This window comes from Saccostrea echinata, unplaced genomic scaffold (assembly GCF_033153115.1).
Source record: "Saccostrea echinata isolate AGI-Se365-2 ecotype Australia unplaced genomic scaffold, CSIRO_AGI_Sech_v1 ptg000064l, whole genome shotgun sequence".
Taxonomy (NCBI): Eukaryota; Metazoa; Mollusca; class Bivalvia; order Ostreida; family Ostreidae; genus Saccostrea; species Saccostrea echinata.
In genome coordinates, this window is record NW_026889813.1 from 4,229,866 (window position 1) to 4,367,500 (window position 137,635).

At 32.7% G+C, this 137,635-nt stretch overlaps 2 protein-coding genes and 1 long non-coding RNA gene across 3 annotated transcripts in view; 1 reads left to right on the top strand and 2 right to left on the bottom strand.

The window, feature by feature from the left end:
- Positions 1 to 6,451: 6,451 nt before the first annotated feature.
- Positions 6,452 to 7,468, bottom strand: LOC133175912 (uncharacterized). The gene is made up of 3 exons (XR_009719348.1): positions 7,409 to 7,468; positions 7,184 to 7,258; positions 6,452 to 6,978 (listed from the first exon to the last, which is right to left on the bottom strand). It is a non-coding gene; the product is annotated as an uncharacterized LOC133175912 (long non-coding RNA).
- A 54,993-nt stretch (positions 7,469 to 62,461) lies between these two features.
- Positions 62,462 to 121,337, top strand: LOC133175857 (transcription factor Sox-5-like). The gene is made up of 19 exons (XM_061310985.1): positions 62,462 to 62,596; positions 81,869 to 82,358; positions 83,663 to 83,699; positions 93,550 to 94,061; positions 94,235 to 94,403; positions 94,511 to 94,681; positions 94,795 to 94,900; positions 95,033 to 95,175; positions 95,534 to 95,736; positions 110,321 to 110,401; positions 110,638 to 110,820; positions 111,328 to 111,438; positions 111,713 to 111,832; positions 112,023 to 112,183; positions 115,113 to 115,255; positions 119,078 to 119,163; positions 119,349 to 119,417; positions 120,612 to 120,758; positions 121,009 to 121,337. The coding sequence occupies exons 1-19, from the start codon at positions 62,541 to 62,543 to the stop codon at positions 121,048 to 121,050; spliced, it is 3,030 nt and encodes a 1,009-aa protein (XP_061166969.1). The 5' UTR covers positions 62,462 to 62,540; the 3' UTR covers positions 121,051 to 121,337.
- A 5,086-nt stretch (positions 121,338 to 126,423) lies between these two features.
- The window catches only part of LOC133175621 (choline/ethanolaminephosphotransferase 1-like), a 16,411-nt gene continuing 5,199 nt past the window's right edge, over positions 126,424 to 137,635 (bottom strand). Inside the window, exons 3-8 of the mRNA XM_061310736.1 lie at positions 135,536 to 135,677; positions 133,879 to 133,963; positions 132,628 to 132,759; positions 129,939 to 130,097; positions 129,605 to 129,730; positions 126,424 to 129,365 (exon numbers count right to left, since the gene is read on the bottom strand). Of these exons, the coding sequence (XP_061166720.1) occupies positions 129,237 to 129,365; positions 129,605 to 129,730; positions 129,939 to 130,097; positions 132,628 to 132,759; positions 133,879 to 133,963; positions 135,536 to 135,677 (773 nt within the window). The 3' untranslated portion in view covers positions 126,424 to 129,236. The remainder of the gene's footprint in view (positions 129,366 to 129,604; positions 129,731 to 129,938; positions 130,098 to 132,627; positions 132,760 to 133,878; positions 133,964 to 135,535; positions 135,678 to 137,635) is intronic.

Consider the following 137,635-nt stretch of genomic DNA (forward strand, 5'->3'; position numbering starts at 1 on the left):
ATAGTTCAATAGAAACATAGAAATCTCATTTCTTGCATGGGCATTTTATGCGTAAAATAAGTACCACATCTATAGAAACAATACACAATTACAATATAAACATATATGACATAATACTTTTAATTAAATGCTAATTAAACATTTTTCAACATCATACGAGGTACATTTTGTAAAGATTTACATTCAAAATATGCAAAATGTGAATGCATCAAAATTCTTGCCATAAAAAAATATGTTTAGCCTTAAATTAAACAATCTTTGCACTTATTACTTAAGTCTGATATGTTTCCGACATAAATAAACAATTTTTGATCATTTACATCTAGAAACATGCATAGAAACTTGATGTAAATAGACCTACCCTCAATTTTTCTTTACTTGACGGCCGTTTGTGATCTTTAAATCACGCAACTTAGGCGATCGATGTTGAAAAACAAACATCAAAATCATGAAATACAATGATTAAAGTTACATAAAATCACATTTTTAAGTGATTTTATCGTAGGCCGGAAAATGGCCTTATAGAGAATCATCCTTTATTATATACCCCTTTCCAACTAGCAAAATATAATAAAAAGATACTTTTTGAATCAATTACATAACTTTTATCCATTAAACAATCCATTTTGTCAAGGAACTTTTTGATACGCGAGAATAAAAACGTCATTTATCTGTGTACTACGTCATCAGTTTCAGAGAGGGGTGATATGGATTCAGAAAACCACAGTGTGGTGATCCGGAACGTCGGATCACACCGTCACATGATTGCATAAATTCAACAGTAAAACTGAGTGACAAACAGTTGGGTATATAATAAAAGGATTTATCTAGGATGTCTGACCTTGAATTACACAACTCAAAGTAGTTTAAAATTTTTATCGCTTCCAAACACTGAAAATAGTACTATTATAAGGAAGAAATATTTATGCCAGAATGGAAGGGGCCTGGTTTACATGAGAAATTAGTAACCAGAATTCCAGGACCAAGCATAATTTTATTTCCTCGTGATTTTTTCTTCAACAAAATAAAAGAAAAAAAAAATCACGAGGAAATAATTTTTGATGATTATGGAAAGCATCGGCCTGCTCAGCATTCAACATGTCGAAAAAGTTTGTCACTGTCTTTGCATGATTTTTCCCGCGAAACGTCATATTTCTTTTAACCAATTAAATTTAAGTAGAGGGAATTCTCATTTACATAACCACATCAACTTCCGGCCTCCCTTTTCTAAGTTTTACGGAATCGGTAGCAGTAGACAGAGTTTGAAGCGATATTTTAAGAACTAGAGAGGATTTAATGTGATTTGAGTTGAATTTCCCGAAAGTGGAGGCATAGTTAATGTAAGTACTTGAGGGAAACGGTTGTATCCGTTAATTTTAAACACATTGTAGACTAAAAATTGAGGCGAAGTAGCTGAACTGAAAAATTCAAGATGGCGACCGTGACGAACCTTGTTATTATTATAGTATGGGGGATTTTTTATTTATGAAAAGAAAGGTTTAAAACGTCAAGCGCCTGTGGCTTATATTTACATTTTTTAACTCCTTGTCTTGACTGCAAATGTGATTTATATTTCAAAATCCCTGTATTATCCTTCTGGGTAAGTTATAATTAATGGAAGAGCCGTTGCAACAGCTTCTGTTCAATGTGAGCGTAATTTTGATTTTCGCTTATGACGTTGCACTTCCACGGTGTTCAACGTTTGTGACGTCAAAATAAAACGCATACTTTAACCTTTTGACCCTCTGTCCCTGTTATGGTGTTTTGAATGCCGTAGCTTTCCTCACACTTTATAAGTAAAATACAAGTTGAATGTAAATATAGGACCGTGTATCAGACTGCATACCCTTTTTAATTGCTTAAGTATATTATGCAGGGCCCCTTAATGCCAAAGTAAATAGACAAAGCAAAAAGATGTACATATGTCTGTTTACATGCGTAACAACAAGAGCTCTTCATCTTGAACTTGTTCAGGATCTTTCAACTGAAACATTTTTATTAGCATTCAGAAAGTTCATTACCAACAAAGGAATGCCGCACATCATCTACTCAGACAATGAATCAACATTTTTACTTGTCCAGAGAACCATCATGAAGAACAAAGGTTTGAACATTAATTGGAAGTTTATACCTAAAGGTGCACCATGGAATGGAGGCTTTTGGGAACGTCTGATCAGCTAACAAAAACAACTCTGCGGAAAATACTTGGAAAGGCATTAAGGTGTGAGCCAGTCCTTCGTACATGTACCATACTGTGTGAAATAGAGGGCACGATAAGTACCGTCAACTTACTTATGTCTCTTCAGATATTAAGGATCCACAACCATTGACACCCTCTATTCTATTTGATGGACGCCGGGCACTTCCAAAATACTTTTGTGGCCCGGAGGGAAGATCATGATGAGGAAGATAACAAAAGCCAGTTGGTGAAAACTTTTGTCCGAAAACAAAATCTTCCCGATATACATCAACGATGGAAACATAAATATTTATCAAGTCTACGTGAATACCATCGTTGCCTGGGGAACAAAGTTCAGACCTTAAAAGTTGGAGATGTCGTCCAGATTTACTATACTTGTCCAAGAGTAAACTGGAGACTAGGAATAATAACAAAACTTTTGGAAGGCAGGGATCACTATTCTTCTTCTACCATAAAAACTAGTACTGGTCGTACTACGTCAAGACCTGTATCAAAATTACATCCACTTAAACTGTAATTAAGAGATATGTACAGGTACACTTGTGTATAAATTGTATATCCATATATCTGTTATCTTCAAAAACATCGTGCCCTGTGGAGGATGTTATTTATGGCGTGTCAAACGTTGCAATATTCGATCTTTTCCATTTGTATTGTATAATTTTACAGTACAAATGGAAAAGTATACAATACAAATGAAAAATTGTAGAATACAAATGGAAAATTATAGAATACAATGGAAAATTATACAATACAAATACAAATTATACAATACAAATGGAAAAATATACAATACAAATGGAAAATTATACAATACAAATGGAAAATTTTTTTTTTTTTAATATACAAATAAAAATTATACAATACAAATGGAGAGTTATTGAATACAAATAAAAACTTTACAATGCAAATAAAAAAATATAGTATACAAATAAAATTTTTACAATGCAAATGAAAATTATAGAATACAAATGGAAAATTTTACAGTACAAATGGAAAATTATACAATACAAATGGAAAAGATCGAATATTGCAACGTTTGACATAGTAAGGAAAGTTACAGTATTCAAAACGCCATAACACGGAAGGGGGTCAAAAGGTTAAAGTATGCGTTTTATTTTGACGTCACAAACATTGAACGCCGTGGAAGTGCAACGTCATAAGCGAAAATCAAAATTCAAGGTCACAATGAACAGAAGCTGTTGCAATGGCTCTTCCATTTATTGTAACTTACTTAAAGGATAATACAAGGATTTTGAAATATAAATCACATTTGCAGTGAAGGCAAGGAGTTGTAAATATAAATATTGTATCATTATTTTTTGAAAGATATACATGTAGTCTCATACCAGCAACGGTGTGTGCAAACAAATTTTCATAACGCGCTTTAGCGCGTTACTCAATTTGTTTACACACAACGTTGCAGTTATGAGACTTTATTATATAGTCTATAAATAGTCCCTATATAATCTATACAAACGTAAACAGTTCATAATACTACATATTCACTGGATTTGAAGCCGTATTCACCGGAGGGTCAGTGCGCGTGCAGCGGCATTGTGACCTCACAATCAATACCTAAAACAACGTTGAAAACAATGGTTGCAACGGCTGGAGCCAGCTGTATATGCTGTATATCTGAGCAGGAAAACTTTGAGGCAAATTTCTCGTAGGACTTTTTTCCAAACTTTTCGATGTCTTACACAGAGCAAAAGAAAAACACGGAAGTTATGAATTATAATCTGGATATTTTTTTTTATTTAATTTTTCTACGACAGAAGTTCGTTAATGAAAATGGAGTCGTCATGCAGCCTTCAATATCTTATTCATTCAAATCCTGACTATATAATAAAACAATTATGGACTCTTTCGGTGGTGAATATGGTTTGTTATTCACCAGAAAAATATCTAGCTAGCGCGCTTCATGAAATATGCCTACGTGACAAGTCTGTGTGATTTACACACCAATAACTCACACAAAACTTAAAAACATTCCTTAAATATTTACATTTGCTATGTTTTTCTACTAAGCCAACTGTGAAATTGATTTGAATGTCATTTTCGTGTATACTCACGCGTAGAAATATGCAGGGAGAAACTCGCGCTAAAGTGACGTCACAATGAACTACAGAGACGTTAATAAAAAAAATATGACGATATAGGGCAGCGAAGAATTCAAACACTGAGTATAATTTTAGTGCTTTTGAACATGTGAAGGGTAAATATAAGCAATGTTTTTAAGTTTAGTGTGAATTATTGGTGTGTAAATCACACAGACTTGCACGTAGGCATATTTTTCATGAAGCGCGCTTCATGAAATATGCCTACGTGACAAGTCTGTGTGATTTACACACCAATAACTCACACAAAACTTAAAAACATTCCTTAAATGATTCAATTCTTAAGTGTTCATTCCTGGTTATGACGTCATAATCGTGATGACGTCATAATAGTGATGACATCATTGTGTATTTTGTATTGTATATTGTAACCATGTAAATAACCGAGTCAGATTGTACTGTTCAGATGTGTTTTCTATCTCTCATTAAAACTATTACTAAATAATTTAATTTTGTTTGTATTCTAGCCTCTGATTGGTTAATATCCAAAAAGGAACACAAATTATTTCTGTATAACTTGGTTTGGTATTGGGACACACCCCCCTGACAACCAGCTGAATCGTCTGTATCCATGCAATCCTCTCATTTCCAGTCCTCGGGATTCATGGAAAATTCCAGATTTAATAAATGTACCTTTAACTTCAAACAGTAACTCGGATCTTACCACATGTAAACAAAAAACATGGCTGCTAGGACTATGTATCAGTTTTTACCTCCCCTCGCTTCCCATCACTTCCGTTACTAGGGTTGTATTATTGAGCGGCAAATTTGAACTAATAAAAAGCAACGAAATTTTACACCCACAGTTGTTTAATGATTTTAGAATTTAATTATAAGGAATGACTCTAATTCTTGGCCAAATTATTCGAGGATAACCTGGTTTGGGTCAGTTTACGCTGTTTTATAATCCGCTTCGCGGATTATAAAGCGTAAACTGACCCAAACCAGGTTATCCTCGAATAATTTGGCCAAGAATTAGAGTCATTCCTAAAATATTATTTTTACTATATATATACATACATTGCGAGAATATTTCAACAGATATAACATATATCTGTTGATATAACAACTAGACTGAACATATAGAAAGAATTCGTAGTTCGTAAGAGAAGAGATAAGTCCAGTTATCTATACTATACATGTATATACAACACTATTCAGAGACAGTCAATTCATTGTAATTAAATGTCTATCTTATACTTATTATATCTTTTATACTTTTTAGCAAGCATTCTCTAGAAATCAAAACCTTCACATGCAAACCAAATATCTGGGGTAGACTTTACTTTACCGGTCCCCAGAACCGCAAGATCCGCGCGCTCATTGCACTATGACGTAAGATTTACGTCACTCAACTGATAAGGGTTAGTCTTGCACATTTTTTGACTGGTTAGGGTTAGTCTTGCACCCACCTGAGAGATTAGGGTTAGTCCTTGCACAAGTTTTCAACTGAATAGGGTTAGTCTCGCATCCATCCGAGAGATTAGGGTTAGTCCTCGCAAATGGGATAGTCTAGCATCCGCCTAGGAGATTTGGGTTAGTCCTCGCACACCATCCGAGGGATTAGGGTTGGTCTCCTGTTTGTTTGTTTGTTTTTTTTTTTTAGATAAATTTAGAAATTCAGTTGCATATCTGTATTTTTTGCAAGATCTAAATTCAGCTTTCACGACATCTCTTTGGTTTGTTTACATGAAAAAATGGCTAAGTACTAAAGAAACAGCACTAAGCATGCGCCGCACGCGCTTCGTTCACAATTATTTTTCGTCTCCTTTTCACTGAATAAACAATATTAATCTTTTTTTTTTTCAGAAAATTTGGTTAAAAACTTTGTTTAAAAACGAAGTTTTAAACTGAACTTTTAACCGTAGAATTCGATTTTGGGGTCAAAAAGGCTAAAAACCTCATACTTTTAATTTTTTTCGATCGCTCACGCGCTCTCATATATACTGAAGTCGCCTATATTTTAGCGCGTTTTTTGGGGGACCGGTAAAGTAAAGTCGATCCTAAGGTTGTTCTAAAACTGTATACCAGACGACAACATTTCAGTCCCATTATTAATATATGTCAACCGACAATTTGATTTTCAAGCAGAAGATTGCTAAGTGGTAATGAAAATGGAGTGAATTTATTCAAAATCATTCGACTACCATTTTAAAAATACAGTTTTTACATTGTACGTAGTCAAAAGACAGTTTTCCTTTCCGATATATGTTTGAACTTCAAACTCATTTAACATTCTGAAAAATACAAATTTGAGAAAATTTCAGACTTTTGACGGATCAAGTTGTCTGAAAAATAGTGCAGACAAATGAATGGTTGATGAAGAAGAAATTTTTAAAGTTAGTTTTCTTCAAAGCCTTTTGCAAAATTTCTTGGTATAACTACAGTACGTCAGGATTCACCCATTTATCACTCTTCCTCTCAATTCAAGTTTTGTCATTTTTTTTTCCTCAAATGTCCCAGTCTTAATTTATCCAACTTACTGTCGCTCGGACGAGTGATATTGATTCCTGATATCAGCCACTTTCATCAGCTTGATTCCTTTTGATGCCTGAGTTAAAATTACAAGAGTAGGTTTTCCTTTGTTGTTATTTTTATTTGCATGTTCTCCTTTGGTGCAACTAATACTTCCGCTGCCTCTTCCTTCAGTCCAGCTTCCTATAAAAATGGTATATGGACGCATATTGCTTTTTCCCATTTCTATGATACATAGATTATATCGAATAAATATGTGACCTGGACTTTCAATCTCCATTTTATACAACATAAATGTGGACAGTTTTACTGCAATACAATCTTTCATTTAAAGCACACACAAAAATGGTCATAAATGAAATATTTTACTGCAAAACACTCATTTTACCTTCATTCTTCTCTCATATCCCTCCACCTCATCGACCCATTTATAGCTAAACTTGAGAATTTGAAGCTTTGTATCCTAGAAAAAAGAAGTATACTTCATTTGTTCAATATACTCAATTTTCAGTAATTTGCACAATTAACAACACAGTGTGAAATTTGATCGTTTGTTTCTGAAAGACTTTCAAAGTTTTCAAGAACAACTAATGAATAAAAAAAATGCACTTACGATGTCTTTAACCGCTTCCCCTCCAAAATGTAAAACAACATCCATCTAGGCCTACATGTATGTCACCTTCGGACTTTCTACTCAGGTTTTGTTGTAGCGATGATTGTTACGTCACATTGGTCGTTACGTTAAATCTCGTGGTCGTGTAATTATGACGTCAAAATTATTGTGTATCATAATATTTGGTGAGTATACTGGTACTAAGGCATGTTCGGCATGTTTGCAAACATCCTTGATAGCGAAACATGTTGCTGTACTGTAGGTAGTCTTTTTTCTAATCTAAATCCTGAAAATGGTGAGAGAGAGAGAGAGAATCAACGCATGTGCTTTTATTATTTGAATAACTTTTGACTTTGAATAACAACTTTCATTTTTTTTTTTTTTTGTTCTTTAGGCAAAAAACAATATATGCAATATTGTGTTTAGTTTCTCGAATTAAGTTGAACACAGTCGATCAATATTATAGTCACAAAAAGAGAAATTTAAGTTATTTACCTTTTCACCAATTCATTTCTTGTTGAACATGTTAAAAGCCAAGTTTCTAGTAGATGCACAATATGTTACTATTTTTGTATAACAGAAAATTTGAATAAGAGTATTTCAAGTACATTTTGAGTGTTAAATTCTGTTGGCACTTTCATTTCCTGGAAAGAAAAAGAGAGATAACTCTAAGACGCGCTTTTAAAGAAAGAAGCCGCATTTGTTTTGAAATTGATGGTACAAAAAACCTTAAGATAATTATTATTTTCAGTTTTATTATTATTATATTTTTGCTTCTGAAAACGGTTTTCTTGAGGTATCTTGTGCATGTATCATTATGTACATTACCTATGATGATTTAATCGAATATGACACCGATCGAATTGTTTGAATTTGATCCGAGAGCGATTTGTGAACAGGTGAGGGGAATGGAAATTAAGCACAGGAGACTGAGGAGTTCGAAATTAAATTTTATCAATATAGTCAATAGAAATCACTCGATTGACCAAGTCATGAACTATAGCATAACATAGCGAACGCATAGCTCATGGGTTTGTCAATCTAGTGAATTCTTTGACTTTTTTTGATAAAATTGCGAACGTGATGGAAATGTATTTATAAGCTTTGAGACATAGAGCTTATATTAACAACAGTTATTATATATAATGCTTTCATCTTTGGTTCATATGAAGCTTTAATATTAGACTGAATTTAATTTTCTAGGTCTAAGAGACACAGAAATGTCAATTACAACACCCCCCATTTTCCTAGTTTCGTATTGATTTTTCAGTATCGAATCGAGCACCCTCTACTATTGCTGACCCAATAAATAAAATCGGCAGGTCTAAATTATTTTTGAAATGTGCCTTCAAGAAAATTGTACATAAAGTATATTAACATAACTTGTTGATTTAAATGAATTTTTTTTCTAAATCTAAATTTATATTAAGTATGAAAAATTTTGCATTTTATGATAAACTTTTCGTGATATGCTTTAATAAAAATGAAATCAACCATCTCAGAGACTTTATATTCATGGAATATCTTTGCTTGAATGTAATTTATTTTGGTAGTATTTTCACCGTAAAATGACATTTTTCAAACTTTGAAAATTCATGATTCGAGACTAGGAAAACAACATGTGGTTAGTTTGGATCTTATAATTTCATTTAAAAGTCAATTATTGTTCAATTTATTATTTAAACTTGTTACAATTATCCTAGATATTGATAACATACTCAATCTGGATCAGCAACACACTGAAAAGTTTGATTTAGACGCATTTGTTCACACACTTTCGTTTTCTCTGACTTAATGCACTTGCACGTGATCAAATCTGGGTCATTGTTTCAAATTGTAAATATTGTGAAAAATAATCATGCAGATGTTACATAGACACAACACAGAGATAGAATATTCATCCTTTTATTGTATTTACCTAGTAAGAAATTTTGAAACCTGCCACTATGTTTGTCAAGAATAATTAGATTAAAAAATATTCGATACTGGCAAATATTCGTTACTAGTAAAATGACTGTATAATGAACAAGAGCAACCCAAATCAGGGACGTCACTGCCCAAATTGAGATGCCGGTAGTTAAAACATTGCTGCTTTTGAACACTTTAAAGCAGAAGATGTATAATTATTGTTAGGGTAATTGTACACTAATTTATGTGTGAGGTATGGATAAATACAGGACTTGAGATTGTCTATAATAATATGGGGACGTTCAAGGGCCCCATTCTCATTCAAAAAACATACCTTGAATTTGTTAATTTTCCCAATAGTTATTACTCCCAAAAACTGCAGAAAATATTGTTGGATATATAATAACTAAACTTGCTATTCATTTTCCTCGTATTGCAAAACAAAAATTTAGTTCATGACAAAGACCAGAAGGTTGCTATTTTTCCATTCTTTACGGCCCCATTCCCAAAAAGTGGTGTGAGAGCCCTGAAATATGATTAGTACTTGAATTGTGCATAATTATTTCATTATAACCAGAGTTGGCCTCCTTTATGACTGCTTTGTCACAAATCAACTGCTATTACATGTAGTATATCTTTCCAAAATTTTAAAAGAAGTTTGATTGTAAGTGCTCTAAAGGAGACACATTTTGAAAATTGATTTTATGATGCATTGTTTTTAAAACAGTACAAAGCCTGAAAACTATAAAGTCACCAAAGTGTGCTGGAAAAAAAAGGTATATTTAAGGAAAAAGTAGGATGAAAATATGGCAGTCTGATTGAAATCAAACCTTCACTAGCTCTTTTTTATTTTGATTGTCATGTGAAGGTCCTTCATGCGAGAATCAAAATAAAAAAGAGCTAGTGAAGGTTTGATTTTAATCAGACTGAAAATAGAGCTAAATAAAGCTATGTACAATTGTACATGTAGCTAATTCGGGCTACAGTACATGATCATAAGTGATTCATAAATCGTAATTTCATTTTTGCACTATATATTTATTTATTAAAAAAACAATTTTTGTATAAAAACTTGTGAGGTCAATTTTAGTCCAATCTCAACAATTTTTCACCAACATTGTAACTGTATAGAATTGTTAATTTTTTTTTTAGGGTATGTGCTAAGCAAAAGTGATACCTCCATAATTGAAAATAATTTATGAAATCATTATGGAAAAATTTCTAACCTGAAAATACTACAGGTATTATTTCTTTAAAAAAGGTGCCATAAAATTTTGATTTCACATTTGAAATGTGATATAACAATGCATATACAGGAACTCTGAAGAAACTGCATTAAGTTCTGCATTTTATGAAGTTACATCCATAAAAATGAGCTACAAATAACACGTACTGCAATAAATTTTCTCAAAAAGGCATTTTTCAGTGAAAATTATAGTGAAAAAAGCAGAGTTTAAAGTCTCACTTATATAACTTAATAATGGATTGTGACAGACCTAGTTAATGTGGTTATATTAAATGTTTCTATTGTTATATTGTCAGGGTGTAAAAATATGAGATACTGACATCTTGCATATTATGTTGAATGCTGAAAAGCACAAAATTATGCTATGCTCGGTATTTTGTTATTATGGATTGAAATTCAACGCTGAAGTACCTAAAAATGTTGTTCAAAGGTACTAAAAAGTTGATATATTAAAGTGAAATATATACATGTATGCAATTTAATCAGAGTAGATTCTAGACACAACATTTATGTCTGCATGTACATTATCAGGTTTAAGTACTGTATAAGAAAATTATCAAATTTCATTATTATAGTGTGACTTCACCTTTTAACAATCAAGAACCTTAATTCCAGTTTAAAATGGTGAATTGTCTTTCTGTAAGAGTTATCTCTCTTTTGGCATTGTTAAAACATGGCTTTTAAGTTCAGTATCTCCAAGTCTTGTGTGTTGTAAGTGAAAGTCTTTATTACCTGTACCTTCATTGCATTTCCTCTTAATTAATACAAGCATTTGGTCTATTTCGACACACAAAGCTCAGCTGTCTCAAATCTTTTGTCTCAAGCTTTTTTTTTCCCTCTAGCTGCCATGATTTCTTATTTTACTAATGCAATATGTCATTGCCAAGAAGAATGTGTAAATGTTAAATTTTACAAATCTTATATGTAAGTGATATCAACTTTTCAAGCCAGAATTAGATAAATTCAAAGACCTTTTATAAGCTCACCTGAGCCATATGCCTGAAATGAGCTTTTTCTGATCAACTTGTTTGTGCTTGTATGTTTGTCTATCTGTATGTATGAAGGCAGAAACTTTATATTACTTTCAATTTCTTCTATAATTAAATATCCTTTGATATTAAGTTTAAAGGCTATCTAATTTTGTATTAAGTGCCCCCTTCAGACGGGTGATAATTTTTTTAAAAAGGTGCCATCTTAATTTAACAAAATCGAGTTGTATTTTCGATGTTTGTAAATGCATAGATTTATAAAATATGGAATTACTGAATTATTTACACCTGTTGAACAATACTGCAGGTGTCTCTCAAGTTCTCTGGATGAGTGGTATATAGACAGAGCCTTAGCAGGGAAAGGAAAATTTTATACATAACAAGGAGGGTGAACCATTGTGTGGCATAAGAGGAGTTACACAGAGGAAACTTAATTCAGCTCTGTGGGAAATGATATAATATTGTTACAAAAGACCAGCTCACTGTCAGTTCTAACAATGAACCACAACAATATTCTATTGAAGAAATATAAAGAAATCAGATGAATTCTAATGAGAAACTTTCTTTTTGTCAGGTAGACCAAATGGAAAGATGGAATTGAATTATGGTTTAATATTCTCTTCCAAGCTCGCTTTCATTATGAAAGTAATGAAATCAGTTGTTTGTTATTCATCTTTGCTCTGCATTATTTCTTTGGGAAAAAAAGTTTCTGGTTCCATTTGTATTGCACAAGTAGCATCTGTATGTAAATTTCACTTTAGAATTCCTGTTCGTTAAGTAAAAAAAAATTGCAAATGGCATGTTGAAGATCATAAAATTGGATTAATGGAATTTGAATTTGGTAACATTGACTTGAATTTTTGATCAGGTTTCTGAAATGAAAATTTAGCTCACAAGTGTCAAAGACTGAAATGAGTTTTTCTGATACCAATTGATATGTTTTCTTATGCTCTCTAAATGGATGGATTAAATTTGAAGTAAATTTTAAAAATTACACTTTTCCTAATTCCACTGAACCATTTTAAGACAAACTTGTAGAAAGATTTTTTTTTTTTCTTTTGGATATAACCGATTTAATTTCATAAAATGATAGTGCTTAGCATTATATTCCCATGGGAGATATTACCAGAATTTAAATTTTTCACCAAAACCTTGGAGCTACAAAATATAACCACTCTTTTTAATGTGCACATAATATAGTTCCTATAATTCATTGTGATTCAGTGCTGTGATGGGACAATTCTATGGAGCTACAGCTGAGAACAAGAAAATACTGTAAACGTATTACATTTGACTGTGTATTCTTTTTAAATGTAGCGCCTTTGGAGGAAAGCAACTTCCACTTATTCAAGTACAACGCTAAATGTTTTGCAAATATGTACATAAATAAAAACATTAAGAAATGCACTAAATCAAATCTACACTAACTCGTTCAAAGACCAATTTCCGCCAGATATCATACACGCTAAATATAATACATTTACAGTTATCAATTTTGGGAGAAAAAAATCTTTATTTCAAGATTAGCAGTGGACATATCATCTTGACAAATTTAAAAATATGCAAAGTCTGCATAATAAAGTAATGGCCTTCGAACCAAATTAATAAAATATAGATTTGAAGCCCATGTAATTTTCACACTGAAATGTTAGGGAAATCTTCCATGAAATGTCAGGAAAATCTTTTCAGGATCAGCAAGAGAGTATCATTTTCCATGCTAGAATATTGATAGAATATTCTTTTAAGACCAGCTAAAGTGTGAATATACATGTAATCACTTTTGCATATTGATATTTAAGGAATACATTTGTCTTTTGTAGTATATCAATCAAGTCAGTAAAATGATCACCTGAAGGGACTTGGACAAAGTGTTGGAAGATAAAAAGATTGGTTTCACAGAAGTGTAGTTACACAGGTGAGCAGAGTTTCCCATGAACATTTTGGATGTGTTTTTAAAAAGAAAGAAATATATATTTTGTCCATGTAGCTGAGACCTTTATTAAAATACATGAGATAATTTTGTTTAACTTGATGCAATAATCTACTGTTGCACTCTAACATCTGCTAAACAGTATTTTTATCTCAGCTTGCAAGGTCTGCAGATTGATATCATATATTCTTATTGTTTGCATCATTGCATTTGAATTAGTAAAAGTCTGTATGATAATGAAAAATTCTATGATATTATACATTATTTACCACATTTAAATTCTAGTATTTTTGAAATTTGAAGAAATAGCTTGTTAACATTTAATCTGTGTCTGAAATGAAAATGGTATCCACTCCTGACAATCGCCTAAAATTTTAACTTATGGTGTTGGGGTTTCCAGTTTTATTAACTTTTCATATTAGAAATTCTATGAAGATCAAATAAGCTTTTGTTCAAACTGAGCAGTCCAAGCTGAATTGCAGAATAATTAAGACACAAGGTTGTCTCTGTAGGTGAGATATTTAAGTTGTAGGTGCAACCTGCTCTAGAAACCATTACATTTGATGTCTATAGGTAATACATGCATAAGTTAAACAAACAAGAGATCAATTTCTCAATTGTATATTTTTTTCCGCCTTATACTAACAAGCCATAGTCACATATAATTCCAGTTAATATTACAGCAGGAGAGAGGGGGGAGACTGTATTTGTCATTTATATTTTATTACTATGATTACATTAAACTAGAAATCTACGAACTACAATAGGATTGCACTGATAAATTTCGACATAAATAACAAGAAACACTGTTATTAGACCAATTTCTTGCAAAATGGTCTGATTTTTTTATCAGTTGTGCTAAGACTCTAGGGCTTAATGTTGAAGCATAAACAGTGAACATTGTGTAACGCTGGGGGCCATGATAGCATTGTTGTTCTGTACGATGATATCCTGGGTAGGTTGTACATAGCCGATTATATGAATAAGTGATTGACAGTATAATTCCTTCGTGGAGGAGGCAACTTCACAGCGTCACAATGCTGGTACTTTAAATTGATGGGACAAGAAAAACTTTGATTCCCCATACTGACAAAGGTTAAAATAAATATAAGGACCAAAAGACGAATCAAGATATTGAAGTTATATATCTTCGATTATGTAACAGCTCTTTTTCAGGTTTGAGAATTTCGTTGTTGGTATTCCTAAAATTAAATGCCAATCTGAGAGATATTTGGGATCAAGAGGGAGAGAAATACGAGAATATCAAGTAGAGATATCAGAAACCATTGCCAATATTTCAGACTTTTATTTCTTCTGCAATTGTGTAACATGTTATAAGGTATTAGATTTATAAGGAAATAAAATACTTGAATTAATGATCTTCAAAGGTGGTAGAGAGATGTTTTAATTATAATATGAAAATGTTATACTTTTATTGGTGTTATGGAGGTTAGTACATTGATGATTTAGCTTCCCAAAGAATGTAATATTTATCAAAAAAGGTGAATATCATACTTAGAGGGTTGTAAAATGATTATATTGACCAAGTAAAGCCAGATAATCGTTATCCTCTTGCAACAAAGTTGCAGGGGATATAGTAATTAGTGCTTGAGGTATCCGATCCATATTAGCCTCAGATTCGATGGAACTGAATGCATAACAGATATGTATGGGCTGAATATTCAGTATATTTAGATATAATTTTTATGTTTTAGTATCAGTATGTAAGAGCGGGACGTTCCCTAATTTATGACCTTGGCCTGTCCTTGAAGAATTATGCCCCTTTGATTTTACTCAATTAAAAATCAATTGTAAAAAATCTATCTGGTGAAAAAATAGTTTTCAATCATTTTTCTATTTCTAATGATCAAATACATCTTTCCACCACAGCATTTATTGATATTCTTAGTATTCATTTTTTATTTTCAAAAATTAACTCCTTTCCATAGACTTTAATGCAATCTTCAATGATTAATTATTACTGCTTAGGTAATATAATTTTCAAAAATTTCTCTTCATAAATCCTTTTTCACTCTAAAATGCTTTGTAATAATATCAGTGTATTTTATACATGTTTGATATTTCAGGTTAGAAAATAAAGTCTTAATATGGATCGGATACCTCAAGTGTGTGTAAGGGGGGGGGGGGGGGGGGTACAGTGCATGTGTGCAGAAGTCATACAAGTAATTATATATATAGGGATCGATTTGCTCTTTTGTGAGAGGATGCTCTGCTTTGTGGTGTCCTTGTTTTATTATATGATACAATGATTAAATAGTACCATTTTGTTTTTCAAACCTCACCGTCTTTATTGGTTATTAAATCTGCTAAAGTCTTAGCTGAATCCAGGAGACAAAATGAAACATAATCAGTCTTATCAGTTCTCTATCTTTTTTGGCTACATGAAGAAAACTTCAGATGTTATATTTACTTCGAAAGTCAGTTTCAGGTGAATACATACAATTTTTTATGATTTCTGGAATGCTGATCGAATTTCAGCCAATCAGAGAGCTATGAATCATTAATCATATACCAAATATACCTTTATTACTTAGATGCTGAAAAATACAAATTGTTAACTCGGTAAGCTTCGCTAGATCATGCTACTGAGGTTGATAAAACTATAGGTATAGATGTATAATTGTAACTCTCTATCTATTTTCAGATAATGAGAAAATTTGGGCTTTTCTAATAAAGGAAGTTTAATTCTTGCTAATCTTATCGCTATCAGAAGACAAAGATCATTGTTAGAGACAATGATGAGGAGGTATCATGCAAGGTGATCCACTTTGTCCTTCTTCTTTGTTTGTTTTTGATAAGCTATCTGTGCACTAATAAATAGTAAATAGTTTCAGTTCCAATGTCTTCAAATTTTAATTTTGCTCATTGAGTATTTTCTCATTTCAGAAATAATGGCTTTTATTCTATATATATTTTGTGATATTTTTTGTGAATTTTAATGTGTAGAATTAATAGCTGCACATAAATATTTGATTTTGTTTGTAGTTTTGTTTTTTACATTACGTCCTGGTTTGAAGAACCTACCAGAACTTGACAGTTTAGTGCAAGAACAAGAGGTAATTGTGAAATTGCAGCTAAAATGTAACTTAATATTTTCATTACATTCAATTCCCCTTCCATTCCATGAAAACCTAGCTAGGAAAAATTTTTCACATTAGCTAATGACTGGAATTCTGATAAGAGAGGTTAATAAAGTGTATGAACTAGGATACATGTACCAAAATTTTCTGAAAGAAATTAACTTTGATTTTAACTTCCTGAATAAAGTGTGGGTATTGTAATTCAACAAGACTTAAAATAAAGACCTGTAGAGATTGATTTTAGTGTTGTATATACAGTTGAACTTCGATATCTCGAACACGGATATCTCGAATACCATGGATATGTCGAAGTGATTTGGAAGTCCTAACCACCAATTTCTTAAGTATTTTACCCTCGATATCTCGAACCATCAGATATCTCGAAGTTTTTTCTCGGTCCGATCGAGTTCAAGAAAACGAGGTTTGACTGTATATATATTTTTGGACTGGTTTAGCATTTTGGAAGAAGATTTATTATTAAGATATTAATACATGTAATTGATCCCAAATCATGTTGGTTGAGTGTTTGTTTTTGTTTTGAGGTTTAAATTTTGCTGTTGTCTCGATCTTTCCTCTTTTTTTTTTTTTTATTTTAATCCTCTAATAGGCAGACCTAAAACCCATAAACAAAACAGAGGAAAAACGATAAATGATGAAAAAATGTAGTTGTGCATTTTTGGATCAGTGTGAACAATATTAGATAATATGCTAGTTACAGATAAAAAATGGACTTGTAATACGTGATTTTAATCTTTATTGCAACATGTACTAGTCCTTGTCATTTTTATCCATTGTGCTTGATTGTAGGGTTACATGTACAAGGATGCTCTGCCTAATTTGTTGACTTATGCAGTCAAATGACATGTACCCACATGCATTTCTTTTGACATTCAGGCTTGTTCATTGTAGAGAACACAATATGCACAGGGGGAGGTTGATAAATTGTTTACATACATGTATTACTTATCAAAGTAATTGATAAAATGTGACTTGATCAACAAAAATTATGAATTAAACTGTGTTATGTAATTATTTACTTTCTGATTAGTGTGTGGTTTTCCAGCAGTGAAACATGTTGATGTTTAAAATAAGAAAATGGTAGTACATGTATTAATTTCACCAGGCTTATTTACTGATCCTTAAATATGAAACTAAAAGCAGGATAAATTCTACTATAAATTGGATATTTAGAAAAAATTATACTGCAGATGGAATTGTAAATTATATATATAGATATGAATATAGACAAAATAATTTATTAATTTTGGTATGATTAAATATAAATCTATTTATCAGAGCTCAAGAAATGATCTGTTAAATTCTGAACTTTTTATTAGCCTCTGGTCAGGAATTTAAAGACATATTGGGTGAAATCATCCTACATTGAATGAGAATTTTTTTTGTGTGTGCCCCCTTAATCAGACAATTTCTTCAATTTTAGGTAGAAAACATGAATTAATAAATGTACAAGTTAGAATTTTGTTTATATTAATAAACAAGTTAGAATTTTGTTTATATTAACAAGCATTCTGAGAGTATTGCATTAGCAATACTAGTCCCCTACCGGCAAGTGTAATCTGGTTCCCGTTAAGAATTGAAAATGCCATAATTCCGTCAAAAATCAATGAAGCGGGACGAAACGCAAACTTCCTCTGTAACTCATCAAGATACACTCACATACCAAAAATCAGCTCAATATCTGCAAGCGTTTAGGAAAAAAGTGCGGAAAACCAAGTGGGACAGACTGACAGACAGACAGAGGGACAAACGGACAGACAGACAGACGGACGGACAGACTCAGAGGAAAGCTATAGTCCCCTCCGGTTTCACCGGTAGGGGACTAATAACCAAGTTAGAATTTTGTTTATATCATATATAGACATTTACATGTATATAAAGTTCTGACAGATCAAGCAACTTGCAAGGTGACGTTCTCTTGAGGGTATAAACAATTTAGTTGTATATATGGTATGTTCATGTTTTATCATATAAGCAGAAAGTATTGTTACATTAAATGTGTGTTACACCTGCCATATTTTGTACAACTTTTGTTTCTGACGTGGTTGTAGGAATATATTAAAATTGTTTTTAAGGTGCATTTTTATAATGTATATAATGAATAAGGCCTCTATAAAATACTTTATCATGCACTAGAAGCAAAAGAATTCCTCTTATAGTAAATAATTGGATCTCCATTATATCCCTTATTTTTGTTTTGAAGAAGCTAGAATCCCAAATTTTTTGAACTGTTTTTGTATACTTTGTTCGATTTATTTACATTACAAGTTTTTAATTATATCACCATAGCTTTTAAATGGGATGTAATATGACAGATATGCCGAGATACAGTAGGGGGTGAATGCATTAATTTTGTCAGCATTTAGAAATAAAAACATGCAATTATATCATGTTAATGCTTTATTAATTGTTCAAAGATGTGTATTGTGGAAATAAAATTAAAACTGTTAGCCATCATTTTTAATGTTGGACGTAGTGATTATTCAAAGCAGAATGTCTTTTTCTTGCACACAATATAGCTGAGTTTAATGGTTTTGATTGAATGTATTCATAACTTCCATTAAGGCAAACAAATGACATGAAACTAAGATGTTTTAAATCCGTGTTTTATATTTTACAATGGGAGATGAACTGAACAATATGTGTTTCATTTTATTGAAAAATAAAATTGTTGAGTGAATTGGGCACACAAATACATCAAAAGAATCCGAAATAATATCACTGCTTCAAACTCATCAAAATTTGAACAAAAGAACAGCAATTTTATTTTTGTGTGATGTGTAAATAATGGCCGCAGTTTTAGATTTGTTGGACAAAGTGTCTTATCTTAGCATGAGCTTCAATTGATGTGAGGTATTAAGTCTGTTTTGGACGTTGAGCTGCGTAACCAACCTTTGAGATTATTTTCAAACTATTCGAAGTTGAGGACAATGATCAAAAATGCGTAATTTCCTGTTGATTTAGAAAATGAGTTTTTTTTTTAATCCTTCTAATGTATTCAAAACTCAGTTATCAATCATTTTTTCACATCCAGTCCATGTTTTGATGTTTGAAAAACAACAAAGAAACTTTATAATACTCCATAATATCTATTATTTTCTTAGCCTTGAGTTTAGAACATTAAATTTTGCTTGTATTCTTCATGTCCAAGTTTTATGAAGGATGTTCATGACAAAAGCCTTGTCTATTATCCTTGGTCAGGATTCCCCTATTGTCACCTTTATACATACACCTCTTTCACAAGCAAATCTTTTGACAATTTTTAATTAAACCTCAGATTTGAGCAGAAATTTAGTCACCATGAGTAAATCGGCAAAAGCACTTCATCATTCTGTGAGATGATGGAATTTTTCATTCTTGCACTTTTCAGACAATGCTTTGAGAGTACACTTTGTTCTCTTGCTATTATAGGTTTCTATATCCACATTATGTGAAGACCATTGTAGTCTCATCTCCATTTTACCTCAAAAGTAGATGATCGAGACTCAAAACTCGAGTTGGTGCGATGCACTATCAATTGATGCATGGTTATGAAATTAATCTGATTTTTTTTTTAAATCATGGATTGTCAAAAAATATTTTTTTTTTTTTGCAAGAGTTCTAGTTATAATGACATATTCCTTAGAGATCAGGACAACAATACCCTGTTATGGTGTGATCCTAGTACATTATTTCAAAATGCTCATGCTCACAATTGTTCAAAGTTTTTATTTAGAAAAACTTGAAGAAATCTGTTGTTAAACTTTTGTAGCTAGAGCTTTTTTTGTAATTCATTATTTTGACCCATTTCATATTTGGTATGTTTTTGTATATATTCACATAGCAGGTATTATTACTATTATTTAATGTGGGTTATATTGTCAGTACCCAGGATATACTGTATTTATTGCAACATACCCATACTAATTTTTTTTTTCATTTCAAAGGTTCAATATCAAAAGTGCATTTTTTTCTAAATTTGTCTCAGGGGCCCAGATACTCAAAAAAGAATTAAATGTCTTGGATGAAACATAAGATAAAAAAAGTGACTCCAAAGTATCATTCTGTAGAAGAATAGAAGGTTCTTCAGTGTCATCAATCTTCCAAGTTTGTACCAGATCATTTAAATTTATCAAACAAGGAAAATATTGGGAGAATTGGGAGAGAGATTGAGACGAATTTCTGCCTTCTGATGTGGTATCTCCAACAAGAACTTAAGAAATGATCAAATGATTTGTGGGGCTATTATAATTGATAATCTTGCTTGTATTTTTTATTTTTTTTTTTATAGAATAGGCCATTTTAAGTTAGCCAAGGGCGTCGGTAACAGAACACCACTGTCGTCCAGGCCAATTAAAGGTAACAAATTATATACACAGTTAATATCATAGTGCTAGCATTGTTCCCCAATCTAATTGTCATTGGTGCTAACTGTTGAGAAATTTCCGAGCCACATTTCGGTTAATTTCCACTCTTACCCTTGACTTCAGCACCTCAAATGTATCAAAAAAAGGAGTCCACGGATCCAGCAGGACTTTAAAATATTAAATCTCTAGGTAGAATTACACGGGGACCAAAATAATCATTATAAATAAAATTAATCACAATGTCTTCTCTCAATTCTTAGTCCAGTTTAAACTTTTTTGATGAAATGAATAGACATAGTTTTGGGGTTTTTTGTTATTTGTTTGTATACAGACTTATTTAGAAATGTTTTTGATTTTCATTGTAGTTTTTTTGGTAACCAGCCTTTTGACAGTCATTATGTGCTAATGTGACACCCTGAATATGGCGCCAACACTGTAGATGAATCTCTCTAATGATATAGTTGAGGTTCATTTGATAGTAGTGAATGATGCAATTGGTAGATAGCTTGGTTCAAATGTGCAAGAATATACCAAAATAATAATAATAATAATATCTTCAATGCCAACGAAGTGACACACTTCAAAATGTAAGTTTTTCATGAAACATCATCCAATTTATGAAAGTAGGATAGAATAATACATGTGAATATATAAATGAAATGTAAAATTTGTGGAAATTACATATGTATATTTTAATCAACACTTGTCACATTTATAAATATGATTTAAATTTGTTTAAAAAAATCATTTACATGAACAGGTGACAAACTATTTAATTAAGTTTCGGGGGGTAAGATCGCATATAGTCTAAAATTGTGGGCGATAATGGTGCATTGTACCCCTAAAAAGCTGGGTTTTTTTGCCTGTGGGAGGGTGCGATAAAGTTCTTGAAACTAATTAAGTTGAAGGAATGATTGTAACAATAGGATGCATTATCTGTTTGCATTTATACTGAAAGGAAATTATACTGAAATATTCTTTATTAAGATCATAATCAAGGTCTGAAGTGGGTGGTGCAATGATTCCCCTGAGTATTGTCTGGCAATAGCTCAAGAATGGGTTTTTTTCCCTACCAGGTTCTAAATTTCATTTTTTTTCAATGTCTCTTTTCAGCTGATGTCCTGTGTCAATATTGACATGTTTATTTTAATTCTGAGCTAACATTGGTAAATGTTTAATTAGTTCATGATGAAGGGAACATACAAAAAATAAAATGTCTTTAATGAAGTAGTATATACACCGGTTATCAACCTTTTAAAAATTTGACTTTAGATTGTTTATTTAAGGAATTGATTAAAAGAATATATACATGAAAATACTAAATTATGGTTATTAATGTTTCTTTTATGTAAAATGAAGAAAGCTAGAATTAGTTTTGCAATATTTTTAATAGAATCTATAGTACATTTGTTGGCTTTTTTGGCATGACAGTTTTTTTTTTTGTGCTTTTTTTGCTCACCTGAACCACAGGCCTTTGGATTGCTTAAATTCAACTTAAAAAAAAATTGGGTTGTATAAAAAAGATAACACCTTAGTTTTTTAAAGCGATTTAAGGGCCTGTGCCTGAACGAAAAGTTCATGTGAGCTTTTCTGATCACGTGTCATCCCTTGTCTTTTTGTTTATCTCTCATTTTGCCTGTCTGTTAACTTCCCACATTTTCAACTTCTCCAGAACCAATGGGCCAAATTCAACCAAACTTTCCACAAAACATATTCTTGGATGAAGGAGATTCAGGTTTGTTCAAATGAAGGGCCTTAAATATTGCCTTCTTTTAAGGGAAATACTCAAGAAAAGGTTATAATACCACTGGTAGGGTGGGTGTCTTTAAAAAATCTTTAAATAACAACTGGGCCAGAAAAAATGAAGCTTATTTGAAAACTTCCTCGATGAATTGTTAAATCATGCCCCCTCCCCCCATCCGGGGTAGGATTGGGTCACAATGGAAGATGATAGATTAAGTTAGGAATACATACATAAAATATCTTTAAAAATCTTCTTCCCAACAACAGCAAGGCCATGATAATTGAATAGTGGTATTAATATGCAAGCATCGTCAAGGAGTGTATGTATAGATTCAAGTTTGTTCAGATAATGGCTCATGGGGTAGGGTCGGCCCATAATAGGGGATCAAAATTTTACATGAAACTTCTTGTAAAGAACAGCATGGCCATGATTGGTCAAAATGATATGCAAGTATTCTCAAGTTGTGTAAAATCAAGTTTTGCAAATCAAAAAGCCCACGGGTAAGGTGGGGCCATGATAGGGGATAAAGTTTAATATGGGAAATATTTAGGAAAAATCTTTAAAAATCTTTTTTTCAAGAACAATAGCACAATTATTGATAAAAATTTGCAAGTATTCTCAAATTTTGTAGATTCAAGTCCCCCCCCCCCCCCTTATTATGAACCAAAGGGGTAAGGTACCGTATATACTCGCCTATAAGTCGGTTTTTTGGGAGTTAAATTTTGGTCCAAAACTCTGTGTCCGACTTATAGGTGAGTCATAAAAATTGGCATTTTTCTGGATGCAAAAATGTAGTATTTTATAAGCATTTCCGACGATTATCATTTAACAAAGTCTAGATATAATATATCATTCTAAGATTATACATTAAGCACAAGTATTTACATATTTTAATAATTTTATTTTTATTTTAAGTGTGTATTACTTATTTGTTTAATAATTCAAAATCAAATAATGGCGTCATTAAAAAAAATCTTAATTGAAACCAGGTAAACATCAGAGCATTGCTTTGAAATTGTCAACTAATTCTATTAAAAAGTATTACCAGCTTATTGGCGGGTCAATGGCAAATCCTTCCAATATAACCATAAAAAATACAACCGACTTATAGGCAGACCGACTTATAGGCGAGTATATATGGTACGTGGTGCCACAATAGCGGATCAAAGAAAAAATCTTTAAATTAAAACTTCTTGTAAAGAATAACATGATCATGTTTGGTCAAGGGACCACTGTTCTGAAAAACAGCAGGACCAAGATGAGTCAGGTGAATATTGTGGCCCATAGGCCTCCTCTGCCCTGTTCACACAGAGAGTTTAATTGGCAGTAAAATAATGCGAAGTAAATTAATGCGAGTTAAAATTTTATTTCTACAGTAAGGCTATTCAGTAAGGATATAATGATGTCATTTTCAAAGCACATCACCTTATGCAGAGCAGATCCATTTGACATAATTATCATAGTGTGTGTACACATTTCAGTGATAACATAATTTTCCTTTGTTTTTCAGTAAAAAATAGCATAAGTACCTTAATATTACCTATATCTGACCACTGACATGTCGCATATGACTTAATTTTGCAATTACGCATGCGTTGAAACTTAATTTAAATTAGCTTCACTTAGCGTTCACTTGCAGCTAATGTGAAGTAATTTAATGCACAGTATATCAATTCAAATTAAACTAATTCGCTTTGAATTCCCCATGTGATTGCAGTTCAAATTTAATTCACAGTAACAGGGCACTGTTTATGTTGAGAAGGGTGTTTTATTTTTCATATGTATTTGTTTTAAATATATATATTTTGCTTTTTTTTTGGTGTATGTGTTTAAGCATAATCTCTCAAACACTAACCTTGAATTTCTGAGTGTATTTCAAAATTCCAGATTTTTAAGCGAAATGCCTAAGATAATAAATTATCTCCATTGTAATGTGAAGAAATTATTTAACTATAGACAGGGGAATATCAGTTACATTTGATAATAAGGCATTTAAAATCAATATTTGTTCAGTTTTACAAATTCAACTAAAATGATCATGCTGTTGGTGTAATATTTATGATTTTCTGGGTAGAGAGTTTGGTATCTTAATGATTTTGTACCTAGGAACATGGATCTTTTTGATGTTTTTCCCATGAAAAAAGACAATAGCATCAGATTCATGCACTAGTCAGTGTCTGACCCAGCTATTCTTCTGCCATTTGAAATCAGGGTTTCATCTTCTGTGACAATTTACAGTGGGACAAAAACTTGTTGAAAAGAAGAAAATTGCCAAAAACTGCACCAATTATTTCCCTCTGAGAACAACAATGGGTGTCGCAATTGTAACATACAATAAGAGATGTGTTTATGCAGATCAAGTTAATCTTGTCAACAGATTTTGATATCACTTATCAACACGTTTTTATCAGGACATCAGATACACAACCATTTCTTTCTTCTTCCTGCCCCTTTTTTCTCTTCATGTTACTCTCAATTTACCAAATAGACATATATTTTGACACAATCATTTTTTGAAATGACAAAAGAATTTTGACTGTTAAAGTGTAGTTTTACCTTGATAATGAAAATTGACTTTAATTATGTAACATCTTCATAATTTTGTCTTTATTTTGACTCCTACAAGGGGGGGGGAAAGTTTAAACAAAGTAAATTGGTTTTTGTCACACTGTTATGAAAAACCCATTATATTACCTTGGTAAGATAGCAAAACATGTAATTGTGAGAAATTTAATAGGTGCTCGAAATTAGTGAAATAAATTAGCTTTGTTAAAAGTCCCTGAAAGCACTTCCTTTCGTTACTTCAACACAGTTAGGACATTAAATATCAGGATGATTAAAAATTTCTGGAAAGCAGTGATAAATGTATTAAGAGTCATAAATATTGACATTTTAAAATTTTGTATGATGAAGGCCCTGAATGCAAAAATCATCAATCATGTCCTAATGCTCATAGCATTGTCTCAGTATATTGACTGGCTTGCATAATATCGTCTTTATGACTGTCATCTGGATTCTATTAAATATTTGGGCTTTGTTCCTTGGTCTTTAAGCGCATTTTGATCAAAATGTATATCAAACATTATTTTGCTCAAATCTGTGTGATGGGTTCAATGCATGGACAATGCAGTGGCACTTTACGGCTGCAAACTAAAGCACAAGCCCTAATATGGGGAACAAAAGAAAAGAACTATTAAAATAGAATGTATTTCTATTTTCATATTGCCTTTTGTTGGACAAACAAGGTCTAGGAACAAACTGTTTTATATGATCATCAATCTTGAGGCTCTGGGCTCCTTTTTTTGTATTTTTACAAGGATGTAGCACAAAAGAGTTCAGCCTGGAGCCTGATAAATTTTGTGACGGCAAGACAGCTTTGTCGTCTCTTGTTCAATTTGAATTATGTCGTCAATTTCATCGTTAACTTATTTTGTGCAACTAATGAATTGAAATCGTTTAAAAGTCCTTTACATATTCAGTTTAATTTTCACACTTGAGGCCAGTGAAATACCTACAACTGTCAAATCTTTTAAAAAACAGGTGATATCGACAATTAACACTACATTGAATATTTGGCCATTAAAAAGGAATTATTTATAATTTTCATAATATAAGGCTTTCTTATAAGTGTCAGCTGTCTTGAGTTTATAATCCATTTCTACCATTCAAACTGATAGACAACACTTTGATTTAGTACACATGATCTTTAAGATAATTGTTCACTTTTTCGCCATTCTGAACATTTTTAGTATCCTGTGGGTAGATCTATTGTTGAAATCAAATATTTGTGATTTATGTCCCTATAGAAGAGTTAATGACAGTTATAGAATAAAGCTATTGATGCAAAGATATTATTTATATATACACTTACGAAATTCTGTGATTTTAAAATGTATTTTTAAGTAATATTAGATGTTTTTTAATGATTTTTTGTTCAAATCTGCTTGTTAAATCGGAAAGACTCTTTTTTTAACAAGCAGAATTGTACATCTCTCCTTTAAGCAAAATGTTTGGTTGGTTGACATTGTTTGACAAAGTATGACCAAAAGATTATGCAAGAAAATCTCTCTTGTATTGCAATGCTCATGTTATGCTTCATATAATAGAGTGATAAATATATAACTGCTTTAAAAACCCAGAGACCATAACTCTGAATAAATTATTTATTTATTTTTAGAAAAGTACATGTATTATTATGATCTTTTGAATTGAAATCCATTTGGCAGTCAAGATGTCATCATAATGATCTACATATTCTTGGATTTCTAGCTCCCAGATTTGTTATGAACATTAAAAGCAGGATATTTTTTTCTGAAATAAACCAACTAATGATTTATTTTTATTTCATTTTACGTGAAGAACTGTCAATTCTTATAAATTTTGAAATCCAAGATGGCTACCATAACCTCAGTTTGACAGAAACATGTAACTTCTATAAGCATATACTGTAAACCAACTTTTATTCGTGTGGCAGAAATAGTTGCGAGTTTCGCGACCTACTTTATTTCACGAATATTAATCGCTGCAAACTAATTATTTTGCTTTGTATATGTAGATAATGTTTCCTTAGTCACAAAAAATTGTCTGTGAATGATTTCAAACTGAAGATTCACAAATAAAAGATGACGTGAAAAATAGTTGGTTTACAGTATGTACAGGTTTCTTGCTCAGTCAGTGTTGAGAAATGCTTGTTTTGAGCCAGTTGTATTAAATTATTCCCTTTTTTGATTGTCAGTTAACTTTGGGAAGTCCCCCCCCCCTCCCACACACACACACACACACACACACACATACACACACACTTTTTGGAAAGTTTATAAGTGTATATATTTTTTTTTTCATTTTTTTTTTTTTGCTTGTCAGATTTTTTTGGGTAGTGGCCCCCATTTTTGAAACTGCTGCTATGGGCCTGAAGACACAGAAAATTGTGCGAGATTATAAACAATTTTTTTTTTATTTTTGGATCACACAATTTAAAGATATTTAAAGTACAAATTTTGATAAAAGAGAGCATCTCCCTTTTCATGGAGGTGAGGAAAATTTATGCCAAAGGTCACTTGTGATGATCCAACGGTATAAGGGTGGAGTTTTTCCACAATCATTGGCTTAGAACCGAATATTTTCACAATCCGTGATACAGAAAGAATAAGATGTTTTCACCCTATTATTTTCACTGGTTACAGTTTTATGATTATATCTAACTTGGACACTCCTGAACATCTGTTTGTTTAATTTCATTTATGTATTTTTGTTGATAATTGTTGATTTTTCTTATCTATGGATGGAAGCATTGCATTCACAAAAAATCACCTGTTCATCCTACCGATTTGATTACAACTTATTATGTGTTGTGATAAGAAATATATAGTCTTCTGTAAAGAATTTTTGTTTGATTTTTTCCTCTTCATTTTTTGATAAGAAGAAATCTTGCATCTCCAATGTGGAATTGTTAGGCATAACAGCCAATTCAAACCCCCATCTCTAACATCTGTCTAAACTTAATGAGCTCATATCCATATAGATGTCTTAATTTATTCTTTATCATTAACAAAGCACTACAAATCCAAAAGAAAGCCATTGGGGTTTTTGACAGGTTTTGTTTTATTCCTACTCGTTAATTTGTATTTCCGACTGTTTTAGAGGGGTGCGGGAGACTGAAATTTCCCGAACTTGACACTGTTGCTCTGTGGGACGGCGGGGAGAACAGAGGAGAATATCGGGTCCGCATCACACCGTTAGCATCTGTTGTCTTATCAGATACCTATAACAGGAAACAACAGTTGTTCATGCACTTCCTGAACTTAGAATGCAGATTTTAATTACCTGTATCAATTTATATACTACTTAATTATAGAGGTCTGGTAGAGTATAGACATTATATTAACTAGCTCATATAGACATGTATCAGTATAGGTCTGTCAGAGGTGTGACCTTTAATGTCCTAAAGGTCAAGGGTAGTTTGTATCAACATCATTCAATAAGAAATTATCAATTGCACCTTAATTTGTTGGTTTGTTTGGGTTTTTTTTTGTTTATGGTGAATGAGTTTATTTAACAATCTGAGATAGAGGTAGAAATGAGGAAGGTATGGGGAAATTGGGGGGGGGCTGTTAGCAAACACATTTTGTAAAACAGTAGAAGCAAAACATCCTAGCAACTGACATATTAAAACCTGATAAAACTTTCAAAAATCATCTCTTGCCTTTTTTTTACTGCGTCCTTAGTGGAGACAGATAAATTGTATTGTGTAATTCATAGAACTTAATTCTCTACCGGGAAATTATTGTACCCTTCTCTTCAATTCAACATGGAATAAATTAGAATTACAATAGCAATGATATTATATTAACACTTGACTATACTTTATGACTAGAATGCAGATGTTTGATATGTGTACTCTTGTAGTATTTTCCTGATAATTAATATTGTGCTTGAAGTGAGATTTTAATTGCTTTGGAATTCTATGCTTGTATCATGTCTGGATAGGAAGATTTTTTTTCAGTTAAAATTGAATGTAATTTATTAAAGCAGTTCTTCCAATGATAATGTGTTATTTGAATTTTTACTTATCAGATTAGATGCTTGAACACATGTTGCTTACAATTGTTAAGTAATAATATGGGGGGAGAATAGTCCTTCTGTGGATTCCTTTTGAAATTCTCTTTAAAAAATATTTGTAATTCAATTAAATTTGAGAAGCTTCTTATGTGATAGAAGCATTGTGTAAGGAGAAGTTTGTCTGGTCTGAGATCTGAAGCATTGCTTTAATTATAAATGTAATTGTGTGATTCTTGTTACATAATTGGATCTTAAATTACCAAAACTGGCCATTAAAATCAACGACCTCTCTGCTTTTGCAATTGGAACCTCCATTGTACCCACTCGCGAGGAAAGTCCGGCCTACACCAAGGAGAAGCCTGGGACTTGAGGCCTACTTCTTCTTTAAGAAAAAAGATAACATCAAGTTTTTTTTTCTACTTTATTGAAGAAAAAAAATAATAGTGGCATTGTTGAGCTAACCCCAAGCGCTGCCGATTTCTTTTTAATGTTAGAGGTGTGAAGGACTGTCTTTTGTGACAAGAAATCTTGGTCTATAATTATTTGGTCAATAAGATGTACCATATGGATATCTGTACATTGTAATGACAAATTAGTACATAACTGACAAGGTCATGTACAGTGCAATTGTTTCTGTGTGAATATTGTGGCATAATATCCTTCAATAATGTCATACAAAATACTGTTAGCCATGCAATCAAACAGAATGAAATAAAAGGGAGAGATTTAATTTTCTGATTGTCTCTCCTTTTATGTCTGTATAAGATTCAGCTTTCAGCATCTGTAGACTATGTCAGATAGATGTTAATAATTTCAATGGGCAGAAAATTGTTTGCTCTGGTTGTCATGGAATCAGGAATTCAAGATGTTTCCATTTTACGTAGTGAATATAAATTTAAATAAAGTGCAAAATAAATATATGATAACACATCTTTGTTATACATACAACAAGGATTTTTAAAAAAAAAAATGATCAAGTCCTTGATATTTTAGATTTATGGCATACCTTTTTAATTTTTTTTTTTTTTTGCAGTTGAATGATGTTTTATTTCTATACTAAGTATTGTATTGTTTTCAGGTGATGCTGGTAGCATCTCAGCCAATGGAGGAAAGCTGTATGTTAATTGGGGAGATGATTGTGGTGACTGAAAAATGAGAGCGTGGTCACAGCTTGTAAAAATGGTATCATTAGTGATGTAACAGCATTTACTTTTTAGCTCACCTGAACTGTAGGCTTGATCAAAGTATTTGTCTGTTGGTATGAGGAGATGTCCTTAAATTTGCTCACTTTCAAATTCTCCTGAAACACTGAGCTGATTTCAAACAATGCCATAAGCAGCCTTGGGTGAAGGGGGCTTCATTTCTTCAAGATATTAATCATGCCCCCCTTTCATTTGAGCAATTAAGAGAAAAAAATAAAAATATTATGGGATCATTTACGTTTAAGACTTTTTCTTGAAAAAGTTCAAGTGGAGCCAAAGAGACAAGCCTACAAAAGACAAAGATTATAAAAAACACTATCATATATAGCAAGTATTTATTGACATTAAGTTTATGCTTTGACTAAGCCAAAAACTGCAGTTTTAAAGTCAAGCACAAAACAAATTTGTTGTAAATACTTCTTAATACATTCTACTTCTATAGCCATAAGTATTGATATTCTAGGCTATCCCTACCTTTGATGCAAATTTTGCATCACTCATCTTAATTGGGTTTTAGTTATATCATAAACTCTATTAAGATTTAAATAACCTTATAAACTTCATTAAAAAAATCTTCTGGATGACCTCATTTTCTTTTCTTTTTTGCATTGTAAATCTTGAATTATCCATTTCTTCTTGGGATGTACATTTAGATGACATATCACAAAATATGCAGTAGTTTTACTCTGAAATATCTTTAAACATTTGAAATATCTTTAAAATGATTCTCCTGTATAAGTTTTAATTAGTCTGATTCTATTTAAACTTGATACACATGGACTACATCAATTCTGCAATGTAGAACTCAACATATAATGTTAAAAGTCCAAAGGGTTACCTCTTATATTAAACTATTTTAATTACCCTCTATACACTGCACTAAAGAGTTAAATTTCTTGGTATTTTATGTTGTAAGAGTGATCTGCCCCTAGCTCTACAGTGTAATACTATATTTGTAATTAATTCAAGCAGTTTTAAATTTTATTAGAAAAATATCTATTCATTAAACACTTTATTTAGATATATTGTCACCATCTAAGGACATCAAACATGTTTTGAACTTTATTTTCTTATTCCCTATAATCGAAGCTTTCCAAGAATTGAAGGACCTCTGTTCAGCTCTTATTTATAATGTCTATGATGCTTGTACACCTATTCTAAAACAAATCTTAAGGAAATTAATACCAGATAAAAGCTGTATGTTTGGTAACTTTTGTATATTTTTCTTTGAATAACACAAGGATTTTCATTATTCAAAACCCTGGTAATGTATGCTGATTTTTTTTTTAAAAAGAACCTCTGATGGTACTATGATTTTTAAGTTGAGAATATCTTTTAAAAAAAAATACCAATAGGTAAGGTACATTGCATATGGCCTGCAGTAAGAAACTGTGATTGCAGTTCAGTATTTTGTAGTCTTTGAAATTTTTTCCTGAAAGGGGGGGGGGGGGGGGCTGTTAAATGCACTAGGTTCTTTATGCAGAAACAAAAAAAGATAAACTTAATATTCATATCTTGTATGATTTTTTTTTCAATGTATAAAAAAAAAACAAAAAAGAGATTATCAGTAGTTTTTAAATATATACTAGGGTTTTTAATTACAACACAGACCAGTGACTAGTAGAAATATTATTTCTAACTTTTATTTCTGACACTTTCACAGGTCAAAGTTAAAACCAAAGTGATGAAAAACATGAAAATGAGTAAATTCCTAGGTAAATCTATGAATCATTTTTACAGTATATGCACTTGATCAAGTTAAAAAAAGGTTGAAGCTAGATTGAGATGCTTATACAAGAATAGCCATGAAACTTTGTGGAGGGTTTATATTTGACCTAAATAGGACCATTTACACTGTACTGTGTGGGATAGAGTGATTTATCATGAAAATTGACTTTAACAATAGATTACCGAGATTTAGACCAATGTCTTTTGTCAAAATTTATCAAATCTCACACAAAAGGTGCACTTGAAAACCTTACATTTTTTTCTAATTTTGATTTGAAATATTGGATTTTTTTAAAGATTAGAATACTATTATTTGTTTTCAGCTATTTCATTCTCTTGTTCAGTCAGTGAAGCATACGTGATACAGATGTAGAAATGCCTACAACTTTCACAATCTCTCAAGGAATGGAAGTTATCACAGTCAATATTTATTCAATCTGATAATTCTGATTTTGTGAATTAAGCCTCTGTTTCTTGTTTTTTTTGGGGGGTGTTGAAGTGAATCATATAGTACCACGGTACAATGTGTATGTTGAGGCATTATATGAAGTTTTTATAGCTTGAGATTCATTCAGAAAACCTAATTCATTATAAGACTTCAATGTGTATTTGTAAACTTTTTAAGGTCCAATTTAAATGCTTAAATTCCTAGAAACTTTTGAAATTGGAAAAAAGAAATGGAACTTCTGAAAATATTTTGAAAAAGAGAGAGAGAGAGAGAATTCCCATTCCAGCTGTTACTTAATTTTGTACAATTTATGGTTTAGAAACATTTTTTATGAAACCATTCCCAGACTGTTCTGGTTTTGGGTGAACAAACATTCAACTGAAAAAGAAAGATTTGTTTTTAGATGTCTCCTAGAATTCTCTACATGCAGGAAAGATGTGGTTTATTATGAATCTGCATAAAACATAGCTTTGTTAGTATAAAAAGTTTAACTGTCAAATAAATATTTCTTCTAAAAAGCTCATTGATAATACAATTATGAATAAATGTAACTTAATCTAAGCACTTGAATTTATGACTAATTTTGATATCTGTAGTGGGAATGAATAAAAGGGCCTTTAACTTCTAAATCAGTTAGTTAAAATTTGCTTATCAACAATAAGATAAATGCATTTATCGTATTAAAATTTCCAGGGAGAGATAGGCTAGTTTATTGATAGAGATATAAAATGCATTTCTCTTTATACATTAAGATTTGTTAATCAAATGACTCAGGTTTTCAAAATATTTTTGTTTATGTCTCTTAAATCAATTTCCAACTGGAAAGTATGGTCAAATAAATAAAAGAATTAAATTGTATTCAAAAGAAATACCGGATGTATGTACATTAAATATTAAGCATTGATGCATGTGTGTTTAAGATTAAATGTTGAGAATTGGTCAGTTGCAAAATAATTTGAGATATGATTTATATATTTTTTTTATCTAATGAAAGACCTCTTTGAAGAACTCCAATCCTGTAGGTCCTCTAGTAAATTGATAAGTCACAGTTTTATTTGTTGCTAAATTTTCTTCCAAAATATTTCATCTTCAAAAAACTGAAGATTTTTAAATGGAGATCAATGTCATATTTGAATGGGGGAAAGAAATTAAAACACAGTTGTAGTTGTCGTTATATGCAACAGAAATTTTATCTCATTGAACTCTTCATTGTGTGAAGGTAGGAACAGTGTTACATGTAACTACTACTAACCACTTAAAAAAAAATACAGGTTGATGATTTTATTTTCCTTCATGAAAAAAGCACAGTTCTTTACTGCACAACTTTTGAAATTATTCTTACTGAAATCTGCTTAAAAACCTATGGCATTGTAAATTTTGATCTATCAGAAATACAATCTTGATCACTCTGATAGGGAAGTTGAAGAGCAAGTATATCTTTCACATTGTTAGCTTGCAGATGTCCCCACGTTTCTGCCTTCATAATTTTATGTGTCAGTTTTTGAGAGAATTTATGTAGGTGATGAAGGCTCATGATTGTGCAATGGTCAATGTCACTGGATAAAGAAAGCCATTAATTAGGATCAGTTGTTCAGAAAACACCCCTCACCAGTTGTCTTAGGTCCCTCCAATCTTCTGCTTGCTGAGATTTTCTTGTTTGTTGATGAACCATCAAATGCATGTTATGATATCAGAGGCATGAATGGGTTTTCTGTGTGTAAAGAAATGAGCATGCACTTTTAATGCTTTACATTAGTATATGTCTAAGGTAGATTTATTTTGTACATTAGTGTTCCATGTGGTACCAGTGCATCCTGATTGAATTTTCTATTTTAATCAGATTTACAAAAGAAATTTACAGATGTTATGATATCAGTATCTATGGATTTGCATTAAAATAATTTATTTAACATAAGTATCGTTTTTTCCCTGCAAATGTGTATTGTCTACATGAGATTGATAGATAATGGTAATATATCTTCAAGTTTTAATCTATAGTTTTTTTTATTTTTTGGTTAAGAAACAAAGGGTGTTGTTGCTATTTTAGAGCAGTAAAGAAAAGATTACACGTAGAATCTATTTCAAGTACTGCACACAACATCCATTGTCTTTTTGTTACAATCTTATATGAGCGAGACGATAATTTTGTAGATAATAGGTAATTAAACTCTTGAAGATTTTCTTTCTCATCATAGCTGTTGTTGAAATGCCTAGAACATAAGACTTTGAAATGAAGAGACTTTGAAATGTGTTTTTAAAGTGGAATTGATATTATCACTAGTTGTATTGTGTGAGCCTGCTGAATAATATGATAAAATGTCGGTGAATTATGATTGAATTTTTGCTGATTTGATGATAAATGGCTCTGATAAAACAATGAAGTGGGTAGTTCTGCTGCTGAAGTAGCCTTTGTAGACTGTTATTGTCCAACTGCTACTGAGGCCCACATGCAGGGGAGTGTTTGAAATGGAATTCCTGATCGGAGTTGCATCGGCCTATCTCCAGGAGAGAAAGTACTAGTAACTTGTGATTCATGAGAAAAGAGTGTGAGTTCATGTCATATCTGTGATTCATGGTGGTGATTTGGCCAAATAGTATGCTTTCAGCTAGGTTACAGGCTTTGTTTTCTGTCTTAATGAGGTGTTTCTGTGGGCAAAGTTTTCCTTTGTTGTTCTTCTGTTTTGTTTTTTGCAGTAGATATGCAGAATTTATTTTTTTGAATATAAAGCATCTTTGTTTTTAGTTTGTAGCATCATCTGTATTCTGCTAGAGAATAGCTGTCCTGATGCTGGTAATGGTTTTGGCTTAATATCATAACTTACAAGGAGGAAATGACATAATTTCTATAATGTCCTGCCATCTATGTGGCAGGGCATATTGTGTTTGTTAGTCTATCTTTCTTCCTTATATCCTTCATTATTCCATTTGTTCCACTTTGCATTTAGGTCATAAGGGTAACAGCAATGCAATTGTATCAAACAAATTTTGACCTCTAGTTGACCATGAACTTTTGACAGTCCAACCATCAACAAAAGTAGTAAATGTATTTCTGTATGATAAAAAAATGTGAAAATTATTCTTTTATCAAATTTTAAATATTAGCTCAATAAAACATTATACCCTAGTACAATTCTTTTCAAGCTACAATGCAGCATGGAGCATTCGTGTCCTTTGGACAGCTATCTCTAATGATGGTAAAATACTTGTTAGTGACCTGCTCTCAGGTTATTGACTGGAGAATTAAAGCAGAAAAAATATAAGATATGTCATACTCAGATGGACCCTTTAACACTTATTAAAAGATTTAGGTATAAAGGTAATATATTCACATTCGGTTTCATTTCATCTGAGAATTGAATTCTTGTCTCAACAGGAGGGAGAAAATATATTGAAATTTTTCAAGGTAAATGTACCAAATCGGGGATTTTAACAAAAGATGTGGTAGGAACAATTTGTGATAATTAAAAGACAATTTGGAAATACATATTGTCTCGGTGTCAGCAGTTTCCTTGAACATTGAATTCTTTGATTTTTGACACCAGGGATTGCTCTTTAATAAAAGTTTACAAACACAATGCAATTATTCCATCAAAGTCATTTCAAAATTTTGTTGTATGGTACGAAGTGTCGCTTTGAAGGTAGAATTGATATGGCTTTAAAAATTAGATTTTTAAAGCTATTAAGATAACATTTGTGCAGAGGGCAACTTTTTGTATTTTAAAAGTAGGTGTTTTAGTTTCAAAAAACAAACAATTTTGTTTTCACAGTTAGCAACACTTGTGAAACCCCTTCAATTGTAAGGTTAGAGGAATTGTCCTTTTAAATCTCATTAGATAAAAATGATCAATTTCAAAGAGTACCCATTTAGGTAGTTGGATAAACTTTGAAAATCAGACAGCTTTGAAATCGCAGAACACGTTCATGGAATAAAAGACTACAGTAAAAGCCCAAGAGGGGGAAAAACACTTCATATGTTCAATGTCGATAAGGTTTAAAATTTCTTAAATTAAATTTAAACTTTTCTTCAATTTTATCAGACACTGAAAGTAAATATTATTTAAACAATTGACATTGTTTTGAGATGTACCATTAGTCTGGACTGTTGAGTTCCCCAGCAAATAATGGCTACTTCACAGGGCAGAATGAGAACAACACAAATTACACAGTTGCTATAGCGAAAAAAATAAAATAATGGAGAAGACAAATTCTAGGTCCAATTTTTAGGGTATCTGCTTACACGTTTATAAGCCTTTGAGTAAATATTGTACTGATATAGGAGTTGAATTGCACCCATTGTTGCAGGTTTATTACTTGTTTGATCCAAGTGAAGGGTGAAGGATCACGTTTGTACAGAGAAAACACAAAATTTTATCTCTTTTTCATTATTCACGACACACAGAGAAATGGATGAGAGCAGAGTTGTCAAGTGCATAAAGTGCAAGTCATTGTTCAAAAGTGAGGCAATGAGAACTCAATAAAAGTGGGAAAAAAGTAAAAAAAAAATTGTGTTTCCAGAAGACCTAGCTTTTGATCTCGTTTACATAGAGTTGTTATACATTATTGGAGTTAATTTATTCCTTTTGTGAAACAATTGCCAGAAAATTATGAAAAGAGTATAAGATTACTTTGTAAGTAAGGCTGCACGTATATCTTAGGGGAAACAAGATGTGTTTGTGAAACACGGATGCCCCCGTATGACGGCTTTTGATGAAGGTTGAAGTTTCTCAAATGCAAGTCAAACTCCAATATCAAGAGATGAAAAATGTTGTTACCCAAAGAAAGGACTTGTCTCTATAAATATACCTGTGAAATATGAAAGCCCGAGCACTAACCAGGAAAAAGATATGGCCAAGGTTATAGTTTTTTAAATGTGGGCCAAACTGTAAGGTCAAAGGGTCAAATTAAAGGTAGCAAGGGGAAGGCCTTCTCATAAGAAATACACATTTGAAATATTAAAGCCCTAGCACCAACTGTTCAAAAGTTATGGCCAAGGTTAAAGTTTTTTAAAAGTAGGTCAAACTCAAATGTCAAGGTCAAAAATATTTATGACCATGGAAAGGTCTTGTCAAATAAATACACATGTTAAGTATTAAAGCCCTAGCACCAACTGTGCAAAAGATATGGTCAAGGTTAAAGTTGGGTAAATTCTTGCAAAATTGGGTCAAACTCCAAGGTCAAGGTCAAGAGGTCAAAATTGTTGGTATCCAAAGGAAGACCTTATCACATGGAATATACCTGTGAAATATGAAGGCCCTAGTACTAACTGGTCTAAAGTTATGTCCAAGGTTAAAGTTTTTTAAAAGTGGGTCAAACTCAAATGTCAAGGTCAAAAATATTTATGACCATGGAAAGGTCTTGTCACAGTAAATACACATGTTAAGTATTAAAGCCCTAGCACCAACTGTGCAAAAGTTATGGTCAAGGTTAAAGTTGGGTAAATTCTTGCAAAATTGGGTCAAACTCCAAGGTCAAGGTCAAGAGGTCAAATATGTTGGAACCCAAAGAAAGATCTTGTCACAAGAATATATATATGAAATATGAGAGCCATAGAACAACCCAATCAAAAGTTATTGGCAATGTTAAATTTTTTGCAGATAGACAGACAGACAGACAGGGCAAAACTATATACCCCCGAATCTTCAATTATGGAGGCATAAAAAGTATCATGATGCATAACAATATTTCAGAAAAATATCACAATATATCATGATATACTGAGTTTCAAGTCTTTATTTTTTTTAATTTAGAGGTCTCTACATATTTTTTTTTTTTTGGTTTTAAGAATGGAAAATGTAGATTTCAGCATTCTTTTTTCAAAAAAAAAATATTCTTAGTCTTTAGTATTTTCTGAAACCAAGTTTAAAGCTTTCTAGTTTTGACTTTTTTTATTTAATTTCTTTAAAAAAAAAAAAAAAAACCCACAAAATTTAACTTTTCTCTTTCCTTCTAATGAGTTCTACCATTGTTGTTATGTAAATACTCTAATTTTGAAACCAAAACATGTATACTTCCTTAAGTATTAAAAAAAATTGATTCTTCATTTTATGTATTGATGACATCTGATGTATCATATTGACCCCCTCTGTATCACAATGCATCAGTGTATTGTTACACCCTTATTTGTTTGGGGATAGGGAGGGACAAGGCTAACTTTTGCAATTATGAGCATATATAAGCTTAATATTTCATGTTCATATTGTGGCAAAAAATGTAGTACTTTCACCATGTTTGTCTGTCTGTTCAATCTTGAACATTTTTTTTTCAAAAAATTAATAGATTTTGATGATTTTTTTTTTTAAAGTGATGCAAATACAGTTGAACTTTGATATCTTGAACTCCAATATATCAAATACAATGGATATGTCGAAGTGATCTGGAAGTCCAAACCACTTATTCTTTAAGTATTTTACCCTCGATATCTCGAATCCTCGGATATCTTGATGTTTTTCTCAGCCCTATCAGATTTGAGATAATATGTTGACGGTGCTACCGTTGGGGCGAGCGCAGTGTTCACTTCATTATTATGATCCGCCTCTTCAAACCGCACGAGACATTTGGAACGTCTAGACTGTGACGTCACATGACGTTGTATGTTAGCTGCATTTCCATAAACAAAGTTTAAAAAGTGCAAATATTTTAACAAAGAACGTTTAATCTACTATCTGCATGCAATATCCATTAAATTAAGGTGAGTTTATTTTGTGTGAATTTTTAGTTGTTGTCACCGCGTGAACGAAGTTAGCAGCGAGAACAAGAAGCGATGCATTGTGGGTCAAAATTACTGCGGAAAAAAATTCTATTGAATGAATGTGCAGTAGTCCGAATTTTCTCTTCGCCCAGGCGTTGTCGTTAGAGCTTGCAGTGACGAGCGGCGCTTCGTGCCGCTCGCTGCGCTCGCTATTAACAAAGTTTGACTGTATTTATAAGTGGAACATATGTTTGCATTGTTTTACTTTCATAGAACTCCAAGTATGACAAATGGTTACTTTCTTAATTTGCTCTCATTCCAAACTTCATTCTTTCATTTTCAGTAAGGTCACAGAAACTCAGTTTTTTTTTTTTTAATCTCATCCTAATTTGAAAAAAAGTGGATGGATTAGGATGGATTTTATTTTTTTCATTTTTTAAAAATATCTACAGTGGAACTTAAATATCTTGAACATCGATATCTCATATACCAGAGGTATGTCGAGGTGATTTAGCAGGGTTTTTTTTTAAATCTTGTTTTCTTGAATCCTCTGATATATCTGATATCTTGAAGTTTAAATCTTGATCCCTTGGAGTTAGAGATAATGAGATTTGACTATATATCAATTTTTTTTTTCCCTAAAATACAAATTGCTCAACATTTTTGACATGGTTGATTCTATTATGAGTTAATATTTCTTTTTTAGCTTTAAGGCTGTCTAGAATTAATTCTATGTTTTATGTCATCTAAAAATTCCAAACCTATGAGAGAGGAATTCAGGAAGAAATTTAAATTTGAAACGTAAGCAAACAAAAATTTCAAACAATACTGTTATAGTCCCATGAAGAATTTCAGCTGAAACTGGGCCATATATTTTGATGATATAATTAAAAGATTTTTTTAATTTAATTTTTTTTTCAGTCTATAGAATACCGGGTATGTTCTATCCCAGTTAACAGAGAGGTCAATTTTGTCTGTTTATTGGTTATGATATAAGACTAATTGTACTATAATTAAAAATTTAAACTCCATAAAGATTTATTAAGATTTATTAATATCAAAGCTCAGGTTAATAGATGTTTTAAAGTGCATATCTAGTATTTTGTCATAAATTAGAAATGCATAGACATATCTTCAAATGAAAAGATTAACTTGATTAAATTTATGGGAAATTCAAAGTGAATAAAGATATTCATTTGCATTATGTTCATGTATAGTTGGATTACAATGTTGATTATGATTTATATGGATTTAACTTCTGATGTACTTGAGAACTTCAAAGTCAGTGTTTAACAATAAGAAACCGATAACAATCAGTTTTTGTGAAACTCGGGAAACAGGTTTATTGTGAATAACAACATTTCTCCATCAATCGTTGATCAACATCTAGAGATGGAGTGACAATTGTACATTGTTACAGATACATTAAATAGACACCACGATGGATACCAGTAGGAATTAGTACATATATGGCTAGTTGAATATGGAGGTTTGCTAAGGAGGAAGCATTAACCTCGCTGGTTTTCGTGATTGCTGCTGCGATTACATGCATTAGTCGAGGAAATCCCATTGTTGTCCCTCCCAAACAATGCATCGTCTTCTTATGTCCTCTCAGCCACATCACTCTAATGGATCGCAATTATTTCTACCGATTTCCTGATATTGTTTGATGTCAAGAAAAAGTATACTGTCAAATTTTATGTTTATTCAGTTATGAGTGTGCAGTCAAGGCGTTCAATTGTGAAAGGTTGACTGAATCTTAGCTTCTTATTGCCATTGTGTTAATTTTGATAGAGAGAGTGGGGGTGATTTCTGTAAGCAGCCATTGCTGAGAATAATTGAGTAGGGTAAGATTCTTTACTGTTTCCCCTTTTAAAAATCTGTCTAATTCAGTTAGACTTTTGGAGATTAACGGGCAGTATTAATCTCTGATTGGCAGTCATATTTTAGACATGGTTATAATTCTCTAGTCAAAAATTTGACTTTTTAGAAAACTTTTGATGGGTCTGCTGGTATTTAACTTTTTTTCTGTAATAGTATTAATGTGATATTTGACAAGTGGAAAAAATATATATTTGTTGACTTGGTTCGAGGGAAAGATGCATTTTGTTGGACCCAAGAACTAAACTTGTTGCCTGAGACCATTAAGCTGAAGGCAACAGTTTGCTTCAACAACCTTGAAAATGTTAGAGTCCTTTAAGTAAATTAATATTTATACCGGTAAATGGTACAATTTTTAATCATGTGTCTCTTTTTAGTATTATATATGCATAAGTTTCTTGAAAAAGAATTTTAATTTGTGCTAGATATTTTTAATTAATAAGTATTGTTTATTTAAAGGGGGGGAGGTCATTGCATAATATTTCGGGCAGCATAGTATTAAAATCAAGCTTATTTACACTTTAAAAGCAATTATTTCCTTATGATTTATCAAATTAAAAAAAATTAAGAAATACAGGTTAAAAAATATAATTCTTGTCCTAAAAAAGGTTATTTTTTAATGATTATTTAACAGTTAGGTAGATAGACGTTGTACTCATGTGTTTGTGACATGATTATAAAATTGAAATCTTTATATTTGATTGTTTTTTGTTGTTTAACGTTGGTGGAGACGCCACCAGTTGCCAGTGGAGGGCTGCCAATTTTGACTTATACTCGGCACTCAAGGCCATTGAGCAGTGAGGGACCTTTCGTGCCAATACCTACTGCGACACGGGACCTCAGTTTATACGCTCTCATCTGAAGGACTGGCCTCCCCATTCCGCAGTGGATTCGAACCCGCGACATAAGGATAGTACTCCATAAAAACAGGAAAATTTCATAAATTTTAACATTTTGAATTGCCCCCTCTGGAAACCAGAACTTTGTGTTTCTTACATATTATGTATGATATAGTATTTCTCATCATATATTATAATTTGAGCAAAAAGTCTATTGTTGTATTTGTAAAATTTGCCTTGAAGTGCGAAAAACTATCACTTTCCCATTATAATCCTTTAGTAAATGTACCTGGTTTTTTGGGACGGTCCCTAAAAATATGCAGACATAGATTTTCCCTAAACTTGGCATGTATATTGAAGTCAATGTAAGTTACATTTTATATAAGATTTAAGTTATTCCCATTGTAGTTTTCATGCAATAAAACGAATCAGCTCCCTTAAACATGGGGCAGAAATGATATTAACTAGTTATTTTACTCATCTTACACTATTAGGCTAATCAATACTTTTTTATATATCTTGAGCATATAGATATATCATCTTGCATGGTCGTACTGTCCCAGGATACAAATTCTTCTTGATTTTCATTTTTAATTTCACGACTCATTTAAGCTTGATAATATTACTGCTCTTTTCTATGATTGACTTGATGTGCAGTACATGCCTTACTTTGTAAATAGATGTACCTGATTTTATACCAGAAATATACATCATATTGGTGAAGTTCATGCAAAAAAATGTTTAGGGATTGTAAATGAAGAGCCTTCTGCAGCACTTGTAATCGATATTGAATTGCTGTAAACGTACATGTCTCAATGCTGTAAAGTTTTTTTTCTTTCAATTTGGCCTTTTAAGACACTTTTACATGTAAAGCTTTACTGTCTTTGTAAAGCTGAAGAAATGCACATTAAGCTGTAAATTTACTTATAAAGCTTTTAACTGTAAAGTTGAATGTAAGGTCAAATGTTAATCTCAAAGGTCAAATGTAAATGTTGTAAAGTCATTTGTAAAGTTACTTGAAGCTGTAAAATCATGTGTTAAAGTGTAAAGTTGCATTTAAAATCACTCGGATATCTATAAAGTTACCTTTAAAGCTGTAAAAGCAGTTGTAAAGTTATACTTAAAAAGCTGTAAATATACCAAAGAATGTTAATTCTCCTGTAAACCTTAACTGTAGGAGAATTTTTGCAATTTCAATTACATAACCTTATTAATAGATTCTTCATGTGTTCAAAAGTAAGTGTATATCAGTTTGTGGTTTACCACAATGTTTTAATGAACTTTTCCAGGATAAACCTTGTCTGTCAACACTGTGATCTTAGGATAAATTTGTAAGAAAACTCTGAAACAATGTTCTCTGTTGTTCTTTTTGATTGGTTAACACAGCTGCGATGACATACCTACCACAAGAGGTGAAAGGTCACCATTTTTGCAGTTTGTTTCTTTTCAAGTATGACAGCTTAGCTGTTATTGTGTACCAAATTTCTTTTTGAGATATAATATCGTTTTTATATTGTTTGTTTACAAGTTCACCGAGAAAATGAAAATCAACAGACTTAAATATTTAATGCTTGTTGGGAAAGAAATTATAGAGCAAAAAAGTGAGCATATTTAAGATAGTTGTCATCACACACTAAAGAAAGATTTATTTTTTCAACAGACTTGTGGTTTTATTTAGAGCCAAAAAAAAAAGAATATAATGAAAAAGGTCTGAGCTCTATATACAATAGTTTTATATTGTACTTTGTAGTACATGTATATTAATTTCATCCATATTTTCAGTGTAATAATCTTGGAGGTATTTGGCCAGTGAGTACATTTCAACTGAACATAACAAAAAAACACAAGCTCTCCGAATCTTTGGAATTACACAAAATGTTCTCTTCAAAGAATTTCAATTAATTAGTTTAGAATGTTACAATCGTAATTTTGATTCCTGAACATTAGGGACATAACTCTCAGATATTAAACTTATTCTTTGTTCTGATCCCTTTCTTTCAAGACAGAATTGAATCAGAATGTGTTTGTTTTGATAAATGGCAGAAAAAATGTTTGGAAAGATTCATGTTAAAATTCCAAAGTGATGGCGGGGTAAGACAAACCTTAAGGTTTTACGTACATGAGTGGCAGACAAGATCAATTGTTTCCTGTGTTTTCAGTTGTTCTTTTGTTATGTGGAGATTTTTTAGACAGATTTTTTGTGGCATATCATTTAATCATGGTTTCCTGGGGAAGACACTCATGGAGGATTTCAGTCTTTAAAATCATTGTTCAGAAATTGTGACTTTGGTATTTACTTGTTTTTTGATAGCATTTTATAATTAAGTTTTTTTTGACTTTTCTTGTATGGAAGATGTAATTAAGTTATATGACATTGGAGTTTGGTCAGATCTTTTAGACATCAAAACTTAATGAAAATATAAGTTGTTCTAAGAGGTGTGATGCAGAAAAACATATAAATGTATGCATACTGCATGAATTTGCAGTTAGTTGGAGAAACAATTATTCTGAATCTTTGATTTAAGAAAAGCAGCATCCCGAAATGCCTTAACCTTTAGGTTAGAAATTGTCTGAATCAGTGGTGTGTCCTTGTGGATAAAGATATTTTAATCCCTTCACATAACTACTGCAGCATTAAAGGGATGGCACCTTTATCTCTTAGATTGAAAACCATAGGGTTTTCATTCAGAAGCAACTTATTATCAAATCTTTCATTAAATCAGAGTATCGGAGCTTAAGGTGTCAATATGGAGCAAAACAATGCATACTGAGTAAAAAATAACCACCACTGAGATTTTGTCGTACCATAAAAAAATGCGGTAAATAGGTATAAGATGTATTTGTGTATTATTTCAGTAAAGTAATTTGTTTATTTCAGTTAATGTTTTATCAGAGCGGTCTGACATGGATATGAAATAGCATTCATTATTAATTATGATAGAAAGCACAGAATGTAGGATTATCTCGTTTTTTTCAAGCAGGGGTTTCTTAGTTTTGAGTTTGATGAGTTTTTTAACAGTAACCATGTTGCCCGCTAAAGGCCTTTGCAGATCAGATAAGTCATATTGAGTTGATTCTTGTCAGTAGCTCAATTGTTTTTTGTGGTGGCAGCTTGATGTGAAGTCGAGATATAATTGTGGATATACAACACAGTTATGAAATCGACATGTAAATCATTTACCAGTTATCACCCATTATATGAAAGAAGGCATGCTAAATATTTGTCGGGAACTCGGATTGCTGGGGCGTACCTTGAGTGTTCTCCCTTGATTCTTATTTTCAAAATTTTTACTTTTTTATCTGTCTGCAATCTACTAAAATTGTTGATCTAGTAGATGACTGCATTCATTTGACAGTATTTAATGCTAACCATATCTTTCAAAGTTTTTAGGGGGAAACAAACTAATATCAAGACTTACGGAGGCATGTACATAAAAAGATGCACACAGTTCGTATCATATGTCATAATTGACACTTGCTACATGTATTATTTCAATTGTATATGTAATCAATAATTTTGCAGGAAACCTACTGTGAATTTCCTATCATTGGCACATTTGATGAACTAAGGCAATGCAGTCACGCCTATTTATTGCCGCTTGAATATTCTATAATGGGAGGACTTTATGGCCATTGATTTGAGGTTTTGTGTGTGTAAAAATTTAATTGATATTGAAGAGTGCATTTTTTATCTGCAGGAGAAGAATTAATGTATTCTGTTTTTTTTTTTTTTTTTAGACAAAAATTTTTGCACTTGCAAAAGTTTTGCAAGCAAAAGCACTTGATTTTCAGACAACTTCTACATATACTTTTTGTTGAAATTTTTTCAAATATGACCTACTTTGAGCTTGTACGATTTTGACAAAACAATTATGATGGCATACTGAATTTAAAAAAAAAAAAAATACAATTGATTGTAAAGTTCAAATACATTCAGGAAACACTTAAAAATGATTTTAATGGCTGCTCAGAAGCCCTTTTGTTTGAAGAGTCATTAGGAAGTTGTTCATACTGTTATGTAGTGTTCGTCCGTGTACTGTAAGCCCCCCAAAAAATGATGGTACATGTATACATATAATGTCATCTAATGTTAAAAGTTCAATAGTCCCAGAGAAAGTCAGGGGGAGCAGAGAAGGAAAGATTTCCTGGGTTAATTATTGAGTAATAAAGTATTAATCTGTTTGAATTTCAAAGGAGTACGAGATGGAATAAGGAAATCTTTTTTGAGTTAATTCAAGTATAGCTTTCAGAAATTGAATGCCATTGTGCACGTCCCATTGTGGTACCTTAGTATATTACAGATTACAAAAATGGATCATTTTGTTTGTGTGTTTGGCTTTGGGTCATACTGCTATTTAGTCAAAGTACAATAACTTGAGATTAATTTATTTTGATTTCTTAATTGTCAATTAGAAGACCAGGAACCACAATATCATTCCTTTTTTGACTGGAATCAAAGTTTGTGTGATTTTTTTTAGCTTTGAAAAAAGTGTGATACGGTTTATCTGATACCAGATTTACCAAAGAAACTTCACTTAGAAAAGGTAGAAGTAATGGACACAAAAATGCACACTAGCTTTAAGCTCATTAATTAGGACAAATATGGTAAGACCCTTTACTCATTGGGTATTGTGGTTACTCTTTGGCTAGACTCTTTCCTCTGTGGGAACAAGTCCTTCTCAAGCAGTTGAATGCTTATAGTGCCCAGCAGTAGGTATTATACACACTTACTGCCAATATAATTGTAGATTTAATATAATGCCAGTACTTCAACTCTCTGCTCTTAATTAAAGTATTTGGCTATATTAATATGGTAAACAACATTGTTTTTTATTATGCATTTTGAAACCACATGCGTACTTACTTGGCACGATTACAGTCTCGGAAAGAGACAGTTTGGTTACATTGTGAAGTAGTCAATGACCACATAGGTATCAAGTTAACTGTTCTTTGGAGTTGTAAGCTCTTGTAACTTGACCTTCAAAATATTGACTGTCAGTCTCTCTGACATGGTAAAACCTTGAAATTCAGACACCAAGGAGAGTTTGCATCACTAAGGTACAAGGCCTGATTCACTCGTAAACACTTTAAGATTTGTACTATAAAGTCATTACTGTAGAGTTGTCCTTTTGTTGGGCTATCAAAACTTAACTAATTTGATTTTCATATTTCGGGTTTACGTTGATGGAATGAAATTTCAACGATAATGATGGAGCATTGTATTCACCCTCTCAAGATTTATTTCTCAATGCACAATCAAGATTTCTATTGTTGGGGAAGGACTTCTGAAACGAGCTGGTATCTATTGTTGACTAGGCCGTCTAATTCATTACTATTGTCATTTTAGAAGACTGATCGTTTTGAATATTAGCTTTTGAATGAGTCTTAAAGAATAAAATCAATGTCTTCATCACTGTCCCTCCTAATGATGTTTAGTTATTTACTCAAGACAAAGCGGACAGAATGCTCTTCATTTAAAGATATTGGATTTAGCGAGTCTGCTGTAACAATACTTACTGACCCATAGGAGATGTTGCCTCTCGCCAGACCCTGAATTAATGTTGCCACAGTTAATGCTTTCTTTTTAGCCTTAATATTTGGTGCTTTTACAATGCCCCCTCAAGGAAATCAATTCTTTCTCTTTTTTTCAGGACATCACATAATCAATACAGTGATGAAAAATTCCTTTACGTTGTCAATAGCCATTGTTAAAGATAAATGACTTAAAAATTCTGTTGTTTCCCCTCCAGATGGAATCAGGAGTTTGCTTGGGCCCATTTTAGCAAAATAACAGTACAGACAATGCTAAGTCATCTGTACATGGTTGCTTCCTGGAACATATGTCATATACACTGTATTTTTATCAAAAAATGTTAGCACCTTGGTTTGTGTGTCTGTCTGTATCAAGTCTAATGGGTGGATCCTTGAAACACCCACAGTTTACTCTGATACCACAGCTATGGACAATCTTAATTTTATAAAGCTGTCAAAAAATCAAGTGTATTTCAAAGTCCTTGGTTATGGAAATTTGGTCTAATTAAATTTAAGATACAGAAGACAAAGCTAATCATATACTTAAAAATAGATAAAAGGTACTATGTTTTTGGAATGATGTGCCAAACTGAACAGAAGAAAAGATACAAATGTATATCTGTCACTCCAGTAAAATGGCATAATTTTCAATGACAGATCCCATACTACATCCCTATGGAGAAATTCTGATGCACAATGACAGATTTTTGGTGTGTTTGGTAGATATAATGATGCTGTCTTTCCAAACTTTTGAGGAAGCAATTGACTGTATCACAGTTTTGAAGATTTGTGAGGATCATGCAGATACTGAATGTCAAATTTTCATTTTTTCCATGAGAATAAAACTGACACAATTTATCACAATGATGGAAACACTAACTGGGATCTTATCTACAAATGCACCAAAAAATGGCTCTTGTTTTCCGATGGAGAGATTAGAAAGTCATATATGAATGAATGATTGTTTTGGTGCAAAAACACAATGATACTCCTACATATTATATTATTATAGTGCTTGTAACGTGTCTTTTCTCAGCTACGCCTTAGGGGAAAAAAATCCAATAGAATAGAAACGCTTTTATATTTTTTAAATAAAAAGTTTACTTTATATCAAGGTCCTGAAATTGACAGAATTCCCCAAGTCTGGGAATGTCAGAAATAGGACATTACATTCTTACAAATGGGATATTATGAGACAATTTTCATTGGGTGGGCAATTTAGGGTGTACATTCTCCATCAAGAAAGAGTTTTGGTAAATCTCCTAAAATGTTTATATTGTAATGCTTCATGGGCACATTGACATGTTTTAGCTGGGAAAACAATAACATTAGAAGACAGGGGGATTAGGTGTGTATTATCTTGGTCCATTGCTGAGCCATTGAGGGGTTCAGTCTCTGTAAACAGGGCTTGTTATTGTTCACTAATGGTGCAGCCATGATGTAAACAGGCAAGACAAAAGAAAAGGAATGATATGACACAAAACAGGTGCTCCAAAGAATCCCCTGTTTTAAATCTCTTTCTCTCCCTTTTAGCTATGGTAAATAGGAAACTGGACAAATGTAATTCTTAAAGTATTGTAAATTTTTTATTACAGTTCATGGCTTTTTGCTTGAAGGCAATTGAAGAAATGATTTTAGTGATGTGAACTTGAACAATTGATGTTTTGTTTATTTGATCTGAATGTAGAGACATAAGGTTTAATTAGTTGGCCAGCTTCTTTAAAGATGTTGGTCATTGCTGTCTTGTGAGAATAGTACTGTCTGTGTTATTGTGTCCAATTATAACTTAAAAACATAGTAATATTGCAAGCTAATATGTGACATGAACATTTGGTTAAAATTGGAAGGTCTGTTAATTAATCTGTGTTGTGACCTGCATCCAATGTCATTTCAGAAGAAAAATGTTCATTTGGTGTCAGTCTATAACAAAGAACCATTTGAGCCTTTGGTCAGCAGCATTAATGGTTGCAGATGGTTGTAGCTAAAAAATATTTTTGTGAATGCAATAAGAACATCAAAAAAGTGGTTTTTAATGAAGTGTCCTATGGTTATTGAACCCTTTTTGGTTGACATAGGGAAATTTTCAAGATAACGACCAAACAGGGAGTTTTTGAGGACAGCTCTCACATTACCAGGCTAAGCAAACAGAGGCATTAAGCATTGTTTTGTTCCACAATACCAAAGAGACCATAGTTAATCTATATATACATATACATGTTAAAACAAACGGAATTTAGGCCAGCCATATCAAACAAAGCTGAAATGTATATTGAACTAACAACAGCTTCTAGCAGACAAAAGTCCTGAAAGAGTCAATAAATTATTTTCTTTTATAAATTTCATTAATTATCATTCAGTCTATATGAGAGATAGAGCATTTACCTGACTATAAATGTAATTACTCACATTCAGATTTGTAGTTTCTTTGACTCTACTTCTGTGTTTAAAAAATGACTGACTTTTAACAATTTTAATCCCTGAATTTCATATTGTTCACTCCAAACATCAGAATGGATGTATAATTTGATTAAAGTAAATTTTTATCATTTTTAAAGGCTTTTTTGCATTTCACTATCATAATAGGTGAAAAATGTTTGATATTTCATTAGAATGAATATTACATGAATGCATCATATTTTAACCTCAGAAAAATGTATTGGCTTTTCTCTGTGCAGAGAAGCCCCTATCTTTGTACAAATCTCCATTGATCTGTTTAATATGACATTGAGGGAATCTTTTAAATCAGCAAATTTGAATTTTAAATTTCAATTGTTGAAGCTACAAGATTTTTAAGTTCAACAGCATATCAGCGTTTCCAAGCTCCTAATCATATCTGAGGGTTTTGTTCAATGTCTGCCGGAATTTTCTTCAATTGTTAATAAATGAAAGTAATTGTTAACAAAGGGTTGATTCGTGGAGGCAATCAGAGTTGATTCCCTGCCAGTGAAAACACAAGCAAATCTTGCCGAGATAAAAACTGAAACAGTAGCAGAAAAGTTTTGGTGAGGTGTTTAAATACTAGCAAGCTTTCTTGAGGAAACAATTAAAAGGCCACAATGTGATAGCTGGGTTATCAGCAAAACAAAAGACTTTCTTAATTGGTTTTTCTGCCGTCGATGAGAGAGCCCTCACAGAAATACGCTGGTATGGATGTTTGCTTGTAAACGTCACTGAGAAGAGGGAGCATTGTCAGCGCTGGGAAGCATTTAGGCAGCGTGAACAGTATGGTCCTCCCAGCTTCTAGTTCACAAGGGTTAGTCTTGTATTAAAGCAAACAGAATTTATTATGAGTTATTTCTAATTTTTTAAAATTTTAAGAATTTTAAAGTGTTCCCCCCCTTAGTTGACAGTTTCAAGACTTTTATTGCATCTTCAAAGGAAATTCATATGTAGAGATATGTCATTAAGGGAAAAATCTGTCAATTTGGATTTTACATAATATTCCAGGTTCACTCTTAGCAGCTGTTTATGCAAGTTTTCTTTATTTTTGGGGAGGTTTCAGAATTTTCTCTTTTTTTATATTTATCCCAATTTAATAAAGACATCTATTAGGGGAGACAACTAGATGGCAGACAGATCTAATTCACATTAAAAATGCTTCATAGCTCAACTTTCAGCAGTATGATGATCGTGAAATACTAGAGGTATAATTAAATGTTGAGGCTATGAGGAAAAGGAGGATTACGGATGATAATGAGAATCTGAGATGTCTGTAATACATAATCTTGTGTTAAACTCACAAATCATTACAATATTCTATTTTTTCAATTACAAAGCAAAGCAGGTATTAAAAAAAGATAAGGCATGGCTTGGAGATTAAACTCTTATGATTCAACACAATTAAGATGTAATGTCATAATTATTTAGCGGTATCTTTTGGACTTAACTAATTCTGACCATTGTCTGGGATGTCCTGCTGCGATTGGATATTTGAGATTTTTTTTGGTGCCAGTTTCATGTGTTTTTAAAAGACAGTTTCAAAGAAAAAATGCTCAGAAAAGGGGCTCGTGTTGTGGCGCCACGTAGATTTGTGTGATTGCTGTCGCACTACTCTAGTACTTGACTTGATGCATATTGTGTAGTAATTGCCTCTTGTATTGAGTTAAAATTTTTCAATGTTTTTGGTACTGCAATATCAAGAAAATCTGAAACATGCAGTGATTTTCTGTTAAAAGTTTCTTTAAATTTAAGAAAGAGAGAAAAAAATGATAATTTATATGTAGCTCTGAAAGTCAATCATTCATTTTCACAATCAGTTGTAAGACAAATGTACAAAACAGAATAATGCTTAAATCGTTGCGTACCAGTGTGAAATGTGATTAGTTGTACTGGATGACTTGCAGCCACATCAGTTTATCAGTTGTATAAAATGCATCGAGGTGTGTCCAGAACTGATTATAAAACCTGGCAGGGGCTGAAAAAAGAGTGAAGAAAATACCCAGCCATGTGTACACAAAAGCACACTATAACAATTGTATAAACAAACCCACCATATCACAACAAAGACATTTTACTCCTACTCTTCTTACAGGTAAGAACTGCATCTTAAAGATATCCCAATATTGGGTGAGAGGTTCCTTAATGTTCAAAATCAATTTTAAATTACTGAATTTTCTTCATTTGGAAGCATTTAAGTGTTAATTAGAGGTCCCTTGATGTTCAAAATTTGACTTATTCTGAGTTACTTATTTTTTTTTTCAATTAGAAGAGTTTCTGTGGTAATTGGTTCAAAGGTTCCTCAATGTTCAAAATAAGACTGATTCTAAATTACTGAATTTTCTTAAATTGGAAGTTTTAGTGGTAGTTGCTTTGGAGGTTCCTCGGTGTTCAATACTGGACTGATTGTGGAGTTTTCTTCAATTGAGAGTTAGAGGTAATTTCTTTGGAGGTTCTGCAATGTTCAAAAATCTGAATTTTTGAATTTTTTTAATGAAAAAAATTTAGATCACCAGAGCTAAGACTCAAGTTTGTTTTCTTTTTTATTGATCATTGTATAAAACTCAGGAACCAAGTAGACTAAAGAAAGCAAATTTGTTACAAAGTGGAATTATTTTATAATTATATAGAGGTTGTTTGAAAGAAGGGTACAGTTGTTCTTTTGAATGACTAAACTTGTTTCTCTTTTCTAGAAATTCTGTGCAAGAATGACAAATGTACATATCCCCTCCTTTTCAATACCAGGGTGGATCCAAACAAGTGTGCTTAATTAACATATTTAAAGTATATTTAATTTTTTTTTTCTCAGCAGTATATCTGGCAAGGTAGACAACCATTTTCATTTTGTCCTGGTACTATTCATAATCCATAGAGGGACCGATGATGCCATATAACACCTGGTCTGGAGTCTAAACAAATTATGGAAGGTTAAGAAGCTTCAGCTTTCAGAGCATCATTGTATTTTAGATTTTATAAACTATGGTCTTTATTTAGGCCAGGGACACTGAGACTACAATATGAATCATGGATATTAATATCTATTCCATATCTAATCACCTTATAATATGAATTATAATAATGTACAGTAAAACTTTGTTATATAACGAAGTCACTTGGACCTGTGAAATTACTTCGCTATATCCATAATTCGTTATATCTGTATAAGGAATTCATTAAATTTATATAGCTGGGGATCCAAGAAAACTTCGCTATATCCGTGAATTCACAATATGCGTGTTTGTACTAATGGAGTTTTACAGTATAAGCACTACATGTATCTTTTTCAATTTTATGAGCATGTCTTATACTGCACTCACTAATGTCTGCACGTGCTATTCATCAGTGATTCCCCTTAGTATCCTATTTTTGGTAGGTTCATTTGTTTCAGATTTTTTTTCTTTTTTACTTTTTTCTAAAATGTAAAATCATCTCCCTTACCCCCATATGAAATAGATATAATTCTAATGTAAATATTCAATTTTCAAAAAAGGATCAATGTAAAGATTGATCTGTTGAAAATACAAGATGCAAGCTCAAGTCAAAAAGTTTACAGTGTTAATCTTTAAATTAATTGATGCTTCAACCACAAAAATTATCCCAGTAAGTACAGTGTAGGCCAAAGATTTAATATAAGATCTCTGACACTTGCAAAGTTATGTAAAATGTGGCATTTGGGTGGATTCCTTTGTAGGGAGGTTGAAATGTAGTATTGTGTTTGGAAAGTTTGACATGAATTCTGTGGCACAATTTCTGACAATGAATGTTGTTTTATGACAAATTCTCTGTAGATATTATCTTGGTACCATGAAAATTTGTCCAATCTGTGGTATGGGAGTCAGCAGACATCATGTTCAATTACCCCACCCTGACTATAGAGCAGGAGCACAACTGATCTTTATTGCTTGTAAAGGGGAGCTAACTCTCTGAAGAAGGACAGGGGTCCTTAAAATGCATTGAAGATTGATACGGCATCTATCTTTATTAGATATCACAATGATTCCACATCTAAGAAGCTCTAATGGTCCATTTCTCTATAAAATCACAATTTAATGAGATAATAGCCCAATTAAGGCTAATCACGCTAACCTGCAAATCATTTAAGCCTATGTCAGAGCATAAGTTCTACATGTGCCCTCAGATTTTCATTTTCTCAAAGGAGAAATTGAGATTGAACTTAATACATTGTTGTACTGAAGGCACAAACTCCTACATGGGTTTGGAAAAACAATGTAGTGTCAGAGATATTTCATTGACAAGAAAGTCTGTTGTGGTTAGAGCCATCCAAAAACTCATGATGGCAACTGGGTGCTTGATAAAGCATTTACTGTCAAGATGACGAAGATAGGGAAGTGCTCCTTGAAAAATTGAAATCAGTTGTGTCTGGTGGGAGTTTGACAATGCTCAGCATCTTTTTGTTAAGCCATCAGCTTTCTTTACTGGGTCAATTGTGTGTCAGCATACTTTATGACTTTTTTTTATTCTTTTAGGAATTTTTTTTTTTTTTAAATTTTAGTGAAACATCAGCAGACACATTTGTTTCACTCCAAGATGGTGTTGGTTTTTTCTTTTTTTCTAGAGCAATTAAATTGCCTGTTATTATAAGCTCTCAGAAACTTTTTAAATTTTTTTTCTAATCTTAATGTAATTGCAAAGGATTTTGTGATTTGTTAGGTGATGTTTCAAAAAGTACTAGACCAAGCACTGTGGCCCACCATTACTAAGAAATCTCATGGCAAAGGTCAAGTCTCTACTGTAATTTTTTTAAGGTGGGGAACATAAGAAACATTCTTGTCAGGAAACATGAAAAACTAACTATAAAATTAGAAGAAAAGAGTATTATGATAGATTTTGAATAGAATTTGCTATCATTTCTATAGAAGTCATTTCCAGTTTTCATTCTCTGAGAGAGGATTTAATGTGCATTTGTCATGTCTATTCCAACAAAGGACAATGGTTTGATATAACTCTAATGTATGGGTGGATAAAAGGCACCTCATGACAGACTGAATTCAAATTTACTTGTGTAGAAGTTCATCATTTTCTCATAAAAAATATTAAGTGCGTCAATAGACACTATATTTCAAATTTACATAATAACCTATCATAAGCAGACTCCACAGACGTAAAAATTCAAGGCTTTTGTTCAAATTCACACACAGCAACATCGGGATTTCAATTACTTCATAAAGTCCACTTCATTGAACTTGGGTTAACATTCAGTAAGACTGTCAAAATGAAAAAAAGGCCCCTTGCAGTCCTGTCACTTCAAGGCAGCGAACAATTGAACCATCTTTTAATTTGTTTTCAAACATATTTTGTATGAATCTATCAAAACAGCCATTGTTGTTGTAACTTGGTAATTTCAACTTGATTTGGTTCTGTAAATTAAATTTGCTTTAATGTGTCGGTAACTGAGAAATAGATTTAGCTTTTTTGTCCCGAATTCCACTGCATGGCGTCGGACCATTGTGAACAAAATGAAGTGGAAACTTGACAAATACAAATTTGGACCATAATAATCCAAAAAGAAATTTTATTAGGAATATTGTAAGGACAAGGATCCAGTTAGATGTTGTTTTCCATCGCGCTTAATATTGTCGCTGCGTAGAGTGTGATATGTATTGCATATAGAGTTCATTTAAGAACTCTGAATGCGCGAACCAATTTGACCCCTTCTACGTTTTCTGCAAGGCTTCAGGACTGTTAAACAATCAGGGAAAAGCTTTTATCTCGGCTAACCAACATACCCCAATAAAACAGTACATTCTGTGTTTAGAACTTAATTAAAACTGGTTAAATGCATTATAGCATTTTCAAGTGAAATGGCCGTATCTCTGCCTTGATATAAGTCATTGTTCTGGTCTCCCTATAGACAATTCCACTAGATATCCTATTATTGGTCAATATATTTGGATAAGCCGATTTATTGCTGTTTGCAATCAATTGGTAATTATTAGTTGATTTGCAGTTGCTGAAGTCTTTTTTAAAAAACAATTCTCTTTTTTTTTCCACCCCAAATCTCTTCCCAACAAAAGAAATATAAGGAACTGGTCAGAAACAATGAACAAGCAGCTGCTAAGAGTCCATGGTCATCAATAGTATAGGAAACATGTCTTGTGTCTTGCAGGGACCAGTGACTGCTCTAGTGGGAAACTGAGGAGAAACTATTGAACAGACTGACTTTGAAGACAAATAACCAGGTATGTCTGAATTCTCGTCTGTACCAAAGTTCAACAAGTCCATAACTTAATTGTTACCTCTTAATTATTTGCCAAGCCACCAGTATTTTTTCTTCCCAAACAAAAATGCTTTGAATTCATATCAGATGATGGGAAATATTATATTCTTAAGGGGGGATTAAAACATTGTTAGAAAATGTCTAGAATTGGTATAGTTATGGATTTGTGATGGAAAGAGGGATTTCTGAGAACCATTGGGAATTTTGTTTTGATCTAATGTATTTAAGTAATGCAATGTTCTTTTTTTATTTATAAGCCAACCCTACTCTTTCCTCTTCCCCACCCCCCAAAAAATATAAAACATCTGTGTAGAATTTTGAGCAGTAATCTTTAGAAAAAAGATGAAGTTGAAATTTAACGACAAAAAAGTAGGATGTTTTTGATAGTTTACCTGATGGGGGATATAGTGGAATTAAATGTCCTCATTAACATGAATTAAGCATTTGTATCTTCTTAATAAGGAATACTTGGAGAAATAATTTGAACTTTATAATACCCCTATCCCCCCCCCCCCCAACATGTTAATTATGCATTTCATTGATACAATTTCTGTTTGATTATACTTGTTGGTTTATTTAAATTAACTTTAAAAGTATACATTTTAAATATTATAGAATCGATTAATCTTTCATACTTCATTTGAACTACAAATGAAAATAATTATATTTAGACTGCATAATATTTTCTCAAACTGCTGTGATAATCATGCTAGTCTGTACCAGATGGATTAAAGAATAGATATTATCCCCAAATCATATTTCTTTTGGCAGATATCTGTTTTTTTACATGTCCTATTAAATTTGAGAATTATTATTGTCATGCTATATTATTACAAATTTAATTTGCATAGTGTGAGGGTGGCTATATGATAATCCCAATTATTGTGACGTAACTGTTTACCTGATATTTGAATGGCAGGCATTTTACGCCTTGAATTTTTTTTATTTAGAGAAAAAAAATCTTATCCTATTTGTTTTGTTCAGCAGATACCATTGTTATATTGAACGTTAAAGTACATATAGCACTTTCGAGTGATATTTCAAAAAACACAAACTGGTTTCTTGAAAGTCTACACCCTTAAATTTTTCAAATGTGGATGGGAAGGGAAAATCATGAAAGTGTTCTCAAGTAAATTTTATTTCTCATAATATCGTTATTTAAGTTTGTTAGCAGAATAAGTTAATAAACCCCACAAACGGTACATAGAATTCAGAGAACATTAATGCATTATTATTTTTCTTTGATTTCCCAAATCCGTTATATAATTTCTTCTTGTGTCAGAATTAAGTACATTTGTATAATGATTTTCATTACTACTCTATGTCTAAATGCCCCTTTGTAGTTTTAAAATGAAATAGAGATGCAAATCTAACCAGCAACTGTTTTCTTATCGGCAGTATTAAAGTTAGGTAAAAAGTTCATAAAAATGGCATCATATATATACAGGAATAATGAAGCATAGATTCAGAATACTTTTGTTCAGTATTCTGTTGCTAAAAGTGCTTTCATAGAAATCAAATGAGGTAAGAGTGAACTTTTACAATTCTTTTCCCATTTAAAGATGGATATAAAATGATTTGATTTGTATAATATGGTATCTGGGTTCTCTATGTACATTTAGACCAATATATATATATTTTTTTTTTTTGAAATAGTTGGTACAAAGTGTAATGATCATTTTTTATGACAGATTTTTTTTTTGGACAACAATCTATATTTATCAACATGCAGGATCATTATGAGAATAGATCAGGGTATTTCAAGCAGTTGTTGGAGATACAAAGTTACCTGTTTACATTAAATATTATCACTCTTCATAAATATTCATGTGGTTAAAGAATAATAAATTTTCATTTACATTTAAAATCTTGAAGCATTTAGTTAATATTTTTAAAATTAAAAAATGACTTTGATTTAGCCCTCCTAATGTAAATTTTAATTCAGTTTATTTTCTTTCCCTGTGTTTAGTAAGCTAGTAGTTTACTAAAATGAAGCTATAGGTATTGACCAATTAACAGTTTTTCCAGCTGCTCAACATTCTGTATTTATATTCATTTTAACAAGGCACAATATTTTTTTTAATCCAAGTTTGTCCCTTGTTTTTCATTTTATCCTGAATTTCTAGACCAGTTGTAAGCAAACTTGACATAAAGTTTTCTGTGGAAAGTTAGAAACCAAAGGAACATTAGCCTTTGATCTAATAAAGAAGCACATCCCATTCAAGTAATTTTAAATTCACACAGGAAAGTGAGGGGGGGGGAGGGGAGGTTGGAATGAGGTGATTTGTCATTGTAAATCTACATGCATCCCATGAAGTATAGATTTTAGATTTGTTCTACGCCTAGTACAAGCAGGTGACTTGACAGACAAAGCTTGTTGCACACGGACCTAATGTAAATCACTATGATCATCATTGAAATTAAAAACTTCATGCTACAATTTTATATGGTCGATGCAAGGTTTCAACATTTTGAGTTGGATGTAATTTTTTCAACTACATAGGTTCAGTGATCAATTGAATTCAACTTCTGTGTTCTTTTCTCAAGTGTAGTTGAGTACATGTACACTGATGACTTTCCTCCAAGATCCCCTCACCTTATGTCAACTCTTGATGACAACTGATATCAAGAAAAAGTTGAATCTGAAGGCTGAATTTGAAATTGTATTATGAACAACATTGGTGGTCTTTTGTGAAAAAATTCATCAAACTAGTGATATGTGTGCACAGGGTGTTTGAAAAGCTCTCAGAGGGGCTGCCTATACCAAGAGGGCTGAAGCCCACACTGGCATAAGCCCATTGTCCAAACAAAAGATCCCTGATCTCTCCATTTCTTTTTTATTTACATTCTATTCAGGATATTGCCTATTAGAAATTTCCTGCATTTCAAAATTCAATACAAAGTCACTTCGCTGAACAAAAACATTGTCCGTTGCTGCAAACAGAGTAGGGAAGACAAGAGGGTCCGGAACAAGTGGCGCTGTCTTATTGTTTTCACCTCTTGTACTTCTCACCAAATCAACACTTCTATCTTCTCACGTATGTAACCGATAGTCCTAGCTCTTGTGTATCTGAATTCTGTTCAGTGCTTTTGTTTCAAGTGGCCATTGTTTTGATGTCACAGTAGTCAGAACTGTTACTAATTACAACAATACAAACAGAACAAGTACCTGTTAATGTTTTAAACCTTTGAAACAAACAGCTCAGAAGATGGAGTGATAGAGCTACGTATTGTTGGAGAAGAAACAGAATGTTTGCATTGTTTTGGGGGTGACAATGGTTCTGTCAGGGCAGAGCTTAAAATTGCATTTTAGTCTATGGCGATTACATTGTGTTGCTGCTTTGATTCAAAGATAATGAAAATTCTAGCAGCCTGTTATTGTGTCTATAATTGTCCTGCCAATAGTATTGTAAACACCTACTCTATCATATTGAATTGCTACTGTTTTAAATTTTTTGAGGCGTTTTGTGTGTATTTGCCTTTCCCAGACCCCCATACAAGAAATAAAAAGAAGAAAAATGAAAAAACCTTCAGATGATCCAAGCTGAGTTGCTCTTACCACTACAAAGTGTACTTTCACGATTTTTCTCCTTCACTCTTATCAAAGTAAGGCCAAATGATTTCTTTGAGAAAACGATACCCTTTAAGGCTTGAAGTACAAGCTTGTTGTCACGGTGTCACCTATTGTCATTTTACGGATATACCCATCCCATGCACCTTTTCTCCTGAATTTTAATTTCATGATCCCCGCCCTTTACAATGGGTGACGACAGCAAATCAGAAAAAATCTGCTTTCTCATATTGTTATTGTTCGTCATAACTAAAATACGTATCTTAAGTCAACCATCCCTTCCTCTTCATTTTTCCCTCTTTTTTTTGTTTGACATATTGCATATCACGCACTCTAAATGAAGCAGTCTCCCTGTACACCTGATGTCCTGAACGGTAGTTTTAATCTTGTTATATCTAAATTATTGGAGGTCATTAAGATGTTATCACCCGTACAATCACCTAAGTAGCTTTTGTCGAGAGTTTTCACTTTAATTTTTGCGAGAGGGATTTATACCATTATCAACCTGACATTAATATCAGGGGTAGACAATATCTAGGTGGAATTGAATTGTCTGCGTTATGTATGACACTCTGACAATGAAGCCATATAGAGAAAATCTAACCTCCCTGTGCGGTAGACACTGAATCTTGTAATGCCTAATTAAAAAGCCTCTGTTGTTATATCATAAAGATGTCATAATATTTGTCCAGAAATTGATCGAGGGCGTAGGCTGATCTTCAGAGTTGCCTGGGAGTAGAAGTGAAGCAATTTTATCTGCTCTTTTTGTGTAGCTGTGTTTGTGTTAAAACACTTGAAAATGTATTGTCTTGCAAGTGTTCTCTTAGGGTTTTTTTTTTTTTTTCAAATAAAAAATTCCTTATATAGATGGAAATGAAAAACTTTTATCAGATTACATTTACATTAATGTGAAAAGAAATCGGTTAATTCATCTTCTTAATTCCCTACCATTCAGCCTAATGACTGTTCCTAGCAAACATTAAGACACTGTTATAGATGATTCTATTATAATATATATATTTTTAATTATTTCAGTTTTTGGTGCATTTTGCTTATCTTTATAAATGGTTCAAAATTAGTTAAGGTTGTTCCACTATTCTACAAAAAATGCTTCTGTCATTTTAGATTTTGTTTTCGATTTTATCATTTACAATTAATGCTTTGTAATGTTGAAAAGTATCGATAGTAATATTTTTTTTTACATGACAAGTGTGTTATATTTTTCTTGTTCTTATGATGATTCACAATATATAATTGACCAAAAGTCTCCAACAACAGGACAATAGCAAGTAACAAAAGCTGTAAGAAGCTATACTCTCAATTTCTTCCAGTATTGGAATGCTTTTCACGCAGCTGATGGCAATTTTAGATATTTACACCGATGTCCAATCAATCCTGATGCATTGTGCTGAATCGCCCAGTTAATGCTCAAGACCATCTATCATCTAAATTTGCTCATCCTCCCCATGCTTCAACGAACACAAAAATAATTTTTGCGCATGTGGAAGCAAATTGCATCATTATTTCATTTGTTGCACGGTTTTGTGATTTATGTAAATTTCAGCATTCTTATACAAATTGACAGCAGAACTCAGGCTTGCATTTGTATGTGGGTTTGCTTGTCTGTTCATTTTCGCCTGTCGAATCGTCTGAAGTGAGATAGGTTTCAACGTCAGTCTCGCTATTGTTCAATCATCGATGGCAGCGTCTTTACCAACATTGATCCCTCGGGACTGATACTCATTACAGCGTGATTTAAGAGCTTGACAATATTATCACTTTTGTTGTTCTATTAGACGCAGCTTTGAATCCCGCTTTAATATAACATTGCTTTAACGCAAAACCTGGGACCAAAGAATATTATTGACAATTCAATCTCAGATAGATATCGTAATTTTGATTTGGGGTAAAATGAGTATTATAATAAATTGAGTGTGTCTGAGTGTTCTTAATAATTAACACCTAAGTCACAATCGATACTTGATGTGCTTTCATAAATTTGGACAAGGGATGTTTTGTCCTCTCTGCCGATTTTTTCTAGATTGCAACAATAGCAAACATAAATGACATTGCTCTGTCGTAATTCAAATTTTTGAATTCTGTCAATCTTTATTTTACCTATTGTGTTACAGCATCAAGGATCGAGTATTACATAGCCCTATTTATCGTGACAGAAAAGCATTCAAACCCTATATCAGACAGGATTCAAATGTAAATTTACTTCTGTTTAAAAATCAACCTATCTTGATATAAACTATCGACAGAATTGAAAGTTCATTGGGATAATCAAATCACTGGTCAATTAAATTAAATGCCATACGAAGAAACGGGCCAATATGATTTTTGATCCAAGGCTAGGCGTGTTAACAATGAAGATTGATGCCTAGCTAACAATAGCCCTCTGTGTTTTTCTGTGTGTCTCCTTTTATACCTTGAGCCTTAAACTACCCGCTATTGACTTAAAGGGACGAGTTTGTTATCAATGACCCAGCTACTCTATGCCTTACCTGGATTCTCACCTGAGTTGCAAGAAGTGAAAGAAGGGTGCACTTATTTAGAAGAAGACATACAGAGCAAGGAAGAAAACAACTTTACATTAGCGTCAAGATCTTCAGAGTTGAAAATTCTCCTCCTTGTTGCTGTAATTGAACAGATTAATTTTTGCTCGCTTTTGGGTTTTTTTGTTTTTGAGTGGGGAACTCTGGCTGATGATGTTGTTCTGAGGTATAATGAAACATGAAGATTTCAGAGGAATTTCGGATTATCAACCTTGTTTGTTTAATGGGTATGTAACACTTGTAAATTTGTGATTTTAATTCCAATTTTTTTTTTTCAAATTTTTTTTAAATTGATTAATAGGTATTTTTAAAGAAATATCTTGAAATCGAATTGAATTTAATATTTTGCAAGATTGAGGTAAATCTTGAATATAAGGTTTGACTACTTTGAAAATAATTTGAATAATTCTCATCCAGTCTTAAAATATATACAATGTGGGAGGGAGATAGACATTTATCATCATGGAAAGCAGTTTAGGAGGCACATTATGTAATAGTTTGGTATTTGAATTAATGTACTTAGTGTACATTGTGTGCGCTTTATCTCTAGATAAAATATCTATTACATGCATAATCACATTATTTTGGATTTAATTAATGCTTAAAACGATAATTGAATTTTAATTTGGAATTTATTGATTATCAAAATAAAATGTTCATTTTTGATCATGAAAGAAACATTTTGTGGGGGAAAAAATGTTTCTATTACATTTAAGTGTAATATATTTATTTTTTTCTGTCATACTTAGCAGATTGTTAAAGGAAATATCTCGAGATTCTTTATTTAATTCCATTTAGTTTTGAAATTGAATAAATAGTAGGCTGAACATTTAAATGTTGAAATGATCGAGCAAACAAGTGGAATTTAAAGTCATAAATTTTAAATATGATTTTAACAAGGGTGAAATTTTAAGAGGAAAGAAATAAGAATGCAGGTTTAAAACATTTGTGAAAAAAGTTTTCTTTCTTTAAACCCCCTTTTTTTTATTAGATAATATGACATTAATAAAAATATTTTTGACTTGACACGTAACAAATAATGAAATGGAGACAGCTATAAATTTAGTGCCGGGACATGTTTATCAGTGACTTATTAGATCTTTTATTATTTCAACTCCCTTGCAGATTATGAAATTATTACAAACAGAAAAAATATGCATGGAAATAAATATCATAAAAAAAATCATATATACAATTCATATGACTGATAAAGTCTGAGCATGAATTACAGTCTGCAGTATATTGAAATAAAAAATTAAAAAAGAAGAAGGGAGTCTGCCTTTCTTCACCTAAGGGTGATAGCAAAGTTGATAATACAAAGAATGCATTCTATATTATTTTATTAATCATTTTTGAAAGATAATTAAATTAAAATTCTGATGAATGTGTTTATAATGAGATCATCAGGTCATTAGGAAATCTGTGAAGAGGTATCCTGGGAGCTTGTCCCCATGGTGCAGATCTCATATCTTCAAAGGAAATTCCTCCCACCATCAGAGAACTTGTGATAATTATAGAGTATAATGGGCAGTAGAAACTGTTAAACATGACAGACTAATTCCATCACTTATTGATGATCCCTCAAGTCTAAACAATAAAATCTTAATCTTTTCTTCATCCAGTGATAAGCTAAAACTGATATATCTTAATTTGTTAAAGTTCTAGTCCCCAAGATACTGATTCAGATTAATCTAAAAGTTATCTTTATATTGATAATGAATATAAATAAGAAAGCTTTATGTATGGGATATTTTATTTTATTTTATTTTTTTTTTTTTTTTTTTTTGGGTTTGTTAGTTTGATATAATGGATAAAACTTCAAGAATTCTATAAGTATTATTTAAACCAAAAATTAAAAAAAAAGATTAAGCAGAATTTCCCCATGCAAGAATTACTGTAACAAAACTAAGTCACATATCATAATTGATTGATCCTTCATCACAAAATCCTTTTCTCTCTAGTTTTCTATAAACAATGGGTCTTGGAGAACAGACAAGGCTTAATTGATATCAGTTATCCTTTCCCTTTGTAACACCCCCATGGGTCTGTTCTGTCAAAGATAATACCTATATCAAATTTTTGGGCAAATCTTGTCTTATATTTTTCATGTTTAGATAAGTTCATTCAGAAAATCCTTGTCAAATGGATTAAATCTTTCAGCAGGCCTGATCCCTTCTCATTGTGGTCCATAGAATCTAAGGCAGTGTTTTCTGATTACTTTTAAAATAAAGTAGTCATTTCCCCTACACTAGTATTGTCTTTATAGGACAAGATGAATTGAGGGGATTTATCGGGGTAGGGATGATAGCATTGTTTAATCTGATATTTTTCTACTTCCTTGCCTTTGTTTGAATTTGCAGGTCTTTATAAAAAAAAAAAATCCTCGTGGCATTCTATTGTTTGTCTTGTACTTTCAATTTTGTTGATACAATAATAAGACAAACTGTGGAGAACAACGACCAGATGTATGCCCCTGGCCCTATAAATCTCAACGTCCACATTATCAAGAGCACTTTGCAAAGGTGCAAGAATGAAAATTGAATAAACTTTTATTGTGGTCTACATAAACATACAATAGAGCTTTAAATAAACGTGTTAAATCTGAAATGACAATATTTTGTCTGGCGGTGTGTATCCCAACCTACAAATCCAATCCAAAAAGGCTTCAACAAATGGCTTAGGTACGCACATAAAACATCTCCCTAGCCGTATTTTTACAATTCATTACTGGCCATTGTGTCTGCAATGACAACAAAATTTGATTTTCATTTATAGATGAGAATAGATTTATTAACGATTGTGTACTAAAGAACTATAGTATTGTGTTGCAGTGCAAGTGCTAAATACGGGATTGACGCGAGTTAGTCTCGCGGCTGGTGGCCGAACTCTCTCATTGTTATGTAGAGAGGAGATCAAGTGCTATATTTATAGATACGATTTGGAGGTAATTGATTTTGTGTGTAATTTCATTATGGATTGTTTAAGGCTTTATTTGAACGTTCAATTGTTATCCCATCAATAAAATGCATATCTTTTGTTAAGACACAAAATAATTGTCAGTGGTCCACAATCTTGCCTCTCTAAGGTAAGGGTCTCACCTGAGCTCACCAACACCATTGTTATCAGGTGACACACCTTCTCATTCTTGTTCTTTTCTACACTTTATTGTGTAATGCTTTATTGTGCTTGTCTCAAACATCCTGGAGATTCTGAAGTTTATCCATCATGGATTAACTGTGATTGGATTTTAAAACATAATAGCCAAACAAACCTTTCCTAAGTTCAGAAAGTAAAGTAATCTTGCCTTCAATAATTGTCAATTTTGGTATCTTACTTCGGAAACAAATTGAGAAAGTTTTTTCCTATTTTGTTGGGGGGGACTTTTAAGCCTCTTAAAAGTCAGTTTGTGTTTCCAGTGTTAAAAAAATTCCCGGATATACAAACTGCAGTATAATTGTCCAAATAAATTTAGACAAATCGTGATTCACCCATAAAGACCAATTCCACTAATTGTTGATGTTGCTTAAGTATTGTGTTCCCACTCCTGCTATGTAGAAATGTCATTCCTTTTCAAGAAACTAAAAGCCTTGTGTGCTTTAACTACATTAAATTCAAAAGTTGGTCTTTGAATCAAATAGCATCATTAAATATTGTAAATTCAATTTTGCTTTTATTGCAACAACCTTTTATCCAATCATTATCTAGCTTTTTATTGCATTTTTCCATTCATTTATGGATCTATTGTGTCGGAAATATTCGACGTTTATTGTGGTTTCTAGACTTTGAGGGGAAATTTACAGAATTACTTCAATTCTGAGCACTAAATAAAAGGATATAAAAGAGGAATGAGGCATTAATCCGCTGGATTTTTTATTGCGACATTCTGGATAGTTGTCTTTGTGTTGTAAGATTCTGAACAAATTCAATCATAATTTACTTTTTATGACTTTGAAATCAGTATTGTAAGAATTTAAAACAAGACACTGTTATTACAGAAGAGTGCATTAATACTATTAATACTCCTTAACGAGTTAAAGCTCTGGGATTTTATTTTCTTATTTAAAAAAAAATGAAAGGAGAATTATGTAAAAGAGGAAGATAATCGTCTTTTGACATGTACTGTAGAGAAGTATTTAGAAAGTCTCTTTTGATTGCATCTGTAAAATACTGCATATGTTTTAATGACTTCTAATGTGCATATTATAACGAACTGTGAGAAAGTTTGTATAATGAGACCCTGAGGCAGCTGGGTTGGTTATTGTTTCAGTAAGAATAAACAAAGAGGCTTACAAGTTTATTTTGCCTTCAGCTTCGGCAACTGTTGGGTATCATCAGGGGGTACTTCCAACAACATTCCAGCCCTGCTAATTGTTTCACATCTCCAGCTTTTGTTGTTGTCAATCAAAATTCATTACCTTTGTATGAGGGGTCTCCAGAAGTATAACATAGAAGTTCTTGTATCTTTTTATATTTTCCTTCTTAAGTTAAATAGGGATAAATGACAATTTTCCTCTTACTTGAAGACTAATCATTTCCCTTTATTTTGTGGGTTGAAAATCATGAAGACTTGAGGCAAGTTTATTTACTTTGTAATGATCTATGCATAAAAAGTAAACTATTTAAAGGTATATTTTAAAGACAAGTGTAGAGTTATTTCCCTTAGTTTGCGGTATTCATTTATTTGGAGTGGTGAAGTACACCTGCAAGGATGTTCAGTTCAGCAAAATAAGAACTAGTAAAGAAGATAAAAGAATTAAAGATCCTATTGTCTTTGAGAAGCCTGCACTTCCAATGATTGTTAACACATGCCCCTCACAGACTTTTGATGATTAACCCCAATTTCACACAATTATGAAAAAAAATGCTAAACAGATGATCTTTGAAAGTGTGGAAAAGTGCATATTGTTCTCTTCCTCAATGGGCCATTTGTTTCGATGGAAGTTTTTTCCCAAGACGTTTGAATGACTTGAAGCATGTATGGGAATTGTGTGTATATATCTACGTGCAGAATTTCTTAAGTTGTCTCCCCTTCAGTAGGGATGGTCTTTTTCAATGAAACTCATGCTCACCCCAAAAAGATTTTTATTGCAGAAATAAAGAATTCATTCAGCATTTGTTGATTTAAGAATGCAAGCATTTTATGTTTTTTGTCTTGTAAATGTCGGAATAAATGAGGATTTTTTTCTTAACTTTAAACCTAACCAATAAATGCAAGACTTTTGAAAACTGAACGTGTTTCAGAAAATTTTAATTGGATGAAATACAATGAACAGTATTATTGAACTTTTTTTACTCTAATTCATGGAATTCTGCACTAAATGGAGATTGGATGAGCCTGTCCGACAAATGTCTCTTTTTTAAATATTTAGAATGATGAATATGAGTTGCAAAAGTTTTTTTCTTCCCCTTTTTATCTGAGAGGTACCGTTATTAATTTTGTAACATAATCACACAGAAATGTAACAGTATTCTTAACAAGGCAAAGAATGGGTCTTGTTTCAAGATGACTGTGGCCCACTTTTAATTGATATTTTGGAAATTTATTTCCTTTGTGGGAGAACATGGTTATTGTAAAATGTACCCATTTTAGTGATTTTTATCACATAATTTGTCTGAATTGTATGGTAACATTGCCTTTGAAACGAAAGAAAAATAGAATTATCTTTGGAAATCTGATATGTGTTAAATTACTTTGAAATGGTTGTTTCTTGTCTAAACATTTCAGAAGTTGAAGACAATTCTTTGGAGTAGATAACAGGATGTCATGCAGAGAAAACTAGCCATTTTCTTTTGTAATGGAGTGGAGAATTATAAAATTTATATACAATTTGTTTATCTTCCATCAATTGAAAGAAATAATTATCATACTCGCAACTACTCTGAACTTCATGCTGTAGCAGCAAACATCAACAAGACCCCTCTATTTCACGCAGTCTCTCCACCATAAAAAATTACCAAAAAGCAACGCTTATCACCCTATTTTCTTCATAACTCTCTTTTCATCAGGAACTACAAAGACAACATTATATTTAGTTTTTGATACAAGATTTCCTGATAACCATAGAATAAATAGTGTAACCAAAATACCAGATCGTTTATTCTTTGTTTTACTATGGAGCCCTCAAGAAATGGATATATGGAATATAAATATTTGTTTGATTCTTGAATGCATGGAAAATGATGCATACTGTTTCCCTGGTGAGGGGCAGTGTTGGAGATAGATATCAACCTTAGACTACAAAGACCTGGGGGAGTGCAGATAAACACTCACTGCTTGAATGCAGGAGTTATGTACCCTATCAGCTGGTTATCTCCCCTGTTTTGTGTTCATTTTCATTCTCCATGCTTTTGCAAATCATAATGGAAATACAGAGCTTATCTACCACAAAGAATGTCTAAGTAAAAATTCTCTTTCTCTCCAAGCAAATGAGTCAATTTTGCTCCTGTTGTTTTATATTGCTGTGAACACAGTATTTAATTTTTTTTCAGATTTTTTTTTCATAGATCAACTTGTGTGATTGATTGAAAGATCTGAATCAAGACAAGTTTTTAAACTTTTGGAACATTAGTCTTCATTTTATAAACTTTTTCTGATTCTTGTCACTTGCTGTCTTTCTTTTTCTCTTGAATCAGAAAAAAGGAAACTTTCCCACAGAAAATTTGATGCAATTGAGGGATTTTTGGTGCATTTCATCTTTTTCTTTTCCCTTTTTTGTGACAATGAAGCAGAAACAAGTCATGTGAAGTGTCATTTTGTTCTGATAGAGTTTGATTTATCCTCGGTTACAGCATCTTCTTTCTGACATTATCTTCATCAATGATGAGGCTTTAGATGGTACACGGAGATAAAACCACTGCCATTGTGTTTTTTTTCATGGGGGTCAGGGGTCAAGGGGCACCTGTCGTTATCATGACAGTAATCACTCATAGTAAGTTAAACTACAGAGATGCCAGTCTCGGCTATGGTTAAAACGTGCTATAAATTGCACAGTTTAATTTGTACTGATTGACTGTGATATTTTTGCTGTTTGAAACCTTTTTCCTTATCTTTGAAAATTTTTGTGGAAGCCAAAAATTTCAGACCTTGAAGAACAATTCCATTAAGATCAACAGTTATGACACAAATTAGCTGATCTGAACATAGAATCTGTATTAATCCCCCCTCTCTTTATACACATCATTTGCAGTAACACCGATAGGCAAACACTGAAAAGTGGATTAAGGGCAGTGCTTTAAACACTGGCACTACTCATCCAAATTATAATAGTTGTACCAACACCCACCATAGAATATCGGTTCAATATTTCTTTTTCTCTTAGTAGGTAATAAAACTCTTCAAAACTTTTATGATATGTTGTACTTTGTAAGAGTTAATTTCTATAATTTGCACATTAAATTGGAGCAATTGTCCTAGTGTTATTTTAAGTATCTTTACGTAAAAGTGTCTTAAAACTCTTTTGATTTTGGCATTTGTATGGACAGTCAATAAAAACACAGTACAAAGTCAAGAATTTCCTGGAAATAAACGAGAACCATTTGTTCCCAAACACAATTACAATCGTAACTTTCATTTCCTGGTCATTATTAACGAGTTTTAATTCCAAGTGTTTTCTAACAAGCAATTGCGTTATTTAAAGTGTTTATTACGTTTGGAATGATGCACCTTAAGAGGGGGGACCTTTGGGACCAGGTGAACCTGGCATGTCCCTCAAACCTTTTCCCAGCCTATTCTAATACAATACAGTCAGCACTTATAAAGTGTTTATTATTGTTAAACGTGGTGTATTTATTCATCTTTAATTCATTTTCGGATTGACAGGGGCAAGTGGCTGAGAACTGTCCATTGTCAAGTTGTGACATGAAATGGCATACTTAGTGCCCTTACGGAGGGGGCTCAGATGGTTTAGAGAGTTGTAAAAGAAATTTATTTCTTTGCATTTTTTTCATGACATTTTTCAGCTTGATCATTAAGATTTCAATGACCTATCTACTGTGTGACTTTGTTTTATTTAAGATACATGTAACTTAATTGAAAAAAAAATAATTAAGAGAGAGTGTTTCTTTTTTGGTAAGTGTTGGAAGAAAAGGAAAATAAAATGATTAACATAAATATTTGAGTAGATAAAAAAAAAATGTGGTGTGGTGAAAAAAATACTTGAAAAATCTAGTTGAACTCTCCTAATTAAATAACAGTTAGCCTCTCCTTAACAAACAGAAGCTGAGCCGAGTTGTTTCTGAACATGGGTTATAGTTTAATTGTTTGTAAGTTTTAGAACCTGTACATGTATATTTTAGTGTTAGCTAGTGACTGAGCTAGCTAATAAATACAGTTCAGTGACACATGCATTTTCAATTATCCGTCTTGCCTTTGTACTTATTTTAACTCCTGTTGTTTTCTTCCGATAATAGCCACTAAATAGGTTGTATTTGAAGCAATAAAAACATTGTTAATTTAGGGGGCTATATGAATTTTTTTCGTTTGAATCTTGATAAAAATCTTGATGTATTGAGGGGTTAAAAAGTCAAGGATGTAGAAACAGACCTTTGTGCATCAGCAATGAAACAGATAAATTATAATTGTTTTGTCTGTCTGTTGGATTGTCCAGCCAGGACAGGGGCCAGGCAGTGTAGTACAGAGGAAAACATGAAAACAGACCTTCTCACCATAATTAAGACAAGCATAAGCAATTCGTCTGGATTGATTCACTTTAAAATACCAATAAATGATGTTTGTGCGATAAGCATTTACATGCTCTAAAAATACTAAAACTTTTTCTGGCATTGTTGCATTTTTACATGGTTTTGTGTTGAGATTTTGGTAAAAAACATTTCACTGTCCAGTTAAATATATTTGACAGTTCTTCAAGAGAGCCAAATGTGTTTGTTATCAGGGGTTAAGCAGTCCTGTGGTTTGGAGAGGGTCAGACGGATGTCCTGGAGAAGACATTGCTCACCTGTTGTAAATGTTTGTAAAGATTGCAGGAGACACTGCTGGGAAACAATAGAGAGCTAATGATTAATTTGAGTCTAGCGTTTTCTACATTTACAGCCAATCAGTGTCAGAACCAATCACAATCCATACAAAATATCCGAGTTTCCTCTCTTCACTCTTCTGTCTCTGCTTTAGGGTATAATCTATATTTTATCTTTTAGCTTAAACCACATAATGCTTCCTGTAATATTAAACATTATGCTTGACATAATATTCATTTGCCAAGAGGTGTGAAATTATTTCAAAGTTTGTAAATGAAGAAATGTGGGATCAGAAACTGAACAGTTAACAGTTGTAAAGCTTTAAAAAAAATTCTGCTGAAAATTTGATAACAGATTTGGAAACTCAACGTAAATTTTCTTCTTTTCATAAATCATTTTTTGTATAGATTGTATTCAACAAAATATATGTAAGGTCAAAGATCATGGTGATAGTTCTCAAGGTCAAGGGCAGTTTGAACAGTTGGAACTGGCATTGACTCATTTCAGTGGTCCTTGTCTCTCCTGCAAACTGAAAATGCTTCCTCATGGGTTATGTTGCGTCCAGACATTGTGTCTTGCATGCAGACAAAGGCATTTGTTGTCAGGCTGACAGGGTACTTCATATGAGAAAACATGGTTGAAAACTTGTTGATTTAAACAATGATTTGATAACAGTCAGTGCTCCTTGTGTTGATCAATAGCTTTCTTTAAACAAAAAGCCATATTGAAATCCTAGATAAGAAAGATGGGATATTGTTGAAAAGTTTTTTCACTGTGGTGATGGTATTTCAGATTTTGTAATCTGACACACCTTTTCCGAGGACACCTTGAAGAAGGAAAAAAAATCAAAAGTACCACATTGTATCTGATATGATCCCTCATGTGAGCCAATACTGAAGATCTGATATTTTGACAAATTTTATATCATTTCTATTCGATTTGCATGCAAGATATCTTATTAAATGGCAAATCTGCAATTTAAAAAATACTGATAAAAGAAAGAGTAAGAATTATTTGATGAGTAAAATCTTCATGGAAATGAAATTAGGTGATTACTTATCCATTGCCATTATCTCTATATGAGAAAAATGGGGGAAGAGTACATGCTGACCCACATGCTTTGCATGTGTAGAGACAACAATACTATTCCCACGCATAAGGAGCATTAATTGTTCTGCTGTCTACAATTGGTCAAGTCTTTTTTTTCTAAAGAAATTTGAAATTTGGAAAGGGTACCCAGGGTATGCAATATTTTGGACCAGCATCAAAGAAAGTTTATATTCAATATGATATGCAATTACTTTGTTTGGAAACAGGAAAGTTTTAAGACATTTAGCAGGTTTGGATTCTGAGTGACAAGGGAATCTTCGAGGCCATCCATCATAAATTTGGGGAGCTTTCACAGCCCATTATGCCAGTGTTCTCTGAGGCAATCAGTGAGCAAAGACAAGTTTTTGTGTCCAAAATCTTTTTGTTTTTCCTCGGTAATTAGCTAATCTCTGGGGCCGCTTGATTCACTGCTTAATACCTTAGATCATTAATCTTTGTGTCAAGCTCAGATTGGCCTGCTATATTTAATGTAATGCTGTTTTGTTTTTGTTTGTGCAACACCAAATGCCCTCCCTGACAGGTGCTAGAAAACGTTCATTTTCTCCTTAATGCAGGAGCTTACTTCAAAGTTTATGGTCAGCTACTTCATTGAAATCTTAGGAAAAGTGAGAAAAACTCTGTCTTTATAAATCTGAAACCACCTACATATGAAAAATCATAATTCAATTTTCTAAAATATCTGGGGGTTTTTTTTAATATGGTTATTTCCTCTACATGAATTGTGGTTGTCTGGTCAGTTTGTTTCAACAGTCCAATGACAAATCTGTCAAACAGTCAGGCATTAATCTGTTTATATTTTGTATTTCTCTGGCTTCTGTTTCCTAAGAAAATGATTTTTGGCATGGACAGCCATGACACAGAAAATAATTATCAAACCCCTTCACCCTTTTCCCAAATTTTGAGGTTGACCATGTCTTTATTCATTCCCCATATAGCATGTTGCATGACTGTTCTCGGCTTATTCTCTCTTCATTTAAGTACTATTTAAGTAGATTGCCTCTATAGCTTAGACTAATAATTATTTGACAGAAGTGTTTTTATATAATTGGTTGCTTTCATACTGCATGCATTGATATTATCAGCCCATAAAGAGTGTGAAACTATATCGTCATTGGGTTTTACTGATCAAGAGGTCTCTCTTGTACCATACCATTTCGCATTTGCTCTCTGTAATGATGTTAAACTGGTACCCTTTTGTGCCTCTGGGTTTTGTGAGTAAACAAGCCTAGATTCAGCTTCTACTATCCATCATTCATGCTGAGAGAGTGAGGCTGATTGGTTAAGCAGTCCCTAGGAGGCAGGACATATATTACAATACACAAAAGTTGTTTTTGTCTTCAGCTATGCCTTGTCTTTTTGTAATATTGGAAGGGAATTGTTTGAATGGAGGTTTTATTCCCAAACATGCAGCAGATTCAAGTCCCTGGCAATCGGTAAGTCTTTTCCTGTTGTGAAGTGTGGTTTTTTTCTTCTTTCGGAACTAGCTTTTTTGATACCATCTTTTGAAAATAAATAAGTTTTAAGGGGTTTAAATATACCAAGATGAGTCAGTATTAAATTTTTATGATTCAGATAATGGTTTTGCAGTTCTCTCTTTTTCTGAAGTTTAGGAAGAAAGAAAAATGAAATTCTATTTTTTCACAATGAAGTATTTAATTTTTTTTCTTACTAGTTGTATATTATGAACGTGATATTTATTTATTAATAAATGATAAAGTAATAATATTTTATATCTAAGCAAATATGCAAGTTTTTCTGGAAAGGTATTCAGTAGTTGATAAATATCCTAATCAAAAATCACTTTACACCTGATACTCAAACTTGTAAAAGTCAGTGGTGCACTGTGCCCCCCTGGAATGGGTCAATCATTTGACAACAACCTGTCTTTGTACTTCTCTTCATTAGTAACATCTGGTTTCATCATTTCCTGCTTTTGTTCTACAGACTGGTAATTTACTTGTCAGGAACTGGTCTTGTCTATCATGACACTGATGGTGGAATGATAGGCCAGCTTCTGTCCATTTCTTTTCACCATATATCTATTATCTGATTAGAGAACCAAATTTTCTTGTTAGAAAACATTTAGTAACAAAAAATACAGATTCTATTTTTTTTATTTTGAAGGAGAGGTGGAATTTAAATTTTTACTTGTATTATTATTTAAAAATTTGATTTATTATTTAAGAAATTAAATAATTGTAATTGACATTTGTGGTAAAAAATCCTATCATTTGCAAAATACAAATATGTTTAGAAAAGCTGAAATTGATGACATTCAAATTTATTTATTTTTTTATTTGGAAGAAGATCTAGAAGTGGAAGTAAAAATATGGATATTATTATAAAAATTAATATAAGAATTAAATCGAAAGTTATGGTAAAATTTTCCATTTTACAAAATCACACCAGATAAGTGCTGAGATTATTGTTGGTGATGACACATGTCTCTGAGAGATGATGTTGAATTGCTTTATTGTATTGGTAATTTTGCCGAGCTTTCTGACTTCTCTGTATTGTCATTCCCAGTTAGGGATTCTGTGATAATTCAGACTATAATGCCCGATCCAAAGGAATTCATGTGACAGACCAATAAATTGCTCAAAGAAGCAGGCTACACAGTGCACGCGCCTCATTTAGACCACAAACATTCCAGTCTAATTTCTGCTAAATTGGGCGACAATGGGCAGAGGATTTCAATAGAAATCACAGTTTTTTCTTCTCTCTGCTCACATATAATTGGTCACAGAAGCAGAGAAGACTGGTCCTAATCTATAATTAAATGTAGGGATCGATCCCTAAATGAGGGGCTCTAGTTCTCACTCCGTGGTGTGGCTGGCTATTGTTTTGTCACCAATATTGTATTGTGTTACAGAAACTCCCTTATTCTTTGCCTGTCAAAAAGCCACAGTCAGATGCCTTTCAGACTCGCAGCTTAATTCTGTTTATTTCCAATACTTATGTTGATCGAGATCACTTTTGAGGATGAAGTAATTCCCTACAATTGTATCTAATGTTGCATTAAATGTGCTGAAAAAAAGTCAATATACTGTTTTAATTTGATGAAGAATTCAAACACCTAGATGAACAATGTAGTATTTTAATTGTCAATCAGAAATCCTTTAATTCCACAGGGATGTATGGGTCTGAGAATATAATTTACACTTGGCTACCCGATCATCCATGTGAAACATCAAAAGTTAATTAGTGCAATAATGCTTCAGCTGTAATCGGCACTTGTCATTATTACAATCAAGCAAAAGCGATCAACTGTTCAAGCTAGGTGATTAAATGAATACACACTCAGATCCTTAATTAAACGTTAAGTTATTAATTAACTATATTATGTATTAATTGTTTAATAAAAAAAAAATCAATTGACACAGAACAAATTGAAAGTAATTTTCCAGGATTAATCCATTCAGTATTTTTACTTACTTTTATTTCTGTGGTGCTAGAAAAGAACACCAAATGAAGGCTAAAAGGTGAAAAAGTTAATTAATCACTTTTTTTCTTTATTTTGCTGTATGAATGGGAAAATTGTAACTGACAGACCATAGTAAAGATAAAGACAATGGCTCTGAGGCTCCCAAATGTCAAGGTATCCCAGAGTCCCTTCATGTGGCCACAAAAATAAAATGAAAAATGAAATGACCGTTTCTCTGTCTGCCATCCTCCAGGGGATAAAATTTCTTGGATTACATCTTTTTTTCTCCCCCAAGATCTTGAATCCTGATCAAAGTAACCTAACCTGGCCACCTACAATTTTACACCAGGCACAATGGATGTTTCCTTTGTCTCAAGAAGTTCGCAACAATAGGCGAAGCATAATTTAGCACAGATCTCAGGTGTTGCTGTTTGATTTGGTCGTGTTAAGGATTCAATGTTTTTCACCTATTTTTGTTAACAATTGTTGTTCAAGTCTTTGTTTTTTGACGAAGACTATTCATGGGAAATATTGATGTCAAAAATACTTTATTTGCTTAGAGTTGGTGAGTTTTCTTTTTCTGTTTCTTACTTAGCATTGTTTTATGATTTCTACTTCTTTTATTTCTTATAAAATTAGCCGATATAGCTTTTGTCAAGAACAGGTAAATTTATTTATATTCCCGACACCTCATTGTTTTTTAGCTGATTCATGTATGTGTTGAAGGGAGGTCAGCTCAGAAGTGGACTAAATTATTTTATGATTATATAGATTATCTGTATTTAATAGTTGTATGAAATTCTAGCATTGTTACGAGAACTGTAAAGTACACGCAGGCCGGGGGACCGTCAGATCTCATTGTTATCTCTTCAAAAACCCACAAGGATTTCATCTTCCTATCTCTTGAAGAATGTGATTTGTTGAGAGGTACTTGTACTGGTGTGGTAGTTAATTCACAAATAATGCTTATTGTTTAATTAGTAGAAAAAAATGTAGATGATGATTTTGCTATTAATAATAACTATAAGTTGAAAGAACCTTTCTCTCTCTCTCTCTCTCTCTCTTAATGCTCTCTCTCTCTGTGAGAATGACTTTATTTTAGGGGGAAAAAAGTTTTTTTGAATTAAAGAAAAGACATTTCATAGTTTAAGTTTATCACCTCAATCAGCAGAATTAAAGGAATTTTTTTTTTTAATAAAAATTTTCAAATGATTTTGAATGAAGGGTCAACAATTTTGACCAAGCAAAAAAAAATCCAAGAAAAGGAACAATTCTAAAATAAAAAACAAAAAAAGGTACTTTGACATTGTGTGTAGATAATGAAGATGAGCTTGGAGGCATTCAGTTCTGCATCCTCCTCGTGTTCCATCACACACCTGAGCAGGTGAGATAACGAGCTCCGTTTGTCAGCACACTTCAGTGTTTGTTGTGACACATTATTTGTCGTTCATTATTATGTCTACTCCTACTCTGTTGCGTTTGAAGTGACTCCTCCAATACCACTGTTTCTCTGCGTCTGCAGGCAAAACTCTTGGGTGGTGTAGGAAAAAACTTGATAGAACAATATCAATTAAAATTTGAATGCACAATTGCCCTCCCACCCAATTCTGTCAGTGTGCCAACAGTTGGAGGCTCATCAGTAGAGTTAAAAAACAGGTCTTAATCTCGTTAAGCCATCAAATTGGTGTCAAGATTAGTGTATGCAGCATCTTTATGTATAAAATAAACAAACTTCTCATGTGCTGTTTGCCAAAAACTATGAAGGGGTGTAATTAATCTATGCTGCAACTTAAAATTAATTTGTTGTATTTTTAAAAAGGGGTTCACACTTTCCTAAAAATTTCCACATTTTCTTTCCTTTCATTTTTGTGTACTTATCTTAATAATTCTCAGTGCCCGAACATTTTGTGAAGTACAAGAAATTGTCATTTTATGGATCATAGCGAGACAATTTCATCCCTGGCTTGTCACTGATTACACTAAAGATGAGGAGCAATTTTTCAAGATCTCTGCACATCTGTAATCCTTGTTTTGAAAATCATTCACAAGCAATGGAGACAAAATAACATCATGGTTGGGTGCTTTTTTTTGTCAAATTATTTATTTATAGATATACTGATGATTTTTTTTTTATTCTCTCAATATTGATATTATCGGATGTTCTAGTTAGGTCATCAAAGACGGATAGATTTTGAATTGAAAAGAGAGGAAAAAATTATTTTCCATTAAATATTATAAAGTATTGTTCAGTTTGTCTCCACCCAGTAGAATCCAGTCTCCATGATTTTTTTTGATTAGCAACAATAAAAAAAAGATGAAAAGGAAATAATGCAGATTGCTCACTATTTCTTTTTTAGCAGACCTTTTGTCCTTTTATTTATTGTAAGCATAATAAAGCAGGGATTTGTGGGGTACATATGGTTAATATATTTAGGAGATAAATACTATAATTACATGACAAAGCAATCTGACATGTGCCTGAGAGCTCTCTGCCTCCGAGGTGCAATCCTCGGTTATTATGCTAAAAAGGTGCTGTTTACTGTAGACAAATATTGTCATATTTACAAAAGGATATTTATTTTGGGGGGCAAGTCTTCACATTACATTGGCCTTCTTCCTTCCTGCATTCTGTAAAATACAACAGAGCCAGACAAAAAAAAAGATTGTCAGAACAAACAAAGTTGTCTTACAGATGTATGACTGGTCAGAAAAATGCCAGAATCTTGTCACGACTCTAAGAAGAGTCAGGACTGCTAGAGCCTTTTTTGAAGTTGTGAGACTTGACAGTTTTTCTGTCTTGCGACAATGCCTGTCGTTCCCGGTGAACATGGCCAGTTATGTCAATGGCTGCAGGAGGAACACAGTTCTCTCATGTTACCATATGTAATAACAGATTATAAGTGTTAAATATTAGATAAGTATCGCCAATGAATGTAGTTCTCCTAATGTAGAAAATTAATCAACAACTTTACAATGTGACCTAAGGCCTACATTAGAGGAACATTAAAATAGCGCCTATTGGGTGATAAATTCAATAAAAATTTCCTTTTTATTGTTCTTTACCCTATAGGAAAATGCCATTTTCTTTTGCATGTGAATAAAATCAGCAAGATTTAAAAAATTAAAAAAAATGTCGATTTCCATTTGACTTTACTGAACAAATACAAATGATGAGGATTGAATAAGGATATTATAATTTATGTTCAAGTTGATGATTTTTATGTCAGTTGTTGATAGAAGAAAGAATGGATTTTCATCCATGTGTATTTGATTTAATTGCATCAGAAATCAGAATGGACAATGAATGGATTTTCAGCATGTATATTTGATTTAATTGCATCAGAAATAAAAAAGGACAATAAAAGGTGTTTTTGTTGTTGAAATTCAAAATGAAATAAAACCCTGGACTAGAAATAAATATTAAATGTATTGTGTGTTATGGTCCTTGTCAGTATTTTCACTTCCCTACATTTTGCATACATGTAATTGCTTTCTAAAAGTTTAACCACAAGCTATAAAAAGTTAACAATGCCATTTCAGGATTTTAATAATACAGTTTTCATTTAGTATGAGGCAAAGGAGCAGGTACAGTCAATTACCAATGGGATCCCACTATCAACATGTTTAATGTGGCCAATTTAAATGGATAGAGAGAAATCAGAGAAAAAAAAGATAATTCAAAAATCAGTTAATGTATTTTAAATATTTGAATTTGAACACAAAATTACAGGGGGTAAAATATCGGTTAATTTAAAACATACGCTGCATTTTCGTAGCATTCCATACAAAAGGGATGTACTTTTTCACACTTGTGCAATATTGTTGGACCTGTATTACACATGTAATTATTACACTACATTATGAGCAATTGCTGAAGAAGTGTGATATAACATGTGAGTTTGTCTATAAGAGGAAGAAGTAGATATATATATACCACAAAGCTAATGAATTTGACCTAGCAGAGGCCAGTAAAATGAATAACTGCTGATCATTATTAGAACACAGAGGGATAAATCCATCATGTCCATCAAACCCATCACAACAGATCTCATGAATAATCAATTATACTTAGGTATATCTGTCTTAGAAGGGTACTGTGTTTACTTATTTTGGGACAAGCAGATAGAAAAATAGGCTTGAATATTAGAAATGATCATATTGCCATTGGTTAGAGAAAAAAATTTCACTCTGTTCTGTAAAAAATTAGACTAAACTCCTTATTAGAGCTGTAGAAAAAAAAATTACACATGAAGTTTCAATTTTTATAATTCTTTTGTACTAAGGTGCAGGAAATAGCAATGGGAAGTTCAACGTTGAATGGAAATAAAATGATTTTCATTGCATGTAGTTATAAAAGTTACTGTAATAGTAATTCAATATTTCTTAAAACTTGTTAGACACCTGATTCATCATTGCCAATCATAGACTGTTAGGTAACATATAAAAATATTAGTTTTAATTTGACTGATTATAAAGTATCATGCTTGTAAAAAGCACTTTCACAGTTATATAGCCACTGGCCAAAGTTTAACAAATGGGATATATAAGCACATATATATGCAATGAAATTTTTAATAAGATTATTAAAGTTTTAAAAAGTTAGAAAATAGATAAACAATTTACACATTTAAAACAATATGCTGAATTAATCCCCCCTCCCCCTTTACATTATCTGAATTTAACATTTTTATTTTGCATATAATGTATTTTTAAATTATAAAAAAAAAAATCAGAATTTTAACCTGCAATTTAATAGATCTCAAAATATGTCCATAATGCAGGAGAGGATACATTAAGGGTGGCTGGGGAAATTTCAAAATTAAATCTTTGAATATATGTATAATTGAAAGAATACTAAGTTTTATGCTGCATTACATCAATCTTGACATCTGGTGCCTGGGTAACACAAATTATATCCCATGACTCAAAATAGTCTGGATTTTCTCTAAATGAGCCACAAAATATAATTCATGAGATGGTTAATAAAAATTGTAATGATCATCAATAGGTAGCTTACATCAGATCAAATGACAGATGACAAAGATACATTTGTACAGGCCCCAGGCACTGAAGGAAAAGTAAGGAAGTATGTATAATACCCGGTGAGGTTAGTCAAGGTGTTACTCTTAGTCCACCTTTGTTTGTTTCTACACAAAACACTTCCTAGTCTATTGTCAGAGAGGAAGGACTTGTTTTATTTCTGTGCCACACTGTGATACAGAAGGTTGCATTGACATTGTTCTCTCCAAGAATCAGGTTTGATGTCCTTCAAGTTTGTTATATTTTTACTTGTAATTTTAAATTTAAGATTTTCATATATCATTTTTTTTAAACAAGGTGCATGTATTCTAATTTTTTTTATTTTAGGATATTTAAAGTTGTTAAAAATTAATAATTTTTCTCTATCATGAATGAAATGAAGTGGTTTACGTGCTAAACTTCATGCAGTTTTTAGATATAATGATATTCATTGTATTTACTGAAAGAGCTATGCTTACCATTGATAAAAAAAAAATCTCAAAAAAAATTTCTTATCCTTGGAAGTTTGCAATTGCAATTTAATACTGAAATTGTAATAAAACTTAGTGTAAGCCTATATTTTTGTTTATAACATGCCTTGTTCTAAGAGTCTAATCTAAGATTTCCATACTGTGAGATTTTGTAGAAGAACACTGTGAGTTTTGTATACCAGAATCATTGTTTATGGTTTGACATTCTGCAAGTCCTTGGGAATTTTTATAAGTGCAGTTCCATATTTTACTATAACACATTCAAGATCTGATAACCTCTGCATCCCAGCTGTTAAAGAACAGTAACTGATCATCCTAGATTTCAACTTTCACATCAAAATTTGAAAAGTGTGATATGGTGACAGTTTATGCAAAATATGCTGAATTTGTTGCCTTTTTCATCACCTTTCACTCTCTGTTCAGTTATTACAGAGATAAGGCAATATATATGTTCTTAGGATTTATTTCTTTTCATTTTATAGGAGTATGTCTTCAAAACGTAAAAATACTCCGACCAAACTGCCAAAAGACAGCAACAGTGAAGTAGACAGTGACAGTGACACTGAAACCAGTCTCCACATTGTGACAAAATCAGACAGTGAAAATCAGGACTCAGATTCATCCAGCAGTCGGCCACCAAGCAAAAAACAACGAATTCTTCAAAGTGTCCGACAGGACTCGGACTCAGAAACTGAGCTAGAACTCTTATCACCTCATCAACTTCATCATCACCTCTCAACAAAGTCCAGTCTGGGACTGCAGCGTAAATCCATGGAAAGTGTTCTCCGACGATTGAGCTCCAAATCAGACATTTCCGAGCTCGAGAACAACAACATGAATGAGGACAGCAAAGTCAAAGAAAGCATTCAGGTTTTACTGAGTGACGGAAGCTTGAAGGAGAAGGAGCAAAGACTCAGTGAGATGATTGCTCAACTCCAGAGCCTCAAGGAGGATCTGTCCACTCAAAAACAGGTAGGACATGCAGCCTTAATGTGAAATACATGAGTTGTATGAATCTCCCATATATGATAAAGCTCGTGATTGCATAATCATGTTCTGCAAATTTTTTTTCAATTCTGCCAATTGTTGATTTTAATTTTCTTAAATATAATATATTAGTATTTTGTAAACTTCTGTAAATGGTGTTTGGATGATCCAAGACAATAGAGTTAATGAGAAAAAAGAAAATGAGTAAAACAAAAAAGCAACTGATATTGTTATTTATTGTTTTACTTGTGAGTCACTATAAAATCATTGTGATTCCTCCTGGGTTTTTGATTGATGAAAGCTGGATCATTTGTGATCATGATCTCTCTTTGTTTTGACAAGAACAATATGTTCTACATCAGTTTGAGAAACAGATTTTTTTTTTTTACATTTGAAGTCTTGAACATTATGATAAGCATCATAAAAATGGAATAAAAATCTTCAGATATTATTTTAAATTTATTACATACATTTTTTGGCAACTTGTATCTTGATGTTTGAAAACAAATGAACATGGAATCTACTAAATTGCAGATACCATTGAAAGAAAGTTTTATACATACATATATAGAAAAGCTAGTTAGCAGTCATTTGGAAGAATTGATAGTGCCTCTACAGAACTCATAATTGAACTGTAGCCATTGTTTAGAATCTAATCCAGCCATCAAATTATCTGATTTTCTGGATTGTTTCAAAGTTAAGTGAACGACATGGAAAGGTACTCCTGCATTATCAGGAAAACAAGGCAACTATAAAGAAAAGATCTCCCCCATTTCCAACTTGTTATGTACTGCAGATTTAGTGATGAGATGTGATTGTTTCTAATCAAGGGAGATAATTAGATTATTTTTTTGTGTCAGTTATGCCCCTTTTCTTTAGGAAAATGAAAGTATTCTTGATCGATATTTGTGTATATATGTATGAATTTGTTTGAAATGATTTGCCAGTTTTTCAGCAGCACTTATTGATGGTAATCAACAAGTGTAAAACATTTATATAAGATTGTAAGAATTTTAAATATTCTACATGGTTGACCAATTAACCAATTTTGAACTCTAATGTTGCAATTTTTTCAAATAAAACACCTTTAAGGACATAAATGTTTGGGTAATTTTTAAATGAAAGTAGTTTATCTGTGTCAATTACTTGGAAAAAAAACCCACTGTTGAAGTTTGCCCACATCCTTAAAGTTCAAGTATTTTATATGTACCCAGAAACACTTAAGACTTTTTGTATTGTATTCCTGGTAGGGGAGTATATCAGGTTGATAATTCCTGTCTTTTTTACAGGGTTCCATAAACCACACAGAATACAAGAACATGCCAGGTAAGTACAATTTTTTTTCCATTTTTTGTTTTAAATAGGCATTACCTTAGGATAACAAAAATTCAATTCGATAAAAATCTAAAAATTTATTGTTTCTTTGAGGTACATACTATTTGCATTAATTTTAATTTTTAAAAAGTGAAAATTTTGAAGATATGATAAATTAGAAAAAAAAAGAGACTGGGAAAAATACTTCTTCTTTAAGAAGCCCCCATTGTTTTCAGGAAAGGGTGCTCTTTGTACGTCCCAGAGTGCATCTTGTGGTTTTCAGGCAGATCGTGTTTATAGACATGCCAAACTAAATCTGTACACAAGAAACAACCTATAATGTCTTCAGCTGTCCAACCCATATTTCAGGCTTCAAAGCAGCTTAAGACTTTGTTTTGGAAAAAATAATAATGGTAAAAAGTTAATTCATTTTGAAGAAAGGCAACATAATATGATAGTATAGTTGATTGTTAGTGCAGTCTTTGAAGTAAGTGATTTAATCTTCCGTACCCATGGAGTTGCAGTCATTTTGATTCTTGGGGAGAATTATGATCACCCTTGATAAAAACAAATGTTGGTGATTAAACAGTTTTTTTCTTGCCACTTCCCCCATTGACAAATCCACGTGATATTACCTACTAATTATTCACAAGCCGTCTCTCTTCCTTACTGAAATGAACAAACTAGCACTTCTCAGAATGGTCAATGGCCGAAACCTATACAACATCAAAAAGCTCTTTACCTAAACAACACTGTTGAAAACGAAATTTGTTAATTGTCTGAGAGGATTCAGTCTCCCCCCTTTTTTTATTGTGGGAAACTTCAGAGAACCACAAAAGTTTACTAGTTTTTAAAAAAAAAAAGCATATGGAAATACCAAAGCTAGCTCTCCTTCTATCCGTGCATTTGTTAACAGGGAATTCATCATTGTTTCATTGCATTTAGTTTTTCAAAACCTGACAGAGACAAAGGTATTTGATGCCTCATTATTGTTAGTGAAGGAAGGCAATTAGAAATGAACCATGCCACTCTGAGAAGAGCAAGACCCCCACATCACAAGATCGAGTTCCCACAATCCAATGCCAGAGACAGCCAGCAATATTCAACAGATGCTCCTATTCTTTCTCTTTTACAACAATGCTAAAAAATTAATTTTAAATGAAAAGTCAAAAAAGAATTTTTTTTCCTCTTTCTTTCTCTTTTTCTGTCTTTCATTGAGATGAGTTTAAACTAATTTTTGGGAGGTTTATGCTAATTGAGTGTGTTGGGAATGTGAAGATAGAAGTTTTGTTATGGGGATTTGACAGTGATGATTGTTGGGGAGGCTAGGGTGAATGCATAGACCACATGTTTTGTGTTATGCTAGGAAATGTCAGGTAATGCCAGCATTTCAACAGAACAATTATATTTGTCAACAAGGTCCAAACAGAAGGCTCTCTTGTAGATAGATATTCTGGGAGCCAGAGAGCTTTGCAGTGGCTAGCAGTAGAAATCTTTGATTAAATTCAAGAGTACTCAAGAATTTACCCATGGGTCCTTGAAAAGCCGGAGTGGGAACATTTGGTAATTTTAGGGTGCAAATGTAATCCTTTTCTTTTCTGCATCCTGTCCAATCTATGGTACGAATAAAGCTTTTTATCAATGTCCAAACAGTTGCGATTGATTAGAACCAATGGATAAGGCATTGGCACCTAAAATTTCAGCCCTTATCAATATCATTCATACAATAGGCTACATTGTGTGTTCCCTAGATTTTGTGGAAATTTCAAGTTCAAGAGAATGCATGTCTAACCTTTTAGGTTATCTCTGCCTCTCCAAACAACAAAGAAAGTGAATTTACTTTTGATAAAATGTTACAGAATACCTGATTATACCGTAGTGGGTTCAATTGAGAGGTGCCGGTGGGGCGATATATTACTTCTATAGAAAAGTCATCAACACAGAGAGAAAGGTCTACATGTATAGATCGGAAATGGGCCAAGCTCGTGAAAGAATGGAGTTCCTTCTCCAGTGTTTCATCTGCTTTGTGGACCTTTTTTGTGTTTGATTTGATATCTAAATCTGTTTTATGTCTTTTAATTAAAATTCTGCTGTGTGCTCCCCAACTGACCTCCTCCATTTACTCTGTTTAGCTGAGGCGGGTTCGAAGAAATAAACTTACAGAGGTCAGGGTACCTGCACTAAAGGTCACCCCACAAAACATATCCACAAGTCTACTTCAAACAATACCCCATAACTGGAATGTTTACACATTGTAATGATGCCAGGCAGGAGAAATTTACGACCTCCGTGAATGCCTGTATTGTTGTCTGAGCACATTGTAATCATACAACAGCCTCCTTCTTTTGTTTTACGTGGGCTTAGCAAGGTCCGATGAACAAATATGGCAATCACTTGTGTTAAATTTCATATTAGGGGCTTTCGAAACAAAAATGAATATTGGATTTGTTAAACGGCATCAGAACAATTCCTGCGATTGTTGGCCTTTGAACAATAGGTTATCAATACATTGCAGCTGAAAATGTTTTTTTTTCTTGACATTTTTTTTAAGCAGTTTGTTTAAACAATAGAAGTGTACAGAAGGAAACACTATTTCCTTTATTTTCTGTTACATTGTGAATTGCATTCAAACTTTAATGGCCATTGTGATTTCAAGTATGCTGCACAAGTGCAGGTGCAGAAAAACACTGTTGCTTTTTTGTTTTTTGTATTCTTATGTGGCATTCCAAATATATTAGCAAACAATTGAGAGAGAAAAAATATCCTTAAAAGAAAAAGCACAGTTTTATGATTAACCTGAATGGCAATTGACCTGGAAGATTTTCTGTACTATTTTATCAAAATAGCACTGGTGCTGAGAAGAAATCTTTTTCTGGTGAATGCTTTAGGTGTTGTTGAGGAGACCAAAAAGCATCAAGTATTTACCGACCCAATAAGGTCATAATTGAGTAGAGACTGTTGATAGAGATAACAGAACATTTAATCACTACTCCAAAAAAATAATAATAAAAAACATTTTTTTTTTACTCAGTTGAAAACATATATAGTTTAAATATGTGGAAGAAAAAATGATTTTTTTTGGGGGGGGGTTTCATAACTAGACGTATGTAAGTCATGAAACACAGCTATAGATGCCTCGGGGGGTTCCCCAGCATCCAGATTGGTAGATTTCACTCTTGTAGAAAGTGGCCCTTCTGGCAGTGATCAGCGATCCATTACGTTCCTTAAACCAAGAAGTACTTCCTAGTCATCTCATGAAAATATCAATGGAAAGTCCAAAAATAATTAAATATTACACAGGCACTTCACAAACTGGGGACATTGAGGAAAACACATTAATATTTTTCAATTATTTTGACATATGTAATGATTTTCAAAAGTTTTCATGGTTCAAGTTTCAAGTTTTATTTTTTAGCTCACCTTTTTTTGGCTTCAAGTCTGGTAAACTTGACACAAATGTCATATCTTTCGATATCTTTGGTGTAGGTTTTTGAGTTTGCTAAGGAGGGGAAATGACTTCTCTAAAAAGACCTGCAAGGTATCAGGTTTTAACTGATGTATTGCTTTACGGGTTGATGATAGGGTACACAAGGTTGCTCAAGTTCGACTGTCACATAATCTGAAGACTGAGTTAGGCTGACAACTTGAGAACAATGCGGGCGGGTAATTGGGCAGTAGGGTGCCTTGTTTAGCAATATCGTGAAGGTGGGCAGGCAACAATAGACCAGATAACAATAGCATCTTGTGGTCCAAACAATACACAATGTGTACCCATACTGCGCTGAAAAAAGGCAAGACAATCCTTATCCTTTCAGTTAATGCAACAGGTACAATGCGGTATGATGATACTGTTAGTGCTCAGGTCAAGGGGGAAAAATAGATATTTTTTTTTTGTGAAGGAAACAATAATTTTATCCACTGTGTCCTGTTGACCCCCTTGATTTAAGAGTTTTTTTGATTAGATCCCCCTATTGTATACAGTGTGCTCAGCCTTGGATGGAGTAGAAAATCTAACAAGGAAGGCGAAAACAATGAGGATATGTGACAAGTGATACTCTAGATGGCCATTGTTACACGCAGCATAATTGTCATGGAGATACAATATTATACAGCTTTTTTTTTCATTCGCTTTTGAAAATTTTAGTTTCAAAAACTAGGGGGTTTTATTTCTCAAGTTGTTTTCGGGAGTGTAACAAATTACTGAGATGTTGAGTAAGTACGGAACTCTTAATTTTACATCTTTTTTCTCATTATTATATAATCTTTTAAAATTTGTACTAAGAAGAAAAAAAATTAAAAGGCGCTTAATTACTTTTTTAACACTATAAATTCTATATTGTTTTAGAAATGGCTTAAATTTAAGATTGGACAAGCTTTCATAAAATTTAAATTTAATTTTCAGGGGGTAGTGTTTCTCGTTATATTTGCCAGGAAAGCATGGTCAATATATGTAACTTTTTAAAAGCGTATTGCTTTCTCTTTTTCCAAGATTATGAAAACCTGTTCCAGGGAATTAGCCAATGAACTTCATTTGTACCAGAAAGTCTTAGGGGGCAGAGGGTACAAAAGCTTATGGTTCCCTCATTATTTTCTTTTCTTGTGCACCCCAAAACTGTTTTTCCTGCCCCGGAACAATAAGAGGACAGGCTTGAAAAGTACTGTCTCACCCACAGAGGCTTTCAGCCTGATGCTTTTGCAATGATTAGGGGGAATTGTTATATTTCTACCATATGTTTTTCTCACTCTGTCGAAGATTAGGTGTAAAGAAGCATGCTATAAGAGAGGAGTCAAGCTATTGTAGCCAAAGCAAATTGTTTGCGGAATGAGCTGTTTTTTTGTGTTTGTTGAACTGTTAATAATCGGCATAAAACAAAAAAAAAGATTGGTAATCATGGGAGAGGGTTTGTGGGGATTTCTAATATTATTGTTTTGTTTCTCCCAGTAGAAAGTGATAAACATGCTGTTAAATTTTCTTATTTCTAGAGAAATATGTTGTTCAACTGAAATGAATGAGCCATGTAATTTATACTGAAAAATCATATTTTAAATTTCCAAATTTTTATGGAAATATTTTTTAAAAATAAAAGTGGATTAAAAAAATATATAGGAAAATAAATGTGAGTAAGAAATGAATTATGAAATCAGTAGTGTGAATTTATGACAGTGACATGTTTTATATAGTTGGTGGTGTCTAGAAGATCTTATGATAAGTCGCAAAAAAGTAATTGGTTGCCTCTGTCGAGTGGTTATCAAAACTCATAATCAACAATATCTTTGTAATTAGAAAAACAGGAAACCTCCAAAAAGTATATTACTAGGAATAATAAGCAACACTTGATGTTTAGCTGTCCCAGGTTACGAGTCCATCAACATACGAAATCAAGAATTAGCGGCATGTGTCTTTAGCAAGTGTTTAATCATTTCCTGCACTTTATCGTCTTAAAGAAAAGCATTCTGACGAGCACAAAATAAGGATGAAAAAAGGCCGCAGCAATTATCAGCTAAAAACGTGCTAACGAAAGTCTCCACACCTGCAGAAAGTGGTCATATCACAAAAAGAAAGAAAAACTCTTTTTGAAAATCTGCTATGGTGATAAGTATATGCAAAAAGATTTTTCGAAAAAAGAAATTTTGTTCTGACTTCTCATAGAAAGGCTAAAACAAAAGCCACACACACTCTTATTTCGACAATAGCGCGCCAAAATTGATAAGATTATCAAATCTTCAGAAAGATAATGTTATCTTAATGATGTGGAAATATTTGTTCAGATTCAAGAATTCTGTTTTTTCCCATCTCAAATTATTCATAAGGACCAGGTGCATTGTAAGTTGTAATAAGTCAGAATTACTTATTATTGAATCTTTAGAGGTCTTGTGTTTCTTAGGGAGGGATTTTCGAGGGCTGTGTATAGAAATGAGTTCCGCATCAGTGGAGAGTGCGATACATTGTGAATTATTTCAGTTTTTCTGCCAAATTGTTTTTCCTCTTAGATCTTCAAATATGAAAAAGTGACATAACAAATTCATTAATTTATGGAAACTGATTGCAAATGAGGCATGGATTCCCCTTGAATCTGTGCAGATATCGTTTCCTATGGCAGGTATGACACTGATGAACTCAGCATAACTCATGTTTTATTTTCTTATCATGTTTGCATTTTTAAGCAGTTAAAACAAAAAAAAGTAAGTATAAAGTCACATAACCGACCTTTCAAATCTGAGTTTTTTGTTCCTTGCTGAGTTTTCATTGTTTGTTAATGATGGGTTCTCAAGGATAAAAGATGGTTGATTGTTTTTTAAGACAAGAGTCACTACTTAGCAATTTATTTGGGTTCATAAATTGTTATTTCTACAGAAACAAAACCCAGAAACATATGTTGATAATAACAGAGTCGAAATTTATATACTATCCTATTAAACTGATAGGGGTATTATTTCTTCTAACCGAAAATTAAATTGTCAGAATTTGATTGTTTCACTCTGTTGTTAAGTACTATAGGACAATTTCTTTCCATTTTTTTTAGTGAATTTCCTGCTGGGAATTTTTTTAATAAGATTGTAGACTGGATGAAAAGAAAATTATGAGCATTTTGAATGGCTATGAATTAATGTGTCGTTAAGGGGAACAGGAAAACTTAAGTACAATTAACTCAAAGTTGTGCTTTGTTCAGATGATTTTGTGTATTATTATTCCAAAAAAAAAGTATTTACACTGATTACACTTTAAACATTCTTGATTATATATGAACTCGGAGAAAGAACAGAACGAGCTTGAGTCTATTTCTTTTTACTACTTTTTTAACAGTTCATCAGCAGAATTAATTTGCACTCTGTCTTTGATGCTGGCTAAACTACACCATGACTGCTAATCATTTTCTGGTGGCATTGTGAAAATAATGAATTATAAAGCCAGCAAATTCACAACTAGCAGGTGTTAGGTGGGGAGCGGGGGTCTCTTGAAAGAATTCAACTTGCCACCAATTTTCAGTCACATCCCTTCAAAATATTAACAACACGTGAAGTTAATAATAATTTCATCAGCCCCTGGACTACACAATCCATGCAGTGTCTTAATGTGCTCTTATAATTATCCCTAGAACAAAGCAGAAAGGTCTCAAAGCATGTGGAGAGAATTTTTCAGAAAATTGCCTCCAGATTTGTAGATTTTGAAGAAAAAGCCATTGTTGATATTGTTTTCTCTTAGTTCAAGCATATTATATCCCAAGACTTAAGATTGCTTTTGTTTCTATCGATGCTCAGGCCTGCAGTGAATTTTCATTTCATTGGAATTGGAATGGCATGTTCTGAAGCAGTAATAGACTTTTTATTGGTCATGTTAAATTCATTGCTTTGTTATGATAAATATTTTAGGATTTATTCTTCACATATATTTACATTTCTGATCAAATATTTTAATGCTTTTTTTTTCAGTATGATTCAGAAATTATTATTGCATATTAATGGGAAAATATTTTTATAAAGAAGTTAGAATATCAACAAAAATTGGACAAGTTTCAAAAATATATTTCAATTGTTCAAGTCCATTATTGATAAATTGTGTTGCGATGCAGAAAAAATTGGAACAAAACTTTGCTAGACAGGATGTGTCAAGATAAACGTTAAACACTCTTTGTCTTTTATTACCGTTTTGAACAACAAAATAATTGTCTTATCGTTCACTATTTTAAGCTAAAAGATACCCTTAATGACAGTGAAACTTACTGAAAATAAACACATAAAATACAGATTTATACCGATTTCAACAACGAGTCCCTGTTCTATTTTGAACTTTTTTTTAAAAAAAAGGAGGGGGAAGGAAAAAGATTGTCAGCTCGCCTTTTGTCTGTCTGCAGGAGATAGCAGATGAAAAAATTGATTATACTTATTCGAGGAATTCTTGTAAAACAAAACAACAAGTCGGATATTATCTCCATCAACAAGGGGAAAAAAGGCTTAGTCTTATCACATAAATTTTATAAGATGTTTGCAAATTCTGTCGTGGCAAGTCCTGACCCCATTGTTGCTGATATCAAAGCTGCGATAAACTTCACAAGTGAAATGATGTGATGTGACTTTGAAAAGAAGCGGCTTTTTTCTTTTCAATCTCATTTTTTCCCATCTTTCAATCATAAATCAGTTGTCTGTAAAATTGAAAAGATAGATATGCATAAGAAAAGTCCCTTGTATATTGTTGCAAAGGAGCTTCCTGCTGTGTCCAATCTTAGCAGCCAAGGCAGTGATGTGTGGAAATATGGCATAAGTTGAATTTCTTGAATGGTTAGCATTGGTCCCTTCAGAACTTTGCTATAATTCCTACCACAATTAGATTAGTATCAAAGCATTTGATGTGTGTTGCAATTGAATGTCTCAGATTTTTGGCTGAGGTGTGGAATGTCATGGAGGGGAGAGAAAACGCGCTGCTCAAAGGTACACGGAAATGTCATCAATTTTAGCCTTGTTAATGATTTATGAATTTCAAATTATCTTTTCAGATTTGACACTTTTGAGGACCCTTTTTAAAAAAAAAGTCCTTAAAAATAAATGTCATTAAAAAAAATATTCAATTTGTTTGGGGAAAATCTGATGTAAGTGTGAAATAATCTTGAATGGAATACTGAGTAAGAAGAGTAAATTCTGCCAATATCAATTTGTCTGTAGATTAAGATTGATATGAAAATGCAGTAAAGGGATGAAAATCCGGCATAAAATTGGCAAAGAAGAGATAGTTCTAGCAGATTTTTTTTCTTTCAAAATTATTGAGAATCTTGTGTAACGGATGGTGTCATCTGATTACAGTCTAGGTATAAATCTTCTGACAATCTTTTATGAGGGTACTAACTTGCAGTCCTTCAGTTTCTCAAAATTATCTGGTAAAATATCAGTTACTTGCATAATTTTATGATCCCAAATTCTTGTGATCAAGATGAAAAGAAAAAACATATTTTACGATAAAAAATTTCTCTTTTTACCCAAACTTTCATTTTATCATATTACATTGAGAATTGCATTAAAATTTCATTTTGAGGCCTATAAACAGACATTTTGACTGTTGATAAAGTGGATCTGATTTTTTGGTGGAAGGCTGAGAATAAATTGGATTGACTGTAATGATTCCTTTATGACTGAGCAGGGAGTTATAGACAAGAGTTATTTCCCTTTCTGACACAGTGTGGAGATTGAGTGATGAAGCAAGAGGTCAAGTTAACACTTCAACACAGACAGAAATAAATTGTTTTTTCCTCTCTTCTACAAATGGTGCAGGAGATCGCTCTCTGATACCAATCACAATTGCTGCTATTCACACCCAAAATCTGAGCAGAAAATCATCATGTTTTTGCCGGCCCTAATTACGACTAGCTTGTCATTTCTAACAGTAGATAACAGTGTGTGAGATGCTTCCTGCCTACAGTCAAGTCATCATACTTTAATGTACCAAATGCTATGTTCCATACCCCTAATCCCTAGAATCTTATCTGAAAAGTTAAAATAAAAATGATTAATCTTTGTCTATTGCTTTTTATTGTGGCTGAAGCTGTCATAAGTTTTCTGAGAAAAACTGCATTTCTCTTCCTCAATATTTCAAGTTCAGTGGCAAGAATAGATAATAACAATACGGTTTTCTGGTAGGCCCTCTCTTCTAAGTGGCCACTTGCAAGGTGTTGATATAGTATGATAACAGACCACACACTAAATAGTAACCATTATGTCTCTTCAAAAAGGAAGGAAATGCCCTTTGTTTTCATATTGTAAAATTTGACAAAAGATATTTTTGTCAATCCAGAATACATATAATACTCAAGAGGGACAAATGAAATTGTTTGACTTTTGTTGACAAGTGTTTTTTTTTTTCAATTTTTTGCAGTATCTGGCAGTGAAACAAGCATCTCTCATGCATCTTCCAAAAGCTCATCTCCCATCAGTATGGACAGCCGACCACAACAGTTATCTCCAGTTCTCTCCCCCTATCACCATGGTTCACCCCGATCTCAGCCCTCACCCAAAGTCAGAAAGGGGAGCCCTCCAGCTGCTACCTCCCCTCACAGCTGGGGTGGGGCCATGAATCAGGAAATCCCTCTGAACCTGACCAAACCCAGAGGATACAAAACAGAGAAAGTGGAAGAGATGTATGGTTCACCAGAGAAACATGAAGGGAACAACAGAACACCCCCTCCAGCCCATATTCACCACAAGAGACAGGTGGCCTCTCCAGTCACTACCCCTACCACAGAGATTGGGCCGTTTCCAGGTGTCCGGCTACCACTTGGATTTCCTCAGTATCCATTCATGATGGCCAATCCTATGGTCACCTCAATGTTGAGTGGAATGACACCACCTGGACTAATGAATGGAAAATCTCATCCAGATCATGACAAGGTAATACTAATTAACTTAAAAAAAAATTTAAAAAGAAACTCTGAAAGTTGATGGATAAAGTTTACAATTTTTACAATTGAATTTTTTCAGTACTTTAATGCTACAGATAGTCAAGAAGTACATAAGTATTGTTTTAGTGTGTCTCATTCTGAAGTTTACCCTTTATTTCTCAGGAATCAATGGTTCAGGAGGTGTTGGCTCGCCAGCTGTCTCACTCTATGACTAGCCCAGTGTTCCCAGGGCTCCCTCTCCCCCTCTACTCCCATGCAGCCATGACCTCCCTCCCTCCAATGTCAGCCATGAAGGAACGGTCAGACAGCTCAGTTGAGGACAGCCAATCAGGTAAGAGTTTTATACCAAGTACTGATTTCTACCGTGATCAGTTCAGATGCATCCCTCATTTTAAGAGTGCAATATTTTTTACATGGAGTGTTATTTTTTTTTAACAGGAAAAATGTATGGTGCTAAAATTATCCGTTCCCAGAAGGAGAAGAATGAGGTGGGTAAACCCCACATTAAGAGACCCATGAATGCATTTATGGTTTGGGCCAGAGAAGAAAGAAGGAAGATCCTGAAAGCCTGTCCAGATATGCACAACTCAAACATTAGCAAAATCTTAGGTAAAGCTGAAATTGAAAGAGAATAGTCAAAGGGAGATAACTTGAGATATATGAATTTATTGAAACAGTTGTCCTGTTGGATGGATTTTTTATTTCATTCTTTTTCCTTGAAGGTGCCAAATGGAAAGCCATGACCAATGCAGAGAAGCAGCCATACTATGAGGAGCAAAGCCGCCTCAGTAAACTTCACATGGAAAAACATCCTGATTACCGCTATAGGCAAGTCACATTTCACAAAATAATGCATTCCAAGTGCCTCACTTAACAGAGTGGATTTTCAAAACTCTATCTGTGAGTGTTCTGAGTTGATGACACAATCGTGTGAATTTAATTATTTTATTGCAATTATAGGCCTCGTCCAAAGCGTACCTGTATTGTGGATGGCAAAAAGCTCCGCATCTCAGAGTACAAGGCTCTGATGAGGACGAGACGCCAGGACATTCGCAGAGTGTGGTATGGCGACTCCCACACCACTTACGTAGAGGGACTCATCGGTGAGTATCCATTATAAGTGTTCTGTCAATTGCCAAATATCAGTGTTACCAAAAAAATTGATTATCAGCCTCAAATGTACCATGACTCTTGTTACCTATTCAGTTTTTGACCAAAATGTGTACTTCAAAGTCTAAATGATCATTATTTATTATTATTATGATTGATCTGTGAACAATACAGTTTTTCACCAAAACATTATGTCAATAGTATATAATTATCAAAATTTGCACTATAATTGCAAACCATTTAACATAGGTTGAATGCTTTACCTCACAAAAATAGATTGATATAATGCAATGAAGCCTTTTGAGCACTTGACTAATATGCCACTCAATGATAACTGTTATTTTGATTCAGGCGAGAATGGCACTTCCTCATCTTTTGATCCATCTCGGCCCCCTCTCCACCCTAACGGAATTCACACAAGTGTAAATAGTTCAACAGTCAATGGAGCTTCTCACCATGGCTTCCCTAGCAACAAGGAGGATGACCTTGACAACTGCAGTGATGAGGAACTCAGTGACATGATGGACCAGTCTTCGGACAACAGTCTCGACTCCGCGCCTTATTCTAATCATGTTTCCAATACCAGCATGGGACACCCTCACGCGGCTATGTCATAGTCAACAAAAATTTCCAGGAAGAACATGAGAATAAAATAAATGGCAGCATTTCTCAAATTTCATTCATATGTGATGCTGTTTGTATGTTTGTTATACTGTGTACATAGGGACGCTATCCAGCGAGACTTTGAACAAGAAATGTCCAGAACATTTTGAACAAACTTCTCTCGATTTTTGAGAGAGATCGCATGTATCCATGTGCACACATCTACGCAAATTTATGTAATGCATGTTTATGCAAGTCAGAATTAGCACAGTTTGGTGCTTGAAAGAGATACTGCAAGTAAAATATGTATAGATAGTTAAGTATCCGTGTAAAATTATACGTTTATGATGTTATGTTTTGCTGGTTCCTTAGACAAAATACAGGGTTTAAACTGAATGCTAGGAGAATGTACTCACATATCGTTGTTGTGTAAATAGTGCTGACTGTATGTACAAATTAGCAATAACAGCTTCACACGCAAATATAAAGAATGTGCTTGATTCTTGTATAGGATAAAGGTTGCTATGACGACGTCCACAGTTGGGACAAGTTTTTTTTGTATACTATAATGTTATTAATTATTATTAATGTTAGATATTTTTATTCTATTATTAATGTGTTATATATATACTTATATACATAAGAAATATAGTCATGGAAGAGAATAGAATTCAGGACCAAATCCATCATGTTCATGCACTGCCTGTTAACTGCTTATTCACATATTCAGGGTCCAATTTATTTTATTGTCATCCAGGTTTTTTTTTCTCTTGTCTTAATTTTTCCCCCTTTACCATGGTGTGTTATAGACACAATTGTAGAATCCCTGACGTCATTTTGTTCATATTTCCTTGAGAAGGTGCATTTTTTCATATGCCAGGACATTTTATCTATTGTTCATTTAACTTGTTTTTCTGCATCCTTTGTTAGACATCTGTCCCCCTTTTTATGAAAATAAATTTGTTATAGGACCTAAGTTTTCAGTTTTAGTTTTCTTTCTTTTTGTTCTATTTTTTCCCTTTGTGCTTTAATCACAAAAACAGCATTCAAAATGTGGTATTGAAAATTGCATATGCATTTTTTAGAAATTGAAATGAGAAGTCAAACGTTTTAAAATCTATACAGACATTTGAAGGTTAAGTCCATTTTATTATAAATCTTACCATATTTTAAGTGTCAACGAATTGTTTGCACTGTATTTTAACTGGCATAAAAGGACATGCAAATTAATTCTGGAGCCAACCCACGTCAGAAAAAGACGCAAGTAATAATAATTTTTTTTTATGTGCCATTTTGTTTGGGCTTCCTTTTTCAAAGCATACAGACTTTTGTAAACACATTACAGGAGTACTGTTAATACCTAAGTCTGAACACACATTAACAATGATTTATTAAGCATGAAATCCTTGATATGGATAAAGGGAAGAATAATGTTAATCCTTCAGATTTCTTCACAAAGTTAAGGAATATGCCCCTGTCAATCCGACCTATTGTCAGAAGAAAAAGGCTATTAAGATGTCTTGATGAAGTGGGTTGGTTGGATAATAAAGAAGTTGATTAAATTGATTGACTTTTGGCAGACTCAGAGTTGACTTTTTAACTTCCTAATGTACTTCTTTAGTCCGAAGTCAATCCCCCTCTTTTTTTTGTTGTGTACTTTTGATGTAATTTTTCCTGCTGACGAAAAACTCTTATTATTACTCAAAGAAAGGATTGTTGACTTTTATTGATGTATTTAAACATTCATATTTGCTCATCAGCTGCCATAATATAAGGGAATGTACAGCTTGTAGCAATTCTTATATTTGTAGATGTAAAATTTGTTCATTTTTTTTCTTGCTTTTAAAAATTTAATTTTTGTCTTTCAAAAAACTTAATTCAGTGTATTTGATCATTCAAAGTTAATTTGTACATATTTTAATATTGCTTATACATTTATTTGAAAACACAATCCAGATTTAAAAATACAAAAAAAAGTTTAAAATATATTTCTAGCTGAAACTAGCACACAGTATCTTGACCAACAATAATATAATGTGCCAATATTTGTTTTATGTTGTAGAATTTATTTCTTGTATATTATTATTATTTAGTTTTGTAAAGTCACATGAAATGTCTCTCGAGGTCACATGACACAAGTAGTCTTCCAATGAAATCTGAGAAAGTACCCTAGTGAATATGCATTATTTGTCTCTGAGGTACCTGCTGATTGAAGGAGTGAATCCTTTATGTAGCCCCAATAGTGTTCATTGTCCAGTTGATAGAAATCATTCTTTTCCTTCCATAGAAATAAAGAAAACAGAACTGAAATTATTAATTGCTACACATAATTATTTGCTGTGGAAATAAAGTTCTCTTAAAGAAAAAAAAATGATTAGTAATAGTTTGGGTTTTTTCTTCGGGGTTTTTTCTTCGGAAATTGTAGCAAAATGTCTATTGAAAGGTTTTGAAAGGTTTCTGGGTTTTTTTTCAATTTTTTTTTTTAATACGAGTGTAATCATGTATTTTTTGAAAGCAAAAGTTTAATTAGTACATATTACTGCAAGGGGTCAAACTTTCATTAAGTGCTTGTTTTATGCTAGTCAATTAAGAAAGTAATTTGATTGTTCTCTTGTGGACTGAAGACTGGTATGGTTTGAATTCCTAAACTTTCAGGTAGTACCACTGTCCTTTCCTAAGATATTGTATGTTTAAGTGTTTCATTATACAATAAATACAAATCTATACATGATTTTATATAAATTGATTATGATAACTAATATTATGCTTTGGCCACAGTACGTTTGGTCTAGAAAGTTACTGAACATGATGTTTGTGGGTAAACTCTTTCACGATTATGGTATATATGTACTCAGAATATTCCTGTAGATGACGGTGACCTTTAAAAAGGTCGCGATAACAAATATCTTGTCACCAAAGAGGTGCCATGATAGAAATTTGTTACTGACCAATAATATTCTTTGTTAACAAATCCAATGTATAACAGATGAGATGAATACGTCCAATATTTAGCTACTGTAGTTAATAAGTTATAGTTTATGATGATTCTGATTTTGTGAATTCAGAGAAATGAAATAAAACTGATTATTAACTTAAATTTTGACTTGAGTTTCTTTGTCATGGGCAAGTGGTGAAATGTTCTAGGCAGAGGGAAAGAAATTTGAAATCTTAGTATAGTCACATACAAGAGTAGACAATTTTTATGCCCCCGGATCGAAAGATCGCGGGGGTATATTGTTTTTGTCCTGTCTGTCTGTTTGTCTGTTTGTCCGTTTGTCTGTCTGTCTGTTGTCAACTTTAACCTTGCCCATAACTTTTGATTGGTTTGAGCTATGACTTTCATATTTCACATGTGTATTCCTTGTGACAAGACCTTTCTTTGGGTACCATCATATTTGACCTTTTGACCTTGACCTTAGAGTTTGACCCACTTTTGCAAAATTTTATGAGACTATAACCTTGGCCATAACTTCTGAACAGTTGGTGCTTGGGGTTTCAAACTTCACATGTGTATTCTTTGTGACAAGGCCTTCCTTTGGATACCAACAACTTTGACCTTTTGACCTTGACCTTGGAGTTTGACCTACTTTTGTAAAACTTTAACCTTGGCCATAACTTTTGAACAGTTGGTGTTTAGGGTTTCAAACTTCACATGTGTATTCCTTGTGACAAGACCTTCCTCTGGATATCAACCACTTTGACCCTTTGACCTTGACTTAGGAGTTTGACCTACTTTTGAAAAATTTTAACCTTGGCCATAACTTTTGAATGGTTATTGTTTTTGTCCTGTCTGTCTGTTTGTCTGTTTGTCTGTTTATCTGTTTGTCCGTTTGTCTGTTTGTCTGTCTGTTGTCAACTTTAACCTTGCCCATAACTTTTGATTGGTTTGAGCTACGACTTTCATATTTCACATGTGTATTCCTTGTGACAAGACCTTTCTTTGGGTACCATCATATTTGACCTTTTGACCTTGACCTTAGAGTTTGACCCACTTTTGCAAAATTTTATGAGACTTTAACCTTGGCCATAACTTCTGAACAGTTGGTGCTTGGGGTTTCAAACTTCACATGTGTATTCTTTGTGACAAGGCCTTCCTTTGGATACCAACAACTTTGACCTTTTGACCTTGACCTTGGAGTTTGACCTACTTTTGTAAAACTTTAACCTTGGCCATAACTTTTGAACAGTTGGTGTTTAGGGTTTCAAACTTCACATGTGTATTCCTTGTGACAAGACCTTCCTCTGGATATCAACCACTTTGACCCTTTGACCTTGACCTAGGAGTTTGACCCTACTTTTGAAAAATTTTAACCTTGGCCATAACTTTTGAATGGTTAATGCTAGGGCTTTCATACTTCACATATGTAATTCTTGCAACAAGACCTTCCTTTGGATACCAACCACCACTTTGACCTTTTGACCTTGACCTAGGAGTTTGACGTACTTTTGAAAAACTTTAACCTTGGCCATAACTTTTGAATGGTTAATGCTAGGGCTTTCATACTTCACATATGTAATCCTTGTGACAAGGCTTTCTTTGGATACCAACCACTTTGACCCTTTGACCTTGACCTTGGAGTTTGACCAACTTTTGAAAAACTTTAACCTTGGCCATAACTTTTGAATGGTTAATGCTAGGGCTTTCATACTTCACATATGTAATCCTTGTGACAAGACCTTCTTTGGATACCAACCACTTTGACCCTTTGACCTTGATCTTGGAGTTTGACCAACTTTTGAAAAACTTTAACCTTGGCCATAACTTTTGAATGGTTAATGATAGGGCTTTCATACTTCACATATGTAATCCTTGTGACAAGACCTTCTTTGGATACCAACCACTTTGACCCTTTGACCTTGACCTTGGAGTTTGACCAACTTTTGAAAAACTTTAACCTTGGCCATAACTTTTGAATGATTGATGCTAGGGGTTTCATACTTCACATATGTAATCCTTGTGACAAGATCTTCCTTTGGATACCAACCACTTTGACCTTGACCTTGACATTTGACTTTTATTTAAAAAACTTTAACCTTCGCCATAACTTTTGAACAGTTGTATCTAGGTCTTTCAAATTTCACAGGTGTATTCCTCGAGACAAGACCTTTCTTTGGGTATCAACATTTTTTTATCTTTTGGCCTGGATTTTGACTTGCATTTGAAGAAACTTTAACCTTCGCCATAAGCTGCCATACGGGGGCATCAGTGTTTCACAAACACATCTTGTTACTGGATTAGAATGCACATCTGATGATGCAGCAGAGAACCTGCTTGCCTCTAGCTTACTTCACTTGTGTTACTGCTTTGGATAAGCCTAAGGTTCACCATCCCTCTGTTAATGCATATAAAATTTGGCTTTAATGAAGAGGATTTTCAAAAAAAATAATCTGATTAATATTATGATTAAGATGCACTCAATTTCAGCATACATTGCAGAGCAAGATTTGACAGAAATGGCTTTTCTTGACAATTTTTTTAAGGGACTAATAGGCATTTATTCCAATGAGAGTTATCTCTCTTATCAGAGGGTTAATGTACCTTAAATAGACTAGATCTTTGGCAATACATCTATTCAAGCTTAGATGGTGTAGACAAAATAATGTTGCAGAAATCAAAGCAACAGTCATTTGATCAATGGTCATGGTACACCATACAGTTGCTGTTTTGCAAATGAAACAGCACAATACGGAATTTTGCAAATATATACTGAAAGTAAAAAAATTAAGGAGTAGTTTAACAAGAAAATATTTGTCCATGCAATTTTAGGAGTTGAAAACAAATTAGATTTAACAAAATTTGCTAAACCTCTTCAAAATACACATCTGCAGGCATGTTCACTAAACTTTCCTAAGATACGTCCTAAGATTGTCCCTAGATATGTCTTAGGAAGAAAGTTAGGAACATCCTAAGATCAACTCAGGACATATCATAAGATGTAGCTCGACGGTATCTTAGGAACATCTTAAGTTAGGATATCCTAACATACGATGAACACTAATTGTTTCTAAATAGTACATATACAATTTGGGAGACATTTGCAGCCAAATGCAGCAAAAAACTTCTATCTTGCATAAGAAAAAAAATTTATCCATTTACTTGATGACTTCAGTATAATTTTAATGTTTACATCTTTAAAATTATAAGAGAAATATTTGATACCCCATGTAAGTCGCAACGAAACAAGCGATATTTTTCTATCAAGTGAAAGATTTTTATTTCATTTTTTATTTTAAATATCTACAACATGTTGGATACTTTAGTATTCAAACAGGGAAATGTTTCATTATTCTAAAGGCAATGCTTAATCCCCGAGTCTTGGAACTCTCAACAGTTTTAATTGATGTAAATCAAACCAATATACCCCGATTTACTTATATCAAGGCGATAGATGAAAATAAGAGAATAATTTTCACTTTTCGACCCTTACACATAAAACGTGTATGAATGTTTTGTGTTTTTTTTTTTGTTTTTGTTTTAATCGGGAGAGGGGATGGGACTGACCCCTCATTATTTTTCCGAAAATAGTCTCTGTTAATTTAATTTGGATTTTTTTAAAAAAAGGCTGGTCCCCTCACTTTCTGTTGCAGTATGGACGGACAAACAACCCCCCCCCCCCCCCACACACACACACACACACCACCACCACCACACACATTACATGTAAGAAGGTTTTTGAGTGTGGATATTTTTTTATGTCAAGGTTTTTCAGGGAATTTTATTTTTTGGCTAGTCAATTATATTTTTTTGCCCCCTCACCCTGAAAGTCAATTATTTTTTCTGCCCCCTTCCCCAGTTTGAAAAGGGATCTGACGTGCCTGCATTATGAATAAGAAGAGGAAGTGAAAATTTTCAAGTGGAAAATTAGGTGCTTTATGATGAGGTGGACAAAAAGGATTATCGAACATTGTAACTAATGTTGCAAAGAAGAGAGCTTGGGATAACATTTGTAAAAAAAAAAAAATAAAAAAAAAAATTTTGTAATTCCTCACCCAAGCCTTTAGGAAGCAGTTTCATTTTTTTTTGGGGGGGGGGGGGGGGGCATAACCATATATTTTCAGTTGGGGGGACACTATCATCTTCCAAAAATTCCTTGAGATGCAAAAAAGATCATCAGATGTTATTATTGAGGGGCACAAGCATATAGTAGCTATGCTCTCCCCCCCCCCTCCCCCCTGTTCCTAATACACAGCTAATACACAGACTGTGAGGAACACGAAATTGTCGCTTATACTTGCGATGCTCAGAAAAATAAGCATCACCACAAACTTAGGATGATCTTAGGATATGATTTATGTTGTCCTAAAGTTGGGACGAACTTATGACGAGGTCCTAGATTTAGGAAAGCTTCGAGAAATTGACTTAAGACTAAGATATTTCATAAGACGTTCTTAGGACACGTCACAGTCCTAAGATAGCTTCGTGAACATGCCTCCTGCTGTCGGTGTAATTCTATGCCATTGGTTCTTATCTTAAGTTTTTCCTGAAATATTTCAATCTTATTCACATAGTTAATATTCACTTGTACACACAGGCCTTCAGATCACTTTTATCCAACTGCCATACATGGGGTATGTAAATTGTATGTCCATATATTACATGTAATAAGTTTGTGGTAAAAATGTTGATGTCTTGGCAGAAACCAGTTCGCATGTGTGTGTTACATATGGAGATGGTTGAAGTTAAAAAAGGAGGTAACAGACAATCTGATATATTAATTCTATCATTTAATTAAGGATTTTATGGCATATATATCTTATGCCTGGTAAGCATATTCTAGTTCATAGATGACAAATCTTCCATCTGTACAAACATAAGTATCAGTCACACAGAAAGATGGACTAAAGGCTGAAATTCACCAAGTATTTCACCATGAACCTCTAGCATGCTGGACTTAAGGCTGATGCAAATCTGGAACAGTTCTTTTTTAATGTATTTAAAATTAAAAACGTTTGGCTTAAAAACAGTTTTCAAATATTATGGAAATTAACATGCACATTTTTAAGAGATACGGTTTGGCAAAATTTGATATTCATTGCTTGTATGTCATACGTAGTGTGCAAAAATGAAACACTGTGCTGAATATTAATTAAAAACCATTTCTGAAAACAGAAGCTGTTGTATGGACAGAAATATTTTCTAAGTGCAAAAAACAAAATTCAACAAAACAACAGTAGTATTTAACACTTTTTTTTTACATCTCACAAAAGAAATACATGTAGTAAAGAAAAAAAAACTTAATATCTCAAACTACCAATGCAAAATTTATTTTTTCAGACACTATCAAAAAAGTTCCATTTAATAAACTTTACATCAAGCTACAAGTCAAAGAAAGATAACTCTAATTTTAAATGATTACTCTACACCTGATATAATCTGAATGGCAAAAGAATAAGTTTTTAATTCATGTTCTTATATTTTTAAAAACAAATATAACATTTGCCTTAACGCCCCTCCCTCACACATATATTGTATCCAATGTTAACTAACTCTATCTAGTTAGTGGAATGGACAAAGATTCCTGACCAAGTTGTGAACTATGGTTGTATTCAATGTGTATTAGAATAAAAAATCTAGTATTCCATAAAACACCTTTTATCCTCTCTCTCTCTCTCTCTCTCTCTCTCTCTCTCTCTCTCTCTCTCTCTCTCTCTCCACATGGGAAAAATAAAGGGGGGGGGGGGTCCAACCCCAAAATTCTCACTTCTGGATCTGCCAATGTTATTAGTTTTACAGGTCTTTATGCAACATCCTTTTTTTCATCTCTCTCTCTCTCTCTGTCTCTCTCTCTCTTGTTTTGTCTTTTATTCTGACTTAACTAGTATTTGACAGTTTGCTTTCCTCTTTTTTGGTTTCATTGACTTTTTAACTCACTACAGCTACTTGAGATTAGAAAATAATAAATGTATGCCCTTCTTTTCTCTGCAGGGCTCTCAAATTCAAAATACATTTGAAGAAGTTGATCGCATACACAAAGTTATGCAAAGTCCCTTTCTGTATATTAAAAAGCATGTTTTTCTTTCAATCAAATACATGTAACTGAGGAGGTGTGTTCAAGTGTTGTATAAAATTACCTTTTAAGCTGTAGGTTTTTAATGATGACAAAAAAGCACACCAGTACATCAGTTCTTATTTCTAAATTACTTACAAAGGTAAAACTAAAAAAAAACCAATATATTTATACAGTGTCAGTTCTATTTATGGGTTTAAATTCAGTCATTAAAATAAATGAAGCAACTCAACTGCATGGAATGGGGGGGGGCGGGGGGGATGGGGATGAGATAATGAATGCTAACCCAAGAATAAAAGACTCACTCAGACACGCTTCATATAGATAAATTATTGAGTTTCTAATATCATCTAATTCTCACTTTATGTAAATGGTCTGACTGCTGTGAAATCTGTCCTCCTACTGTCCATACAGTGCAGTTCTAAATCTCCTTCTCTCCTTCCCTCACTCTCCCATCAGAAAGTAATTGAGAGTTATCTCCCTTGACAGCGCACTTACAGACTTTAAAAATTCGCGCGCTTCATTGATATTTTATTACCTTCAATCCCAGAAGATCCATAAAGAAAGATGGCGGTGAGCTGCATGGTAAGAAGTAAACAGTGTAATATGAGCTGTGGATTTTACGTTTATTTAGGGCTTTTGTTTAATACATTGAATTACATTTATTAGATAATGTTGAGAATCATTATATGAATATATTATCTGACAAAAAAAGAAAGTATGAAGGAAGATAACTCTGAAAAATCGAATTACGATCTCCGACGTTGTTTGCCTTTGAAAACACGTTTTTCTATATTCAAGGTCGATATTTTTCGATTTATTATTTTTTTTAATTTTAACTTTACAATTAGTATATTTTTGATTCATTGTGATTTTTCAGAGGATGTTAGGAACAATATTTGATTTGTTTCTTCTTTGCATTTTTTGTGTGTGTAATATGCCTTGGTCATGTGGAAAAGTTACGTAAATATTATCTTGTTCCATACCATTGTTTTTGAAGAAAAAAATATCAAGTCTGGAAATTGTATTTCTCTTAAAAAAAAAACAAACTTTCCAGTCCATAAAGATTTTTACATGCTCATAAATCAGACTCAGAGCCACAGCTAGCAGAGCTCTAGCTGCTTACGATTCTAATTTTATTGTATAACTTGATTTTGTATAATAATTAAAATAGAATGAATTACTCTGATTTGAATATAAAAAATGATTTTTTTTTTTCACTTTCTCTACTGCTGATTCATTCAACATTACATTTCTACGCATGTAATATTTCCTGTACAAATAGAGGATGTTTGTAAACAAGGAATTATTTACGCACTAGAATATCATATTAGATCCTGTTTTTCCTAGAAGCACTTCTTGAATGCAATTCTACATACAATAGGTTTAATAAAAACACACACAATTTTAATGCTTTGGATTTGTCATAAAATAAAAAAAAACTTAAACAAGTAACTTAATATTAGAACAAAACTTGACAGTGACATACTTGACCTCATTTTTGGAGGTGTGCCATCTAAGCACATTTCTGATTGGTTTATTTTCAAAGGTGTGTTGTTTACTCCTTTTTGTTCTATAAATATTATCTTAAAGGGGGGTTGTGAATATAAAATTACTACATCTCTTTTATTTCTATTTTTTTAATTTTGTGATATAAAATTAATGTTTTGAATACTTTTACATTTTTTAAATGATCGCACTTTAATTCATGAATGTCTAGGTTTGTTAATTGAATTTTGTGTCCTAGTATTGTGGTTCCATTTCAGTGAATAATTCATTATTAGATAGAAATAATAAGATTTAAAGTTGTATGAAATTTGCATAATGAATGATCTATGATATAAAAGGTAAATCACTGAAATTATTCATTAGCACGTCTAAAGTGTCACTTCTTTGACAGGCAAAGAAAAAATGGTATTTCAATTATCTTATTTCTGTATGCAAAGACAAGACATGAAAAAAAAAGAAAAATTGTACAACTTTTGAAGAGGATGGTTAATTGTAAATGAGTTATGTGCAAACATTTTTAGCTCACCTGAGCCAAAGGCTCAAGTGAGCTTTTCTGATCAAAATTTGTCCGTTGTCTGTCGTCGGCGTCGTCGGCGTCGTTGTTGTCGTAAACTTTTCACATTTTCATCTTCTTCTCAAGAACCACTGGGCCAATTTCAACCAAACTTGCCACAAAGTATCCTTGGGTGAAGGGGATTCAGGTTTGTTCAAATGAAGGGCCATGCCCTCTTTCAAGGGGAGATAATAAAGAATTAGTGAAAAATTAATAGCATCTTTTAAAAATCTTCTTGTCAAGAACCACAAAGCCAGGGAAGATGAAACTCATGTGGAAGCATCCTCAGGTAGTGTAGATTCAAGTTTGTTCAAATCATGACCCCCGGGGGTAGGGTGGGGCCACAATGGAGGATCAAAGTTTTACATAGAAATATATAGGAAAAACCTTTAAAAATCTTCTTCTCAAGAACAGCAAAGCCCTGATTGGTAGTATTTATATGGAAGCATCCTCAGGTAGTAAAAATTCAAATTTGTTCAAATCATGACCCCTGGGGGTAGGGCGGGGCCACAATTGAGGATCAAAGTTTTACATAAAAATATATAGGAAAAATTTTTAAAATCTTCTCAGGAACAGCAAAGCCCTGATTGTTCATATTTATGTGGAAGTATCCTCAGGTAGTATAAATTCAAGATTGTTCAAATCATGACCCCCTGGGGTAGGGTGGGGCCACAATGGAGGATCAAAGTCTTAAATAGAAATATATAGGAAAATATCTTTCTGATGAAGAACTGCAAAGCCATGATTAGTCATTTTGATATGGAAGCATCCTCAGGTAGTGTAGATTCAAGTTTGTTAAAATGATGACCCCCGGGGATAGGGATGGGCCACAATGGGGTGTCGAAAATTTTACATAGGAACAAATAGGAAAATATCCTCTTCTCAAGAACTGCAAAGCCATGATTAGTCATTTTGATATGGAAGCATCCTCAGGTAGTGTAGATTCAAGTTTGTTAAAATGATGACCCCCGGGGATAGGGATGGGCCACATTAGGGTGTCGAAAATTTTACATAGGAACAAATAGGAAAATGTCCTCTTCTCAAGAACTGAAAATCATGTTTAGTCATTTTGATATGGAAGCATCCTCAGATAGTGTAAATCAAATTCGTTCAAATGATGACCCCGGGGGTAGGGTGGGGCCCAATCGGGGATCGAAAGTTTTACATAAGAACATGCAGAAAAAATATTTCATCTCAAGAACAGAAAAGCTATGTTTAGTCATATTGATATGGAAGCATCCTCAGGTAGTGTAGATTCAAGTTTGTTCAAACATTGACCTCTGGGATAGGGAGGAGCCACAATGGGGGATCAAATTTTTACAAAGGATTATATGGGGAAATTTTTTCAAAATTTACTCAAGTACAACAAAGCCATTGTTATATTGACATGAAAGCATCATCAGCCCCCCCCCCCCCCCCCCCCCCCCCCCCCGTAACCTTTTCAATACTGAACTGATTTGTGGTTTTGCCTAGCCAATGTGCTCAGGTGAGCAATGTGGCCCATGGGCCTCTTGTTATTAAAGCAATTCTATGCTAGAACTCTAGTACATATATAGACTATATGTACTCATGAATAGTTGTTTTTTTCCTTTAATTTTAACTTTGCATAAATCAGTTAGGTCTATATCCACCAGAAGTTTAATTTTTTTTTTTTAACTTTAAGCCTATATACTTTTTTCATAAAGATGAAGAATTTTAATCATTTATCTTATGTAAATGACATGTAATTTTTTTTTTACATTAATGGATACTTATGCAACACATTTTTATTCATGGGAATCCAATTATAATTTTTAATGCATTTCTTTTTTCCCTGTAACGCTTCAGATGTCAAACACTCCTGCAAATGCTAGGAATAAAAACCAAGTCGCTAAATAAAGTTTATAATTTATTGAGGTAGTTCAACAGTGAAAATAAGTAACAGTGTGTAAAATTGACAAGTCTCAACCCTTGGGACAAAAGACAAAAATCAGTACAACTACTGATACGGACGGATATAAACTGGCACTATTTCCAGTATAACATTTATGTATAAATTCCCCCGACCAAACTAAAACGGAAAGGCTCTCTATAAATGACTAAATTTACAAATAAATATTCCCCCTACTAGTTCAACTACTAGCACGCAGCAGAAATATTTCCTAACTCTTAAAGAAAATAGAAATAACTAGTTTTTAACTAGTAATACATGTAATAAATGAAACTAGCACAATGACTAGTAATATTAATTTAGCCTAGCACTACATATGTACTTCAGTCACATATATACTGAAATAGTACACACCTTAATCTGGATAAAAACTGGCGACCTTTCTTTATGACACAAAGGAAACAAGAGAGCACCCGATACTCGGCGTCTGTGTATTTATAGAACTTCCAAAACCCGCAATAATTAATAACCAATCATAATTAATAATTCCATCCTGTAATTAATAATTAGCCAATCATACATAATTACCATCCTGTAATGAAATGTCACTCTCGTACATCATATGTAAAATTATTACAATATGTAAATAAATTAATAAAATATAAATTTACACTTTAAAAGCACATTTAACATTTGATTAAACAGAATCTACAATCAAATCTTCCGCCAAAATAACTACGGTAAAAATAGATCAATACACCGTGAAGCATCATGGGAAAATACACAAGTAAACAAAGTATGGCTGCGGCAGAACTTTCAGTAAAACGTGTGCTCGAGAACGCTAAAAACATCGATCACACGACAATTAAGGTAATCATGAGGTAATCATAAATTACTGTACAACTTTACAACTATGTATGTACAAGTAAACCATCAACAAACGTGTAATTAAATAACATAATGATGCTTGACATTCAACACATCATAACATGAAAAAAAGGGGGAGCAATCGTTACATCCCCATTAGAATTTTTTAATGTGTTTAGTATTTCTATAAAATAGGAAAAATTTAAGTTTAATCTTAAAGTTTTACAAAATTTAGATGTCATGTCTATTGTAGAATCTTATTATAGAATTTGAATTTAGATTGATTGACAGTTCTTATATACAGAATAAGATTTCCTATGTTTTGTGTTTGGATATGATTTTTGTCCAACTTGTTGAGTGTTTTCTGTCCCCTTGCCATTGGTGCCTTTAGTCTAGTATTTTTTACCAGCTTTAAATGGTTTTATCCCCCTTTCATTTTTTCCTATTTTATTCCACAGATACTATGTCACTTATAAACTGATTTCATAATAAAATAAAGCCAAAACAAAAATTCTTCTTTTTTTTCTCAAGTGGAAATGGAATGTTTCATTTCATTGATTTTATCAAATCTGTGTTTACAAATGCACACACACATTTTGTCTACATATTTGCATGTTTACATCAAGAGGTGTAGTATAGAAACTGTTAGGTATAGTAGATAAAGGAGTAAACAAAAATAGCATGTATTTGTATATGCTCATGTTTCATTTGACAATGTCTTTTTACAGAACTTGCTAAAGAATATCCAACCTCTCAAACGATCTCACATCTTGTGCCAATACAGATATGCCTCTTCAAGCACTTTTAAGGTACATACTCTTTTTCTTCATGTTGGTTCTTGTGTGTGTGTGTGTGTGTGTGTGAGGAAGTGGAGGGAGGGGGCTTAAAATTGTATCATTTTTCACATGGTTTGTAGGGAAAGGGCGTATTAAGGTTTTAGAACTTTTGCCCGATCCCAGTTGTAAGGTTTAAAGACAATAAATATCTTCAAACCATGGTTTGATACATCGATTCTTTTTTTAAGGCTTCGGATCTTCAAGTACAGTTGACCAATGCCCCTAAGCCAAAACCCAGTGACCCTGATACCTTGCCATTTGGTCACAGCTTTAGTGACCACATGCTGGAAATCTCCTGGTCAGCTGACAAAGGATGGGGAAAGCCTCTGATATCCCCACTCCACAACCTCTCCCTCCATCCTGGGGCCAAGTGCTTCCATTATGCAACAGAGGTAATACAAGATATTATATCTTTATGGTGTATCTTGCTCTTTGAATAAGTAAGACAAAAAATTGCAGAAAGGCAATGCAGTAAAAATAATCAATGTTTATACCAAAAAATATTCTGTATATGTGAAAATGTTTGTGAAAGTGTAATTTTTGTGTATTTTCCTAACAGAAAAACTTTGCAAAATCAAGCCCTATGCATAATGTTCTTAGATTTATTAAACCATATTATGTTTCAAAGTGAATCAAAGAACATTTTTCATGGGGATTGATTGTGTAAACTGTATGCAACATAATAGCATCATATTTAAAAAAGGATTTTCCTTATTTTGCCCAAAATAATTCCAAACAGGAGATTTGGTAAACAAAAATACTCCTGAAAAATTTCCACACTTATGGTTTGTTCCAGAATAAGAGAGAAAGAAAAAAAGGTTTAAATTATTTGCAGCTTTAATACTGAAGTTTGATGGTTGATTGTTTTTTCATGGAAATCTCGATGTTTGTATATTCAGTTGTTTGAAGGAATGAAGGCCTACAAGACTGCTGAGGGAAAGATTAATCTCTTCAGACCAACAGAGAACATGGCTAGGATGCTGAGTTCAGCCAAAAGAGCATCACTGCCGGTAAGAATCAAGGAAAACAGAGCTGGTATTAGTCACGGGAGGTGCAGTGTGACACTTTGATCAGTTTTTATATGTAGACTTAAATGAGACAGGTAATAATCAATAGAAAAAGGAAAACAAGCCTTCTTTTAATTATTTTAGAAGTAATTTTTCATAGGGAAAAAGTGAAAATTGTGAAAGATCAAGGTAAAACACATGGTTTTGCTGCAATGTTTGTAAACCCTGTAAAAATATTTGTTTAAAAAAGTTTCAAGTGGGATGATTTCTCTTTCAGACTTTTGATGGTGATGAGCTCATAAAATGCATCAAGAAATTGATTAGTATTGACAGGGACTGGGTGCCTAACTCTGAGAAGGCTTCTCTCTATATCAGACCCACATTGATAGGAACAGAGGTAATCCACTGAGTTAAAGAAAAAAAAAAGTACTGGTACTTAGTCCATTAGTGGACTGTCTTTATATCTACTTTTTGTAATGTGCCTGGGCCATAACTTCGTAATGGAGAAACACTGGAAGTTTTTACTTTGTACAAAGATAGGATTTCTAAGTGAAATATACATATTTTTAAATCTATTGTTAAAACAGGGTGTGCTGCGTGTGGACACCTCACATGAAGCACTGTTGTTTGTTTTGATTGGCCCTGTGGGAGCTTACTACCCTACAGGACTCAAACCAGTGTCCCTGCTAGCTGATCCCAAGTATGTCAGGGCGTGGCCAGGGGGCAGCGGCAGCTTCAAACTGGGATGGTGGGTACCCTTTATAGACAGAATGTAATAAATCTGACAAAATTATGCTCTGTAATTTTTTACTTATTAGGGCCCCGCAAGGATTTGCGGGTGCCCTATAGTAATCACCCTGTCTGTCTGTCTGTCCGTCTGTCATTCTTCCGTCCACAAATTTTCTGTTTTTTTCCAATAACTTTTTTTGTAGTTGACCAATTAAGTTCAAATTTGGTATGTTGGTTGAAAAGGCAGTAAGACATATTTTGATGCTAAGTTTGGTTCTCTATGTCATCCACTTTGGAGCTGGGGTGGTGGGGTAGATTCCTTAACTTTACATTAGAATGAATGCCAGGGCAAAGAGAGATAACTGCTGAGAATGTTCCTATTGTAAACTGTGAAAGCTGCAGCTCCAAAGCATTATCTGTTTCTGTCAAATTGAGATTAATTAACACCTCTGTCTGCAAATGAAGTTTGTTTTGGAGTTAAGGTCAATTCTGAATGATTTACATTCTCTGAAATGTGGATTTAAATAATGTTCATACTTTATTTTGGTAAAATACACAATGAGTTATGATTTTATTAAATTCTGAAAACAAGATATACATAAAGACATGTTTTCAAATTTTTTTTTGTTTTTATTTATTTATTTTATTAATTTATTTATTTATTTTTTTTTTTTTTGGTTGCCATATGTAAATTCAAGAATACTATTAATTACAACAGAAAGTCCAATAATAAACTCATTCTATCATTACCGAAAAAGTTCCAATTGTAAACTTGGAAGAAATGGATGTGAGAGCAGTACAATTAATCCCCTGGGATTAATTATCTTGTCTGGGGAAGAGAATTTTCCAGGCTTATCATTATTTGTCACTTTAAGATAAATTAACCTTTGACTTATTCAAAAAGCCTTTAATATTGAAAAATTATTTAATACTGGCTCAAATTATATTGAACTAATTTTACAAAGTATAACTAATAATTTTTGGAAAGATACATTAATTGCCTTAAAGAACATAGAAGACAAAATGAAAATAGATTCCTGGGAAGATTTCATCTCTCAACCATTATGGCACAATAAAAAACTCAAAATTGACAATAAGCCCATTTTTTACTCTAAATGGTTTATCAATGGTGTAATATTTATTTCAGATTTGTTAGATGAACAGGGAACTTTTCTAAAATTAGAAGAACTTCAAGCAAAATTTAATATAGAAACCACTTTTTTAACCTATGCAAGTCTACAGAAAGTTATAAAAGTAGCTATGGCTGTAGAAAAAGTAAACAAAGAAAGATCAAACCCAAAGCCCATTCTACCTTTTTATTTAAATTTTTCTGTTTAGCTAAAAAAGGAACAAAACCTATGTATAATATTTTGAATACAGAACATATAGTACCTTTCTCAAAAGTGAAATGGAGTAAACATTTTGAAATTCAAGATTCCCTATGGGAAATGCTATACAAAATTCCTTTCCAATGTACAAAAAGTTCTAAATTACAATGGCTACAATTCAGAATAAATCAACATATCTTAGTTACAAATAAAATTTTATATAAAATGGGTTTGAAAGATACTAAATTGTGTAGCTTCTGTCAGACATGTGAGGAAACAATTTTTCATATTATGTGGGAATGCCAGAAGGTTCAAGAACTTATAAATAGTTTTACCATTCTTTGCGAAGCTCATAATATAGAATTTCCAATAGATAGTTGTACATTCATACTTGGAAACCCAATACCCAATAGTAAGGAATTAAATACAATACTGTTATGTATTAAATCATTTATATACAGAACTAAATGTCGTAATGAGGTTTTGAGATTACAAGGATTACGTGGAGATGTTAAAATATTACTATCTACCATGAAATATAGCGCAACAAAAAGTAATCAAATTAAAGAGTTTAATAATAAATGGAAAAATTGGCTTTCACTTATGTAAGACCCTGCAAATAGGCACTTAAAGATATTTTGCACAATCCTTGGACATACTCTTACCAGTACTTTAATGAACAGACATTTATCTTTGATCATGCTCTTTTTTTACCATTCTCAACCCCCTCCCCTCTCTCTCCTTCTTTCTTTCTCTCTCTATCTCTCAGTTGTCACAATTATAATTTTTTTTTGTTTATTTGTTTATTATATTCATTAATGATATAATGTTGTAATCCAGATTATAGACATGTATGTGACAATTGGTATTAATAAAAAAAAAAAAAAAAAAAAAAAAAAAAAAAAAAAAAATAACCTTTGTCTGCAACTGATGTTTGTTTTGAAGTTAAGGTCAAGCCTGGGTGATGTTTGCATTCACTGAAGGCTGGCATTTTATAAAACACATGCTTTATTCTTGTTTAAATATACATTTAATTGAATTATTATAGATATGATGTTTTTTACTGCCTTATGTAAATACAGGGATACTATTTATAGGTTGTTGGATATTTATGAATTATCTTGAAATTTTATAAATACAGTTGTTATTGCATATTCTTCTTTGTATATTTTTTAATTTTTGTAATCAATTAAAATTCTCATTCTGTAAGCTGCACCCTTATATTTCTACCCCTCGGTGGGGCCCTTGCTGACTGGTCAGTTTTCTAGTTGACTATGAATCAAGTTGCACCTCATGAAATTTCAAATTATTCATTAGCTTATTATGTATTTTGAGTGATTTCATTTCTTAATAAGTATATAATACTTAATAAGAATATAATACTTAATAAGTATATAATACTGATAAACTCTCAAAGTTACTGATGAACAACTTTAGAAGAACAAAACTCCTTTATTATTTATAGCAGCAATTGTAGAATATTATTTTCCTTGTAGAAATGGGTTTTTTTGCTCTAAGGAAAGACTTTTTTAAAAAATTCAGAAACAAAATACCTAAATTAAATGTCAGTTACAAACATCTAAATGTGATATAAATGTTTTTTTATGATGTTAATTTTAGTAATTATGCCCCCACCATGAGCATCCAGCAAGAGGCTGCCTCCAAGGGTTGTCAACAGGTGTTATGGTTGTTTGGGCAGGAGGAACAGATCACAGAAGTGGGGGCCATGAATCTCTTTATGTATTGGACCAACGAAAATGGAGGTGTGGTGTTCATCTGATAACCTTTTTATTAGGTCACCTGAGTCACTTAGGTGACTTATTGCTATCTGTTTTCGTCCGTCGTCATGGGTGTTCCGTCGTGTGTTAATATTTGAACATTTTCAGCTTCTCCTCTGAAACCGCTGAATCAATTTCAGCCAATTTTAGCATATGGCATCTATGTGTGAAGGGGAACAAAATTTGTGAATATCATGGTCCCTGCCCCCCTGGGGCCTGAGGGGTGGGGCTAAAACCACAAAAATTAATGCAATCTTTAAAAATCTTCTTCTTTACTCCTGGACATCAAGCAGTCAAACTGTTGGCATAATTGTAATAAGCATTGAGCCCTCTACCAAAATTGTGAAATTCATGGCCCCAGGGTCAGGGGTTCTGGTGCTAGGGCGGGGCTATATAGATCATATAGTGAAAGTGCATTATTTCTTTGAAAATCTTCTCTACTCCTGGGTATTATTGAAACAAATTAAATACATAGTTATGATAAGCATGGGTGACTCTTCCAAAATAGGGATTTTCATGACCCCTGGATCAGGGGTTCTGATGTTAGGGCCGGGCTCTATTTATTATGTAGTGAAAAATGCATTAATGCTTTAAAAATTTTCTTCTCTGCTCCTGGATATTTTTGAAACAAACAAAGTACATTGTTATGATAAGCAATGATGCCTCTTCCAAAATTTTGAAATTCATGGCCCCATGGACAGGGGTTCTGGTTATAGGGTGGGGCTATATAGATCCTATAGTGAAGGTGAATTTTTAGTCTCCTACCGGTGAAAACGGAGGGGACTATAGGTTTCCTCTGAGTCTGTCCATCCGTCCGTCTGTCTGTCTGTCAGTCTGTCCCACTTGGTTTTCCGCACTTTTTTCCTAAACGCTTGCAGATATTGAGCTGATTTTTGGTATGTAAGTGTATCGTGATGAGTTACAGATCAAGTTTGCATTTCGTTCCGCTTCATTGATTTTTGACAGAATTACGGCCTTTTCAATTTTTAAGGGTTTTCCGCAATTTTCTTCTAAACGCTTGTAGATATTGAGCTGGTTTTTGGTATGTAGCTTTACCTTGATTAGTTATAGATCAAGTTTGCATTTCGTCCCGCTTTATTAATTTTTGAAGGAATTATGGCATTTTCAATTCTTAACGGGAACCAGATTACACTTGCCGGTAGGGGACTAGTATTGCTAATGCAATACTCTCAGAATGCTTGTTTCTTTGAAAATCTTCTCTGCCCCTGGCAACAATGTACCGTACTTGAAAGGTTAATAGAATAAGAGAATTATGCAAGAATTTTTATTGTATAAGACAAAAAGTATTTTCATAGTTTTAATGATCAGGTAGACTTGTAAGTAATAGATAAATAAAAATGGAACAAAAATAACTTGTCTTCTTAAATGTTCATCACCAAGAGAGGCCAGTGTAAGAGATTTCAACAAGAAATTAAAATAGTACAGAAGCACTGATGGGTTTTTAGCTCACCTGAGCCGAAGGCTCAAGTGAGCTTTTCTGATCACATTTTGTCTATAGTCCGTCTGTCCGTCTGTCTGTCCGTCTGTAAACTTTTCACTTTTTTGACTTCTTCTCAAGAACCACTGGGCCAATTTCAACCAAACATGCCACAAAGTATCCTTGGGTGAAGGGAATTCAAGTTTGTTCAAATGAAGGGCCACACAATCTTTCAAGGGGAGATAATAAAGAATTAGTGAAAAATTAATAGCATCTTTTAAAAATCTTCTTCTCAAGAACCACAAAGCCAGGGAAGATGAAACTCATGTGGAAGCATCCTCAGGTAGTGTAGATTCAAGTTTGTTCAAATCATCATCCCCGGGGGTAGGATGGGGCCACAGTGGAGGATCAAAGTTTTACATAGAAATATATAGGAAAAACCTTTAAAAATCTTCTTCTCAAGAACAGCAAAGCCATGATGAGTCATATTGATATGGAAGCATCCTCAGGTAGTGTAGATTCAAGTTTGTTCAAATCATGACCCCCGGGGGTAGGGCGGGGCCACAATGGAGGATCAAAGTTTTACATAGAAATATATAGGAAAAATCTTTAAAAATCTTCTTCTCAATAACAGCAAAGCCATGATGAATCATAATTATATGGAAGCATCCTCAGGTAGTGTAGATTCAAGTTTGTTCAAATCATGACCCCCGGGGGTAGGGCGGGGCCACAATGGAGGATCAAAGTTTTACATAGAAATATGTAGGAAAAATCTTTAAAAATCCTCTTCTCAATAACAGCAAAGCCCTAATTGGTCATATTTATTTGAAAGCATCCTCAGGTAGTGTAGATTCAAGTTTGTTCAAATCCTGACCCCCTGGGGGTAGGGTGGGGCCTCAATGGAGGATCAAAGTTTTACATAGAAAAATATAGGAAAAATCTTTAAAAATCTTCTTCTCAGGAATAGCAAAGCCCTGATTGATCATATTTATGTGGAAGTATCCTCAGGTAGTGTTGATTCATGTTTGTTCAAATCATGACCCCCTGAGGTAGGGTGGGGCCACAATGGAGGATAAAAGTCTGAAATAGAAATATATAGTAAGATATCTTCTGATGAAGAACTGCAAAGCCATGATTAGTCATTTTGATATGGAAGCATCCTCAGGTAGTGTAGATTCAAGTTTGTTAAAATGATGACCCCAGGGGATAGGGATGGGCCATAATGGGGGATCGAAAATTTTTCATAGGAACATATAGGAAAATATCTTCTTCTCAAGAACTGAAAATCATGTTTAGTCATTTTGATATGGAAGCATCCTCAGGTAGTGTAAATTCAATTTTGTTCAAATGATGACCCCCGAGGGTAGGGTGGGGCCCAATAGGGGGATCGAAACTTTTACATTAGAACATATAGAAAAAAATTTCTTCTCAAGAACAGAAAAGCTATGTTTTGTCATATTGATATGGAAGCATCCTCAGGTAGTGTAGATTCAAGTTTGTTCAAATGATGACCCCTGGGATAGGGAGGAGCCACAATGGGGGATCAAATTTTTACAAAGGAATATATGGGAAAATTTTTTAAAAATCTTCTCAAGTACATCAAAGCCATTTGTTATATTGACATGGAAGCATCAGCAGGTAGTTTAAAATTCAAGCCCCCTCCCCCCCCCCCCCCCTTATCTTTTCAATACTGAACTGATTTGTGCTTTTGCCTTGCCAATGTGCTCAGGTGAGCGATGTGGCCCATGGGCCTCTTGTTAATATACTGTATAGTGAAAGTGATAAATGGGGAACAGATTAGAACCTAATTTATAAACTATCAATGAATACTAGATTAATTATTTTGTTCATCCTGATCACCCTATTTTTCTTGCTTTTGGGCAACAAAGCTTCACCTTTCAGTTCATTTTATAAATTGTTGTATTATACTCAGGTGACCGTTAAGGCCCTTGGGCCTCTTGTTTCATTCCTAATTACATACCCAAAATCAGAGGTAGTCTGGAATGGGATTTACTGATAAGAGTAGGATGAAAAATAAATTTATATTTGAAATTTTCATGAGTAGATTCGATATAGGTAGCATTTGATTCTTTCAGTGACTTCATGTTATTGACAATTCCAGTTTATAAGTGACTTTTTTTTATTTGGCAAATCATTTAAACCACAGAATTTTGCAAATTTATGACAACATTAATATATCATGGTTAGAGTGTAAAAAATTCAATCTTTACAAATACAAATACAAATATGAACTACAGGGAGTTAATTTATATAAAATTAAAATTTTGTAAGTATTACATGTACATATGTTAAAATTTTGTAAGTATTACATATGCCTAATAAAGTAATAATGATTTTTGGTATCACAGAGGATGAGCTGGTGACTTGTCCATTAAATGGTCTGGTGTTGCCTGGGATTACCAGAAAAAGTCTACTGGAGCTAGCAAAATCCTGGGTAAATCAAAAACATTGAAATTTAAAAACAATTTTGCATGATATCCTAAGAATTGTATATTTTTGTACTATTAACACTGATAATATATCAGTTTACTCATATATTTTGCAAAGATGCTATGAGAGAAACAAAACAATTAATTTTTGTATGTGTTCGGTATTTGTTCATGTATCTTGCTCTTTCAGGGAGAGTTTAAGGTTTCTGAACGAGAGTATACTATGCAAGATTTAATCAAAGGACTGAAAGAAAACAGGGTAAGAAAGGTTTTTCCAGTAATCCCACAAACAAATACTAACAATGTCTGACATTTGTGAATCTCTATAAGACCCATTTGTGATAACACTTACAAGAAATAATGTTTATACTAGGGATGTCAACGAATAGTCGACAATTCGACTGTCAGTCGAATGGACCGACGATCGAATAATGAAACAACATTCAAATATTATTTTAATTAAATAAATGCAATAAATGAGTGATAGATGATATGGAACTCTCATCAAAAAAATTGAGAAAGAGTCTTTCCTCATAGGCAGTCGATAATTTTCCTCAACAAAAAACGGTAGATTTTCCATGTACATATAGAAAGTACAGCAATTGTGCTTCACTACTGCGAGAATTAATTGTCAGCAATGGCCTGTGTTGTTTTTATAATAAATTACCACACAATATAATGGGCTTTGTTTGTAAAATTAATTGAACTTGATCTTATACCATGTACCAATTATCTTTGTTATTTTAAGTTTGCTCAAATGCAAGGAATAAACCTGTTTTGATACTTCGATAATTATTAAAACAATGTGCTTACATTTTAAACTGTTTGAGGACATTTTGATAGCCCTCCATCCATTTCATTTCATAATAAGCTTTAAAAAATATCAGCTGGCAATTTTTTAATGCTTACTAAATAAAAAATGATGGCATGTACAGGCCGATTTGTGAATTCTATTAAATTTTAGAGAATTAAGTTTCTTAATTTATTTCATAGAATCATGCTATCCACGAGTTACATTGCATTAATTTTGATGTAACTTTTTAAATAGATTTAAGTAAAAGGGTTTTTGATGATGTACCAATGAAGTTTGAAATAAAATTTTATTTTTGGGAAATGATCGAATATTCGACTATCGTTCGAATAATGCAATCGAATGATCGACTAAGGAAAATAAATATTTTGACATCCCTAGTTTATACTGATGTACATGTATCTGCAAAATTTGGATATAAAATACAGAAAGTGATATCTTAGCAATTAGTGTAGAAAAAGTATATTATTTTATAATTTTTTTTAATTATTTTTTGATTTATTTTTTTAATCCTAATGTACATTAATGTAGAACTAGGCACTGATAGTAATTCTTTGTTTTGATTGTTAGGTGAAGGAGTTCTTTGGGTGGGGACTGCCTGTATTGTTTGTAGTGATATCAATTCTTTGTTTTGATTGACAGGTGAAGGAATTCTTTGGGGCGGGGACTGCCTGTGTCGTTTGTCCCGTGGAGAAGGTACTATACAGATCCCAATGGTTAAACATCCCCACCATGTCCCAGGGAGCCCCGCTAACGATGCGAATGTACAAAACTCTGTTAGATATACAGGTATTATGTTAGTTTGTTAGAATTAACCCAGTGTTTATTTTAAATCAGATTTCTGACTTGTATTTCCAGTACATCAACTTTCACCAAATAATGTAATTTATAAATATTTCTGACATCAATATACATTATATGAAACAATAATTTAGTTTAACAGAGGAAGAAATGTGCTATAAGTTGAGATATGTGCAGGTTTTGTAGACCGTAATTTCTGTATGTAATGAAAAAAGAATCTTCCTTTTTCTAATTTTAGTATGGAAGGGTGAAGCATGAATGGTCAGTTCCGGTTGAGTAAGGGACAGTCTCATGCATCAAAAAGATATCTTGATGAGCAAGGAGAGATTAGTCACAGACATTAATTCTCTTGTTGAATTCTTATCACCGCTTACAAATGGCTTTTTAACTCAGGAACACTTTTTTAAGTTTATTAAAAGATTCTATTTCCTGGAGCTCATGCTCAACTGTTTGGAATTATACTTTTTTTTAGTTTAAAATTGTCTCAAAATTAAATTACTTAGCTGAAGCAATATTTGATATTTACAGTGTAGTTATGAATGACAATATGATCAAGTCTATCTGTGATATTTTGATTTTTTGTTGTTAAGGTATACTAACTAGTAACAATATCTTGCTTTTTTAACATGGTGTGCACTATTGGCTATACATTTTTACAAGTAGTACTTAAGATCATAGATCTGATCATTATTAAATATTAAACACCCAGTGCTAAAATGTGAAGCACAGAATATTTGTGTGTTACTATGGAATCGTTGTTCTGTATGGAGGTATAATTGCAATGTGTGATGTTTTTATTTCTTCATTATGTGGAAATGCAGAGAATTTTGAATCTATTCATATCCCAACAATGAAAATTTAAGTTTGTACTTATTTTATTTATTTCAATGCTTGTTTTGGATTTGGATTTATGGAAAGATAAGATGTCTTTAAATTATAATTGTGATCATTAATTTTTTCTTTTTTTAATACGAAATCTGGACAAATCTTTTTTTGATATATTTTTTAAAGAATTCATATTTTTACAAGTTACTATAACAAGTTTTTGTTCAATATGACTGATGTTTACTTGAAGGATATTTGGTTGTAAGCATGGGTAAAAATTTTAAGATATTATGTTAAAATATCAGCTAATTGATTTTGGGCTGGTGTTCTGCACTTTGAACAGCAAAATTTTCCTGTACTTTTTAAATAAAATTGAAGCGAAGCTCAAAACCTACAACTGATACCCATATTTTTTATGTTCACTTTAAAATGATACAGGAATTTTAATAACTTGATCCTTTGAAATGATGTCTAGGCATACTGGATTTGTTTATCTTATTACGAGACTTTATATTATTGTAAGTGCTTTTTTACAAAATTCATTCAATGAGATGTGTGCCAAAAGTGAAGATAATTTTATTTTTTTCTGTATATTTCATTGAAAACAATATTTTGTAAAATCAATGGAATGACAACATTTCTTGACAAATTTTTACCACACATTTCTCGATAATCCAAGAAATTGTTATATTTGATAAAAACAATAGTTTTTATCTGATCAGCATCGATATTTTAAAAAATATTGTAATTTAAGTGCAACATGAAAATTTAAGTCATATATGCACAAGAATTATATAGTCAACATTGATCTTGAATTTTAGAATTGATGTAAATGATGAACTATCTTTTTCTTAAAACTAAATATGTACTTATCTTTTAGAAAAAAGATAAATACACATTTTCTGGTTTAAATACTGAAATAAATAATGAAATTGGATAAAAATTGACCATTTGTCAGCTATTTAACTATATGTGGTTTTCAGTAAAATACATAGAGAAAAAAAATTATCTTCACTTTGGCACAGACCTGTATAATAAAATCTGTACATTCATCTCTCTTTAATATGAGGTTGAAATGACCAATTATGTTATCAGCAATTTTACTCTGCAGCTTAAAACAGTCAATTACTATATACAGTGGCTGCAACGTTATTGTTGACAACTTACACGAACGATCACGTTACACGAACGATTCCACACGATTAACGCACGATAAAACCTGTTACACGAACGATCCCTCACGCACACGATTCTACACGTTACACGATCTTACACGATTGCTAACGCAAACGCACGATTCTTCACGCAAAATAGTTCAAATTCTTTAGGAATGGATATTTTCAAAACGAAATAAGCCTTAATATTTATTTTAGATTTCAAATAATTATTGATATTATTTCATCGACTTTCAAAAATAATAGAAAAAATAGAAATGGTTAATTCTGAAACTATATACATTAGATAACAAATAATTATTTACGTAATTCTCCGACTTAAGAAAACTTTTTTTCATCTATCAGAAGATGTTCATGTAGGTGGACCGTGAGTTTTGATTGAATTAGAATTCATAATATGCAGAAAGGGATATGTCTGAAAAAATTGGCATGAAAATAAATTAAATTATACTTAAAGTTAATTCCATGTTTCAATTTGTGATTCTCTAAAATCAACAATTATTTTACAAAATTTTAATCATTTATTTGCAGAAATTATAAAAATAGTTAAAAGTAAGCTCCAGAGATAAATACTGATAAACGAAACCCCGACAATCATGTCGTGTACATGTACATTCGCGGACTAAATATTTATGTAAGCGTAGAGAATTGTTTATTTATTTATTTGTAAAATTATCTATTTTTTGATCTATTGATTTTAAAAATATCTTGACCATAATTAGCAGTAAACATAATTAATATCACAGAAAAAAATCCTTAAACATGTAAGTACGGTTTATCACAAAAAATCACGCGATTTGACAAGAACACAATATTGTACGACTTACTATATTGCTTATTTCCAAGCGATAATTAGTTCGTTCTGCTTTCAATTATGTAAATCGCGTTTCATTTATTTTATTTGGATTGAAAAGAAATTAGACAAGCGAAATGCTTGTATAATAAATAACATTCCGATGAAAACTTACAAAACGAAATTTACACGTTTCTTAACGCACGATCACGCACGATTAAAACCGCAAACGATTGAGTCTGATACACGCACGATCTCGCACGTTACACGAACGATCACGCACGTTACACGAACGATTCTACACGATTGGTTTGTCAACAATAACGTTGCAGCCACTGTAGAATATAAGAAAACATTTAGATCATTTCCCAAATACTTAAAGCATTTTTAATACTGTAGATCACCAAATTTTTGCAACACTTTATTTTTGTGAGACAGGTATTTGGTACATGTATTTATATTGAGACAAAATTTTTACAAAAGCTGGTTATTGCTGTATATATCCTATGCTAATAAAAATATATGGGAGAATGAAATTTTTGCAAGCAGACCATCGTTATTACCGAAAAATAATGTTCCTGGGAATAATAAGTGATTTACAGTATTAAATGTACTGAAAACATTAGTTTTTGTAAAAGAAAAGGCAGATTATGGAAGAAATGACACATCGTGAGCATTGTAAACTGTAGATATACATTTGTAACTAAACCTCCTGCAGATTTTAATTCAGTCAGCTATTACATTACCTCATTTCGAAATCCAGTTTAATCTTAAAAATATTTTATGATACAAAAAGAAGTTTGTAATGAAACAGATTGCTGAAATACTCATATTTTTATGCAAATTTACTTTTTCTTTTTGTTTTTTTCTTTTGTAATAGCCTACATAGATTCTTTCTTGGCATAAACAGTTTTTCAAAAAATGTGACATATATTTATTTATGTGTGCAAAGTTAAGGTAATTTTTGTTGCCATGGATTCTTAAAATCAAAGTTTTGTTTGGTGCTGTAATTTGCTTGAATCTCATTAGTTTATAGAGCCCTAATAGAAGGTATTTTATATAGAAGTATAATTAGAGCTATGATGCAGCTATTGTTGATATGATTTGCAAGTCTTTTACTTTTTGGGGTTTTTTTTCGTTCTTTTTTTATTGTTATTAGCTTTGCTCAACTTTCTGCACTCTGTTGGTAAGAAGATATGTAATAAATCTTGTGGCTCTACACAATTATCCCTGGTATGATGTACATTGCACTACTTTAATACTTTTTAAAATTTGCAAATATATTTTTACAACATACATGTGTATACCGGTAAATTGAGGGGAAAACTGCAGTTTTTCACCCTAGTTGACAAATACTGTAAGCATGATTAATGTGTGATCTGACTGTCATAGTTATGATGTATGCATTTCAAATGTTATTGGGAGAAAAAAGGGTGTGTTTGAGGGTTTCAGTAAAAGTTTTTAAAAAAATATTTTTAAGGCAATATAGAGTAAATAATTTGCATGCACAAGATTTATAAAGTGGCTTTTATATCATGATAAATGTTTATTTGAATTTTTGAAAAAATAAGGAAAAAAAAATTTTTGCAGTGGATCATGCTTTCAGGTCTCTTGCTGGAAGATCTGGCATTTAATATATCAATTCATCAAGTGAATTTTACATGAATAATAATATTCGGCTTATTATACTTTTGTGTATGGTTTTCAGGTTACTCAATTTCTTTCTCTTTAAAAAAAAAAATTATTAAGTTGTATTTACATTCAGAAAAGCAGAAGTGTTTTTAGATATGTGTTTTTGAGTATATCTTGTTTTCAGTATACATAAAGTTTTGTTAAATCAGATTTGTTTTTTGTAGAAAATAAAAAAAGTTCATCAAGTGCAGTTTTTGTTAAGGTACATCATCCTTTTTCACTCATATAACATGTATAATATTTTGCCCTACCAGTAATTACTTTCCAGACAAAATCTTAAAATGCACTCAATTTCAACATACCTTGCAGGGCAAAATTTGACAGAATGGCCTTTCAACTTTACAGTTTTATAAAGGAATAATACTCATTTATCCTAGTGTGAGTTATCTGTCTTATCATCACTATATTTTAATTTTCTCTCCTTAAAAGAGGGTATGGCCCTTCATTAAAATAAACTTGAAACCCCTTTACCCAAGGATACTTTGTGCTAAGCTTGGTTGAAATTGGCCCAGTGGTTCTGGAGAAGGTGAAAATGTGAAAAGTTTATGACGACAATGAACAAATTTCAATCAGAAAAGCTCACTTGAGCCTTCGGCTCAGTTGATGAGCTAAAAAGCTCTACTTCAATATCATTTAAAATGTCATTTTCATCTAACCAACACTGATCAAGGGACTACATGTGTATGCACACAGGTACTGGAATTTTGACCCCATTCAATACAATCCTGGGATCCCCAATTTCACTGAAAGCAGGTAAAAATAGAAAACCTCACCAACTCTACTGAGGGCAGGAAAAATCCAAGGTAAAGATGGAAAATCCCTGTTCAGTGTTGACATGAATACCTTGTATTTTAGAGTATTTGTCTACCTCTCTATAATTTCATCCTCCAAGTATTATTTAAGCTTTTGCCCAATCCCAGTTGTAAAGTTTATAGACAATAAAATATGTTCAAACCATTTAAGCCAGGTTTAGGAGAAGTCATATAAGTATTATCAATAAAGGAAATCTTCAACTTAAAACTATAGATAATAATTACGGTACCTATACATCCTTTATAAAGAGGTACTCAAAATAGAAGAGGTTCTAAGTCATCAAGGGCAATTTATAATCATCTTTTTAGATCTATTATGCCAATGTATTTTGCATAGACAAACACAAACACCTTCACACATTTTCATAAATTTATTATAATTTGATGAAATAAAAATCACAGATATTTCATGAAGCATATTGTCTTGCAAAACTTTGAGGAAAAGAGGTCCAACTCTCCTTCAGTAACTCTGGGGTAGAGCAAGAGACAAATGGATAAAGGTGGACTTAGTTAAAAGAGTGTCTAAAATTTGTTAACTAAAAATTCATTGGAATAAAACTTAACAACCATCCTCAAGCTTACAAAATTGAAATGAAAAACCAAAACATAAAAAACAAACCCAAGAAATATATGAGTATTGCTTACAAAACAAAACATGTACCCAGTTTACCCCATCTTTCCATGGGCATAATGAGAGTGAAAACAAATGTTGACAGATACCCACTATTCTTGCAAAACTGATAACTGAAAAAAAATTTCCCGGATAAAATGTATAGGTAATACTGTAAGCTGTTTTTAGTTAAAGATCGACTGGTGTTAAGGGAGAATGACCTTTTGCTTACTATAATTGAAATTTTCTGTAATTTTTACAATTTTTTCAATAAATTTAACAAATTTCTCCAGAATTTTGAGGATTTCTGCTACAATTGTCATAAATTTTGCTGCAATTTTGACAGCTCCAGTAACGTTGATGATTTTCTAATGAAAAAATATTCAAGCAAATTTTGCGAAACACATGAGGCAAAATTTTACACAAACTACTGTTAAGAGAAATTTTATGAAAGAAACACAGTGATCTGTAAATATTTGAATTATCTCCCTTACCACAGGATAAAACTTCCTTAAGTGACAATAATGTATATAAAGTGTAACAGTCAAAATGTATGGTCATTCAGGGCTTTTATATACAATGGTGATCATGGTAAAAGTTTGATTGAAATACATTTCATTTAACAATGAAAGGGAGAATTGTGAAACACAAAGACGTTGATGAATTAGTGGATAAATGAAAGAACAAAACTTACAGAGCCCTTAATTTATTGGTATGGGACTGAAATAAACACAACTGTTGACATCAGTTTATCCAATTCAAAGATATGAATTGTAGAAATTGAAAATAAATCACAGCTATTTCAACAATGGGCATGTAGCCTGTTAACACAAAATATATAGTGTCTGAAAATAAAAATGAAACATTTGTATTGTGTTTCTGCAGAGTCTGTTTCTGAAAAATGCCAGGATCAGAAACAAGATGAGAAAAAAGTATTTTTGACTTATGAATTTATCATCAAACAGAATATACTATTCTATGTTTGTTCAATTGCATGCAAATTTATCTTTTTTTCCACATTGTAAATATAAATGCTGCAAATCAAGCTGATTAATTTCCTTGAAAGAAAAAAATGAAAATGTAAAACAAAGAAAAAGAGTAAAGACATACATGTTAATTCAAATTCTATGAAAAATGATACAAACATGAAATATGTTGACTTCAAATTCTTATCACAAAGAGCAAAATGTGATTTAACCACAAACAATGATTTTGAAATGGAGGATAAGAAAAATATACATGTATTATGTGAAGAAGAAATAATAAATACATGAACCACTGAACCCATTACATACTTTTACACCACATGCATCATAGAGACAAAGTAAAAAAAAACAGGACAAAAAAATTAAAATGTGGCAAATGCCTAGCTTACCCACTGAATAGATACTACACCGGTAGTGACTGTACTCTGAATAGGGTGGTGGAATTATAAATACTTTTCTACTGTAAACAATATTCATAATAAACTTTCCAGGAGTGCCTGCTAAAAATTACCTTAAGTCCATCTTTTGGAATGTATATTATACAGTGACTGCATTTTTGCAGCATGCTAAATGTGTAAAATATACATAAAGAGTACTAAGAATACATTCCACTTCGACAAATTTTGACATAAGTTTGAATATTCATTGCTCTTCAGTAATTTTGATTTTTGCACCCCAACCCCCATCCCCCTTAAAAGAAAAGGTTTTTCCTGAAACAAAAACTACTGTCTTGTGAATTGAGGTTTTAGACATACAGTACATGTGAGTTATGTTTTGAGACATTTATGCTTCAAAATATCGAAACAAAATAATCCTTCCTAATGCTATATAATTTAATAGCACTTAATTCATATATGTCAGACTATTTTGAATATGGAATACAGAATTGCAGAACTTTAAAGCCCAATCCTTGCTTTTGTTCAACTTTTAGGATTGTTTAGATACATAGTATCTAAACATATTCTTTCATACAAGAACATTACAAAAAATGTGACCCTTAAATTATCATACATGTTTGCACTTAAAACACTTAATTTTTTTCCCATTTTACTAGAACCAAAGATTTAGATTTTTTAAAACTCTTTTTTTTTTAATGCTGGATAAATAAATTACAAACCAATTGCCTGTTTAAAACAAATGATTCATAGTGAATTTTTGGAAACTGATTTGAGTATACAAAATTATTCTGAAGTGAGCAAATATAATCCTACATTTCAATTTAATTAAAGCACTTTGACACACTCAATAAATGCATTTTTAAAAAAATATATATTAAAAAGAGCTCATATACAAGTGACCAAGAAAAATAAATTCCTGTATAAATGATACTTGACAAGCATATAAAATACTGCTAAACCCTGGCCATAATATAAATCACTGTCATACTTAAAAAAAAAAATTAATTTTAAAATACCATACAATTGTCCCCTCATTCACACATTAAAACTAAAACATATCTGTACGAGTTGTCTCCTCTTGGATGCTTCAGTTGATCTTTAGCTGGTGAGTGCTGGCTTGAATGTGGAAATATTCTCCACATCCCAGCATTCCTTGCTGCTGCTCACTTTTTTTCTCACGACTGCTTGGAGGTCTTTTTCCCTGGATATGGTGTCACAATGTCAAAACAATATATCTCCAAAAACTGACAAATTTGTTGGCACACTGCTATGCAATATCGCAAGACATCCTGAGACACATAAAACTAAAAACAAAAAAAAAGAAACATATAAAATACACAGTTATACTCTGTGAAACAAGTCAGGCCTTTAATACTAAGTAGGCAAGCATTGGATCAAGAGGATTAGGAGTAAATGAAATAAGGAGCCACTTATCGTTTCAGTATGTCTGCTCTTGACCTCATTCTTCTTTATTGACACAGTTTTGTAATTGCCGAAGCATTAATTAAATGTGGATAAGGATGAAGCCTAATGCAGTACTTACAAAGCAAATCCACAGGACAAAGGCTTCATTTATTAAACAGTTGAAATATTGATTTAAGAAGAGTAGAAGTGGTCCCAAAATCCCAGAATCCAGGAGGTCCATCTCACTCTTTGTCATGTGAGCTACCTGTCAAAGACAGCAAAGCATTAATCAGTGGATAAACGTGCAACAGCTTATTCTTTGAATTTTCTTTCAATATCAATAAACATGAAACAGCTATTTAGAAGATGCGATACATATATATTTTTACTATTCTGAAACTTTCCCCTTGTCCCCCATGACCAGGAATAAATGTGTTTATGTGTACTTTACTACTAGGAACAAGTGTACTTACTATTAATCGGTTGATGACTTTTGCTGCCAATAGGCCAAAACTAAGGAGGTAGAGACAGGGGTAATTTTCAAATAAATGAGATGGTGATTTGTGAGCTATTACTATGGCTAATACTATCACAATTCCTATTGGAAATACAGGAAATATTGTGCTGGTTCCCTGCAATAAACAAAATAAAAATGGCTTACATTCCCTGCAAAAATTAAATACCAATAAGTAAATAAATGTAAATACAGTCAACCCCTCATTATCTCAAACTCAATGGAACCAAGATTAAACTTTGAGCTTTCTGATGATTCAAGATAACCAGGGTTAAAAACATTAAAAAAAATAAGTGGTTGGGACTGCCAACTCACTTCGACATATCCCTGGTACTAGAGATATCAGTGTTCGAGAAAACAAACTACAACTGTAACTAAAATCAATTTAAAAATAACATGATTTTCATCCATCAACTTATTCCATGTATATTGCTTTGATTTTGCCTCTATTTATATGAAACTTCCTAAACAATTTCTACTTTTACTCTTCTTAATTTACACTTCAAAGTTGTCTCCCTTGTGTAACTCCTGTTTTAACAAGAGGTCTATGGGCCATTATGCTCATCTGAGTAACTTAAGCCCTGCTGTTTCCCAAAAGACCTGTAGTAAATATAGATCATCATGAATTTCATGGGCCACATGCTCAGCTGAGTAACTTTGGTCCTGCTGTTCTTCACCAGACTTCCCCCTTGTAATACTTATTGTTGCCCAAACCTACCCTCAGGGGTCAAGATTTGACCAATTCAGAATCTACGATACCTCAGGCAACTTCCATATAAGTTTCACATTTTCTGGCCTACTGGTTCTTGAGAAGATTTTTCCCATATATTTCAATGTAAAACTTTGATTCCATAATGTGGCCCCATCCTACCCCCAGGGGGCCATGCTTTGAACAATTTAGAATGTACACTACCTCAGGAAGCTTCCACTTAAGTTTCAACTTTTCTGGCCCAGTGGTTCTTGAGAAGAAGATTTTTTAATGACCCCACCCTATTTTGTCTTTCCTTGATAATCTCCCTTTGTAAGGGGGCCTGACCCTTCATTTTAACGATTTAAACTCCCGTTTACCCAAGGATGCTTTGTATCAACTTTGGTTAAAATTGGCCCAATGGTTCTTGAGAAGAAGTTGAAAATGTGAAAAGTTTATAGACAGATGGATGGAAGACGGACAATGGGTGATCAGAAAAGCTCACTTGAGCTTTCAGCTCAGGTGAGTTAAAAATGGTCTGGAAAGGTGGACTGTCCATAAACGAGGCACAACTGTATCATTATTGTCCAACATAGCAAACAGTATACATGTATCATATATTTGACATTTATTTGGGATAAACTATTTTTTAAAATAAACTAATTTTTTTAACACCGCAGGGAATTTGTTGTTCATTATATTCTGACAGAGACGGAAAATCCTTTCTTCTCCAAAAATACTGAGAAATACAAACAACAAAGAGAAATTACTTGTAAGTACATCCTAGGCATACTGCTATAATGATAAATTTGTGTATGTACTAAGTATTATTTAGAGAACAAGACAGGTACTGTATAGTTGATACAAATTTGGGGGTTGACGAGTGCGTAGCATGAGTCTCCACCCCCAAATTTGTATCTACGATACAGAACCTGTTGAGTTCTCTAAATGATTTGTGACACGATCAATCAAAAAAAAAGCTCCGCCCACTTCATAGCTATGCAGCATCAAAACTTCTGCCAGAGTTAGTTTGTTTTTTCTGTAGATGAGGCCGCGACGGGGAGTATACATCCGCAGTATATATATTTCCACAGACAACGTAAGATTTAGTCAGATTCGTTTTGACAACGGGGTAGATGAAACAGACTTGAAGTTTGTCTTAATTGAAAAGGTGGGAGATTTAACCTTGTTGTAGATGGAGACTGATCCTAATTTATTTCAGGGGTCTTAAAATCTCAGTTAAACTAGATACACATACAGGCAATACAGACAGTTTTTCGATGGACTTTGATGTTACGGATTTTTATTTTTCTTACTGAAATGCGACATAAAAAACGAAGTGAAAGAGATGTGCGGCAGTCATCAGCGTTAAGGAATTAAGAGGAAATTTAAAAAAGGAAAAAAAAAACTGAAAAATGGACTTGACTGAGTTTGCACGAGAAGAGTGGAAAATAGGGGAGAGGGAGAATTTCACGTAATGTATGCTGCATCCGCGAACCCATTGGCTTTACTATTTTGAAGGGGACACAAAAAGCAGGGAAAGCAAACAGGTTTTCAGGAATTTATCCAACATAGGATGTTTTCCATAATTGCGAATTTTCCTTTTCGTTTGGATCGAAATAACGTGTACATTCTGTGTGGAATAATTTTTTAAAAGTGATTGAGAAATTTTGACATTTTGCATTCCTAAGGAAATATTCTTCAAAATTTACAATAGGAAAAAAAATCAGCATTTAATATTTCTCCGTACTTTTGATAAATTGAATCAGATTTATTTTAAGACCGTGCTGTATTTTAGATACAGAACAGTTGGCTAATACAAGAGAGTATACAGGGCTAATACAGAACGAAAAGTAGCTCCGCCCACTGTATTCCCGTTCTGTATTGCTAATACAGAACAGCTAACTTCAAAGAAAAACACCGCATTTGTGTCACAAGAAATTTTAATGTTAATACTTACTGCTATTGTGGATTTATTTTTGCCAGAACCACCCTGTAAAATGATGCCTATGTTGTTGTAAAACTGAAGAAAAGCAGGAGCAAGGCTAAAATATATCATAATCAAGCGTAATGGAACCCCTATAACTGGAACCTAAAAAAAAATTCCTCTGTGTTAATACATGTATAACGTAGTAATAAAATGTATCAAAGGTTACAAAGCTCAGCTCAACAAATAATTATCTATAAATAACCCAAAGTCTTAAACCAAATGAATATTTTGGGGGTGTGCATCCCTAAACGCAACATTCATGCAAGTTTGGTCACTGTATACTCTTTAGGGTTTATAGTTGCTTGGGAATGGACTTGCTCCAAAAATTTTAACCTTATCAATAATCTGGAAAAATTTAGGTCAGATCCAGTTATCCAGTATCTGAAGCAAGTCTGATAGTGTACATCACTATATGACTCACCCATGTTTGGTCAACCATAGCGCTTATAGTTATTCAGGAACTGACCTGCTCTAAAAACTTTAACCAGTTCAAGCATCTGGAAAATGTTGGTCAGATCCAGCATCCGAAGTATAGATATGGTAGTGTGCATCATTTGTGGAAGTATGGTCACAATAGAGTTCATAGTTACTTAGAAGTAGACTTGCTTTAAAAAAATTTAACCTCATCACTCATACAGAAATGTAGGTCAGATCAAGCATCCAGAGAAAATCTGGTAGTGTGCATCACTAGATGCATCAACCATGCAAGTTTAGTCATGAGAGGGCTTGTAGCTATTGGGAATAGAATTGTTCCAAAAGTCCATTGCTCCAAAACTTTGAAAATGAAGGTCAGACCAAGCATCCAAAGCATATTTGGTAGTGTGCATCCCTAAATGCATTATCCATGCAAAATTTTGTTGAGATAAGACTTGTAGTTGATTGGCAATGGACCTCCAAAAATTTTAACTTGGTCATTCATCCAGTAAATGTAAGTCAGATCCAGCATCAGAAGCAAGTCTGGTAGCGTGCATCCCTAGAAGCATCATCCATGTGAATCTGGTCAAAGCAGGGATTAGGTTACTAGAAAACTAAACTTGGGATGCCATAACTGACACCAACACCTAAGCTGGATTTTTATAAAGTCTTTTATCCAGTTATTAGATCCTGATTATAAACTTTTTGAAATAGTATGTTAACTACTGTAACTATCGAAACAAATGGGTTAATATCAAAGATATACATAAATATATGTAGCTTTGTAAAATGGTTAATAAAACAAACCTGGAAGTTCCATATATGGGATCCAAATAAAAAATTGAGGAAATATAATGACATGATTAGAACCTGGGTCTCTGTGACATCAAACCTGAAATACACATTACTCCCAGTCATTGTCAAATATAGCTGCAAATAGTGCTATGATAATATTTATTTCATGAGAATCAATGTTCATGGGTAAGCAAATATTAACTAGTTTTGGGGGATGCAATTTTGTGGGTAATTGTTTATACAGTAGATTCAATGAATCGGTACCTTGACAAAATAGTTGTTTGTGGGAATATAAATTTGTGGGTATGGCTGACCCACAAAATCAACACACATTTAACATCCCTGTAATGTAGGTTACTTACAGTGAAAATGTTAAAATGTAACATCCCTGTAATGTAGGTAACTTTTGGTGTGAATCTTAACATCCCTGTAATGCAGGTACCTTACAGTGAGAATTCCTTTAACATAGGTAACTTACAGTGAGAACCTTAATGTCTCTGTAATGTAGGTAACTTACAGTGAGAATCTTAATGTCTCTGTAACATAGGTCACTTACAGTGAGAACCTTAATGTCTCTGTAACATAGGTCACTTACAGTAAGAATTTTAATGTCCCTGTAACATAGGTAACTTACAGTGAGAACCTTAATGTCTCTGTAATGTAGGTAACTTACAGTAAGAACCTTAATGTCTCTGTAATGTAGGTAACTTACAGTGAGAATCTTAATGTCCCTGTAACATAGGTCACTTACAGTAAGAATTTTAATGTCTCTGTAATGTAGGTAACTTACAGTGAGAATCTTAATGTCCCTGTAACATAGGTAACTTACAGTGAGAATCTTAATGTCCCTGTAACATAGGTAACTTACAGAACCTTAATGTCCCTGTAATGTAGGTAACTTACAGTGAGAATCTTAATGTCCCTGTAACATAGGTAACTTACAGAACCTTAATGTCCCTGTAATGTAGGTAACTTACAGTAAGAATCTTAATGTCCCTGTAACATAGGTCACTTACAGTAAGAATTTTAATGTCTCTGTAACATAGGTAACTTACAGAACCTTAATGTCCCTGTAATGTAGGTAACTTACAGTAAGAATCTTAATGTCCCTGTAACATAGGTAACTTACAGAACCTTAATGTCCCTGTAATGTAGGTAACTTACAGTGAGAATCTTAATGTCCTTGTAACATAGGTCACTTACAGAACCTTAATGTCCCTGTAATGTAGGTAACTTACAGTGAGAATCTTAATGTCCCTGTAACATAGGTAACTTACAGAACCTTAATGTCCCTGTAATGTAGGTTACTTACAGTAAGAATCTTAATGTCTCTGTAATGTAGGTAACTTACAGTGAGAATCTTAATGTCCCTGTAACATAGGTAACTTACAGAACCTTAATGTCCCTGTAATGTAGGTAACTTACAGTAAGAATCTTAATGTCTCTGTAATGTAGGTAACTTACAGTGAGAATCTTAATGTCCCTGTAACATAGGTAACTTACAGAACCTAAATGTCCCTGTAATGTAGGTAACTTACAGTGAGAATCTTAATGTCCCTGTAACATAGGTAACTTACAGTGAGAATCCTAACTAGTAACATTCCTATAACTAAGCAAGTAACTTACAGTTAGTACCTTTGTGTGCACGTAACATAAGGAGGTAACTTACAATGAGAACCGTAACGTCCCTGTAACGTAGGTCTGCCAGTGAGCCATATAAAACAGGAAGATGCCCAGGAAGATATTAAACATCATCCAGTGGACGTTCCGACCCAGCTCCAGACTGATGGATACACCCAGTGCAACAAACACTGTCAACAATAGGTAAAATTGTTAAGAACAGTTATAATATACTCACATAGAGGAGGCTTTGTCTGATCAGAATATCAATATGTATTGGGTGCAATATACATGTATAAAACATACAAATAACACGTCAAGTAAATGAGGAAAAAATCAATAATACACAATTCTATGCATTCTCAAATATGCTAGGGTTCTCCCAAAAAGTCATAGACAGGGAAACCAATTAAGTTTCTTTTTGCTAAATTAATTTTTTTTTCTTGTCATAGTAAAGAGCAACATTCTATGATCACAAATTCAAAGTTTCATGATAATAACACATTTGACAATCATGTAAAAATGGAGAAAGCATATAAGTGTACATTGGCGCACAAAACCAAACAGAATTTACATCACTTATGGCTTCATGATCATTTTTTAAGTACTGTCCTGTGTGCTTAACATGTGTCTCTTAAGCACCTGATTAATTTTCAAAGTGGAAAACCACTATTGACTGGGGAACTTACTAAAATTCACCACTGTCCAGTTTTTTTTTAAATCAGATTCAAATTTCAGTCCTCGAGAGATCGCCTTACATTGTAGGTAGCAGAGAATACACAAAGTTTGACGTTGACCGTAACCCATAACGTTCCTCACTATCTGAATTTAACAAATAGTACTCTACTTATAGGCATAACAATCTTCGGTACGGAGGTAAAAACTGTCCTTGAATCTCTTATACGATTTAAACATAGGTAATCAGAGATTACAGAGCTCACCTCAACGAATATTGTCTTTAAGTAAGGCAAAGTCCCACACAAAACTAATAATCTAGTAATGTGCATCGCTAGATGCAACATTTATGCAATTTTGGTCTGATAGGACTTGCAGTTACTTGGGAATGGACTTATCTAAGAACTTTGAACTAGTCACTCATCCAGAAAATGTAAGTCAAATCCAGCATCTGAAGCAAGTTTGAGAGTGTTCGTCCCTTGATGCATCATCCATGCAAGTTTGGTTCAGATAGACCTTATAGTAACTTGAAAATGAGATCTGCTCCAAAAACTTTAACCTGGTCACTCAACCAGAAAACATAGGTCAGATCCAGCATCTGAAGCAAGTCCAGTAGTGTGCATTCTTAGATATATCATCCATGCAAGTTTGGTCAACATAGGAGTTAAAGTTACTTGGAAATGAAATCTGCTCCAAAAACTTTAATCTGGTTACTCATCCTGAAAATATAGGTCAGATCCAGCATCTGAAGCAAGTCCAGTATTGTGCATCCTTAGATGTATCATCCATGCAAGTTTGGTCAACATAGGACTTAAAGTTACTTGGAAATGAGATCTGCTCCATAAACTTTAACCTGCTCCAAAAACATTAACCTGGTCATTCTTTAGCTGAAATTGCAGCATCTGAAACCTTGACTGGTACAATGAAACACACTAGAAGCATCTTCCATGCGTCTCTGATTAATATAGGGCATAGAAGTACCTGAAAAGAAAACTGCTCCAAAATCTATAACCTGGGATGCCAACACCAACGCTGATGCCGAGGGTATTACATAAGCTCCCCCAACTTCGTTGAGGTGAGCTAAAAATGACTTCTCTACAACCTTCTTGTGTGTTATGTCACTTCTATGTCTTTTCTTTTTGTCTCTGAAAAACCCATTCAAAACAATTTTATTCGATCTCCTTGTGCCACTAACATGCTTGACAACATCATTTGCAGCAAACTCAATTCCAACAACACTTTGAAATTTACAACACCAATCCTCGGTCTATGATGCTATTCAAGTGAAAATTTCAAATATTACCAAAATTTTGTTTCTGGTTTCACTGATATAGTTATAAGTTTGATGTTTTACATATTACCAGAGAAAGAAATGCAATTGGAATATAGTTACATACGTAAATTAATCCATATCAGCCTTCCTATAAATCGTCATATCATTACTTTATATATTGGAAAATTCACTATGTTACGG

Excerpts from the sequence above, each read along its gene's own strand:
- LOC133175857 (XM_061310985.1), top strand. The coding sequence starts at position 62,541 with ATGAAACATGAAGATTTCAGAGGAATTTCGGATTATCAACCTTGTTTG. Across the intron at positions 82,359-83,662 it reads ATCTGTCCACTCAAAAACAG|GGTTCCATAAACCACACAGA; the intron begins GTAGGACATGCA and ends TCTTTTTTACAG. Across the intron at positions 95,737-110,320 it reads CGGACAACAGTCTCGACTCC|AACTTGCTAAAGAATATCCA; the intron begins GCGCCTTATTCT and ends GTCTTTTTACAG.